The sequence below is a fragment of the Brassica napus genome, chromosome C6 (genome assembly GCF_020379485.1).
Source record: "Brassica napus cultivar Da-Ae chromosome C6, Da-Ae, whole genome shotgun sequence".
In the NCBI taxonomy this organism is placed as follows: domain Eukaryota; kingdom Viridiplantae; phylum Streptophyta; class Magnoliopsida; order Brassicales; family Brassicaceae; genus Brassica; species Brassica napus.
The window spans coordinates 18787851-18929032 of record NC_063449.1 but is presented as its reverse complement, the minus strand read 5'-3'; the positions used below and the strand labels follow the sequence as shown (position 1 = coordinate 18929032).

The window sequence follows — 141182 nt, the reverse complement described above, 5'->3', positions numbered from 1 at the left end:
TACCATGTTTTATATTGGTTATAACTTTTGTTAATTTATTAATAATAGTTAATATTACATTTTTATTTGTTAAAAATAGTTAATATTACATGTTTTAAATTTTTATAGTTATAATTGTTTGAAAGCCTTGCATTTTTATTTTTATTTTACATTTTCGAAAATTTATTACCTATTTAGTTAACTTATTTATATTCTTTTTACTTTTGTTAGGTTTTCTTATTTGATATTGATTTCTGTTTTATTTTGAAATAAAGAAATTTAGAGAAATATTAACATTTCAGAAAATATTAGTCTAATACATTATATATTAATTTAATATATATAATTCTTTGAGTTTTGTAAGTGTACTACATTTAAAATAGTTTATATTTTATTTTGAAATAAACGATTATTAATATTGACACTTTTAGAAATAGCAAACTAAAATGCTGATATGTCATAATACGATTGGTTGTTTAACATCTTACGTGGACGCTCTTAATGACTTATAGCCTCAACTTTTATATAATACTATATTTTATACTCGCGCTACGCGCGAGTGTGTATTAATAATTTAGTTTAGTTTTATAATAACTTTGAAGCTAACAATTTAACTGATTTATATAATTTTCTTATTTGAAATATGATTTGTTGATTTTAATATTTATTTTTATTTATAACTATATCATGTTATTAGCTATTTAGTTATTTGTATTTAAAGATGCAATAATTATGTTTATAAACACATTCATAGTTTTTGAAATATTAAATTATATTTTAACATATTATTTAGAGTACTCAATGTATGTAAACTGTTAATAAATTATAATATTTTTATCAAAAATTTATACATATTTTATTTGAATAATATAAGCTATTAAACTATATGTATAATATTCTAATTTTGCTTTATATTCAGAAAAACTTTATAATTAATGTGTGATTGTTATATATATATATATAGATATGTAATAGTATAGTATTTAGTATAATATTACATAATCTTTGTAAGATAATATAAACTTAAAGTAAATATAATGAATTAAACAAATGTTAAATAATATTTTATTTATTGAAGTAATAATATAGAGAACCTAAAGTATAATATTTAGAGAAATACCCTAGGATAGCACTAAAAAAGTTTTGGTCACAAAAATAGACCACAAGGATGAAAATGACCAAAATATTTCATTAAAGAGGTAAATATACATTTATACCCCTAGGGTTAACTACTCCAAACCTTAGGGTTTAGAGTTAGGGGGTGGGGATTTGGGATTAGATTTAAATTTTTATAAAATAAAAAATAAATATCAAAACTTTGAGAATAAAAATTTTAAAAATAGTTTCAAAAAGTATTTTCGAATTACAAAAAGAAAATTTGAAAAAAATTAAAAAAAAAAATTCGCAAAAAGAAATTTCAAAAAAAATAATTTTTTATAAAAAAGTTCAAATTTGAAAACTACTTAATCTAAAACTATAAAAAAAATTTATTTTTTTTAATTTTTTTTAAATTTGTTTAATTTTTTTATTATTATTTTTTTTATATATCTAGGGTATTAGTGTCATTTTACCTATTAAATGAAACATTTTGGTTATTTTCCTCCTCGTGGTCTATTTTTGTGACCAAAACTTGAAAATGATCTATTTAGGAGAATTGCCCTAATATTTATCTATTACTTGATCTAATTATTTTGTTGTATAGTATTTAAGCTTGTATGATTGTGTAATGCATTACAATAAATCATAATTTAATTTTTTATATGAAAATATTATTTTGGTACGATAGATAATATATGTTTGTTTTAAAATTTCCATTGAATATTTTTTAGATCCTTCATAAACTATTATATAATTTGATAAAAAAAATATTTCTAGTTGCTAAATGCTGGTGATAAGATAACGAACGTCTTAGATAGCGTACTCATTGTAATCTTGAGATTTTTTAAAATGTTATAAGTTTGTAAATTTGTATGTTTTTAGTTTTTTGATGATAAATTCATATTGATTATTTTTCTATCATTCTTTTATGTTATTCTTCATGCTAATTTATTGCTCGTCCTCTTTATAATTTTATTAAAAATCTTAACTAATTTATTTGGCATGCTTTCTTAGACTCTTTATTTTTTTTATCTAACATGTAAACTTTGTTCTCTAAATATTTTCTTCAACATAATTCAACATGGAGCATCTTAAACTTTATATGTTACATGAGGTGAATCAGACTAATGATTATAAGAATTCATCATTTAGTTTGCTTTGATAACAATTGTTCTTAAAAATCTTGTAGATCACATCATGTTAGATTTATTTCATTATAGCTTATTTGTTTAGTTTCTATGAAGATTTTAACTGTAACTGACTAAACAAATATTTGTACAAACATAAAATAATAATGTTCATTAATATTTAAAATTTTAATGGATAAAAATTCTTTAGTTATTTTACTGATTAAAAATAATTTGAAACTCATAAATAAATTATGCTTTGCGATTCTCTCTCTCTCTCTCTCTCTATTCTCTTACTTAAGATCTTTCAGAGAGAGTGAATATAAATTTCAAATATTTTTCTTATATTGGAGTTATTTTCTACTCTATCCAATTTTTTGGTGTGATACATATTTTGTCTATTGGATTTTGTATTCGGCGTCGTATGTCTACTTTCTGTCGCGGATGTTTTACATTTATCTTTGTACTATTTCTCATTCACTATTATTATTCATTCACTTCAAATCCTATATTCTTGACGCGTTCCTTGTTCATAAAGATTATGTTTAGTTTTTTGATTTGGATATTAATAAAGAAAATACATTTGATATTTATTTATAATTTATTTTGAAAATACACTTTTGAAATTTTATTTTGAAGAGTATATTTTTATTTTGTGTTCTGGAAGGAAAAATCTTGTATCTATATCTATTAATCAATTTAATTTTAATGATTTATTTATTAGTTTACCTTATTTGATGTTGAATTTCATTTTGTATTATCAATTTTGGAAATTTTAACATTTTAAAAATAGTAAACTATACTTATGATTTTTCGTATTTTGATTGTTTTTTTCTAATCCTATGTGTATACTCTCAATGACTTATAGTCTCATACATATTATATGTTATTTTTGAATATTTTCAATAGTATATAGCCTAAACTTTGAAAACAATGAGTTAAATCAATTTACTTATAATTGTTTGAAATTCTTGTATTATTAATATTAATTCTTATTTTTTATTTTATTTTAATGTTATATTTCGAGAAATATTATATATTAAGTAAATTTATTTATAATGTTTTACTTATGTTAACTTACCTTGTTTGATATTGGTTTCTATTTTATTTAAAATGATTTTATGGAATTTGCTAAATGCTAATCAAAATATAATGAATTGTTTCTCACTGATTTATAGTCTTATCTTATATATAATGTATGTTATTTATGAATAATTTCAATAGCATATGGCTTAAATTTGAAAATCATGAGTTAAATTTATTGTTATAATTGTTTGAATTATTGCATTTTAAAATTAATTATTATTTTTAGTTAATTTATGTTAAATTTCAAAATTATATATATATAAAGATAATATATGTATAATGTTTTACCTTTTGTTAGTTTGCCTTATTAGGTATTGATTTCTTTTTTATTATGAAATAAAAAAAATTTTGGAAATATTGACATATTTAAAAACAAAAAATTAAAATGCTTATTTTTCATAATATGATTAGTTGTTTTAAATCCCACGTGGACATTCTCAAATGCTTATAGCCTCAACTTTTATTTAATAGTTTACCTTATTTAATGTTGAATTCAATTATGTATTATCAATTTTGGAAATTTTAACATTTTAAAAATAGTAAACTATAATTATGATTTTTCATATTTTGATTGTTTTTTTCTAATCCTATGTGTTCTCAATTACTTATAACCTCATATTTAGTATATGTTATTTTTGAATATTTTCAATAGCATATATAGCCTAAACTTTGAAAATCATGAGTTAAATTAATTTACTTATAATTGTTCGAAAGTCTTTGTATTTTTAATATTTATTCATATTTTTTATTTAATTCTAATATCAAATTTCGATAAATATTATATATATTAAGAAATTTTATTTATAGTGTTTTACTTTTGTTAACTTACCTTGTTTGATATTAGTTTCTATTTTATTTTAAATGGTTATATGGAATTTTCTAAATCCTAGACAAAATAAAATGAATTGTTTCTCACAGATTTATATTCTTATCTTATATATAATGTATGTTATTTATGAATATTTTTTATAGCATATAGCATAAATTTTGAAAATCATGAGTTAAATTTATAGTTATAATTGTTTGAATTATTGCATTTTAAAATTAATTGTTATTTTTAGTTAATTTATGTTAAATTTCAAAATTATTAATATATATATATATATATTAAGTTAATATATGTATGATGTTTTTACTTTTGTTATTTGATATTGAATTTTTTATTATGAAATAAACAGTTTTTTGGAAACATTGACATATTTAAAAGTAACAAATTAAAATGTTTATTTGTCATAATATGATTGGTTGTTCTAAATCTTATGTGGACGCTTTCAATGGCTTATAGCCTCAACTTTTATATAGTATAGTTAACTATACATTTTTAATATTATTTTTTCTTATATTTTATATTTACTCATTATAATATTATGATAGATGATTAATGTAATAGTTTTATATTGTATATTTACTTATTATTTATTTAACTATATATTTTTCAGATATATGTTTAATTTATTATTCCACTTTTTATATTGTATATTTACTTACTGTTTATCTTTTTTGTATATTTATTTATTCTAAATTTCTTGTTTTTATTTCAATGATAATATTACGATATATATTTAATGTAATATTTTATTTTGTTATATACTATATTTACTTATTATTTATTTTTTCTTATATTTTATATTTACTTATTCTAATATTAAAATAGATGTTTATGTAATATTTTTATATTGTATATTTACTTATTATTTATTTAACTATACATTTTTGAGATATATATTTAATTTAATTTTCCACTTTTTATATTTTATATTTACTTATTGTTTATCATTTTTTGTATATTTATTTATTCTAAAATTCTTGCTTTTATATCAATGATAATATTATGATATATATTTAATGTAATATTTTTATTTTTTATATACTATATTTACTTATTATTTATTTTTTTCTTATATTTCAAATTTACGTGTTCTAATATTTCGATAAATGTATAGTATAATTTTTTATTTCTTATATTGTGTATTTAGTTATTATTTATTTTACTATACATTTTTCAGATAGATGTTTAATATAGTTTTTATATCTTAATTGTATATTTACTTATTCTAATTTTCTTGTTTTTATATCAAATGATAATATTATGATAGATGTTTAATGTAATATTTCTATTTCTTATATTGTATATTTACTTATTGTTTATTTTTTCTTATATTGTATATTTACTTATTATTGTTTAATGTAATATTTCTATTTCTTACATTGCATATTTACTTATTATTTATTTGTTCTTATATTGTATATTTACTTCTTTTTTTTTGTAACAATGCCACGTGGCATCTCTCGGAAACTGTATTTTTCGCTGATGTGGACGCTCTATAGAGCCTCAACTTTTTTATCTGAAATTGTTTACAATTTCGATCAGTTAAATATAAGTAAATATTTAAACATTCTCAATGATTATTTGTAAATAATTTCAGTAGCATATATATCATAATATTTGAAAATATTGAGTTAAACTTATTTACATATATTTGTCTCAAAGTCTTACATTTTAAAATTAATTCTTATTTTTTGCTTTATTTCTCTTAAATTTCTAAAAATATTATAAATATAAAGTTAATCTTTTTGTTTTTGTTTTACTTTTGTTAACTTGCCTTATTTAATATTAATTTCGATTTTATTTTGAAATTAATATTGTTTTAGAAATATTAAAATTTTAGAAAATAATAAATTATTATGGTGATTTAACACATTTTTAATGCTTTTAAATAATATATAGATACTCCCAATGATTTATAGTCTCAACTTATATATAGTATATGTTATTTATGAATATTTTCAATAGCATATAGCATAAACCTGAAAGGAAAATGTTTTAAATTTATTTGGTTATAAATGTTTTAAAAAAATTCATTTTTAAATTAATTGTTATATTTCATAACTACTTATGTTAAATTTGAATTATTATAATATATATTATGTTAATATATCTATATTTTTTAAAAAAACAAATTGTTAGTTTGCCTTATTTGATATGAATTTTTATTTTCTTATGAAATAAACAGTTTTTGGAAATATTAACATTTTAAAAAATAATAATTTAAAAAACTGATTTGCCATATTTTGATTGATCGTTTTAGATCCTATGTGGACGCTCCCAATGGCTTATAGCCTCAACTTTTATATAGTATAGATGTAGATTAAGTTAATATATGTATATTATTTTTACTTTTGTTAGTTTGCCTTATTCGATATTGATTTCTTTTTAATTATGAAATAAATAGTTTTTTGGAAACATTGAAATATTTTAAAATAACAAATTAAAATGCTTATTTGTCATAATACGATTGGTCGTTTTAAATCCTACGTGGACGTCCTCAACGGCTTATAGCCTCACCTTTTATATAGTATAGATTATCCTTTTTTGTCTACTAAACATGAAATTATTGTCAAAGTGGGTCGTGGCCGAGTTTGCAATTTGGACTTTGGGTTATCAGAAGTTTTGATTAGTGAAATGAGTCGCGACACTGTTTGACCCTATGCAAAACTGTTATAAAAGTCTCTGCAGTCCCTACGAAACCCCAGACCGTGATGTAGAAGCCTTTAAACCTTAACCACTAAGATACAGTGCTTCCACAAAAGGAAAGTAGTAGTGTGGTTTGAATCTCTTTGCTTGTTACACGGGCAGAGTTAGGAAGTAACTTTGAGGATGTATAGAATTAGAAGAAGCAACTCTTTGTATGCATCAATTGTTCATTTCTCCATTAATTTTACAACATGTTGCATTTCATCATACATTTGAGAATAACCACCTTAAACTAATTAAGCCTCCTTGAAACACTAATTTTCAAGTCTTTTCCTTCCTAGCCAAATAGTTTGTGATATGCTTGTCCATTAGCATTAATGCACTTTGATCTTACTGAATGTTAAGTGACAAGAAACATAGTTGGTTGTTATATTTGGCTAGTAAGATTATATTAAAACATTAATTATATTTGGCAAGAAACCATTGTAATATGTCAACAGTTTTTTTGGAAACATTGACATATTTAAAAATAACAAATTAAAATGTTTATTTATCATAATACGATTGGTGGTTTAAAATCCTACGTGGACGCTCTCAATGGCTTATAGCCTCAACTTTTATATGGTATAGATTGGGTTGGACCACTAAACAATATCAAGAGAATAAATTGGAAAAGTATCATATGATAAAGCCTGATTTTTTTCTATGAAATTTCAGTTAAACTAGAAAAGGCCTTTGGTCCAAATTAGTCCAAAATTGGGTTCAATACAGCAGAATTAGAAAGAGAAAGGGCTTGCTTTGCTAACGCATCGGCGTCGATGTTAGCGACCGAGAGAGATGAGAAAACAATATCTCGGCGAAAAAGAGGCGATCTGCTGAATATCGTTGATGATACCATAGATCCTGAATGTCGTTGTTTATAGCTTTGATGAGCGTTGAGCAGTCAGAAAGCATCAAGAGCCTAATATGTTGGTTCTTTTATGAGTTTTCGTTATTGAAAACACAATAACATTAACTGAAATGACATGTCAAAAGCCTTTTTTATGATTGGCTGATTTCATTAGATGATGTGGACACTAGATGTTGAACTTATTGTCCTTTTAGTATTAGTAGACTTTGGCCTCCTTTGTTCATGTAGTTTTGATAAACATAATAGCGACTATGTCGCCGAATTTAATTTCAACTAGAGATTGAAGCGCACACCAATGCGGATACTAATTTTTTTAATATAAATTAGTATTTTGTTTTTTATGATTAGTGTTATATATTTTTTATGTGTCATCATATAATTAATTGTATAAGTACTTGAATATTTTTTAGGTACATATACATCATAATCGAACCCGAATCAAATCGGGTAACATGGTTACTTTTAGTTATTTTTAGGTTAATATTGTTAGTTTGGGTACAAATATCCAAACATGTTTCACATACATTAGTTTTTGGATACTTTTATGTTTCTATACATCAAAATCAAATTCATCCGGACTTGAGAAAACCCGACTCTAAACCAGTAAATGTATATTATAATAGTTGAGTTTTTGCTCACTCCTCAGCGCGCCACGTCAGCGTTTTGTGGGCTCCACTTTTAAAAAGTGTGAAAAAGTGTCAAGCCCATGGCTCAAACCCGGGTTATTGAGATATAAACAACAACATTTATACCACTAAGCTAAATGATACTTTCTTCATTGATGGTCGAACCTAATATATATTTATGAAGGTCGGAAGCCCTTGCTTCTTCGTCTTCCTCTGATGGTCGGGCCTACAAGTGTATTATGGGTTTCATTTTTAAATGGGATTCATCACGTTATATGAAAAAAAAAACTCAAGTTTGCAACAATTATAGTTTTCTCATATTGTAAACTGTTGTCGTTTAACATGAGTTTGAGTTCTTTTCATCATTGTCTCAAACAAGCCTGAGTTACAGAGTTGCGTCGTGTGTCTGTTTGTAATCTATTTTTTCACCGGTGAACTCTTCATGTCCCCATCTTAAATCGCTTGATCATAAATGTTCCTGATTTGTAGCCCCTCTGTAAACCCTATATATATAATTCTCATCTTTGATGAACCCAATCTGCATCTCCACAAAACTCATTGATTCCTCTTAGCTTTAACCATCTTCTAGAAAATGTTTATCTCTGCCTCTCCAGTTCCTCAAACCGGCGTCCCGGCGTCCGTCACTCAACCTTCGAGTCTCTCCGTCTTGGTCGTAGTAGTCAGAGCATAGCCTCTGGCTTCCTCCGCTTCTGGGATTCCCTGAACTTCAAGAAAGACAGGGAGTTTGTGGGAATTACGGTTCTATTCCTTGATCAAAAGGTAAGTTAAATCTTCGATCTATCACACTTATTTAACATAATTGTTTTAATTCATTTCCTGATTCTTTGTTGAATAATATTATTTGCAGATTTCGTGATTCATAGGTTTACTCCCGTCGGACGTGCTAATCATTACATGCCATCTTTGAAAGTAGATTCTATTGTGAGAGTCGGTCGTTTTGAGGTTGTTAGGTGCTCAAGCATGTACAAGATAACTGATCATCCATTCCTCATTTTTTTTATCTCACTAACCATTATTGATGAAGTCATCACGGGTGCTCCTGAGATCAATCTCCAGTCAAGATTAGACTGTTCGACACTCTCCAAGTGATTGCGAACAGAAACCTAGAACTCCCAGGTATATTATCATATTGTATCTGGGTTTATATTATGCTTCGATATAATAACTGATATTTAAACTCGCAGATGTGGTTGGGAAAATCCGTTCTGTCCAGGGCTTTGACCTCACCAAAGAAACAACCCGAGTCGTTATCTGTCTCCTCAATTATCCGTAAGAAACAATCAACACATAATTTCTTTTATATTATTGTCTATATTGTTCTAACATCAATAATCAAAAATATTTTCTACCCAAGATTTGTGGTCGTCTATTTATCTCTCATACTTATCAATTTAATTTTACACAAATCTTTATTTTACAGCTTTAAAAGAAACCACAATAACTCAAACAATCAAAACACCAAAAACTAGAATCCCAAAAAAGACGAATCATTAATGATCACCTCTCTTTTTGTCTACTCTGACAAATAAACTTCAAAACAAATATACCAAACCAATCAACTCAACTAAAACTCAACGACACATGCATTGAGCCAGCTAAACAAATACAAACTACACGACCAGCTATTTAACAATTTACAAACTTACTTTCGCAGATGCTTACGAAGAAGAAGATGACGACAACCAATATCAGTAAAATTACCTTTAAAAAAAAGCAGAGTAAGTTACAAACGCTGATAAATACAACTAGCAATGATTTTTGTTTACATATTACCCATCAAATAAAAGTGAAACAAACACAACCACACCAGAAGATACAAGAGACAATCCCAACAAACACAAAGGCGGCAACAACATCTTCACCTGCTCACTTCTCTTGTCTTATGAAAATAGCTTACATGATCAATGTCAACAGGCCAATGCTATTGTCTTCTTATAAGAAATACATATATTCGTTTAAAACCCATTAAGGCCCAAATACTAATTGTCACTCATTTTATAGTTATTTCTACAAGTCTTCATGTATTTGTTTTAAAGGCCCGGTAAAAACAAAAAGTTAAAAAATAAAATAAAAACATATAACCAACATAATAAGAATAAAAAAAATTATTACTTAATACACACAACTTACATAACTAAACTGGAGAAAAAATATCCAAAACAAAAAGTACTCTCAACAACCTTAATATAATTTACGTAATCTCAACAATACAAGTAACAAATTAAAAAAACAAACAAACAATAAGTCTCAGTAACACAGCAAACAACACCACAAATTATATCAATCACATTACTAACATAGTTTAGTCATTGATGAGTGGAGAACAATGCATACACAGTTCATCATCACAACTCTAACCCTATAACAATAAAAAACTTGAAAAACAATTATCAACCCAGAACGCAAAATTCACAGCTACAATAACGCTAAAAAATATTGAGATGAAACAAGAATTCTGTTCCACAATGCCCCTAGTATAATTAATAAAGAAGTTAAAAAGAGTGAGAAAATGAATGTAAAAAATATAATAAAACAATTAAAAATAGGTAACTACAGTCTTCTAGTACTTCTTTAGTAAATGATGTCGATTTATTTAGAAAAGATAATAAATGAAGCGGTAAAAATGAATTAAAAATAGAAAGAAAATCTGTATAAAAATTATTTAAAACAGACGAGTTGTTTTGCGCTTCGTGTTTTAATAGAATAGAAGTGTTCCCATCTTTATTAGTGCAACTTGACAAACTTGCTTTAGAATAATAGCATGTGTGTATGTGTTACTGCGTATGACCTTTTCCTTAACATTTGTAGAAGTAGCTACAGATTTTTTAAGAAAATTTAAATAGCTTAAGCATCTCTCATCAATTATGCACACTGTGATATTATCTAACTATATGATAAGAGAAGAAACGAAACATTGAGTGGAAGTCTACTTTGAAATTATGCTATAACTTTGCATAGTAAGTTACAAAACCTTTGACACTAACCGCGAGAAACAAACCTCACGGTAGAATCGACCAACAAGGTTAGCGTTAAATACTGAAATCGTATATGTAGTGTTTTCATGTCGAATGATTAGTGTTTGGCAGAGATTGCAAATCAAGAATGACGACACAGAACATCAACAAGTACAAAATAACAATTTACAAGAGATTTTGGACCTCTCTCTATCTCAGTCCTCTCTATATGCAACTAATAATTAAATTAAAAAGATTGAACAGATGGACTGGGGAAGACGCTGTTTTTGATAATTTGCACACAAGTAGAAACTTCATGATCAATCGAACAACATCACCACCATCCACATAGACCTTTTTTTTTTTATCATAAAAAGCATGAGAACGACAATGGATTACCCCAGATACATAGTTTAGTGTTAGAAGGGGGCAAAGATTTTTTCAGCAAACCAGAAGAAGATCCCATAAGCTACTAGAAGGAAGTGCCTTCTGGAGGTTGAACAAGCTTACGGTTATGCGACGCAGTCATTTCCTTCTTCAGCTGTACCAGTATATCTTCCATTGTGTACTCCCTTTGCCAGTTCGCAAGAAGCCCGAACTTCTTGGGATCCACCTATACATTACAGATGCATATTCAGACATAAGTTACCGAAAGGAACGAGACAGAGAATTGGCAGGGTGATGATTTTTATGTGTACCACTCCTGTTTCATGGTTGACACAAGTCATGTTGATACGTGAATGGAACCGGACAGTGGGAGGTTTCTCAGGGTAATCTTTGTCACAAAAGAGCTTCAACTGATAGATCCTACCTTCATGAACAGTCTGCTCATAGAAGAAGATAAAAATTTAATATCTGTAAGCACAAGCAGAAACAATAACCTTAGTGGTAAAGAAAAAAGCTTAGGAGACTGGACGAGGATAAGAGCATTGATCAATGCTTCTTAAATATAATGAATTAGCGCAGAAGATAAAAGGAGAAAGATATAACTACGTTGTGAGGACCGATGATAGTGCCAGTCCAAGAGCGCATGTAAATGTCATCACCATCATCCATTCCATAGCTCACAGTTCCATCTCCAATACCTTTCTCCCCACGTTCAAGCTCCTCCAGCAACCGGAAATTCCTCGGTACTATATATTGTTATAACAATCCACATGAATCATAACACTAGACACCATCACAATCTTGAGACATCATCAAGTCATTTATCATTGACCAGGCAAATAATCAGAATACGAATTTCAAAAACCCGAAGGATTAAACCCAATACGGATTCCAAAACCCTATAACAGGAAAATCAAAACGAGAACATAACAGAGACTAAAGAAATCGAAATTGTTTACCAACAACACTCGTTCCTCCGGAGCCAAGGGTCATATTTGATCAAAGTCGTGGATTCTATTCGATCCGATCCGATCCGATCCGATTTTGAGATCTGATCGTGCAGAGAGCGAGAGCGAGAGACGAGAGATGAGGCAAGGAAAATCAAAGTGAGAATCTGGTCAAATGGGAGAAAGCTATCTTTAAGGGGTAAATTGGGTAATTTAGGGAAAATGGAAAAAATGTTAAATTTGCAACTTTACTACCCAGAAAATTATTTTCTAATGTATAATTTGTTTGAACCAAGTTCGATCGAAACGAGTAAAGAGAGACGGAACTCGTCGTGGAGTTCAAAAGCGTTTTATTAATCGGTGAACGGTATAATTACAAATAAGGAAAGTTTGATCGGAAAATAAGTCGGTACTCGGGAAGCAATGGCCAGAAAAATACAAGTCAACAAGAATACAAAAGAGTAAAACCCTAATTCTAGCCGCCAAATGAGTATGAGTACAGCTGCCGTTTTGTTCCCAATTTTAGGTCGCTTTGACCTAATGGTCGGATTGGACGTTGGGGCCGACCAATCTTTCATGGGCCGATTTGACGTACTTCTCTGAGGCGCCGAACGGAGGGCTGAGCTCCAGTCGTCGCTTAGTCGGGAGTCGTCAACTTGATCCGGCTTTTGATGGACCTTGTGGAAGGATATAATTCATCTTCTACAATAAACCCTCCTAGTTCACTTGTGATAAGCGTAGTCGGTCTTAGTGAATTTATCGAGCTAGATTTAGAAAATGGGAGACTGGGTTGGGTTTCGTTGATGGTTTTTCCCATCGACTGCGCAGCAACTGCACAATCGGGACCATGAGTAGGGGCAGCAGTATCGCGGTCTGTCGCTAGCTCGGGTTTCCTTATGGTTCGGTTTAACTATCGATTGTGAATCAAATCTGGTTCGTCTTAACTAGATTATTCGAATATCTGGTTTGCCTCTAACCGATTTCTGGTTTTCCCTGAGAAGTGGAAACGTCGCGAAGAGTGGAGGATGAACTTTAGTGGTTTTGTGGGCCCTAATATGCTCGTTTGAACCTAATGATAACGCCTCTAGAGATCTGTACTCCGCTTCTTATAAATAGGCGGGTGCGCGTCATTCTGTCTATTCTTCTCCACATATCCATGTACTTTCTCTCTATTCTCTGCTTCTCTCTCTACACTGCATTTTCTTTCGTCATGTCAAGTTGGTCATGCGAATTGCGCTAGTCATAGCATCCATGAGAAAGGTATCAAAGAAACGAAAAGGTAAGGCTGTTCCGTCGAAGCAGGTCCCGAGTGAAGGATCGGCAATCGGTGGGGATTCTTCGGATCTACGGGGCCCTATCCGCAACAATGCCGGCCTAGATTTGACTCGGCGTCACTCGCCTTCTGATGGAGCCGAGAGACCTCGAGAAGATGGTGACGGCCAGGCTGCGACCGTCGGTCCCGAGAGATCTCGGAAGGTTTCCTCGGGAGACCGACCAGCAGAGAAAAGATTGCTCTGTCTGATCCGCTACTGCTTAGGTGATGTCTTCGTGGAACTGCTGCCTCTAAGTTCTGGGTTGGAACGTCCTTATGTAATAGAGGGCCAATCATGGAGGAACCTGATGATCTCCTGGTCAAAGGTCGACAGGGTGAAGGCCCTACTGCGGGAATGCGCAGCCACATGGGTGATGTTTATCATCCCGAGGGATGGCCAAAGGCCATGGGCTCCCCCGATAGGGTATCATTGTGTCTACGAGTTGTATTTCCAGAAGGATACTAGGCTAGCTCCCCATTCCTTGGTTGATAACGTCTTTCTGATTTCGGCGAGAAACTCCTATCAGCCAGTTCGTGAATGGATCGTTCCGAATAGTGGTGGCATTGATTGTGATGGCTGTGGAAGCAAACTTTTTGCTCAGCGTCCGAGTGTTTGAAGAACTGACTTCGACGCAGCCTCAGCCGAACGGTTTTCTCTCGGTAAAGATGAGGCCAGGCCACAACATCAGTGAGCGTCACCCGAGCAAGACGGACGACTGGCATCGTCATTTTTCTTTGTTAAATCTGACGAATACGCTTTCGAGGAGCCACCAAAATATGATTCCCAAGTGCTGTGGAATCTTTCGCCCGCTAGATAGTTTTTGTTCTCCCGAGCACTAGTCGCCAATTCTAACCTTTCTTTATTTTTAGTTTTCAGTTCCACATCCTACGACTAAGGAGTATCTCGAGGACTTTCTCGACGTCGCTTCATCAATAGCGCTTTTGACTCATTGGTGTTGGTCGAAGATCACTCGCAAGAAGATCGATCAGTGGCAGGAGCGCATCTCCACATGTACCCATATATCTGATTCCTTAGTTTGGTAATCCTTTTTACGCTTTTACTCAGGTTTTTGATGCCTTTTTCTTCGGGTAGCTGACTGGAGGTCCGATATTCTTTGCGTCATGACTAAGGGAAAAAATTTAAATCTGTTCCCACCAAAAATGGGAGAGAAAAAGAAGGCAACGGGGGACCAATCGATCGCAGAAGATGACAGACTTCCCGGATCTCAGTTCTCTTCTTGACAAAGAGTTGGGTTTGCTTGGGGCTAAACCGTCGGTCGAGCCACAAACTGTTCCATCCGAGGTGAACCTGGACGCTTCATCGGGCGCAGCTATTGTTGGAGTTTCTCCGGATGGCGAGGCCAACCTGTCTTGAGGACCTCAGCTCGAAGAAATCGAGAAGCCAAAGAAGAAAAAGAAAAAGAAGAGATCTAAGGACAACCTCGATTGTGAAGCAGCCGACGTTCCTCGGGATGACCGAGAGATGGTCCCCGAGGAGGCTGAAGGGCGTACTTCCAAAGAACATCCTCGGAAGAAAAGAAAGAGTCAACCCAAGGAGGATCAAGAGGCCACTGCTACGAAGGGTCAAGACGATGAGACTGTTACTCGGGAGGAGGGCGACCAAAGCAGGTCCTTTGAAAAAGAGAAGGATGTTCTTCCTGAGGAACCCTCGAAGCAGAGGTAGAAGAAAACGAAGAGTCGTGGGGACTCTGCAGTTAAGGAGGCAACCAAGCGAGCCGATGACGACGATGGCCGGTCCTTTGTGATAGCGGGCAATGCCGTCCCTCGGGCATCGACCAAGGGAAGGAAGGTCAGTGTAACACCCCCGAACCGTTTGAGACATGCGTCAGCCAGTTGGGCAACAATCAAACAAGAACATGCCCAAACGACCTTCCTCTGCCAAGTTCAGAAATGTTACAACGGGTCGAGAATAGACTTTTCAAGTCAAAAAACATGATTTTGTAACCCAAAATATCAATTCAAAACTTGTTTCCTCTAATATTTGGTCTTAGGCTTTGCAACCCATGCCAAGTCATAGAGTTGTGTTAGGTTGGACAACCCTAATATCAGATTCAACACACTTCGAAGAAAAAACATGATATGAAGTTTACAACCCCAAAATATTATACATAAGGTTCTGATAGACCATGGATTTTACCCACTTTCAGCCATGGTCTATAAGTGTTTTAATATATATTTACTACTATATAGAGTCTATTTAGAGTATTTACAGGTCCAAGTACGTTCTGGAGAAATATGGTGATTTTGGAGTCTTTAAGGTGCAGAACTGCACATTTAGCTATGGATGGAAACCTTACCACAGTTAGATTGAGCCCATCGTTTGACACAAGATAGAGCTTTGAGTTAGCTTTCCAATACCACTGGTTTGAGGTCAATCAACATCCTGTAGCAGAAGTTATGCCCGTTTTACTGAAGAGTGGTCAGTCTGCCTCACAAGAGGAAGCTGTCGAGGAGATGAAGGACTGTCGATCGATGACACAGCATTGGTGTCGATCGACAGTGATGCCAGAATATGGGCTGAGCATATTTTATGACCGCTGAAGCCCAGAAGCAACCCCAAATTACCAGAATACTTTGGACGACCAGAAACCCTGTTTATGTTCTTTATAAGCCATTGTTGACGACTACGTTATCTAAGCTTTCTTTAATTCATTGTTCTTAGTTAGGAGAGAAGGGATGAACTCCTTCAGAGTCCTCCTGGAACTCCATTGTCTTTGGTTTTTATATCTATTGCAATTTTATCTATTCTATCCATGATTTTTGTGACAAACTTCATGTATGAATAGATCCACCTGTTAGGTTTAGGGTTCAAATAGGTTATGAGGGATTAGCCCAACCTATCTGAACCCACCTGTTAGGTTTAGGGTTCAGAAGCGATATCGATCGATAATCCAATAGATTAATCGATCGATATTGTGAAAGGTGTATCGATCGATATTCCTATAGAATAATCGATCAACACTTTCTACAGATCAACATGCGAGAGCTGAGACCTTAGATCTAATAATAGATAATCTAGACATGCGAGAGCTGGTAGATTATTGTTATTGTTTGGGTTCTATAATATCTTGCAAGAAAAAATTAGCCTCTATATCATTATAATCCTGATTACATGAATATAAACCCTAGATCTAGCAACCAACCTTCCATCAAACAACTCCCTGCCAAGCTGAACAATTGTATTGTTCAACTTGTTTACTTCTTTATTACTGCTTTGCATTATTTATTTACTACTTTATAAACTATTAGCCTAGCTTAATCATATAACTATTAGATCTAATTGGTTCTCTAGCTCTCTATGAATTTGATCTCTAAGTACTACAACTCGACCTCTTATTTGAGAGAGTATAAATCACTCCTTAGGGTAATTTGATTGATATCAAATTTGGCGCTGTTGCCGGGGAGCTTTGATCGCCATTAGATCTTGTCGAGTTAGATTTAGTCCAGGTTTTACTGTTGTTAACAAAAAAACTGATAAAAAAATTTCTTGTGTTTCAGGTACACCCATGTGAGTACCAGAAGCAACAAGGGGATATGACTCTTACTAGTAGAGCCACTGGATTTGGAACGCGTGATCCATAAGTCTAAGAGGGTAGTCGACACCCTCCAAGCAGCGATTGGCAGCGTAGAAATCCAAGCGTCGATCGACACTATTCATCCCGCGTCGATCGATACTGTTCACCCGATGTCGATCGATACTGTTCAACCTACGTCGATCGACACTATCCAACTTGTGTCAGACGACAATGTTCACAACGGTACTATTCACTTAAGTACTGTTCATCGATACACTTTTCATCCCACGTCGATCGACACTGTTCATCCCGGCACTGTTCATCCTGACACTGTTCATCTGGGCACTGTTCATCTGGGCACTGTTCATTCGAACACTGTTCATTCCGACACTGTTCATCCGGTGAAAAACAACACCACTTGCGGGGAGACAGCGAAGATCGAAGTGCTCATACATAAAGTCGACGAGAATGGGATGTTGAGAAACGAAGAAGGTCGCACTCGCAACAGCGCATGACAATTGATTAATGCTCAGGGTGCTGTGATCCCTGATGTGATTGATGTTGCTGAGATGAATAACTTTGACCTGAGCCGAGAGTGGTATGATTGGGTAGGTCAAGACCCCTTCTAGGGTCTTCCTCACCAAGATCCTAAAAACCACATCGAAGAGCTTGAGGATCTCGTGTCAAGGAGTGAGTAGAATGAAGTGTCTGAATACCACATGCTCTGCAAGATCTTCCCCTATTCTATCTCTGGGGATGCATTCAGATGGTTCAGTCAACTGCAACCAGGATCTCTAACTAGCTGAGATAATATTGAAAGAGCATTCCTTTATAAATTTCTTGATGATGCTGAAGCAACTCGAGAAAAGGAGAAGAATGATAAATGGGACAGGTTCTTGGCATCGTTAGATGAGGAGTATATGATTCCAATACAGCTGCTCGACGACATTATGGCCAAAAGGGATGAACAACATGTGTCTGGAGAGCTGAGCAGAGTAGAGGAAGTTGGTACTGAAGACGCGACCTCAACGTCGGCCGACATCACGACCTCAACGTCGACCGACATCACGACCTCAATGTCGATCGACGTTACAACCTCATCATCGATCGACGATGTTAACAGAGAAGTCACTATGGAAGACTCCTTAGAGCTGGAGGAATGGCTTCAAGATATGGATCAAAATTCGAAGAAGAAGCTTGATGATGATCAGCATACTTCGAGAGGAGATTTGGAAACTTCAAAGGCTAGCATCGGTCAACACCAACCTGATGAGATCGATCGACAACCACCCCACATCATCGATCTACACCCACCCGACATCGATCGACACCTCTAACCACTTGTCGATCGACACCACACACTTAATATCGATCGATGCCCATTGCTAGACTTTCCGCCAGGTTTCATAATTGAGATGGAACCGATTGAGGAAATAATGTACATGTCTAATGTCTCACACCTTGTTGTCCCTAAACATCAGAGACCACCTGTCTGGATAGAAGAAGCTGCTGAGTTTCACAAAAGAGTGAAAAGGATACATGATCTTATGAAGATTGTGGTTCCATGTGCTGTATTTGAAGCTGAATCTTCTATTCCACCTGATAGAAGTATGCAGTTCAGTTCTTACATTGAGGTATTGGATGATCATCAGCACGTAGAAGCTTCTCAAAAAGGGTTGCGATTTAGAGATGAAGTCGATAAGGGCCCAGCAGAAGCAACATCGATCGATACCGGCCGGATACCATCAAACGACACCAACAAACCGGCATCGATCAACACTATCTCCTCAACATCGATCGACACTGGACGCATATCAGAGCAGAAAGAGTTCGATGTGTGTGAAAATCTTAGGGATGGAGATACCACCACGCGATCAGACAAGTCTGGGGGAAAGAAGAGGAGGAATTGGAAGAAGAGAAAAAGGATCATGGGTAATTCTCAATTATCATTGATTCCTCACTTCTCAGATGGTTTCAGGAAATCAAAAGTGCGCAGCATATGCTTCTCAAAGCCATTTGCAAAGGTTCGAGCACTCCTTATTGCTGAGATGATAGACAAAGGAGAAGAGTCTATGGAGGGGGCTTTCACACAAGAATGATAAAGCTTCAGAGAGTAGAAACTGAGACTTGTTTTGGAGCGAGTTCTCATCCTCATCCGGACTAAATCAAATCTCCAAAGTCAAGCTAAATGACTATAACAAAGCGCTGAGTGGGAGGCAACCCACTATTAGGTAATTTCTTTTAGTTTAGTTTAGATTGTTACTGATTAACGTTTATTTTTATTGCAGGTCAAAAAAAAATGGATGAACAGTAACGATGGTACTGTAGCAACTACACTGTAGCAGAAGCACTGTAGCATCGATCCACACTGTAGCAAGGAAATTGATCGATATTGTAGCAAACAAATCGATCGACACTGTAGCAGAAAATCAGGAATTACTGTAGCAGCGGCACTGTAATGGACAAAAAAAATCCGAGGAAGACGAGTTCTGCATCAGCATCGACCGACACTTGATCACTATCGCTCGACAGAACAACACAAGTATCGATCGCCACTTAGCTGTGTTGATCAATACTCACATCATTGGCAGGTAATAGGAAAAAACCGAGGCAGACGAGTTCGCACGAGGATCGACGATGACTGCGCAGCATCGATCGACAGAGAATCACTAGCATCGATCGATCGCCACTTAACTGTGTCGATCGACAGAGCTTCAAGAGTATTGATCGCCACTTAACTGTGTTGATCGACGCTCACCATCAGCGAGCAGGTATACGGTTTCACCTTGTTAAATATTGTCCTTATGGTTTATTTCCCCACCAATCTTAGCCTTTATAACACTGGTCACAGTGTTGTTTAAGTCTGGGGGAGGTTTTACTAATATTGCGTTTTAGTTAGCTATTTATAAAAAAAACAAAAAAAAAAGATCTGAGTAGACGATTCCTCAGCATATCAACCGATGAGACCAGCTCGATATCGATCGACAGCACTTCAGATCCAACGATCGATTGTCTCTTCATTGTGTCGAATGCTTGCTCTAGCCATTGACCGATGAGACCATGTCGCTATCAGTCGACAACACTTCATCAACAACGATCGATTGTCACTTCATTTTATCGATCGACACTGAGCAGGTCATCATTCTTACTTGTTAAATTATTTACTTATGATTATTTCTCACCATAACTCCGACTAGATATACACTGGGGACAGTGTAATTTAAGTCTGGAGGGATGTTTACTGATATTAGTGTGTTCATGAGTCTTATAAAAATGTTTTCAAAAGAGTTTTATTGAGTCAAGAAGAGGATAATGAACTTATTTGATTTTTGCTTGTTATCTAACCACTCTTTAGCAACATTCTAGATTTACTGATTGCAGATAGTACTAAAGATACTAAAAAGGATCAATCTGTCAACTATTCACACTTGCTGAGATTGTTTGAAGGAACCAAAGCTGACCTCCAACACTAAACCTGACACAACTGCTTGTCTTGGGGCTTGGTACACATGAGATCAGATTCTTCAAACAAGTCTGGAAGGTAAAGCCTTGTGTAGATTTATCACATTTTCTCTCTCTATTTCAACCCTAGATTTATAGGTAGAGATATTTATTTTCAAAAAAAAAACGAAAAAGAAAGAAAGAAAAAGAAAAAGAAAAAGAAAAATATATATATATAATAGGTGTTAGTTAGGCGGCAATCATCAAGGTTCGATTCACATGAATTCTTGGATATAGGTCAAAAAAAGTGAACATGACTTGGTGGCAACCACCATTAAGGCTTGATTCATGGAAGCATGTCCAATCTTGGTCAATGATCCTGCAATGAAAGCAAACTTTGACTAAAGAGAGAAATTAGTAGAGAGAAAAGATATGAACTAACTTTTACCTGCAGATCCAGATACTTGTTTGAAAATCCTTGCATCTTGTTATCGATACTCCTAAGGTAAAGTCTGCACTTTTATTTATGTTAAGAATGACGTTGGTAGAGGGGAATGTCAGACAGGATTTGCTAAATTGTTGGCTAGGTGAATTTGGTTGCTAAGCTAGGATATGGTATAATGTGCTTTTGTGATTAGGACTTCTTAGATGTGGATTGCAATATTGTAGAGGTAATGATTCTAAGTTTTTTAAATCATGTGAGTCTCTGCTGTTTTCAAACCTCTTTCAGAGAGATTACCTGTGTGTTTTGCTTGAGGATAAGCAAAAGGGTAAGTCAAGGGGAGTTGATAGACTATGGATTTCACCCATTTTCAGCCATGTTCTATAAGTGTTTTAATGTTATGAACCAGATTGTGGATGGCTCATAACCAAGAGATTATGATTTGTAATCTTTTCGTTTATCTATGACGGTGTAATCTCCTATATAAGGAACCTCTATGTTATGAATAAAGATAGACTTTTTCATTACTTTTATAACACGTTATCAGCACGAAACTCTAAATCCGTAAGCTAATACCCAAATCGAAAAACCCTAAAACCCTAACCCTAGCCGGCGATCCGACGAACCCTAAACCCCGATCGCGTCTCTTGTTCCCACATCTGTTCCAGCTCGCGTCCCCGATCAGCTTCAGCCCAAGGCGTTCATGATCCTAGCTCATACGTTCGCGACCCGAGAGCAGCTCCAGCACACGACCTCTTCCTCGTTCGCGACAGCATCAGACAGCTCGCGTCCGACAATCAAGGCGTTACCAATCAAGCAACAAAGGACATCCGCGACCCCATAGAAGCGACTCGATCCATTCCAGCTCGCGTCCTGTTCGTGTCCAGCTCGCGGCTCAACTCCTTTGGTGGTCCGATTCAACAATCATCTAAGGTTAAAAGGTAATTCAAAACCTAAGAACCCATAATCGGACATGGATTGATTGATAAAGAATGAAACCCTAAAACTCTAATCTTTATGAATCAAAACCATAGGGTAATAGATCAAAAATCTTAATTGAGTAAATCGAAGCTCTAAAAGTTCGATACCCCAAACCCTAAATCATGTTCCTACATGATTAAAACCCCAAATCGGTTTTTACAAGTTAAAATCCGATAAACCCTAACCCTATATCTATAAACCCTAATAATATAAGTATCAGAATTAATTATACTATAATTATCAAATCACATATTAAAACCCTAATCGAATATTTTGAAATCAAAACTGTTTTCGGTTTTGATCATTGAGGTTTTAAATCTGATTGAATATGATGCTATGTTGCTAGAATTATTTGACCGTTAAATTGATAGATTTCTTTTTTCATTCTGCTTGGTTAATTGTTCATCTGATTTAAAATTGTTTAAACCGACCAGCCTGTTAAAACATTGATTGAATCCGATAGGTTGCTAGCTTGCTTTGCTTATATAATCTGATAGGTTGATAGATTGATTGAGGTTTACTTGTTTAAAATCTGAATGATCTGATTGCATGATTCTTGAGGTTTAATATCATCTGCTAGGATTGATAGTTTTGTAATCTGATCTGTTTTAAATAGAAACCCTAAATAATATGTATGATATGTTATATTGATCTGATTTGGATGTCTTTGAGAATTGAGAATCCGTATGCTAGGTTGATAGATTCATGATAAAATCTAATGTCTTGAGGTTTAAGATTGTATACTAAGTTCGATTAAATTGATTGATCTGATTATATGTTTTTGAGGTTTGATAAATTTGGATACTAGATAAATTATTTACACATGGTTTATGCTAAATACCAATCAGCCTTGAAACTTATTCATTGAAATTCATGCTTGAAATCTATATTCTAGTATTGCTAAAATCAGCCTTGAAACTGATTCATTGAAATTCATGCTTGAAATCTATATTCTAGTATTGCTAAAATCAGTCTTGAAACTGATTGAGTGATTAATAAATCTTTTTACTAGTCTTGCTAAAATCCATTGATTGTTAAACCCTAATTGCGTGATTAATTGAATCCGTTTTTGCTAGTCTTGATAAACCATAATATTATGAGCACATAGAAATAGTATTGCTGAGACTTGCTAGAAATTGACTGATTGATTAAATGCCTTTAAGATTGATAGTCTCATTCTCCTCACAAGATTGAAATCCGAATTGATTGTTTTTAATAGTAAGGCCGAATAAAAATTATACCTAAATATTAAGTGATATATGATTTGAGATGTCGAAAATCAACCTCGATTTTGCTGCCCTAAATCTCTCTGGAGATAATTATTTACGGTGGACATTGGATACAAAAATTATCCTAAAGTCAAAAAGACTTGGTGAATGTATCATAGAAGGCAATAATGCCAAAGAGAAAGATTAATACATGGCAATATTAATTATTAGTCATCATCTTATTAAGAGTCTCAAAGATCAATATCTGACTATAGAGAATCCTCTACACCTTTGGACAGAGTTAAAAATCGAGATATGATCACCAAAGAACGGTGTTATTACCAAAGGCCCTATTTGATTGGAGGAATCCCAGAATCCAGGACTATAAGTCCGTGTATGAGTCTATTGCTAGTTGGGCAAAATAATGGATTACTGATGAGAAACAGTGAATTGAGACCTCCTGGATTAACCCCATTACCTGATACCAATAAGACCGCAGAAGAAGAAAAAAAAAGGTAACCACGTCCAGAATGATAGACCACACGGTCATGGCCGTGGAGGGTGGAAAGGATGTGGCCATGGCCACTATAACACATTTGGCCGTGGGAATCACTATGGCAGAGGCCATGGGTATCAACCCAATTTGAGCCATGGTCAAGGTAGTGACCGTGGGATATCGTTTAAACCACAAAGCTCGACCAAATCAGTGTACCATAGATGAGGAATGGGGAACCATTGGACTAAGATATGAAGGACTCCCAAACATTTTTTTGACCTCTATCAAAGAGAGTCTGAAAGGAAAAAATCCTGAAACCCACTTGGTTTATAAAGATGGTGAAAATAATTTCGAACATGATCAAGATGATCTTATGGAATATGAGACTTATGATTGCCTAAAAGAATCAAGTTGATAATCTGATTTCGACATCAAACTTGTGTGATTGCTTTGCTTGTATGCTTTCTCTGATTTTTATCTCTTTGAATTTATTTATATTACATTGTCTGCTTAGATTAAATGAATGAATGATTTTTCTATATGAGTACACTGAAAAACGCCAATATAAGTACTAAAGCATGTATCGCCAGTCTAAAAGAAGACTATGGCTAGGCTAATATATTATTGCCTAAGGGTATGCATCTAGAAATCAGTGATGCCTTATATTCACCCAGCTCTAAGAGCAACAGCAGCCTATTGAGTTTTAAAGATATAAGAATGAATTGTTTCTATATTGAAACAATGGGCGAAGGAAACAAAGAGTTCCTTCAGATATATGTATAAAATCGCCCAAGGCCATAATAAGTCCTAAAGACTATACATGCATTCTCTACTGACCTAGACTATGCATAGATCAGTATGATAGAGGCTAAAAGCCTGCGAAAATATACACTTTATGGCACGACCGGATTGGCCATCCTGGTCCAAACATGATGCAAAAATTGATATTCAAAAGGCACATATTAAAAGATAAGAAGAGTTATCCCAAAGAATCTCACATGTGTAGCATGTACACAAGGGAAACTCATTAGGCCATCACCAGTAAAACGGCTAAGAGCCCCTTTTTCACAATAAAGGCTATATCTCTAGATAATACTGGTGAATACATGTCTCAAGCGTTTAAATGATTATGGTATGTCCATGGGGGTAAGTGTAGCCAATTTTGTGATACATGTCCATACCAAGAACGGCTTGGCCGAAATCTTTTTAAACGCAAATAGCTGATTGATAGACCATAACTTATGAGGTCAAAACTACCATTCGCAGCTTGGGCCACACGAAATTTACATGCATTAATACGCATCAGGCCATTTAGTGAGCATAGATATCCCCTATCACAATTATTAACGGGTCAAGAGCCAGACATACCCCATCATAAGACATTAGAATGTGTTGTCTATGTACTAATTGCTCCACCACAGAGAACTAAGATGGGACCTCAAAAGGAGGATGGGGATATATGTTGGATATGATTCTCCCACAATAATAAAGTACTTTGAGCCAACTATGGGTGATTATATTTGAGGTCAGGTACACGGATTATTTTAAGACCAGGAGGAGAAAAATAATAAAGCTGGTAAAAGAATGGTAAAAGAAATAGAATGGAATCAACCATCAATGTCTTGGCAAGATCCTCGGACTAAAGAATGTGAAATAGACGTCCAAAGATTATACATTTACAAAGCTAGCTAATCAAATGCCAAACACATTTGCTGACCCGAAAAAGAATGACTAAGTCATATATAAACCAGCTTGTAAAGCACCAACGAATTTGATGTCCAAGAAGAGACACAGTCAAGTTGCTACAGAGTCTAGACAACGTATGAAACGTGGTAGACCAATAAGTTCCAAAAGATAAGAATCCTTAGAAACAAAAGAAAGGTGCAGAGAATGATAATCAAAATCTAAATACGAGGTTACTAAGGAAACCATTCCAGACATGGAGATAAGGCCGGTCGGCTCTAAGGTACAGGTACCAAACAATGTAGCTTGGGACGCCAAGCTGCAAAGTAATAAAGGTCCTGATAATAATGAATCTCAATTGATTATATCATGTCTGGAACATAATAGAACCAATAAGGAATGTCGACATAAGATGATTTATTTGCATACAAGGTAGCACTTGAACTTATGAATATAAGCGAGGATCATGAACCCACGTCAATATAAGAGTGCGCACTCGCAGAACAGATTGGATTGAATGGAAACGTGAGGTTAAATAGTTTAAAGAAGAAATGCGTATTTGGCCATATGATTAAGATGTCATATGATGTTAAAACCAGTGGATATAAATGGGTCTTGCGAGGAACAGAAATCGAGAGATATAAAGCTGACGTTGCACAAGGATTCTCACAAAGACCAGTAATAGATTATGAGGAGACATACTCTCATGTGGTGGATGCAACTACTTTTAGATTTCTCATAAGTCTGGCTATATAAGAGAGAAAATTAGACTTGCAGCAAATTGATGTAGTGACTGCATATTTATATGGTCCACTGGATAATGAAAGTACTAGAGGGTATTGAGCTGAAAGAACAGCAAATTCTCGAGAACAATATTGATAATCATCAAAGTATATGATATGAATATCCTAGGAACCTCTGGATACAATTTCTCAAACAGTTGAATATCTCAAGAAAGAGTTTGAGATGAAAGATCTTGGAAAACAAAGTTTTGTTTGGGATTACAGCTTGAGTACATTAACAATGAAATCCTTGTGCATCAAATAGTATATACAGAAAAGGGTACTCAAGAGATTTAATATGGATCAGTCTCACCCATTATCTATTACATGGGCGTGAGATCACTTGTTTTGGACACTGGTCCATTCAGTCCAAAGGTGGACGATAAAGAAGTCCATTTAGTCCTGAGATGGACGATGCAGAAGTCTTGTTTTAGACACTGATCTGATTGGTCCATAAGAAGGACGATGAAAAAGCCTTTGATTTTGGTTTATTTTATACTAACCAGCCCAAAGAGGGGTTATTTGGTTTTGTTGATTTGTTTTCAGACAGGTTATGTTTTACACATGGTGGTACACGCATATCACAGCAACAACATCCAAGATTTTGTGTGTGTGTATTTGAGGTCGATGACTCAATATGCTTGATCATATTGTGGCATGGCCGATGGTAAAGAAGAACCAACTATCATGTTCGACGACGAAGCATATTCTGCCCAAGATCTTCATCACCCACAGATTGCAGAAAATTGGAGAGGTCCAAGGGACCTTCAGTAATGTCCAAATCAGGGGGAGTAATGTGTGTTGTACTCTTTTTCCTTCACCATGGTTTTGTCTCAATTGGCTTTTCTTGGTAATGTTTTAATGAGGCAACATTAAAGCATATTACAAGCTCTAAATGGTTATGGCATCCAAGGGGGAGTGTTATGAACCAGATTGTGGATGGCTCATAACCAAGAGATTATGATTTGTAATCTTTCCATTTATCTATGACGGTGTAATCTCCTATATAAGGAACCTCGATGTTATGAATAAAGATACATTTTTCCATTACTTTTATAGCATTTAATATATATTTACTACTATATAGAGTCTATTTAGAGTATTTACAGGTCAAAGTACGTTCTGGAGAAATATGGTGATTTTGGAGTCTTTTGAGGTGCAGATTTACACATTTAGCTATGGATGGAGACCTTACCACCGCTACATTTAGCCCATATTTTTACACAAGATAGAGCTTTGAGTTAGATTTCCAATGCCATCGGTTTGAGGTCAATCAACATTCTGTAGCAGAAGTTATGCATGTTTTACTGAAGAGTGGTCAGTCTGCCTCGCAGGAGAAAGTTGTCGAGGAGATGAAGGACTGTCGATCGATGACACAGCATTGGTGTCGGTCGACAGTGATGCCAGAATATGGGCTGAGCATATTTTATTACCAGAATACCCTTGGACGACCAGGAAACCTATTTATGTTATTTATAAGCCATTGTTGACGACTACGCTATCTAAGCTTTCTTTAATTCATTGTTCTTAGTTAGGAGAGAAAGTAGGAACTCCTTCAGAGTCCTCTTGGAACCCCATTGTCTTTGGTTTTTATATCTATTGCAATTTCATCTATTCTATCCATGATTTCTGTGACAAACTTCATGTCTGAATAGATCCATCTGTTAGGTTTAGGGTTCAGATAGGTTATGAGGGATTAGCCCAAAATATAGAACTGCTAAGTTGTGATATTCATCATAGGATTGTTCTTACTGCTTGTGTTCTAGAGTCATGAACTAGAACCCTAATCTTAGAATCATTAGGCACACTGTCATCGCTTGGTCTTTTCTCTGAACTGGATTCTATTGAGCTAGGATTGCTAGAAACATACGAGAGTTGATTTAGGAACCCTAGTGAACATATATTCAACCCGATCGTAAAGCTTTCTAGAAGCAATATCGATCGATGATCCAATAGATTAATCGATCGATGATCCAATAGATTAATCGATCGATATTGTGAAAGGTGTATCGATCGATATTCCTATAGAATAATCGATCGACACTTTCTACAGATCAACATGCGAGAGCTGAGATCTTAGATCTAGTAATAGATAATCTAGACATGCGAGAGCTGATAGATTATTGTTATTGTTTGAGTTCTATAATATCTTGCAAGCAACAATTAGCCTCTATATCATTATAATCCTCATTACCTGAATATAAACCCTAGATCTAGCAATCATCCTTCCATCAAACAACTCTCTGCCAAGCTGAACAATTGTATTGTTCAACTTGTTTACTGCTTTGCATTATTTATTTACTACTTTATAACCTATTAGCCTACCTTAATCATATAACTATTAGATCTAATTGGTTTTCTAGCTCTCTGTGAATTCGATCCCTAAGTACTACAACTTAACCTCTTATTTGAGAGATTATAAATCACTTCTTAGGGTAATTTGAGTGATATCAGGTCCATAGACACAACCGAAAGAAAACCATATATTAATTCTTATATCTTGAAACTAGTGATTAGTAAAAAAAATTTAATCTATACCAGCTCCTACAGTTCCGCGATCGCTACAGTCCTTCTTACTGGCCACCTACGAGAGATGGTTAGGAGTGAGTGAACTAGTTTCACCCAATGACAATGTTTTGGGCTATCTCATTCTTTAATTGTTTTGAGTTGGAATATAAAACTAACATATTGTTTTGTTTCATTTAATTATTAATTATACATTTAATCCGGCCAACACTAAAAAGATTAAATGATTTATTTACTTCTTTTGGTTTTAGTCTTTAAACAAAAAAATAATTTTCAGAAAAAAATTGTACGCAGTTTGGTTATGTTAATATCCAGATTATTAATGGTTACACCACATTTAAGTTATTTTGGTTATATTACGTTTAGTTCACTCTAAATTATTCGAACTAAATTATTTGATATGATAGGGTATAAAACTTAAGTAAAATTCTACTTTAAATGTAATACTTTATTAATTTATAACACTTAATATATTCAAATAGCATGAGCAAAACTTCCAAAAATATACTTTTTATTTAAAAAATTCAATAAATGCTAAAATAATTTACAAAACATAATTAGTAAAACACTAAAAATCAAAGAAAAATTCATTATAAATTGAAAATCTAAAAAAAACAATATGTTAACATAAACCCTGGCATGAAAAGCGAGAACCGAATAATTTTCTAGACCAAAATGAAGAACATTTACTATTCGAAAAAAACAAAACCTAACAAACCGTACGGAATACTGAAAGGCCAAACCTATGTTAACATGTGAAAATTATAATTTCATCAGAATATTTTTTCACCAAGTATAAAAGTATCAAAATATTATCATAACTTATTTTGTATATTCAAAATGATATTTTTAAAAATAAAACGTATAAATAAAAATTATATAACAATAGACTTTGTTCAACTTAGTGGGCGTAAAATGTTGGGCCTAGATATATTGGATCTCAGTTATCCTGTACGGCCATAAAATCACAACTCTGAACCCTAACGGAAGTTTAGACTATTAAAAGCCAATTATGATCTCTTTAGCAACCAAAAAGCGAAGCAAGAAGAAACCCTAGGTTGCCAAAAAAAAAAAAGAAGAAACCCTAGATTCTGCCCTTTTTCCTTTTGGAACCATGGTAAGCTTTGTCTTGAACTTGCTGTTTTTGGTTATTGAAAGAACTTTATCGTTCCTATCTACATTCAAATAGAGAATCCACAGTTTCGAAATCGTATTATAGGTTTAGATGTTATGTTATTTGGATTTTTAGTAATTATAGCTCTGAATCAGTCTCTCTGACAAAATGAGAATCTTTTTCTGAGATTATATGAATTTTTCCCGAGATTTGGATTTGCAATTTAGCACTTGAAGTATCGATTCTCTGACAAATGTTTAAGATGTTACAAAAACCGTGTGATGTACGTTTTGGTGTGAAATTTATGGTGTAGTCGAGGAGAAAGACTAGAGAGCCAAAGGAAGAGACAGTGACTCTTGGACCTGCTGTTCGTGATGGAGAGCAAGTCTTTGGTGTTGTCCACATCTTTGCATCTTTCAACGACACTTTCATCGTCTGTAACCTACCCTACCCTTGTTCTTTCATTTTTGACCAAAGTAATATTTCTTTTTGCTGAAATTTTGTAAATCTTCAATTTTTCAGCACGTGACTGATTTGTCTGGACGTGAGACACTTGTTCGTATCACTGGTAAGCATCTACCTGCATCTCTCTCTAGTGATACTCTTGTAGATTTAGATTATCTATAATCTAGAATGGATTGTTTTATTTTTTCTAATATGGTCCGTGCACTCTCTAAGATGAATTGTTTCTATTCTCATCACACTTGAGAACTTTAATGTATTCTTTAATATAAATTGCTTTCCTTGACTTCGTATTTGGCTGCTATTAAGTTTCTCTTTAAATTCAGTGTTGTTAGACTCTATTCTTATGAGGCTTCTAATCTTTGAGGCTTCTAGTTATTATCGTTATGGGAATTTGCATTGTTCTTGATTGAAATATACCCATTGCCTTTTAAATTGCTGTATTTTATGTGATGTAGGTGGGATGAAGGTGAAAGCCGACAGAGATGAGTCCTCACCTTATGCTGCTATGCTTGCTGCACAAGATGTTGCTCAGCGATGCAAGGTATAAAAGCCGAGAGAATATGCTTCTCCAAGCTTATGGTTTTGTAAATCATTTTTTTTTTTTTTTGTAATTGTAATCGATTTTGGGTGTTTTCAGGAACTTGGAATCACTGCGATGCATGTGAAGCTTCGTGCCACTGGTGGTAACAAGACCAAGACCCCTGGTCCTGGTGCTCAGTCTGCACTCAGAGCCCTTGCGCGTTCTGGCATGAAAATTGGTCGCATTGGTAAATAAAAACAAATACTTCATCTCGAATAATTTTATTGTTATTGTATCTTAGAATGTGAACAAATCTCTAACATTGTTATTGATTTTGAACACAGAGGATGTGACTCCAATCCCAACGGACAGTACTCGCCGAAAGAGTGGAAGAAGGGGAAGGAGGCTTTGAGTTCTTTTTATGGAGTCATCTCTATATTCAGCTCTCTCCATCTCTTTCTCTATTTCATTTTGTCTTCACAGATTGAAGTTGAGTTTTTGATTAACTATATGCGTTGTTGTAGTCTCAACTCTGAACATATTTATCTTGTTGCTATTCTCATAAACATTGTCTTGGATTTTGTTTGTGCTATTTGCCAAGTCTTAGTTGCCAAATCTTTAGTTAGTGGTTGAAGTTATAATTGCAATACTGAGACGTTTTTTTAAACTAATTACAAATTGGCAAAACCATCTTTTCTTTAAACGGCAGGTTCTTTTTATTCAGAATATACTCTTGTTCATCCTTCACCCGGAGCCGATCAAGTTTAAACAATCTTTCTGTATTAGGGTTTTTGGAACTTGGGATAATAGAAAACGGTTTTATTTCTCAACAAAGGAAGCAGTTGCCAAAAGTGATAGAGTTCATGGATGAGTGCACTTTCTGCCAAGCTACTTCATGCCGTGAAATAAAGGCCATACCCTGATCATAAACCAACAACCACAGGTTTGTTTTACTTCAAGTAACGTAGATTGAGTATAGAAACTTGGAAGAAAACATACTAATGGACTGAATTCTTAGAGACGCCATTGATGAGATGGGTTGGAGAACAAGCCATGCTACGAGTTTGAGATGAGCATGTTCGGTGGATTAGATATGAAAATTTTCAATTTTATGATTGCTCATTTTGTTTACTTGGACTTTACGGACCGTCAGATCGTGAGGAGAACTCATTTTACGGTGTTAACTAATAACTATAGTTTCCTCACTTTTTAGCGAGGCACCTCGAAGTATATTAGAGCACTTGATAGGCTCATTTTTACATGGATTTCTCTAAAAGCAAATAAAATAATGAATAGTCAAAGAAAAAGAAGCTAAAAGATGAGAAAGGGTTATAATTAAAAAAGAGAAAATGATTTGGTGTCTTATTCCATGAATAATTGATCATTTATATAGGATCACAGTAGCTTGAAAACTAAGGAGAACTTGAAAAAAAAGTAGACTTGATAATCAAGTAAATCTAATACGTTCTATAAGAAATATCATACAATATTTATAACAGTTCCTCTTGATGTTCATTATACTAAAATGCTTTTAAATGTCGTAAATGCAAGATGTTGTCTCATTAAAAAATTTACAAAAAAAATCAATGGAAAAAAGATTGCAGCGGTGCGGTTCAGATCTAGATCTGGGTCAGATCTGCGATTGCTGGGCGTTGACGACGGTGACGGGGAGCGTCGCTGCCTCCTATCTCACTCTAGTTCGAGCCTTGCTACCGTTTCCCTGTGTTTGGCTTTCCTTCGGGTTGTTGTCAGAACTTCTCTTCTTCGTCAGAAGTAAAGCGGTGTTTGGAGGTTGCCGCCGAGGACCTCTGTCCCTCTTCTAGCAGTCAGCTTATCTCGGCGAGCTTCAAGGTGTGTCTCATGCCTTCGTTTTGTAATTCGTTGTACCTAGGGTCTTGAGGACTAGCCCGTTCTGGTGCGTCGTTGTTCCGAAGTCTTCAGTCACCAATTTGTCGCTGCCTTGTTCTGTGGAGTCTCGTGATTCCTGTTCTTCAAGCCTCCGGAAGGAAGCTGGGGTTGATGTACTCTGCCTCTTGGACTCTTGCTTTAACATATCTTCTCGTGATGGAGCCTGAGTAGAAACTAAAATATTTTATTAATATTTTTAGAATTTATTATCATAAAAACTAAAATATTTAAAAAAGGCATATACCTTCTAACTGTTTTGAGTAATTTTTTAGATAATTTTTGATCAATTACATTTTTCATAATCTTTTTATTTCCAAAAACAAATCGAGATTGATTTATTTGTGTCAAATTAAGTTAGAAGTTTTGTAATTGTATTTGGATAGTCTCTTCCCTATATGTGTTACTTTGAGAAGACATATTTAGTTGTAGCTTTTATTTTTGGAAATTGATATAACAAAAAAAGAAACTATTTTGTGAACAATAGCTTTGAAAACTGATAGCCAAGTAAATAATAGAAATCGCTTAATCTCAAAAACACAATCACCGCACACATTGTGGCAACCGAGAGCTTGTATTGGAATTGGATCCGAGAAGCCTTAACTGGGATACTCTTTAGAGAAAAGTGAAACATAAGAAAGCAATTCCTTAGGGCTTACAGAGCCACATGAAGTATCATTCTCCCATAGCAGAAGAACAAATATGATTCTGTCTAGACCCACCGGTTCATACAAAAGAGAGTGCACATGGCATAAAATTGTGACTACTCGGTGTATATCTGCCAGTAATTGTTAATATCTAAATTTACCTACTCTCATAAGATAAATATGGCTAGCAGATATAAAAAACTGCAATGATAGAACACATAGTTCCCACCATTAATCACTAAATCATACAGAAAAAAAAGAAGAAAATAACAGTATGAAAATGTAATATAGCTCATGATATACTGAGAAGTTTCCGGATATTATAAGATTGTCGATGTCACCAAAATAAATGCAAGAGACTTAAAGAGAAAGCATCTTCCCAGAACACATGACTCAAACTTCATTCCAACAGCTGGGGTATAAACATCTTCTCTCTAACAGGTTAACTAATTAGTTCATCAAACTCTCTTATTTCTTGTCCTTCTTCTTCTTGTTAGCTTTTTCTTTGTTCGTTTTCACTAAATCCAACATTGATCTCATAGTCACTACCACAAGCCAGAGCTTCTCCAGTCCTACTTCGTTGAGTGGATCCCAAACAACGTCAAGTCTAGCGTGTGACATTCCACCAACAGGAATCAAAATGGCTTCTATATATTCTGTCTAGACAAATGAACAAATAAGAGTATCATTACCTGGAATCTGAGTGTTTGTGTTGGCAAGGCCAAGCATCTCGCTGTGATTTCGGAACCGGAAAGATTAAACCCCTATCAGAATAGACGGTTCGGGGACATCATCGAAAGAGGTTTGGTTACTGAAACGGATCAACATAGAGGAGTCCAACATACCGTAATTCTGATTAAACCGGGTCAGATCAAAACCGGTTAGGGAATAAATTGAACCCGCCTTCAGATTAGGCCTGTGAGCAGCAAGCCGGTTGACATTCACGGTGACCGACATCATGGTGGCCTAAAACATTTGATTTAGATAAAACAATCAACAAACAAATTAATATTCTGGAAAATTTGGTTAAACTTGGTAAAATGAGGGAAATGTTCAATAACATAATCAAGAAAAAATCAAAATTATAGAAAAATCAATAAACTGTTATAAATAGTCTTACTCGAAATATATCAGACAAAGATCTAAACAGGAAAATTGTTATTAAGGATTCGTAGAATCAGATTTAAAAAAAAAAATATGAACTGAATCAGAGTTTTAAAAGTAACCTGAGAATCCTGTAGAAGTATATCCACTCCCATGACTTCGCCACCGCGACGACGGACGTTCCTAGCTTCCCAGAAGCGGAGCAACCGGACTTGAGAACGGTGGAGGAGCATTGTCTGATCTTCTTATCACAAAGAAAGATCGGTGCGTTAGCCAATTTCTGGATATAAGTTTATTGGCTTGTTCAGAGGTAATCAAAAGATGGTTGTCACATTAGAAAAGCTTACCTTTTTATAGTCGAAGTTCCACCGCCTTGCATGAAGATGCTCGCATTCAAGGTAGATCGTGAGTGATAATTTAAGATGGGGTATATGTAACTGTTAGAGATTGTTAGTAAGAAGCTGAAACAACTCTCTCAGGCCTCTGGTTATGTCGTGATATCGAAGGGAGGAGACGACATCAAATGGAAACCCTAATACACAAAACGACGCTTGCAGCAGCGTTTAAATTATAGAAACTATTTGCTTGGCTGGTTGAATCAACCAAACTTAAGACCCACATCAAAAACAACCCACGTAACTCAGAGTTAAATGATACGGTGAGTTTCATTCTCTTGGACACGTGTCGACTCCACTTTCTGAGCTGGAATCTGATGCGGTAGCTTCAGGAGTGAGTAAAACAATTCTTTATAATAGATAGATTTACAAAGCGATCTGTAACGAACATAAATATTATTCGTGATTATATAGAAGAACGAGGAAGGATTGATTGAAAATTTATTTGAATCGGTGAAATAATCTTTAATCTCACGCTAAAATTAGAGTATGATGTGGCTAAGTTGGCAATGCGCATCTTTTTGTTGATTTGACTTCTTATTTGAAATAAAAAGAATGGCTAACTTGCAATGTGACTTTTGAATGGGATAAGTTGGCTAATGAGCACTGTGGCTTTTGGCTAATGTGCAATGTGCAATGTGGCTAATGTGCAATGTGGCTTTTGAATAGGATAAGTTTTCAGGGTAAGTTTGGGGGTTGAGTGTGTAGTAAGAAATCACAGAGGAGTGGTGGTAATTCATAGTCGGAGAGCTTTCTCTAACATAGTGACCCTTGACGATGCGATATTTACCACATTTTTATGGGCAATGGAGAGTATGACAAGCCCATATTTCAATAGGAATATTTTTGCAGGTGATTTCAAAGAACTGTTCTTGGCGGTTAAGAAGCCACATCAATGGCAGACTCTCAGATATCAGACTGATGAGTTGAACAGAGTATTGTCATTAACGGAGGATTATCAGCTGATGTGGGTTTCGGTGGAGGAAAATAGAGGGGCGGCTTTCATTACTCAAAGTGTAACAAGACAAGGAAGATACAATTCCTATGTGGCTAACTGTCATTCGGAGTGGCTTTTTAAGTTCTTTATTAATGAAAGCAGGACCCTCTGATCTATCCTCGGGTGGTGATGGTGTTTGAGAAGAACTGGGTTTTTATAGGCGTTCTTATTTTAATTGTGAGTCTGAGTGGTGAAGTTTAATAGTGTTGGTTTTTGGTATGTTTGCTGTATGATAAACTATGTATGGTTCTCTATTTCTAATATGAATTCAGAAGGAAAAAAAAAACCTTCTGGCCAATAGTTTTGAGGGTTGTCAAAACAGCAATGACATGGTAAAAAGTAGTAGATAACTCTGGAGATAGATAAAATTTGTAGCGGTAAAAAAGTAGTAGATAATATTCAAGATATATCAAATATAATTTCATCTGGATTTAACCATGGTGTCAAGATTCAACTAACCTTGTTACAAGAAGGAACAAGTTGAAGTTACCAATAGTCTCCACATGAACAAGAACCTTCTTTGAAGAAATGAAACCGATTTGCATCTCTTACAATAATATCTCGCTTTGTAACCAATGATGCAAACTTGAAAAAGCTATGGCAGTCACCACATACCCTGAGATTCTTCGTGATTCTTAAGAGACTACCATCAGGAGTCGCGATCAAACCAAACGCTAACGCTAGCTTTTCGCTATGTAAAGATAACATCCCGACTTTAACCTCTTCATCGACATCATGCAACACAAAGTTTGTATCAGGGACAAAACCCGCCTCTTCAAGCTTCTCAGTCAAGTCCCTGAGAGCATCATATATCTCTTTAGACTTAGGATGAGTCATGTCCCCAACTTTGAACCTATGTGTTCTGTTATTAGCTTCAATCCAAGTATAACCGGGGACTTTCTTTAAACCTCGTTGGTTCATCAAGTTCCTAACTTTAGAAACCTCCTCCCACTTACCGTCGTTTGCATAAATGTTAGAGAGTAAAATGTAGTGACCTGGGTTTTGTGGCTGTAGCTCAAGCAAGAACATAGCAGCCTTCTCTGCCATTTCTACATTCTTATGGATCCTGCAAGCTCCGAGAAAGGAACCCCATAAAGTTTCATCTTTTTGAATAGACATGGTTTCAATCATCTCACTAGCCTCAGTGAGCCTACCAGCTCGACCCAAGAGATCAATCATACAAGTATAGTGTTTCACGTTTGGCCTAACGCCGTACTTTGTCATCAAATCAAAAATCTCGAGACCCTCTTTGACAAACCCTGCGTGGCTGCAAGCATTAAGCAGAGAAACAAAAGTGATCTCATTAGGAGGTAACCTTCCATCTCCAACCATCACATAAAAAAGCTCAAGAGCCATAGTTGCTTTCCCGTGGTACCCATAAGCGGCAATCATCGCACTCCACGAGATAACATTTCTCTCCTTCATCGAATCAAACATCTCTCTCGCAGCATCAAGGTTCCCACATTTCGCATGCATATCAATCAAAGCTGTTCCAAGAACCACACCAACAGGAAAATTCATCAAGCGGATGTAATCATGAAGTATCACCGCCTTGTGCAAAGCTCCAAGCTTAGCACAAGCGTTAACGATGGTGACAACAGCAGCTCTATCAGGGACAATCCCTTCATTCCTCATCCTTTCGAACAAAACCCACGATTCATCAGGCTTCCCTGAATCAGCACACGCACCAATCATCACGGTCCAAGTCACAAGGTCTCTCTTAGGCATTTCATCGAACAGCTTACATGCATCACCAATCTCTCCACATTTAGCGTACATATCAACAAGCGCAGCACAAACATAACAGTCCAAATCCATGCCCGACTTCAACGCTACTTTATGAATCAATCTACCTACCACGACATCTCTCTTCTCTCTGCAAACCCTAATCATTATAGGCAACGTGTAGTTATCAAGATTCAAACTTGATCGAAGAATCTCTCTAAAAACTCGCAAACTGTTGACGAAATCGTTAGTTTTCGCAAACCCACCAACCATCACGCTCCAGGAGACCGGATCCTTAACGCTCATTTCATCGAACAGAGTCTCTGCATCAGCTATGGCTCTGAATTGAGAGTATATGTAAAGGAGCTTGTTTGCGACGGTAAGCTCTTGTAAGAAGCCATTGACGATTGCTTGGGCGTGGATTTTCCCAACCTCTGACACATTTTTGCAGGTAAGGATCGCGGAGATGTAATCTCTGGTGTCTCGAGAGACGGAGACGTTAGGAGATTCGGGTAAGTTCGGGTGATCAGTGGGAGGAACATAGGAGGATTGTTCGTGTGAATCATCCGAGAGTGTAATCGCCGCTGAACAAGTGGAGTATCGCACCTTGGTGGTGGCGTTGCACGAGAAGGGAAGAAATCTACCTCTGAGATTTCTCAACATGATGAATGGACCAAAATCTGATTTGGACTAAATGGACCAAAACATAATCTAGAACATTAAAAAAAAATCTGTATGGACCAAAGGGTGTAAAATGACTATTTTATCTTTAATGATAGATCAATGTTGACCATTAGATCAAATTATCTATTTTATAATCTGAAACTTTCAATTTCTCCCTTAAAATCGGATATCTCCAATTTTCCCCTTAAAATCGGATCTCTCTCTCTCTTTCGCATGGGTCCCACCGAAATTTAATCCATTTTCTTCTTCATTTCAGTTCAACTACACGATTAAATTCACTCCTTTCACCAACCAAAATTCTCTTCTTCAATTCTTCATCTACAAACTCTTAACTCTGTTTCTTAAGGTTTTTCTATAGGTTATGACGCTTTAAAACATCACATGTACGACGTCCTTGGTTCAGAAATCTTTAGGTAAGTGTATGTATACTCTCTCCCTCTCTTTCTCTTTCACTCTTCTCAGTCTCTTTTTTTATCGTTTTCTGTTTCGGTTTAGTCACAAAATATGTTTGTTAACGTTATGAATCATGTTGTAAGGTTTGATATAATGTTGTTGAAGTATGAAGCACAATATTGTAGAAAAAATCGTTTTTGCTTACGGTACAACTGGTACAACTTTTAAAAATTCGTTAAGAACCAGTGACACTGGTACAACTAAAAAAGTGAAAGTAGTAATACTGGCAGAATTAGTATTACTGATATTATTCATACGAAACGTACAACTAATACACCTGCTATAACTCTAAGTAACATTAAATAAAAATATGGGTAGAACTTGTATAACTTATAGTAGTCATGTGCCGAGTGAACATAGTATAACTGGTATTACTAGTATAACTTATAACTACTGTTACTTGTAAACCAGTCTAACTGGTAATACTAGTATAACCAGAATTTTAGCAACAGTAAAACTCGTATAACTGGCATAACTATTAAGCGGTAATGTTGGTTTTTACTCCTTTTCAGGAACTATGGATAGTAGTGGAGCTGTGGTGATACATTTTGATCATGGTGGAGACCGGCATATTTCTACATTAGTGATAAAAGGAAGATATGAGGAGATTACTTATTCTCACTTGGTTGATAGAATATGCAAGAAAATGAATATCGATGTAGCTGCGACGAAGCTTCAACTGAGTTACTTTCCTCTGGTCGTGGATAATAAGAGGTCTTGTTATATTTTGGATGATGAAGATGTTTTAGGATATTTAATGGAGGTAGACAAGAAAAACCGGCGTAGTGTCTTGCATGTGGAGCTTTCCGAAATCATCTTAGAAAATCAGAGTAACGAGCATTTTTCTATGAATGAGGAAATTCTGAGTGATGCCAGAGCTAATTATGGTATGGTTGAAGTTGAGGAGTTGGCAATTGTTCCTCAAAAACAATCAGATGGGTACGACCATGAGAAAAGCAATGGAGAGGGTGATGAAATGGATGATAGGGAGGAGTTGGCAGCTGTTACACCAGTTGAAGAAACAGTTGTCAATGTTGAGTGGGATGATGGTATTGATATGAGTATGGATCAAGAATTTGCAACTAAGAAGGAAGTGAGGGATTTAGTGAACAGAGGAGTGCATTCGAATTGTTTTGAGGTTGATATATTGAAGTCGAATCCTGTTCTTTACGTATTGAAATGTCGTGGAGTTGGATGCAGATGGTATTTACGAGCTGCAAAGCTGAAAAACTCGGCATTTTTCACTATCAGAAAGTATAGAAAGATGCATACGTGTTCTCGGGGAGAGGGAAGTATAATCAAGAGGGGGAAAAGAGGCACACCAAGCTTGGTCGCATCAGTGGTGCACGCTGATTATCCAGGCCAATTCAAGACTCCAGATCCAAATACTATCATAAATTTGGTGAAAAACAAACTAGGAGTCAAGGTTTCATATTCTACGGCTTTGAGAGGGAAACACCAAGCTGTCAGTGATCTGCGTGGTAACCCTGAGGAGAGTTTTGCTAGACTGCCATCTTACTTGTACATGTTAGAAAAGATGAATCCTGATACCATTACACGATTAGTAGTGGATGAGACTAATCAGTTTAAGTATATGTTCTTTGCGCTCGGAGCTTGCATCGAAGGGTTTAAGGCGATGAGGAAAGTGATAATAATGAATGGAACTCACCTAAAGGGTGTGTACAAAGGAGTGCTTCTCATTGCCACTGCTCAGGATCCAGACCATCATCATTATCCCCTCGCTTTTGCGGTAGTAGATGGTGAGAAAAATGCGAGCTGGGAGTGGTTTTTGACTATATTGAAAACTTTGATACCAGATGATCCCCAGCTTGTATTTTGTACTGATAGAAACCAAAGCATCATCAAGAAAGTACACGAGGTGTACCCATTGGCAATTCATGGATATTGCAATTATCACTTGTCAAATAATGTCAGCGGAGCATGCAGCAATGTTAACAAGAAAGGGGTTGCCAAAAAGTTCAGAAAAATTGCTGGTATGTACACAGAGATAGAGTTCAGAAAGTTCTACAATGATTTCAGGAGCACGTATCCTCAGGCCGCCGCTTATCTAGATGACAGTGTTCATGAGACCAAATGAGCAAGATGTAAATTTCCGGGAGAAAGGTACAACATAGATACAACCAACACTGTTGAATCTATCAATGGTGTTTTAAAAGGACCAAGGAAATATGCGTTGTTGCCAATGATTGATGTGGTGGTGGAGAAGATTGTAGAATGGTTTAACAAATATCGACAGTTATCTTTGCGTGTACCAGAGAGGCAGATACTAGTTTCGTACGTGCATGGGATATTACATCACAATTATCCGAAGGCAAAAAAGCTCGAGGTGAGGGAGCTAAACAGATTTGAACATCAGTACAATGTGATTGGGAAGGACGGTCAAGGTTATTTTGTTGATTTGAGCAATGGAACATGCTACTGTAGGTGTTGATATTGACCGGTATCCTTGTGTGCATGCACTTGCTGCCATCATGGCGCGTGGAGAAATGGCTGAACATTATTGTTCTAGGTATTACCGGATGGAGCAGTGGACTTTGGCATATTACAGGACAATATATCCAGTTCTTCATCATTCATCATGGGAAAGTTACAAAATTCCTGAGGAAATCCGATCTCAGGTTGTCTTCCCTCCGTATGTGGAGAAAAAAAAAGGAAGACTACAAGTTACTAGATTCTCATCTGCAAGAGAATATCGGAGGAAAAAAAAAGAGCTATCCACCATTGGTTGGTGAGAATGACGGAAGTGACAGCGATGAAAGTGGCAGCGAAGGAAGTGGCAGCGCAAGAAGTGGCGACATGGGAGGTGACAACTAAGAAAGTGGTAACAAAGAAAATGATGAATGAGTTGCGGAACTTATTTATGTGTTGTGGAACTTATTTATGTGATGCAGAACTAATTTATGTGTTGTGGAACTTATTTATGCAATATGTTGTTTTTGTGTCGTAATACCGGTCGAACTAGTACAACTTATCCAAGTGATACTGGTACAAGTAGTACAACTATGTTATATATACCATGCAGGAAATACTAGTTTAACTAGTACAACTCTTTTGTTTTATAATTTGAAAGATCCCATATGGTAATTAATATGCAAAAGAAAATCAACCGGATAAAGTGATAGATGTTTAGAGTGGTTAATATTAAGTTACAATTAATTTTAACAAAATTTTTGAATATTTATTACACAATCACATATGGTCTCTTCATCTACCTTATACTTTTAGGATTTGTTAATATGTTTGTCCATGTTATTTTTGAAAACATACATAGAACGTATTTTTGCAATATTTATGCGTCCATAATATTTGGGCTCATGTAAGTAAACCTAAACAAGTAGTACAACCGATGAAATTATAATTTTTATCTAGTACAACTAAGATTTGCATTTTCGGTTGCAATCTGGTTCAACTGGTTTACTAGTACAACTATGTGTTATTTTTGTTCAACCACGTTTAACATGTTTATAACATGTTTACGAAAGCTATTTTATTGTGTCTCATATTTTACACATGTTATTTAAGCTAATTGTTCCATCTTTCTGATAGTTGTACTAGTTGTACCATTTTTAATAACTTAGACTCACTAAAACCTGTAATATTAGTTATAGCCAATACCTGCAAATCTTCTCTATTAAACTAAACACAACTGAAAATCCAGTTTTTATAATGCAAAAACCACAAACAAGTTTCCTAACAAAGTTTACATCAGTAGAAGTTTTAAAAAGATCTAGTTTAACAAAAGCCACAAACAAGTTTCCTAACATAATAAAAGCAACAACTTCAATCACTTCTTAACAAAAGGAGACTTCTGCAAGTGTGAAGGCTTCAACACCCTCTTTGGCCTCGCCATTGCTTCTTTTTCTCGCAGCTTCTGCCTCAACCTTATCTGCAGCTTCTGCCTCAACCTTCTCTGCAGCTGCTTCCATTACTCGAAGTGTATATTCCTCTCCATCATCTACAACAATGTCAGAACACATTAGAACCAATTAGCAATGTCAATGCTCCAAATTCACAGCGCAACAAGTTACCAGTTGCCTCTTTTTCTGGCTGCACCTCTAGCTCCTTTTGAGCCTCTTTCCCATCATTCTCAGCATCATCTACAACAATGTCAGAACACATTAGAAACAATTTGCAATGTCGATGCTCCAAATTCACAGCGCAACAAGTTACCAGTTGCCTCTTTTTCTGGCTGCACCTCTAGCTCCTTTTCAGGCTCTTTCCCATCGTCCTCAGCACCATCTACAACAATCTCAGAACACATTAGAACCAATTTGCAATGTCAATGCTCCAAATTCACAGCACAACAAGTTACCAGTTGCCTCTTTTTCTGGCTGCACCTCTAGCTCCTTTTCAGGCTCTTTCCCATCGTTCTCATGCTCATTCCCATCATCCTCAGCCTCCTCGTCATGGTCCTTCTCAGTATCATCCTTCTCGTCATTATCCTCGTCCTCGTGCTCATTCCCATCATCCTCAGCCTCCTCGTCCTCATGCTCTTTCTCAGTATCATCCTTCTCGCCATTATCATCATCATGCTCAGCCTCCTTCCCATCATCCTCATCCTCCTCGTCCTCATTACCTGCAACAAGAACAACACACAACACAAGATTAATATTGTATTTATACCTTTGTCTTTTTTTCCACACACAACACAAAAACAACACACAACACAAGAACAACACACAACAATAATACTTTTTAAAATGTAATTATACCTTTCTCTTGCTGTCCAGACGTTCCACCATCTTCATTATATTGAAAGTCCATATTTTCAAAACCTTCTCTCCCAATACTATCTCCTTCCAACATTTTTAGCCTTCTGTCAAAGCCCTCAAGCTTGTTATTAACATTCCCTTCCATTGTAGTCATCTGACTCATCAGACTCATCACCGTTTCTTTTAAACTTTCAAGATCTGCCACAGCTTCTCCACCGACAATCATCGGAGGCTCGTTCCCAGCCTCATGCTCCTCCTCCTCCAGTTGATCCCCTTCTAGCTGTTCTATCTCTAGACTTCGAGACTTAATATCTTCCTTGCAGATATCCTCCCAAAATATCTGCCCTCTTTCCTGAACTATGAACTTGTTCCATACATCAACAATTGCATCATCATCATCCCCATCATCTAAAAGTTCCATATCTTCCCAACATCCTTCGTCCATTGTTTGGTAGATAACTTGTTGCTCACGTTCAATTGGTGGCAAAATTCTAGAAATTGTCTGAAAAAAAAAACAGATTAAGCATTATTAAGTTTACTGAACCCAAAGTTTCATCAAAAATTCCACAAACATCTTACTAAATTTTCACCTTTGTGTTTCCAAGAGCCTTATAAAGTTCTTCCAGTGCATATCATGTTGTCCCAGTTGATGTGAACTTCCACTTGCACATTCTTGGACAACTAGGGTCGTAGTTTGGCACAGGTTCTCTAAATTCTGCCTTCAGGACAGGAATGCATTCAAATGCCAATATCTGCACATCATTGCAAGCAAACATATTAGTTCATATATCATATGCTATATGCTTCTGAAATATTCATGCAATTTACCTCTAAAGGGTTGATGAACCCAGGAAATGTCCATTTCGGGTTTTCGGGCAGTCCTCTTCTAAAATGATCCTTCACATGTTTGATATCTTTCATGCAGTGATCAAACGTGAAACGTCCCCATGGAAATTTATTACACAGCTCTAGATCATCAACAATTTGCAGAAGAAAAGGATCGATGGGGCCTCCATATTTGGACTTCTCATCTATAATTGTGGCCAAAAAGTACAGAATAGCCACCTTCAGCCGGTCATTGGTACGATCTAGCTTCATCTGCGAAAGCTTCTCTTCCACATCCTGAACTGTCACCTTTAGTTCTTCTTCCTCTGGTTTCTTCTTCTTATTCTTCAGCTTCTTCAGCTTCTTCATGAACATTTTCCTAAACTGTTTCTCCGCAAACATCATGCTTAAGCCACTCTGATAATTTTCAGGATACTGGTGGCAGTATAAACCTGAGATGAGACCGTGTTCCCTGATCGAGTACCGAATAGGAACACCATTTACAGAAAACCACGCTTGCCGACTCTTATGCGTAACAATGGTGCGGAGTAGCAACATCCACAATCCCATCATCTTTCTAGTTGAGGTGCAAACCATGTGGAACAAGTGCTTGAACTGTGGGTGTTCGAGAAACCACCTCTTTTCTGATTCATATAACCCCCCAAGGATCGTCATGAATTTGTATTGGTGGCATCTTGATTGAAGCTTACAAGGCTTCAGATAATCCTTCGGTTTGAAGAAAAACTCATTTGGTCCAAGGGGGTTTACCGCCATATCCTCAGACTCCTGCAAAAAAACAAAACAAAATTACAGAATATTAAACCATAGTTGTACAAGTATTATAACTTACACATCACAACTAATCTAGTTGTACTAGTTATATTAGTTATAAAAAATGTGGTCGTACTAGTTATACTAGTTCCACTAAATTTGTTTACAACATATTATTACCAGTTACATCATTTTCACTCTTTTAGTTGTACTAGTTATACGATACTGAGTTGTATTAGTTAAACTAGTTATACTTTTGATAGTTGTACCGGTTATATTAGTTATACTTAGCATGGTTGTACTAGTTCCACTAAGTTTCTTTTACAGCATATTATTACTAGTTAAACTAGTTTCATTCTTTTATTTGTACCATTACACTTACTTATATAATTCCACCTATTTGTTAGTTCAACTCAATCATAGACATTTTCAAAACTATTGTAAATTGAGTTGTTTACCGTTCTTTGCGCAGTATGGTCAATGGCAGCCTCGGGTGTGTGTGAATCTCTATTGTTGGATACAATCTCCTCATCGTGATTGTCTACACGATGTGAAGGACAATTTGTGGCAGATTCTGAGATTGAAAGTGAGGTTACTGGAGGTTGCAGTGGATTCTCAGCCTCACTAGGTGCCTGAGTAGGTGATTTTTGTGGCTCACTCGGATGCGTTGGGCCTGGTGTACCTTCGACATCGGCCTGAGAAGGCAATTCCGCTGATGGTGCTGGGGAATGATCGCCTTGATGTTTCTGTTCCGGTGGAGATGCGGTGTTCCGAGCCCGCTTGGTTGGATTCAACGAGGACCCACCGTCGACAACACTGTTTCGCTTCCTCTTCTTCTTTGCGGTCTCGGTTTCAGTCTTCTTCTTCGCCGCATCTCTTTTTTTTTTCACGGCCTCTCTCCTTCTTTTCACTGATGTTTCTTTTTTCTTTCTCGCGGAGTCCTTCTTCTTCTTCTCCGCCGCAACTTTCTTCTTCTTCGCCATTGACTCGTTCTTCTTCTTCTCCAGCGCATCTTCTTTGTTATTTTTTTCGGCGAGTCGAGTCTTTGGAGACATAGTTTTTCAATGAGTGACACGAAATTGGAGAAATAGATCAGATTCAAGATGATTGTTGCCGAGTTTGATTAGTAATGGGAGATAGAGGGAGATCGTGATTTACTCTGTAGGTTTCATTGGTTTTGTCGAAGACAAAGAATTTAGGGATTTAGGGTTACTAAAACACGGGTCGGGTCGGGTCGGGTTAATTGTAAGTGGGTAGGTGACTGGTTGGATATGTAAATATATTGAAGTTTTAGGTTTTGTGGTATTTTCTATTTAATCTTGATTTATTTTTAATTCATTAAAAAATTAAAAAAAAAAAAAGGTCTATTCTAGAATTTTTGTGCCCTTCTGGTCCATCCCAGCATTTGATTCTTAGGTTATGTTATGTTTTAGAGATTTTGTGATTGGAATCTTGAAGTCGAACACGTTAAAACAGTGAGATTGAACATTTGAAGAATATACACGTCCTTTGTTTAGTTTTTTTTTTTTTTTTTTTTGACATCACGTCCTTTGTTCAGTTAGGGATGGTCCATGAAAATATTGGTACTTAAGATGTTCAGCGGATTTGTTTACAGTGGCTAGTTCATGTGCAACCCACAGAGCTATTTTTTTTTTTTTGTTAACCATTCGATGTTATTGTAACAGTAAAAGAAAATAGAACTCTCTCTCCGTAGCATAAAAAAATATCCTGCGGCTGCATTTTGGCTCGTCTTCTAAGAAAGTTCACATGGTTTCTGATTCCATACCGAGTCTTCTCTATTATTGTATTATGATTACATTCTTATGCACTCATACTTAGTTTTTACTCGTTTTGTGAAGTTTTTGTCAGGCCGAAAAAAAGGCAGCAAACACAAGTTCATGCATATGTTTCTGTCAAAAATATTTCAGCAAAAATACCTCCAAAAAAGAACCTAAATAAGAGATTCATATAATAAAGGGGATTGAATATTGCATAAAATTTCCAGAAACATCTCATCTTCTGTCTTCATAACAAATTACTTTCTCGGAGTGTAAAAATGAAAGAAAAATATCCACCGAAACCAAGAGCAATGAAACCTCCGATGCGATAAAAGAGGAAGTGCAGAAACACAACCTGTGAACAAAGTGACTGAGATCTCAGGGTTCTGTTATACGTTGAAGCGGAAAAGCATCACATCTCCTTCTTTAACAATGTACTCTTTACCCTCTGATCTCAACTGCACCAAAAGAAAAAACAAATAATACTCAAGAAAACTCCTGAGTAGGCGAAGAGAATCATATGATATATTGAGCTCATTTTTATGGATGGAGGGGAAGAAACCCACAAGTCCTTTATCCCTTGCTGCGGCAAGAGAGCCAGCAGAGACAAAATCTTCATATGCAACCTGAAAACAAAAGCAAAAACAAGTGACAATTGAAATGATGTCCGGGTACAATATTATAACTGTACAAGAGAATCAATCAGTAATAGGAAATAAAAATGCTTACAGTCTCAGCTCTAATAAAACCCTTCTCAAAGTCAGAGTGAATGACACTAGCGGCTTGTGGTGCAGTCATGCCTGTATCAACAACAAAAGTTTTGTACTAAATTACTTTCGCATCCCCAGAAAACAATGCATGTTGAGAACCCAACTAACCTGCGTGTATCGTCCAGGCTCTTGTTTCCTGCCATAGGAGAATGGATATTTTAGAGGCAGTGTTTCAAACTAATACTGTTGATGTGAACATATCTCACCTTTTCACCAGAAGTGAAGTAGGTCTGCAAACCTAGCAGACTGTATGTGGCCCTGATAAGGTTCCCAAGGCCACTCTCGCTGACACCTAGCGAGTTCAAATATTCAGTCCGCTCGTCAAGAGGAAGCTCGGTTAACTCAGACTCAACCTGGTTTCAATGAAAGGAAGGAAGATTTGTTCAAGTAAAATCTTGGCCTCAGCGCATAAGAAAGATGTATGTATGATTCCTGACCTGAGCAGAAACAACGACATGACCAGACTGCAAATCCGAAGAAAGAGCCTTAACTTGTTGAACAAAAGAATTCTTGTCAGGGTCGGCAAGATCGGTTTCAGCAACATTAGCGACGTAGATCATAGGCTTCATGGTAAGCAAGCAGAGATGCTTGACGGCGTCCTTCTCGAGGTCATTCAATGCAACAGAGCGTGCAGGTTTCCCGTCCAGAAGGGCCTCCTGAATTCTTTGCAGAGCAGATTTTTCAGCTTCCTCCTTGACTTTGGACTGGGAATCCTTAGGCTTGCCTTTGTTAAGTCTGTCGAGCCTTTTGCCAATCTGATCCAAGTCGCAGAAGATAAGCTCGAGATTGATGACATCAATGTCAGAGGTGGGATCAACTTTGCCATTGACATGAACAATGTCGTTGTCCTCAAAACAGCGGACCACCTGGAGGATCGAATCCACTTCACGGATGTGAGATAAGAACTTGTTCCCTAATCCCTACATACAAAATCCAATCAATCAATCTTGTGAGTGAGTTTGTTGTAATAAGATACAAGACACGAGGAGAGGAGAGAATAATGACGACACCTCGCCTTGACTGGCACCCTTGACAAGACCAGCAATGTCCACGAACTCAATGGAAGCAGGGACCACTTTCTGAGAGTTGGTGAGCTTAGAGAGCACTTGAAGACGAGAATCAGGAACTGCCACAATTCCAACATTCGGCTCAATTGTGCAGAAGGGGAAATTAGCTGCTTGCGCCTTTCCATTCTCAACCTTTATTGGAAAAGATTACAAAAAAAAAAAAAGACATTTTTCACAAACGCAAGGTGTTTGACGAAATGCCTGAGAGAGAGAGAGAGAGCAAGAAGCTCATAATAACCACACAAAAAAAAAAAAGGACTTACGACGGCGTTAAAGAGAGTGGACTTCCCGACATTTGGAAGACCAACGATTCCGGCTTTGAGGCTCATGCTTACTGTGGAAGAAAAGCATCGCCTCTCCAGAGTCAAAACTCCCACGAACTTGTTTGATTTTCCGGAGAAGCTGAACTGGTTTCTCAAGAGATGATGAGACTTGGACGGTAGCAAAGACAGAGCCGTGACGACGCTGCTACAAGCTGCTCTCGCCATTTTAACACACTCCTATTCTCTGCCTCTCTTCTTCGCCTCTCTATCTTTCTTTCTTTCTATCTCTCCCTCCCACCTTTGTAAGGCCCAATACTAATAGTCCTCAGTTTAACAAGAGGCCCCAATTGTGTACATTTTATTTGCTCTCACTTTTTTAAACTAAGAGTAACATTATTGGTCAGAACCTCTAAAAATATTTCAAGAAAAAAAATATAATACTACTATAATTACTCAGTTATGTTTTAGTTTTGCAAAACCAACTCAAATGTTAATGGTATGACATAGTCCTGGGCGTTCGGTCCCCCTTCGGGTTCGGTTCGGTGTAAACAGGTTTTCGGGTTTTCGGATCTAAGCATGTAAGTCTCATTCGATTATTGGAGATTTACGGTACGGTGTTTGTTCAGAAGTAACCGGGTTCGGATCGGTACGGGTGAAAGTTTCAAAATCCGGGGAAACCCAAAAACAAATTGGTTTCGGTTCGGTTTCGGATTTTAATAAAAATAAAATAACCAAACACCCGAAATAAACCAAATATAACCAAATGTAACCAACTGTAACCGGAAAATAACCATACATATCCGGAAAAACCAAATACATAGCACAAGTTCAACACACCAAATAGATAGCATAAGATAAGTTCAACACAACAAAACATAATAGCTTATCTAAGCCATGATCCGAAAGCAAACTTTAAAAAAAACAACATTCAACATACAAAAGCAAACTTTAAAACAAAATTCTTGAACTGATGAAGCCATGAACATATCTTCTCAAGCTTGACGCCTCAAATTTCTTAGTCTTCTAGTGGAATTGTTGTGTCCCCATACTCTGAAAAGAGAGTAAAAACGTTTATTGAACACTGAAAGACGGTAACTCAAAAACAAAGTAGTACAAGATTTGAAGATTGAATTCTCGGATATTAACTCTTTCAAGCCTGTCCACTTCTTCAAGATCACCAAGTATTTGTGCATCTTGACTCCATCTTTAGGTCTTGCTTCACCCATTGCTTGGTACACATTAGAACCTCAACCATGTAATGTGTGAGACAACTCCTATGTGGTTCAAGAAGCCTACCGCTAGTGCTAAAAACACTCTTTGAGGCAACTGATGAGACTTGTAAGGCCAACACATCCCGAGCAATCTCAGACAAGATAGAAAACTTAGATGTGTTCTTTCTCCAAGATGACAGTACATCATACTCCACTCCAATCATCAGGTCAGGGGTTTGCACAGAATCTCTAAGATAAGTCTCCAACTCATCATTCTTTTCCCTAACCCCTATTTCGTTGAGTTTTTGCTTGTACCTAACATCCATCCTCTTGTAACCCACTTAATCGTCAACAAGATCCATCCTCTCAATACACTGGTCCCTAGACTGACTCTGAGCTTGCTCAGTTGACTGAGATGACTGGTCACTTGGATCTAAACCGCCTCCATGTCTTGCACTGTACTCCTTGAACAAACTTCTCAAGAGACTGAACAGAGACTCAGACATCTCCTTATACTCAATGCAATCAACCACATATAACTCCTCAAAACACATCTTTGCAAGCTCCAACTTATTGCTAGGATCGAATACAGTCGCCACAATTATAATCATGTTAATGTTCTTCACACCATCCCAGTAGTTGTCAAACTTTTTAAGCATCTTTGTCGCCTTAGACTTCAAATCAGGATCGTAGCTGCCAGAGAGTCCTTTCAAGGTAGTCGCGATAGTTACTATCTCACCATAGCACCTATGTGAATTGAGGGAAGTTGAAGCTGAAACCACCAACGTCGAGTTGTAGAAAATCATCAGAAACCAACACAGCTTATTAATGGCATTCCAATCCCTTAGCTGAGGAGGTCCTATCATTTTTTCTCCATTCTCAAGCTCGCAGAAGTGATCATTGTAGAGCTTGTCCTCTGTCTCCATCTTATCGAAAGCCACCTTGAACTTTTGAGTTGTTGTCAACATTAGATAGGTTGAGTTCCACCGTGTCTTCACATCCAATGGAAAACTTCATCTTGTGATCTTCTCTGAGTCAACTTTCAGCTCAAAAGATCTCAACCTGTTAGTATGTGATCTAACGTAGGAGATAGCATTACGGATAGCCACCACATTATGATCTATTTCAGCCATTCCATCTCTAACTATCATGTTAATGATATGAGCACTACATCTCATGTGTAAAAACTCCTCATCTAACACAAAAGAGTGATCCGACCTCAAAGCAAAAGTACTCTGAAACTTCCTCAAAGTAGGACTATTGGCAGTAGCATTATCTACGGTTATGCAGAAAACCTTATATATTCCCCATTCAGCCAAACACTCTAGAAGAACAGATGCTATAGTCTAACCTTTGTGATCCGTGATGTGTTTAAATCCTATATATGATCAGCTTTTTCAACAGCCAAGAAGCATCAATGAAGTGCGCTGTGATGACCATATAACTTGCACCTATATAAAATGAACATAGCATCGTATGATCAGTTTCAGACAAAGACTAAATTGATGTCTAATTGATCAAATATTATAGCTAACCTGTATTTTGGGAAACCCAAATATCTGTTGTCAGAGATACTCGTTGTTTGTTACACAAGAACCACCAGTTCTTGAGTGCTTCTTTCCTTCCCACATACATCTTGACAATGTCTTTAGTCGAGGTTCTTATTGAATGAGGAGTGAACACGGTTGTCAACAAACAACAAAATAAGATATTAGTTACAACAAATGATAAGGCCAAAGACATACATATAAGAGAAATAGAGAATTTACCTTGTCTGCGAAATGTTTCTATGCTACACTTTCAAAGAATGATAAAGGCAATTGGCTTAATACAACCATCTGATTTTTGGCTTCTCTAAACTGACCTTCTGTCACCTTTGCCTTCTTATGTTTCCCAACATCATCAATAACGGGCTGCTTATTTTTTTTGTCCAGCTGACCAAGCAAGATGGTTCTTGCATACTTCAAGATGTTTCTTTTGATTTGCTGTCCCTGAAGTTTTGAGACAGGACAATGTGTTCTTGCAGTGGTTGCATAATCACTTGTCTCGATCTTCTTTAGTTCTTGTGTAATGTTCCCAAACGTCTGATCTTGTAGGGAGAATACGCTTCTCTTTGGTCGGTTGAGATGATGCTTCACTAGTTGGCGGAGTTTCTTTCCTCTTGCCACCACTATTCGGTGTTTGAATTTCCCCTTTATCACACTACAAGTGGAGGAGGTAAAGATAGCATAAGAAGATAGCGTTCTGGTCGAAAATGCTATCTTTGACATAACTCATAATTTAAGATAGCGTGTTCAAATATCTATGCTATTGTTTGTCTTTTTCGGATGTTAAATATGTTAAAAACGCCATCTTTAGTACATGCAGAGAAAATATTTCACTTTCCCGCTAAGTACTTAGCGAAAAAAGGAAAATGAAATTCTCCCTCTTGTTTTCATAGATAAAACAAGGAAGAAAAGTGAAAAAGGAAAAAAAAAGAAGCTTTTCACGGTTTAGGTTTTGCTCTCCATCTCCTTTCTCTTCCTCTTCGTTCCAAGACCTAATTGCCGACTTAATCTCCGACAAATATTTTTCCTCCTTTGATTATGTTGTTCATCCTGGGAGATTATTTCCTTGCGGAAATCCCCTGAATGATTTACCGATGGGAAATTTTCCGCTTACCTAACCTAACGGAGTACGGCGGATGGTGAGATGGACTCGATTCTATGCACGGCACTGGAGGAAATCTGTTGTCAGGGAAATATAGGGATCCCTTTAGTTTTTCTAGTTACGGCTCTCTCCCATCCTCTCTGTCCCTCCGCCAAGGCTCATGTCTGTAGAAATATCCCGCACAGTTCAAGGCGAATAACATTGTGTACGGACCATCGGATTTTTCGATTCAACAGCACATACTGGATTTGAGGATCCTCGCCAATGAGAAGCTCTGAGGTAACTTCGTTGGCTTGGTTCTTAAAAATCTATCCTGGGTGGTCGGAGATTAAGTCGGCTTTTTTTCTAACGGATCGAGTTATGTTTGCCTGATTCTGCAGGCTCCAACAAATCACAACGAACAGATCTCGAAGATGGTGGAGAAGACGGCTAAGTTTGACTAATATTCCTGAGATTCCCTATCCTCCTCATTGTATCATAACTTGTTCGTGGTAATATCCCCTTGTTAGATTCTAAAACTGCTTGTTAGATTCTCAAGTCTCTTGATTTCTTCTCCTTATAATGAATCAGCTATGCAGAGTGACGGCTGTGTCACTCTTAGGCGAAAGAATTGCGTTAATGGTTTTGTGGGTTTGATGGAGAAAGACGGTCTAATGTTTTTGTGGATTGGTTTAAGGAAAAACAGATTGAGTCGTAAGTTTTCTCTTCTTCTTATAACAGGATCACTTCAACCCTTTTTGGCATATATCTTCAACTTAACTGAAACATCCCTGTGTTTTCCGGATATAAAGATTGTGGTTGTAGGTATCTGTATTTGATTTTGTGGCTACTGCACTCTCTGCCCAAAACCATAGTGTTCTTCCACCTCTAAAATATATTGTAGTCTACTCTGCTGGCTGCGCCACATTTGTCCTTCCTCTTCATGTTGCAAAAGACATCAGAGGTGCTCTGGCACATCTACAGGTATTAGCAACTCTGGTAAAAGGCTTGATGCTTCTGAAATTAGCCTTGTTAGTTTATACAATTAGTTTAAACAAGAAGCTCCTGAGGCGAGAGTTCATGGCGGCATTGCCTTTATCACTGCAGAGACTGATTCTGCTTCCAGTCCGACAACATAGCATGCTTACCAGAGGAGGAGAAGAAGCTCCTGTGTTGCAATTTCGATATCAAATAAAATTTTGGTTTAGTTTTTGTTTAGGTTTGGTTATTTTGTAAACAATTTCGATATCAAATAATATTTTTCAAAATATTTTTATTTTGTAAACAATTTCGATATATAAGTTTTTTTTTATTTTTTAATAATGCTATAATAGCAATTATTATTTGTTATTATAAGTTATACAATTGGACAACTAAAAAACGCTATCGAACTAATACTTTAACATAGCATACACAAAAAAGCTATCTAAAGTGCCCGAGAAAAGATTGCGGGGGAAGATACAGCGTTCGCCATAACGTTGTAATAGCGTTTTCTTCATGCTATATATGAGACGTTTTCTTGTAGTGTCATCTTTGTTATTGGTTTCTCGGTCAAGAGATGATGTTGAGTCCATCTGAAAAAGAAAAATAAACGAAACACACAAAGTTAGTTTCAGCTATAAACTATGCTACAACAACTCTAAAAAATCCTAAGTTCAAACAAAAACAGTTCCACAAACCAAACCGTATCTTAAACTAATTTAAGTCGACTCATACTCGGCTTAGTACACATGCAAACCGTAATAGATAGCTAATCAAACACTGATTTGACTCGAAACAACTCAGATCAAAAAGAACAAGAGTCGAAGATAGAGAGAGATACAATACCTGCGATTGAATTCTAGAATGGTCAGATGAAGCAGGATATGGAGAGGACAGGTGATTTATAGTAGCCATTTAAGCTGCTTAATGATGACAATCAAGAATCGAGGAAGCTTTTTCGTAACTAGGGTTCGACAAAGCTCCGTAAAGAAACCCAAGAACCGAAGATATTCTTAATATATGTGTAAATGAATGTATGTATACACGCTTGATATAAATGCTCGGTTTAATCGGTTACCTTATATATGGATATCGGTTTATAACCGACCCGACCCATAGCCCAAATCGTTGGGCCTTAAAATCCATTTGGTATTTTGAACGGATCCGTTACCGATCTGGACCCGCAAGTTCGGTTTGGATTAAGGTGTGGGCTTCGAGTTCAGTATAATACGCCCATGCCTAGTATGACATTTGTCATTTGAACTTCTTGAACCATCTCTAACCATAATACCAAAACACCATATATATTTTTAGAAACTCGAAAATGAGAACTTTACTTTGTTCTCTTTCTAACTTTAATTATTTTTCTTTTTCTTTAGATGTTGAGAAGTCTTGTTAGAACTTGCTGATGGAGCTGTTGTAATAAGTATATGTGATGTGCTGGGTTTTAACGTTCAGTATCCTCTGATACATTCATATTAATTTCACCTATTATTTCCTTACAAAAACTTAAGAATGCAAGATATTTGAACTTGTAGAAGAAAAAGTGGATGATTTACCACAAAAAAAAAAAAAAAAAAATCAATCTCATGTTGCTTTTGTGGCCTAACCCCATTTTAATTAAGCTGCTCACTACTTTTACGTTTTACCACATCAAAGTAATGTCATTTGTAAGTTTATATCCATGAATCTTCAAATTAATGATCAGTAATATCTATATTGTTATTGAACAAAAAATAAATCTATATTAATAAGCTCTTCTCAGAGGCTGCCACGTCATCAATTCGTGCGTTCTGAGAGCGACACCTGTCCACCTTACCAAAACTCTGCGTTTCATTTATTCATGTTTCGTTTGGGCTTCGTTCTTTGTCATTGTTTTGGTTTATAAAGCCCAATCTTTAAAACACAGAGTAAGACATATGCCTGAACGCAGAGTTTTTGATTCTATGGTTTCATCCCATTATCTTCTCCAGCCGTTGCAAAATCATACCCCAGGGTTTCGATCGAGATGCTTCATCTTTTTCCTACGGATCCAGCAATCTACCAGTTACAGATTCCTACTCTTAAAGCCCTCTTTAAATCCATCCTCCACGATCTACATTCAACATTCAATGTGAGCTTCGCTCTTGCAAAGCGTTGTTTCATCCTAGGGGTTTTGATCGAATTGTTTCATCTTCTTCCTCGATAGATCTAGGGTTCTTCGCTTTGAATATGTGATGGAGTCAGACTCTAATGGAGGTTGTTCGAGGTTCACATTCTCTATAATATCTGTCTGGAATCACTGAGCCGGTGACTTCCTTTACATTTAGCACCTATATCGTCGATGATTTCTCATTCAATACTCTCACCTCTCTTACAAAAAGGTATGTGTTCTTCCCATAAACATCATTCTCACAATCCTACTACATTCCCATAAACTGTTTTCGAAGAAATCAAAGTCGATAATGGCTAATTCCTCTGTCTTCCTCGCCGATTTGAAGGCTAGCCGCTGCACCTCCACCGCCTAGGTCCGTTTACTTAGGTTCTGGGAAGATAGGAATGTTAATCGTGACGGAGAGGGTCAGCATGCTCCTCATGGACGCCAAGGTAAATCCGGCTTGACTATGTAGTTTTTTTTTTTTTGTTTTTTAATCCTTTCTCACGTTGTTGTGTTTTGGTTATGAAACTTTCAAACCTAATAGTTCTTCACCGGAGATCAATACATTCATGTCTTCGTTATTCTCCAGAAGTTTTTGTTATCTTCAAATATTTGGGATATGATCATTGTTGTGATTGTTGATTCTGTTTTACTTTGTTCGTATATTTTTATTCATACCTAAAATTCAAATACTCCGTACAGGGACATCCATATGCTTATGTCTTTTGATTATGAAAAAAATTAACAATCGCTTTAGTTTATTGTTAATGATTAAAATATTTATTTCGTTTGTTTATGTTTCCAATTTGTCCTGCATTGCAGGCCCCTCTCACCCAAGCCACCGTGAACGTCTACCTCTTGAACACATTCAGGCATCTTTTCACTGTCGGTTAAGTGTACTCTGTTAGCGGCTTTGAGCTGTCCGACTCTCCTTTGTCGATCCGGTTCAATAATGAGACGGGTTTGAAAGACTTAACCGACCCAGGTTCACCAATTCCTCAAGAACGTTTCAGGTTCTGCAATGATGAGTTGCTTGGTCTAGCGAACACCAACACCCATCTTCCAGGTAACCCTCTTATTTTTTTGGAAAATATGTCATTGATCAATCGATCCACACTGGAATCTTGGATGAGAATCAAGGTATTTTGTAATTTATATGTAAAGTCTTATATAGTTTATTTCTTAATAAACATCATCCTCACAACTCCTAATAACACCAGAAACTTCTTTTCTCATATATCCTTCTAGCTATGAGTTGATTGATAAATTTGTGCAGGAGCATGGGCTAACTGAATCGTTCCTCCGTGCCTGTCCTATTGGTATAATGCCTGATGGATCAGGTAACAATCATTAAAACCATAAACTTTGTCTTAATGTATCACATTAGTTTGAAACCATGTCAACTTGCAGGGTGAAAATTTTGATTCAAAGGCAATTGACCTATATATATCTTAATAATTTTTTCCTCACCTATATATAAATACTCCAGTTTCTTTCAGGCACCAAACTTTTTAGGTGAATCCTTAGGTGAATCCTTAGGCGTTAACGACGATAACAAGTCGGTTTACTGGAGAAGAAGAAGGAGATAGTGAGAACAAGAATGATATGACAAAGGAGGTGAAGAGCAAGAACAAGCAAGACAAGCGAAGAAGTAGAAAGCTAACGAATGAGACATATTGCGGTCGATAGGAATAGGAAGCAAATGAACGAGCATCTTTGTGTCCTCAAGTCTCTTATGTCTGGATCCTACGTTTAAAGGGTATCATGATAACGCATATACATCATCGTTTCGTGATTGTATTCATTATCTTAAAATATTTTTCTTAATATGCATGTATATAACAGAGAGATCAAGCGTCGATCATAGGTGGAATAGAGTTTGTGAGAGAGCTTGAGCAACTTCTACAATGCCTAGAGTCACAAAAGCGTCTGAGAATCCTCAGAGAACCGGTAATAGGAAAAGTGGGGACATGACCATTACAATGACTTCTTCTTCACCAATAGCTTCAATTGCTAACGCGCTAATTAAAACTAGAGGGTATAGCGCTCCGGGAAGAAACAGCTGAGAACAAGTCGTGCTTGGCTGATGTGGACGTGAAGCTGCTAGAGTTTGATGCCATGATCAAGAAACTTTCAAGAAGAAGACCAGGACAACTTATTAAGACTATTGCTTCTTTGGAGGATCTTCATCTCTCTATTCTTCACACTTACATGACTACCATGGAACAAACAGTCCTCTACTCCTTCAATGTCAAGGCAAGTTTCACCTTCGTACATTATACTCTTGGGCGTTTATATATATAGTACATCCTACATATAAAGTTTTTTACCCATATATTTGGATTGCTTTAAATAAAATATGCATATATTAGTAACCTACAAGGAAAAGTGGACGTTGAAGGTTTCCTCTCAGCACAAGCTGCCACAGATGCAATTAAGGGCTCCATGTAAGTTTGTTTTCTCCAAAACACCAGAGTATTTTACACGTTTACTCTGTTACCTTAGTCACAGCAAACAATGTAATGTTTTGATGTAAACGCAGGGATCTTTATGCAATGAACATACCGGTCGAATCTGTTCCTCCAGGTTTGCGTTGATGCCTTCTCCGGCTCGCCGGAGAACAAACTCACTGTGAGTGGATCAGTCTCACTGTTCGATAACATCCTGTTTTTGAATTTGAATTTAAGCCACTTCGTTCAGATTCTAGGTTTTATGTTGAGATCCGTACGGATCCAGTCAACACAGAGAATGAATGGAATCGGCGAGCTGGAAGCCTGACGCTGCCGTCTCTATAATCGTCCTAAACACATCCACGGAACCGTGTCTTTTTCTGCAGAGGTAATGTGTCTGAAGATGAGAGGCGAACAGGTCTTTATGATTATCAGGTATGCTCTCTTTTGTACTTGAAACAACACCTCTAAGAAACGACTGGTGCGTGTATATGGGAGTATTTTGGATGGTTTTTGTTAGATAGACTGAAAGATGTCTCTGCAGAGCATGATCAATATTCTAAGGCAAGAAACATGGAAGGATAATATAGAAGCAGGGAATATCCGAAGGATTCTTTTACATGCGTTGGAGAAGATCTTTAGCTTAGTGGATGTCTGACTGATCAAACTTCAGAGTACGCACCAAGGGGCAAGCCTATGGAACATCCCTGATTCAATACATATCATACTTGGTGAGACAATAAGTTTACAAGATCACAAACAAGTAACTGTTTTTAGGTGTGAGAGAGCTTCTTGAGTATGAATGTTATAATAACAAAACGGGTTGTATTGCAGCGATACTAATGTGGTTGCTCCATTCATATGCTGAAATGAATTTTCAGATTTAGTTACTTTAAAGTAACTGGAGTTTGTTGTTGACTCAGTACGATAGCTTTGTTTTCATTTGAAATAAATAAATATATTTTTGGTTTAATTCATTTAACAAAATCTCTTTTACACATAGCCTTGAGATCAATACAACCCGGAACCAATTTGATTTTGGTTCATACTCGATTATACCCAAATTTGATGGTACATTCAGTCAATTACGTGGAGATTCATTATATAAACAGAAATTAATAAAAAGTAAATAATTTACACATGCACTAGAAACTCAATAAATTAATATTCGATAAATAAATAAACACAATAATTAATAAAAAAAATCAGTTCTAAGTTGAATATGTGTAGAATATAATTTAATTCGATAAGATAACTACGAGAATATATAAATTTATGTAAATATTTGGTTCACAAAAATTAATTAATTAGATAAATTAACCATATTTTAATCAATATATTATTATTTTTGATATATTGTCGCTCAGTTCAGTGGTAGAGAATGACTTGGAAGTCCGAACAGAGCCACATCGTCAAAGATTTACAGGACGAAAGACTCTTTCGATCTCAAGTAGACAAAAAATCTTTCGATCGCATAAGTGGATGACGTGTTCGGTGTTTCCCTTTAAGAAATTTCTAAAAATGTTCTAAATAAAAAAAACTAAAACAAATCAAATAATGGGACACTTAGGGCATCTCCAACTTCACTCCATCTTTTGCAAATGACATAAATCCCGTTTTGTTGTTTTCTTCCACATATGTAATACACTAAGATTATATGGACATTTTTTTGCCAAATATATATTATCATAAATAAATTCCTTTTCTTTTCTTCTGAGTAAATAATATATGGACATTTTCTGATTAGATGCATGTGGTTTTTTTTATAGACTTTAAAGATAGAGAACTTTTGAATCCATAAAGACATTTACCGAGTTTTTGTTCATTTTTGGGTAAGTCCTAATCCCTTTTAGATCCGGTTTTTAATATTTCACTAATAAACAATTGAAAATTTTCATTTATCATACAGTTTCAACTTCTAACTATTTGCAACTGAAACTAACTAAAAATATAACTAAAGTTAAGCATTATTACATTTCAAAATGACATTTAAAATTAGCATTCTACATGAAAATTTCATATAATAATTTACATATTTTGAAGAAAAAAAAATTTCATGAAGAGACGTCGTCAAATGAAACAACATAAATTGACAGATCCTAACAATCATTTAATATTTATAAAATTTCTCACATCTCTTACTCCTATTATTTGAACTAAATGTATTTAAAACATCAAATGGTCCATATATATATATATATATATATATATATATATATATATATATATATATTAAATAAACCATTGTACATAAAAAAATTGTAATTTAAAATTATAAATATTTATTTCACATAATTAACAAATAAAAATTAAAACATTTGATTATACTAATATGTTTATATTTTTAATATTTTCAAGACCTAAATTTTAATTTTATAGCAAAATAATTATGATAATCTATATTATTATTATCAGCAAGGGGAAAGTGAAGTCGTTCACGCTCTTTGTGTGGTAGCATCCCCTTTTCTTCTGCAGCAAATAAGCCCATTAGCAGATTGAAGTCATTCAATCTGATGTATTCAAATCGTGCAGTAATGTGATCAAGAACTTACATTCACCTTCCTCTTTTTATATTTTTATGTATTTTTAAGAATTGATCAAACTTCGCAACTTATTACTTATAACTTCATGCAACTCATCGAGCAATGTTTTAAAACTAATTCTAACTATTACTATAGTCAAACTAAAACAAACATTAAGAAAAACAAAATAATAATCTCCTATAAAACTTTTAATGATTAATAAGTACGAATTTAAAATAAATAGTCAAATAAATAGATAAATCGTTTTAGTAAAAAATATAAATATTAATATTAATTTCAGTTAAGAATAAGTTAAACATATTAAGTAATTTGTATTATTTACTTCCCGTCCTAGTACGGGCCTACCCTAGTAAATAATAGAAAATTATGTGATTTCAATTATAATAAAAGAAAGGATGATGTTATATAAGAGGAGGCCACGATGGGCTTTCAACATCCCAACATTGTTCTACTAGGTTTATCCTCTTAACACCACCAACGATCTGATAAAGCCAGGAGGAATACTATCATCAAGAACCCCAAGTTCGGATGATAAAAAGTGTCTTCTCTTTCACTAGGCTCTATAATTTCTTTGATTCATACCCCCATTTTCTTTTCATCTACAAGGCCGGCTTAACACTTGAGCCATAGGAAAATTTTATTTTAATCTTTTAAAAATTTAAATTCATATAATATTTAAATTATTTTAAATTTAATCAATAATTTTTTTTCTATTTTGTGATAATACTAAAACTATGTACGTATCAAATTTTTGGGGCTCTTTTCAATTTTTTATTTTTTTGTATAAAAATATAAATTTTTGGGCTCTTTTCAATTTTTTTTGAATAAAAATATAAATTTATAAAACAAAATAATTGAACTCCTTAACTATTAATATAATTGGGGGACACACGGAGATAGAGCAAGAGTGGTTGAACCGTTTGTCCCCCCTAATTAGCCAGCCTTGTTCATCTACACAGTAACAAGTATTCCCATGAGATAGGTAGTAGAAGTGCATTAATTTTTCTTAGGAAAGTAACCAAACCTGACAAACCTTTTTCAAGCAATGTATATGCACAGCATGAAAAGGGACTGAAGCAAAAAAGTCTGCTCCATGGAAGCAACATCCACATGCACGTGGAGCAAGCTTCCTAAACTATAGGTTTCACAGAGGTATCTCTCATTATAGAAACGAAAGGAGAAGAAAGGCTAGTCTTTCGGGCAAGTATCGCATTACATAGCAAAACTTAGCTAACTTACAATTACGGTTACTAGTAATATGATCCTAAAAAAACCTTGGATTAAGATCAATCCAATAGCAAAAGAAGAACGGCAAAAACAAAAACAAAAAGATAATGCACTTAAAAAGACTTTTAAGATGTCACTAAACCCTTAAATCCACCAGAGAGAATGCAACACAGGTTGATAAAAGCATTAACCTTTGTCGCGTGGAGTTAGAGTTGTCGTCTCTAGGAGCAGTTAAACGGAGGACAGTCTCATCATAGTTATCTTTTTAAAGAACCCAATAATAATAGGCCTAAAAGACAAAAAGATAAAAATAGCAGTAAATCAATTTTTTGTTCTCAAACTAGCAATCAAGGTCAAAAGTCACAAAATTTTTTATCAAAAATCACAAACTTAGGGTTTAGAGTTAAAGGGTGGGGTTTAGGATTTAGGGTTTAAGATTTAGGGTTTAAGGTTTAGGGTTTAGGGTTTAGAGTTTAGGGTTTAGGGTTTAGAGTTGAAAAATGAGGTTTTGGGGATAAGATTTCAAATTTTAAAAAATAAAAAAATTAAAATTTTCAAAAGATAAAATGCTATTTTGGTCATTTTAGTTTTTGAGTGCTATTTTTGTGATATAAACTTAAAAATGTACTATTTTGGAGATTTGCCCGGCCTAAAACCTCCTTATTTTGGGCCTCCTTATTTTGGGCCGAGGTAAATGAAGAAAATAGACACGTCGTTCCTTCGTAGGACTACGATGATGAAGTTAAAACGACGCTGCTCTTATGAGTTAATTTTGCTTTACCTTCTCAAGAAGATGCTCGGGAAGTTCAAAGGAGAGTGTGAACTGTGAAGTCAACAAGAGTTTCAGAAGAAGAACTAAGTTTAGCATCTTTCACGCATGGATTCTCGCAGGAGTTTGGCCCAGGTAATTAATTCTCGCTACTCACATCATCATTTTTTCTTCTTATTTCTTTTCATCGATTATAAAACTTCATCTGCATTTGATTGTATGTCGAAGATGAACTCTCAGACTTCGTATGGAGTTGTAGGGAATTCCAACGAGGAGAAACGAGTTATAGAAAAGGCAAGGAGGTAATTACACTGCCTCACCTTTCCATTTCATTCTTCTGCTTCCTTTGTGGGTAAAGCCTCTTGATATAATAATAATATACTGAACGGTTGGATCTAGTTTGCTCAACTGGTTGACTGAGCGGAACTTTGACAAGATAAAGGATGAGATCGTCCAGACCATTATAAGAGCGTCCCCCTCTGCTTTCGTTATCAAGGTGCGTGGCCTTTTTCTTTATATTTGCATCTCCATGCAACATATATTTCCTGAGTTTTTTTGTTCTTTTGTATCTAAATATCTAATGCTTTAATACATATGATATGTGGTGCAGTCTCTAGTGTGTTTCATTTTAGATATGGCGATGGTGGACAGTACTGCCAATGTCTTATCCGCTCGTCTATCCGTCCATCTTTTTCACTCCCTTCCTCCTTTCCCAACAGCTGACTGTCACGGCGAGATTACCACTTTCGAGAGGCTCTTCTTGTGTAAATGCCGAATGGAGCTTGAACACTCATCTCCTGAAACTGATAGGCATGCACCACTTGTTTACGTTGACGAATCTGACTGTTGGAGATTTATCAAGACCGTGCGTCTCTTGGCTGAAATCTTCAAGAATAGGATGCTCTCCCAAACTACTCGCCAAAGTATTATTCAGGTTAACCTTAATTTGCCTCTTTAAATCTGCTAATTAACTGAGCAACTTAAAAGAAGAAAATCATATTATATATATAAGGCTTTTTTGTACATTACTTGTTAGGTGCTCATGAATCCCATCCTCCCACCTGAGAGGAACACCGATTCTATGAATTGTTTTCTGTCCTTTGTTGGAGTTCTAGCTGACTTTCAATTTTGTGATGAAAATTTCAAGCAGCTAGTGCAAAATTCACGGGTAACACTTTATACTACCATTACCTCCATCCAAATGCGCATTTTGTGCGGCCGTGATTATCTCTCTCTCTATCTAACGCACGCCCACCGCTCGCTTGATTTACAGGCTGTAGAGCTGGAGAGCAGTTACAATGAACAAGTCACGCTTAGGAAGGAAGCAGAAGATGCACTTGCTAGAAATGAAGGAGCACTAGATTTGATGAAACGGCTACTTGAATCTTACAAGGAAGACAAATGTAAATTGCATTTACATGCTCAAGGTTTGGAGCAAAAGTACCAAAATGAATCAAAGCTTCGGAGAGAAACAGAATGTGCGCTTGCAATAGAAAGGGAGAGCATTGCCAAGGTAAGGCTTCAACTAGAAACTCTGGAAAACGAACACAATAACTTGCGGTTGAAAGCTGAGGAGCTCGAGAGCAACTACACGGACGAGCTGATTCTCAGGAAAGAATCAGAAATTGCACTTGATAAAGAAAGGAATGAGTTGGAGGCGATGACGCAAGTGTTTGAAACTTGTAAGATAGAACAAGAGAACCTGACCTCGCAGGTCAGAACTTGGCAGGACAAATACGACCAAGAGCTGAGCGTTAGGAAAGAAACAGAGGATTCTCTTTCCAGACAAAAAGAAGAGCTTGGGATAGTCAAAGGACTACTAGAAGCATACAACCAAGAAGCAGATGCAATGCGAGAAGAGAGGGATAGTGCTCTCCAAACAGTACAAGAGCTCACAAGAAAGCATTTGGAAGAGCGTCAACCACCGCCCTCTTTTTACTGCCCCATCACACAAGTAATCCCCCTTTTTTTATAAGATGATTAATTGCACAACACTCAATCTCGTAGACATGATATAATATGTTTTGCTTTTGCAGGAGGTGATGAAAGATCCACACTTTGCTGCGGATGGATTTACATACGAAGCAGAAGCTATTGATAAATGGTTTAGCACAGGTCACGATACGTCACCCATGACAAATCTCAAGCTTCCTCATCGGAACCTTGTCCCAAACCGCGCTCTCCGGTCTGCTATTCAAGATTTGAGTTGATTCTTCTTCCAGTTCTCTATAAAACTGAAATTTGGTTTCTCTCTACCTCTACTACTGTATGATATATGAACCTTGACTTATTTTGCCATCTGGTTTTTGGTACTCTACTATTTTAGTTTTTCCATAAACCATAAATATGGCAATTTTTCTCTCCTAATTCCTAAGACACTATTTTTGTCTATAAAACGAGAAAAGATAAGACAAGGCAAAAGCTCCAAATAGAAACTCTTAAAACTGAATATGCGTTTCAAGGCCTCTGAGGAGTTTATGGCGATGAAGCAACTGCTTGAAACTTGCAAAAGAGAACAGGAGAACCTGAATTCACAGGTCAGGAGTTGGCAGACAAGCACGACCAAGACGCTAGCCTTAGAGAGGGAACAGAGCCAGAGGATGCTCTTTGTAGAGAAATACAAGAGTTTTTTTACATACTCAATGGGCTGATTGAATGAATATATTACAACAGAGAAGCAGATGCGATGTGAGAAGAGGGGAAAAATGCACTCGGAAGAGATCTCAACAATAGCAAAAAGGAAGAGCGTCCACCTCGACCATCGTTTATTTACCCATATCTATCTCACAGGCAAAACCCATATCTTTACAAGAAGATTACTTGCACGACACTCAATTTCGTAAGTAGCCTAGGTACTAAATATTGCTTACTTTCATAGATGTTGCTAATCGAAAATTCGAAACCATTGACAAGCACTCCAAATGGCATTTCCATATATATATATATACATATAAATAAGTGCGCTTGCTGTCACTTCATCAAGAAACAAAGTAGAAATTTAGGAAGATCACATGATATGTCTGCCTCATCGGCGGATAAAGTTTACGAGGAAGACTGTTATTGTAACTATTACATGATTCAAGTAGAATACTTATAATAAGAATATATAAATATTTAACTCTGTTTTGAGGTACACAGAGTAGGGGGTACCTATAAGCAGCTGGAAGCCTGCAAAAGCTTTGAAGCTGCAGCTAAGCCACTGAGTATGGCACCTTGGACGTTTGGACTGACACAGAAATCTCCACAGATTGCTAGGTTCCTGTTTCTATCCCAGAGACACCTCTCCTCTACGGCTATGCTTTTGGCTGGGAACGCACTTCCCCTTATAGATAGATAGACAACAGATCTAATAAGCTAACAAGAGATATCAAAAAGTACAAATTAATTAGAGTCAGTCATGCCTACCATCTGTGGGCTTTCATGAAAAAGGGGAGAGAACAAACAAGCCCTGAGCACTGAAACTCTTTGAACATCTCTTCAGATATTTTGTCAAGTGTTTCGCTCGATAGCTTTTGGAGGCCGGTTTTGGCAATAACACTGCTGGCATAGCCTGGAGTGGAATGCAGTATCCATCTTTCACTATTAAAAAAAAATATATAAAGATTTTAGAATGGTGAACCAAACTTATAAAATTTGGGTGCAACTAAACTGCTCATCATGTACTTTAATAATTCCACACTTATGTTTTGGTTAGCGAAGTCAGCTGTTACCTACCTATCAGTGGACCGCCCTGGCTTAGTGCTATCACAGTGAGCCCAGCTCAAAATCTCAGAATTCTTGAAAGATAAGCCTTTCGCTGGTATCTAAAATCAAGAATCATAGAAAACGCAAAGCCAGATGAATTCAAACACTTTGGCTAGTAGATTGGATTGGTGTATCAACCAACATTAGTAACACGCTGAACAGGAAGAAGACATCTTACCAAAGACAATGGTTCCTTAAAAGCTAGCATAAGAGAAAAGCATGGGAGAACAGGAATATCTTGCAGCTTAGTGACCAACTCCGGGACAAGATTTAAGTCTTATGTGAAAAAAAGAAAAATAGAGATAAATGTGATAAGATAGTAGTGACACTAGGGTAAGAGTAGGAGGAGTGAGAGAGAGAGAGAGAGTAGGTTCAAGTTATACCCAGAGGAGGTGGGAGTCCGGTTACTTGAGTAAACCTTGGAGAAACAATGTTTTTATCAGATGCAACCACTCCATCAAAACGACCCAGGTTTTGTCCTTTAGAATCTTTCAACAGCCATGGTATCTCCTCCTCTAACCACTCCAGCTTGGCAATACCAGTTCCAAACATAGATTCAACACCTACGATGACTGATATGTTTAAGAGCTGAATGAATCCCACAGAATAGAAAAACTAGGAAAGAAACGTACCGGACTGGTTGCACAAGGCCTTTGATATAGAGTTCATGCCTGGAACACCCACATACTTGTTGTTGTTGGCATCCCCTTCCTATTTTTTAAAGGAAAAAACTCAAACTCAAACTCAAAGATGAATGAGACAAAGGCAAGGTCGAGAACAAAACCTGTTGGATGCTGCCAAGAAACTTGTTGGAGGCACAATCGAAACTCCCAAAAACTTGTTTCCACTGAGAAACAAAACCTCTGGACTCCCACTCGTGAACAAGGGCCATTGCATCAGAGTTGGTCACAGAGAAAAACGGAGCTCCATGGTCGAACGTCAGCTCCTTCCCATCTTCCCCAACCTCCCTGCAATTCAAAACCCTTAAACCCAAACAAACAACCACTCTGCTGCTGCCTACAAGTAACCAAGCATCTAGAGATTCAAGCAAGGCAAAGGAACCTTCTCTGAGACGTGCGGCCACCGGGACCACGACCGGAGTCGAAGATAGTGACGGAGACTCCATTCCTGGCCAGAGTCGATGCGCACACTGCTCCTGATACTGCTGATCCCACAAAACTGGATACTTATTTTTCATGACAAAAAGGAAGGAAACTAATTAATTAATGACAAGTGAGAGGAGAGGAAACTCTACTTCCGCTTCCGATGACAGCAACCTTCATTGCCACGGAAACGCTCCTCCTCCTAATCGCCGGCGATATCAAAACTGAGGCTGACATCTCTCTCTCTCTCTCTATTTTGGCCTCATCCTCGAAATTACACTACGTGCCGTTTACTGTTTGGCCTATACAACCGCGTCCTCTTTTAAACTCTAAAAACCACAGCTCGTCTGTTAAATTTTGGTCAAAAATTGCCACGTGGGATATTGTGATTGCATATTACAAGATAACATGCGTTCTTTTTTCAGTCAAACTATCAAAAAAAAATTCCTGTCACTTTTTGAATTTTTTTTTTCTTTTTTGAAAAAATGATTTTCTTATTACGTAATAATAAACATTTATCAGTCACCGTGCACTTTCCTTTAAGTAAACTCATTTTTCACTTATAAATTAACTAATTAGAGCTGACACCACATATTCACTATCACTCACTAACTTATTGTTTGTTCATTTCAGCCATTTCTCATAATTCCATGAATGGTTCTTCGTCGTTTAATCACTTTCATATTTACTCCAAAACTATCAAAATAAACAAATTTAGCATTGATTTCGCCTCAAACATGCTAATTACGCACTTCAACCCTTGGTAATGCAATTAAACACATATATAAACTAAACACATCCTAATGCACCATAAAACTACTTAAAATGAACTAAAATCAAATGCTAAAATAATTAAAATCATGAGATATAAATAACACACTTTCACATGTGTTGATTGTGATTGATTGTCTTATCCATTAACTTTTAACTTAACGATTGCATCAAACTTATGATGTATTTCCATGTGTAAATAAAAAAGATCAACTTCTAAAGAAAATGGAATTTGTGTATACGAACACCGAGTAAAATATGTTATACTAGGTGTACATTTCCTTGTGGACAGCTTTACCATCCACGTGTACACATGATTCCATATACAACAATATTGAATGCTCATTGTCTCTCTCCCTACCATCACCTGACCCCAAGAACCTTGTCGATATAAGTGACTAAGACTTTGGCATACCCATATCTTTAAAGACACAATATATGACTTACAACTACTATCATTGCGACCCAACAACCACTATTTCACCCACATGTGTACATCCTCACCAAAAATATTAATGTGTTCATGCCACTAGACTACAAAACTTGAAAGATTAGTTTTTATTAGTTAACTCATTATACTGATTAGGCACATTGATTATACTTAAATCAATTTTACATGCGGTTGTTTGTTAATCGGCGTAGTGAACCTTTTACATGTGGACATCGAAATTTGTGTGCACATGTATACAAATGTTAAAACCTATGAATGTAGTTATATATTTGTAAATGTCTATGGAGAGAACAAACACATTGAATTATTGCAACACTACAAAACCCTACAAGTATTCATTTAATAGATTTTTTAAAGTTGCAGTTCAAAACTCATACTCGATAAATATGTGCTTTCTTTGTTAACTCATTCTGCATAGATCGGCCACCAAACTTTACTTTTTGTATTCTCAAAGATTGCCTTTTACTAAATATGTGTACATGTTAATCATTGCACAAGTTAACTGGTGTACATGTGAATCGTTGTACTTGTGGATAGTGAATTTTTGTGTACATAGTGTCATGTACATATGACTACATACATCTACCATTAAAACAACGTACACAAGAGATGATTCTACCCCATGGAAAGACAAAGACCTCATATACAACTGGATTTATTTTACTCATTACTCATCTTCTCCTTGATATCTCATAATTTGATGAGTTTTAGACCTTTATTTTAATTCATTTAGATCATTTAACTTGCATATTTGCATTAAGGTGCTCATTTGCATATACATGAGTGCAAATGAACGTTAGAAAGTTTGGGACGAAACAAAAAAGTCAATTTTGAAAATCTAAAAGTTAAAATGAAAATAACAAAAAGTTTAAGGATCAAGCGAACAAAAAGGTGAAATTGTCATTGTTGTTCTCAAGCTTTCACTTTCTGACAGAGAGGACGAGGCACAACCACTCAAGACGGCCATGGAGGTGATCTGATTTTGGCCGAGTGATGCGCCACGGAGGTGATTCTTCGACGAGGAATGAGGCAGCAACAAGGAGCTCGCCGTAGTTGCTCGATGTAGGAGGGCAACACAACTCGACTGTGAAAAAGTTCACCATGAATCTCTGCAAACAACATGTGCCACAGATCTCGAATTCGCCACCAGATGCTAATTGATTATAAGAATCTTGTACTTTAACTTGATTTATAAAGAAATCCACTTCAACAAAAAAAAATTAAAATCAATCGTTTAAAAAAATAGAACATGATACAGAAAGATGAGAAGATGAGAACATAAAAGAATAGTGGGTCCTACTAATTTATACTATAGTTATGTTTTAGTTAAAAAGAATGGAATATGTTAAAGAAAATGTCATAGAAACACAAAGTGACCTATAATGTGACCCATAATATAAAACATTCTATATATGGCCACATAGTCAAAGGGGTGGAGTTTATTTATGTTCATTATCCCTATAATCCTTATAAAAATAAATAAGAAGAATGAATCGAGACGCCGTCTGGGGTTCAGTTTCTCCAAAGTTCGCCCTAGTTCTCCAAAATTCGCCCTAGTTCTCTCACAGACACGATAATTGAGGCGCCGTCAGGGGTTCAGTTTTCCGACGCCGGTGGAGCAGAAGCTCGTCGGCGTCGCCTCCGTTATCTCTGTTTATCTTTCTACTCTCTCTTTTCACCTCTTTCTGTGTTTTTTGTTTTTTCTTTTGATCTCTCACCGAGAGATTTTTTTTCAACCTCCATGGTTACCGGTAGTTCTACGTCTCTGCATACACGACAGCTCTGGGACGGGCTCAGCAGCCGCAATCCTCCCCTTCCGAAGCTAACGCCACCACCAGACCTCACAAATCCAACCTCTCAAATCCTCCGACTTGTGCTCACGGGATCTGAATCTAGTTTGGAATCTATAGACCTCTCTCTAAGATGGCCTATGTACTTCACCGAGCTCTCTGACCATTCCGGTGAGATCCGTGCTTCTCCATCTGCACCTCGTACCGTCGACCTTTACTCCGGCGAGGATCCCAGCCCACAACACGTCATTGTCATGTCACCTCTGCGTTGTACTCTACCTTCACAAGATCCGGTGGTGGAACCATCACTCCTCCTCTCACCGCTTCCGTTCTCACGTCGCCACACTCATCCAGCCGCCATGAACGCTCGTCGACTAGAAAGGTATGATAGCAGTTTTGTGATGGGCCTCCAATTTCTTGTCTTGGGCTTGATAAGCCCATTAAAGGGTTACCTCCTTACTCGACCGATCTCATCTGCTCCTCTTCACCGGAACTTCATCGCTTCTCACCTTGAAGATGTCATCAACATGGTTTGTAGTCAACCTCAGCCCAAGTGTATTGGTGTTTGTGGCCAGCATCCTACCTTAGCCCAACACATTACAAAGAGCTTAAAAATGTTCGGACTTTGCTGTAATGGTATACAAGTTGCCTCTCCCCCGTGTCTTATCGACTCTTTACCGGTTTGGAGTCAAGATCCGAGACCTCTCCTCCCCGCAGAGACACTACAGGGCTCCGACCATCTTGTGGATTTTGGTTTGTACGCAGAATCTTCCATTGTGAAGTTTTCGTTTAAAGCGATGACCCCTCCAAAGATTTGTCTCAAATTTGATATTTTTTTAGTCAACTGCCACAACGTCTTTGTGATACCTCCTTTCCCTGTTACAGGATCTATTGTGCAAGAGTGTGGACTCGCCAGATTTACTTGCTATTATGTCACCGTTGCGTCTCCATCACACTACGCCGTCTCAAGCATCGACGGTTCTTCACATAATCGATCCTACAGTTTTCCCACCCATATTTTTGTCGCCAAAACTATTGTGCAAGAGTGTGGACACGCCAAATCTTCTCGCTACTATGCCACCGTTGTGTCTCCATCACACTACGCCGTCTCAAGCATCGACGGTTCTTCACAAAGTTGGCTATACGGTTCTCCCACCCCTTTCTTCGTCGCAAGAACTATTGTGCAAGAGTGTGGACTCGTCAGATCTTCTCGCTACTACACTACTGCTGCGTATCCATCACATTACGCCGTCTCAATCATCGACGGTTCTTCACAGGTTCGACTCTGCGACCATCTCACCGGAGCTGCTATTTTCTACAGAGTTTCATGGACTACTTGCTATCAAAACCCATTGGTTGGGTTCTTCATCGTCGTTTTCGACTTCTTTGCGTTATTTCGAACGCGGGCTTTAGGATTACAAGTGAAGCTTCTCTACGGGTCTCTTCTCTCCTTAGCCACACCTATCTCTCTTTATGTTTTAGTTATTTTCATTTATCAGTTTATCGTCGAAGATCTCTCCAGTTGTATTCGACTTAGTCCATTGGGCCTTTAATCTTAATATAAGTATTTGTTGTTCAAAAAAAAAAACAGAATGAATAAAGGGAAGGTTTTATTAATTGAACTGCTTGTACATGTAGCAACTCCATGCTACTCTGCACAGTGCCAATATCAACGGTGTCGCGGGATGAAGTCGTTAATCAAACATTTAATAGAGATTGCAAGATGGCTTGAGGAGATTGTCCCAAGTGCAGGCAATTTTGGATACTCATCAGAATACATGCCCTCTCCTACAGAAATTTTGAATGCATTGTACCAAAATGCAGGTACATAAGAGTTTAACGGTAATAAACTATTTGAATTATATTATAATAGCTAGGTATCTCTTTTTTCCCAACAGATTTTAAAGCAATTACTAGTAGAGGCAACAGTAGTTAGAAAAAACAGCGTAGGCCTGCTGTAATGGAGATGGTGCAGAAAAGGACTATGGAAGCCACCCAGATTTACTAACTTATATGACTAACAAGACATGATTACTGCATTTTCAACAGCATCTATAGAGGTTTCAGATTCTGTTTGTTTTTTGAAGTGCTAACCTCAAATTTGATAAACAAGAAATAGAAGTAAAAGAGGAACTTAGTAGTGTCTGCTAATTATTATTATTTATTTTTTTTGTAGTAGGAGTAAAGGAGGATTTTAGTAGTGTCTGCTAATTATAAAATTAGAATATAGGAGGTACATAGATGGAAGGTATAGATATGCCAAATGGAAAAATGTGAGTTTTCATTTAAATTATTTTTATTGACTGCAAAATTCAGCTTTTCATGTGTATTGATTCTTTTGTAAAAGAAAAACGATATAAATTTGGCGATATATTCATATTATTACTCTTGGATCATCATCACCAACAGTTGAGCTCTATACAAAATTTTGGTTTAAGAGTACTTATAAAATCAGATTAATCGGAAATAACTACAGTTGGTTTAGATGACATAATCAGACCACTCGGTTAAATACGAAGTCTGGTCCATACTCAAACCGGGAACCTTATAAATCATTTTCGGATTCTCTTTCCCACCTATCAATCTCGCCGGATTTCCAACCGCCGTCGTACGCGGCGGCACGTCCTTAAGCACCACCGACTCCGATCCAATCTTAGCTCCCTCTCCGATTGTTATATTCCCCAGTATACAAGTCCCTGCTCCGATCAAGACCCCATCACCGATCTTGGGGTGCCTATCGCCGCACTGTTTCCCTGTTCCTCCCAGCGTCACGCCGTGGAGAATCGAAACGTTGTCTCCAACCACCGCCGTTTCTCCGATCACCACGGCCGTTGCGTGGTCTAACAGAATCCCTTTTCCGATCTTGGCTCCCGGATGGATATCGACGGCGAAAGCTTCGGATACTCTGTTTTGGATGAGTAAAGCAAGGATCCTTCTGTCTTGAGACCAGAGCTCGTGAGCGATACGATGAGCTTGGCAAGCGAGAAAGCCTTTGAAGCTTAGGAAGCAATGGACGTAGCTTAAGCAAGCTGGGTCTCTTTCCTTTGCCGCTAATAGGTCTTGCTTCACCGATTCCACGATCTCTGGGCTTTCTTCTAAAACGCTGATGAACATCTCGAAAAGGGTGTTGCTTGGTAAGGTTAAAGTGCTGAGCTTTACCGAGAGAATGTTCGCCAAAGCAGAACCTAACGATGGATGCGATGTAATGGAAGCGTGATAGTAGCTTGACAAAACGGGTTCTTGCTCAACGTCGGATTTGGCTTCTTCAAGCATCTTGAGCCAGACATCACCACCGTCCAGGGAGTTCGAGTGGCATGTTGTTGTGATGGGTGCTCGTGAAGGGAATTGAACGGGTCGGAAGAGATTCATGTAACAGAACCGAGAGTCATCTTCATGACAAACCTGGAGTTTACATGTTCTGAAAGTGTCGATGCAGGGAGCCATTGAATCTTTGTGATTGGAAGAAGAGATGAGGGAATGGTTGTTATGTGGAGAAGAAGATGAACAGAGCTTATATAGGAGATGGCCACGGCTTGTGCTGACCGAGGCAACATGACTGAACTTAAGTATGTTTTTCTTGTGGATTTTAAAATCAGAAATTTTCTTAAACTTTTTAGTTTTTTATTTTTTATTTTTTTATCAACAACTTTTTAGTTTATTTTCACAAAAATATACTTAAAAAAAAAATTTATTAAAAGTTAAATATACATTTGTACCCAAAGTTAACTACTCTAGATTTATGGTTTATATCTAAGGGCTGATGTTTTGTGGATAGAGTTTCAAATTTTAAAATATAAAAAATAAATATTAAAATTTTCAAAACAAAAATATGTTATTCTGGTCATTTTATTTTTTGAATGTTATTTCTGTGATTAAAAGTTAAAAAGTCTAAACCAAAGAATTGTCCTTTTAAAATTGTTGCGTACTATATATTTTTGTTCATGTCTGACGAAAAAAGTTGTTAGGTTAATAATATGACAAGCAACACATGTAAAGACGCATTGCAGTTATTATTGTAACTTTGACTTGATTTCCTGTAATATAATTAGTCTCTCCTTATCTACACATCCTACGGCTCATCAGTCATCACATGTTTTTTGTGCCACCTACTTCTTTTTTATATCATCAACCTCCTTCCTACCTTGTTTTCTATTTGGATAATTTATATATATATTTATTACTTAGATGACTAGTTCAAAGCAAGAAGCAAAGATCAAAATAGCTAATGCTAGTATTTACATAATTTGTATATGCGATTTCAATGTGATTTCTGTTGTCCCAGCATTTAGAATTTGCTAACATATGACAAAACAAAGATTAAGAAAATTGGACCCAGCAAAGCTAAGAGAAAAAACGAGGTTAAATAAATTTTAAAAATGGTAGAAAAGGGAAAACGAGATAAAGGTGATGCTTGTGACATTCTAGTATGTTTGTCCCAAAGTTACGTGAGGGCCGTGAAGCCATCGTCCTTTGGCTTGAAAACTCCTCCGTTCATTCAAGGTTGCCTGAATCTAATCATATTGCTCACTCTTTTTATTTCTATAACAAAGATATCATACAGTATGATATCATACCGTATGAAACACACAATAAATCTTTATTTAACTGTTTAATTGTTTCTCAGAGAATATCAACGAAATGTCAAACATACTCTAGGATCAAAGCGTGAACGACAGTAGTAGTAAGTATAGGGTTTTTTAGCCAAAAAAGTAAGTTTTTTTTTTGTGAAAAAAGAATGGGAACAATATACCTTTTTGAACTTTGGTTATTTATGGGCTTATTTGCCATCTAACCAAATTTGGAAGTGAAATTAGGTAGATAGCATTGATTTTGACGTAATGAAGAATCTAACATTTACACCCAAAATTAGCCGGTTATACCCTTTCTACTTACAATTACCCGGTAAATATGACGTATCACAAATAATATTTGGTGAGAAGTGACTTAAAACTATGTCATATGAAAAAAAGAGACAATCCACGTTACTTGTTTATTAACCACATACATATGTACGTAGTGTTCTATTCCATTATCGCCGCAATAGTATAAGAGGATGCAACAATCCTTAAATCTAAACAATACTCTAACCCCAATTCATAAATACGAAACTCTAAACCCTAATTATTGAAACCTAATCACTAAATTATAAACCCAAATATAAATCATAAACCTAAGTATAGACTCTAATCCCAAAGAGAATGGAACAAAATACATAGCATAGTACATATTGGTGAAATTATGAAACATATATGATTGCATGGAATAAGTAAATGTTGACCTCAACCATACTTCTCACCTACTAAATACTAAACCCAAAATCCTAATCACTAAATTTTAAACTCAAATATAAACCCTAAACCCAAGTATAAGCCAACTTTAATCACTAAACCCTTATCCAAATATAAACATAACCCAAATATAAATCCTAAACACAAATAGAATGGAATAAAATAAATGACATAGTATTTACTAGTGAAGTTATAAAATGTTTATGATTGCATGGAAGAAGTTAATGCTAACCCAAACTATACCCATTCGCCTTCTAAATACTAAACACTAAACTATAATCACTAAACTCTAACCTAAATATAAAATCTAAACTCAAATATCAAATATCAAAATATAAAAAGTACATAATATTATGTAATATTAAATTATATTATGTAATATTAAATTATACAATATAGATCATAGTGTGATTTTTGCGGGTACAAAAACATGTAATGAGAATTTGAAAAAATTAAAAACTATATTTCTAAACAAAATAGAACACTTTTTAGTAACCATCAAATGGAATGGAATATAATAAAATAGTATAGTAACATAATATATACACTTCATCTTCTCCGATCAACTTTGTTGCAGACGTCACAATCCTTCACCATCAACATAGACAATCTAATTTCATCAACAATCCCACAAATCTGAAAAGAAAAAGAGGCTCGGGTTGCTCTTTCTCGCCACTTCAACTATAACAACGTCATCTCGCAAGCGATTTCAGAAGCGGAGATGATGTCCCCTTTGCAACACACTTCGAGAAGGGGAATAAACTATGTGAGGATATGTGATTCTGTAATGGACACGAAGAATTTTTGGAACCTAACATTATTAATTTTTTTTTTACTTGCAGGTTTTACCGGCTGCAAGCGAGGGTAATATGACAATATTATATAAAAAGCATAAAAATCAGTGAGAAAATAGGATAATTGGTTAGTCAGTGAATTATTAATTGTTTGAAGGTTATACACCCCAATTTCTCTTAACTATAAGTATAGATGTGTGAAAAATTTTGAGGAAGAAGAGAACAGGACGAGACATGTGAAACTTGAGAGGTTTTTTTTTTTTTTGCCATCTGAAATTTATTAAAGGGTCGAAATCCAAAAGGGACGAAGCCCAAAACAATACAAATTAGGGAAGCCCAAAAACAAAAGGGCAGAAACAAAGCTAAACAATTGGGCCGAAAGCCCATCACCCTCAAAACCCTAGCAGGCGAGGCGCCGCGTGAACCACGCGAAAGCGCAAGCTTCCCTTCTTCCTCCGGTACCAGAAACAACGACACGATGACTCAACGGCTCACCGTCGACGACGGAATCGGATCCGGGACGAAACCATTCAACCGACCCTTCAAACTAACTCGTATACAACAAACGCATACAAAGATTCAAAACCAGACGGATCTACGAAGTTATCAAAGGATATTAGACGCCTACAATCAATTCATCATCTCCGACATACATGTATGCGGCAACAGATTCAGAATGAGAGGCAGAGTATCAGATGAAGCTCAGATTCGTAGATCGAAGTGGGGGAAAACCCGAGGAGAAAGCCGGCGCTAGCGATGCTGAGGAAGCCACCGTCTCCCGGAAGCAGAAGCCGGCGATAGCGATGCTGAAGAAGTCACCGCCTCCTGGAAACAAAAACCGGCAAAGAAGGTGCTGAAAAAGCCACCACATCACAGAAACAAAGTCGGACGACCACCGTAGAGAAGTGCGCCGCCGAAACCAAACCCGATGAGATCTAGAACCCCAAACAAAAGCAAGCGACTAAAAAACGAACTAGAAACACACAACCGGACCGACGGTGGCTAGAAGAGCCTCGCCGTCGGCCGGAAATCCTCTGCTCTCAGTTTCTCTCTCAACGATTTGTAACTTGGCCTCCTCCCTGTAAGTTGAGAGGGTTTATACGCCTGTGATTCCAAGTTGGGAGATATGTCATGGCATCCGTTTTGTAGTACAATAATTTATGATCTATAGTTAGTTTGACTTTTACCACTACTACTAGTCTACTACTACTACATACGCATTGAAAAGGATTACAGGTGAAAGGATCTTTGTAAGTGGATATTGCACCATTATGTAGGCATGAGCATTCGGGGTCCCAATCGGGTTTCGGTTTAGTCCAATCGGGTTTCGGTTTTTCGGGTTTATCAAAATCAGCCACATTCGGATTATATGAAAATTTGGTTCGGGTTCTATCGGGTTCGGGTCGGGGTTAGTAAATCTTCAAAGAACCGGTACAACCCGATGTACTTTCGGATTCAGATCCCAATCGGTTCTTCGATTTAAATGTACCTGATTTATATCTAAACCTTCAACCACCACCTTCAACCATCAATCTTCATATAATAGGTAATTATTTTAGATGTTCAATATCTTTTGAATACATATTAGAAATTGAGATCATGTTTGGCACAAGTTATTTTTGGGAATTTTGAATGTTTCGGGTTCTATCGGATATCCATTTAGGTTCGAGTTCAGTTCGGATAATACCCATAACCCGAAATACCATAAAACAAGATCCATTCGGTATTTATGCCGGATTCGGATCGGTTCGGATTCATTTTTATCGGATCGGATTCGGTTCGGGTTTTCGGGTTTAGTTTATTTGCCGAGCCCTACCTTTATGCACGCATTGAAAGTGACAGATTTTAGTCGCCTAATATTTACCATAGTTCTAAATTAATCAATAATGTTAGTACACAACTAAGAATCCAGTAATTTATCTAATTTCTTTGGTTTTATATATGTAATTTTGATAATTCATCAAAATAAATTTATAATTAAACCCACAAACTAAAATATCTTATATAAATATAATATATATAAATATAATATATATAAAAATAAAGTAGTAAACCTACTCCAAATAATAGTAGCTAGTCATATACAAATCGCCTACTTAACATCTAGCTATTTCTTGAGCTTTATTTACTCTCACAAAACATATAAAATTATAAATAGACGTTTCAACCAATTAACTTCTCAAAGTTCACAATCGTTATTCATTTGGTAACCAACCAAAACTGATTAGAATAAAAATATATTTGCTAACTAAATTTTTTTTTTTAACATTTCATTTTGGTTCTTTTGGAAAAGGTTCTCTTTGTAAAACCGAGACAAAGGTCACAAGAGGTAAAAAAAAATGGGTAAAAAACATAACATTTTCATGAGGAAGACACGATTTGTAGTTGTAAGATTACCCCTAAGCGAAGAACAGTAGCTTATGTTCGCTGTTTTTATGGTGTAATGAATCAAAGAGGATATAATCGTCTCAAACTATACATAAAATGTTTAATGATCCTTCTAACGCCTCCAGAGTCGGCCTTGTCTCTGTCCTTGCATTCGCCTGCACATTCAATAAGACTTGTCTTAGTGGACAGCCAGCAACATATTTTGCATTCATACGACAGGTAAATAAAAGACTCACTTTTGATACTCAATGGACCTCTCAAGGAACTCTTTGGCAACATCTTTTCTCTCATAAGAGGCTAGAACCGGTCTGATATCAGCTGGATTGTTACGAGCAACATCTGCAAAATAAAAGAGATGAGCCAAGCAAGCAACCAAGATTAATAAATAAAGAAAAAACAGAAGGCAAGGAAGGAACGATGGTAACATTCAAGGAAGGGTATTAGGTCGACAAGGGCAGTGTCATCAGATTCGAGTTTGTAAGGCTTGATAGGCACACAATTCTCTGGCTGAAGGCTTGTATCAAAAGCATTGCCGCTAATATACAGAATCCTCTTGGGGTCCCTGTTCAGCTTTGACAGATCCTGGCACCACGGCGGGGATTTTAGAAAAGCAGAGCTAGTTTTGGTAGGTTATTATTGACAAAAAGAGATTACGTACCCGGTAGCGCTTTCCATTCTCATATTTAGTAGCGTTTCTGGCTAGCCTATAACGTATGTAGTAATTTGGGTCTAACTTCTCACAGACGGGCAATACATACTTAGAAAGCAATGAAACCAAAGTGTGTTGTTAGTTGCCGCAATGTTAACACAAAATAAAAATAAAAGAAAAGGGATATTTTTTTTACCGCATCCATCTGGTCAGAATAGAGGACAATCTCATAGAATTTGGAAAGGTGCTCCAAGAATGCATCCACACCTGGTCTTTTGAACGTCCTCCACCCTCTCTCTCGCTAATTTTTGTTTTTGAAAAATAAGAAAGATTTTTAAAAAAAAAACGGATATTCAGAACATCAGTCACGATTGAATTGGAATATAGGGGTGGTGATACCTTCCAGTCAGTGTAAAGCAGAGTCTCATTCAAATCAAGAACGAGAGTGTGGATTACATTCTGTTCTGCGGGATGCATATCTGGAAGAAGCTTTTCAGAGAGAGGTTCTGCGAAGCCCTATAAGGAACAGGAGAAGAAGTAAAGAAAAAGAAGACAGGAGGAGCAAGGCACAAGAATGTGTGAAAGTAGTAAACATACTTTAACTTGTTCCTCCACAGCTTCCCTAAGCTCCAAATACATATCAATGGCTCGGGCAGGAACTGATCATTCAGAAACAAAAGTAGATAATAATAATATTAGTTAATAGTGAGTGACAAGGGCAAAAGGGATAATATACCTTTGAAGGCAGCAGAGTAGAGCATTGCCTGATATTTCTGCAAAGAGATAGAAGAAAAAAAAAAGTATTTTAATTCAGAGAAACAATGGTAATGGTAATGGTAAAGTCAGAATTGAATTGAAAGCGAACATGAATGCCGGAAGAATGAAGAGATGGTTGTTGAGTCGTCTTGAAAGCAGATTCTCGGAAGGCCTTGGTCTTCTGATTCACTTCATCTAATGTGTAAGCTGCACAAGAATCATGAGATTTTTTTTAAAAGAGTCAGACAACAGTTAGAGACATAATTAAGAAAAACGCAGAGACAGTAGTGGATTCAAAAGGCAGAGACATTCGGAAACTTTGACACAATTCGAACCCTAACGAACGGCGAGGGAGTGCATCATACCATAGCTTGTGTAACCAACAGCAGCTGTAGCACCGGTGAGAGCCCAGAAGAATACATTGCTAAGAAACTTTAGACCTTTCCGCTCCTTTGCCAGCGCCGCCTCAGGAGGAGGAAGCTGATGATGAAGATCAGACAAGAGCGAGTGCGAGAGTCCTGGAGCCGCCTTGGATGAAGAAGCTGCTTCCGTAGAAAGTAGCCTTGAAGTACGAAGACACCTAAGCTTTAGTAACCTTGGCACAAGGCGCGATCGGAGAGCTACGAAAAAAGCCATTCTCAATTTCGGCCTACTCTCCAATCAATCGAATCACTGGCGTGGGGTGGGGGGGTTGAAGTAGTAGGGTTTTCAAATGATCTAAAAGGAAATTAACTGTTTGGTTACACGATTTACTTTAATTAATTAAACCCATTTCCACTGTTTGGAAGTCGGTTTATATCACCTCCTAGATTTATTGACTAATTAACAATCAATTTATTATTTTTACGACCATTTATTAATTTGTCCCAGTGAAACAATGAATTCAACCAACATTTTATTTAAGTGTAGCGTTTCACCTGCTTAAACAACGAATACATGCCGTTTTACCAGTTCATCATCTCCTAACTGATCAACTGAGACGACGACAAATCAAGCTTGAACTTCAAGAAATCATTGTTCTTTGCTATCTCCACTATCTCCTCGGCTTCTCCTCTCTTTCCCCCTTTTACCAATTCATTTACTAACTCCTGCAATGTCGTTTGGCCCACAAGATAACGCTTACTGAATGTCTCCTTACAGAGCTCGATCGCACACCCAAAGTCCTCTGCTTTACACAATGCAGGAATCAGTAAAGCCAATGTAGCTTTATCAGGACGATAACCCTGCTTCACAATTTCTTCGTACCAAGTTTTGGCCTCCTCCATTTTTCCTTGGTTGATTGACCCTCTAATCATTGCATTGAAGCTGTAAACATCAGGTTTGATCCCACTAGCCTTCAGTTCTTCAAACTGACTTACCAGTTCTTCCGATTTCGTCTGGTTGGCTAATCCAAGCAACCGAGCATTGTAACTCCTGATGTCCCTTGCTACATTCTTCTCCGCCATTTTAGCCCATATCTCTTCCCCTTGCTCAAACTCTCCCTTCAGATACGACGACAACAAAAGTGTGTTAAATGTGATTATATCAGGTTTCAAACCACCCTTGTTCTCAATATCACCAAGCAACGCAACAGCTTCCGACAAGGAACCCTTCTCACACAATGCCTTGATCAAAGTATTGTAAGATACTATGTCTGGTTTGATTGATAGCTTGTCCGGTAAGTCATTGAAAAGCTGCTCAACCACATCGAATCTCTTGGAAACCCCATACGCACTGAGCAAGGCATTGAAGGACAGCACTGACCTCTTGCACTTTCTCTCTGGCATTTCGTCGAACACCTTCTGCGCGTTTTCAACCAAACCGGCTTTCCCGTAAAGAGAAATGATCCTAGCGGCGAATCCTTCCTTTGACATGTCGGGGTACTTCTTCTGCTCCTCCAATATCTCTTCGACGAAATGCAATCTCTTTGCCGCGACGAGACGCCGCACGGTTCTATCGTAGACGGCTATGTTAGCTCGGAATCGCTCAGACTCACACGCCATCTTGAACTTCTCCACGATCCGTTTGGGGTTTCGTTCGCCATTCACGATACTACTGAGTGACTTTTTAGTAGGTGGAGAGATTGCTGCCGTGGTTTCCGAGGAGGCGGCGGAGGAAAAACGACGGATAGTACAAGTGTTGAAGGCGCCACGGAGAAGGCGAGATAACAACGACATCGTTTTTGGGTATGTGCTGCAATAGGTAGGTTTTCAGGAGGAGGGGTTAAGAGCATCTTTAACCATAACAACTCTATTGGGTGCTTAAACATTTATTTAGTATTAAATAGGTGTTAAACACTTTTTTAGCAACTTTTAATATTTTGACCTCCAATGAAAATTGCTTATTTTGGGGTGCTTAAAAAAAATTATTAAATATTGTTTTATATAAGATTAAATCTATTTATTATATAAAACATATTTAATCATAACATTTAGAACATTCATTTTAAAATAAAAATATAAAAACAAAGATTAGTACAATAATCGACAATAATTTGAAAGAAACATCCGAGCTCAATTGTTGTCCTCATCACGTCCAAATTTACTCCACAAATGTTCAACCAAATCAGCTTTCAGTTGTTCATGCATTTGTCTATCACGAATTCTAGTTCGAACACCCATCATATTGGCGATATTTGAAGGGATATATGTTGAATAGTTGAGATCCACATGTGAACTTCCGTTGTCTTCTGCTTGTTGGAACTCGGAAAGATTAAATTGCGTGTATCCATCTCGTTCGTCTTCAACTATCATATTATGGAGTATGATACATGCTCTCATAATCTTTCCAATTTTGATTTTATCCCAAGAAAATGATGGATTTTTAACGATGGCAAACCGAGCTTGCAAGACTCCAAAAGCACGCTCGACATCTTTTCGGACAGCTTCCTGGTGTTGAGCAAATAAAACTGCTTTCGGCCCTTGTGGTAGCGAAATAGATTGGATAAAAGTTGTCCATTTCGGATAAATACCATCGGTGAGATAGTAAGCCAAGTGATACTCTCTTCCATTGACAAAGTAAGTGACTTGCGGAGCTTGACCATTTATTATGTCATCAAAAACAGGTGAGCGATCAAAAACATTTATATCATTTAAGGTACCTAGAGGTCCAAAAAACGCATGCCAAATCCAAAGATCATATGAAGCAACCGCCTCTAAAACAATTGTTGGTTTACCCGAACCACGAGAATATTGTCATTTCCAAGCGGTGGGACAATTCTTCAACTCCCAGTGCATACAATCGATGCTTCCTATCATCCCGGGAAATCCACGGTACTCTCCAATATCAAGTAGACGTTGAAGGTCAGCCGGAGTTGGTCTTCTTAGGTACTCATCGCCAAATAATTGTATAATTTCTTCCACAAAATTCTCCAAACATGACCGACTTGTAGTTTCACCAAGCCGGAGGTATTCGTCTACCGTATCCGCCGCAGTACCATATGCCAATAGACGAATGGCTGCCATACACTTTTGGAGTGCTGATAGCCCCAACCTTCCGATACCATCTGTCTTTTGGCGAAAGAAGTCAACTTCGGTGGAGAGTCGATCAACAATGTGCATGAACAACGGCTTGTTCATTCGAAAACGTCTCGGAAGAAATTTTCAGGATACATTGGATTTTCACTGAAATAATCATTCCATAATCGAATGTGCCCTTCTTCACGATTTCTTTCGATATAAGCTTGTTTTCTTGGTTCTTCTTCATGACCGATGGTTAAATTTGCTAAGGTTTGATCAAAATATTGATCACAATATTGATCAAAATATTGATCAAAAAATTGATCACTTGATTCTTCGAAATTGTTTTGAGAAGACGATGTCATATTTATGATTGAAAAGGATTTGAATTTGAGAAGTGATTTGGTTTGGTTACGTGATTTGGATTTGAATTGGTTTGCTAAGACACACTTTAGGAAGTGATTTGGGTTGGAAAGTGATTTGGTTTGGGAAGTGTTTTTGTTGGTAATAGAAGAGAAGATATCGATGAGAAAGAGAGAGAGAGGTGAGAAAGTAGTTTGAATACTCTTGTTACAAATGGGTGAAACATTTATATAAAATACACAATGATACCAAAGCGTGTAGTCCGTGACAGAAGCATACACAAGCATTCACAATCATTCAGTCCGTGACACAAGTTTACAAAAGACACGACTTCACACAAGTTTACAAAAGACAAGACTACACTAGAGTACAAAAGACACGACTAGACACAAGTATCCCAAAGCTTCTTCGCCCGTGACAGAAGCATACACAAGAATTCTTCGCCCGTGACACAAGCATAATAGAGCTTCTTCGTCTCTGATTATTCCACTCCCATTGCTCCTGAAAGTAACAAGAATATGAAACATAAGAACATTAACAAGAAACACAAGAACAGAACAAGTACATGAACACACAAACAAGAACATTCTCATTACTTAAACAGAACAAGTACATGAAACAGATAACAAACACATGACACCAGCATGAAACAGATAACAAACATATGACACTAGCAGAGAAGAGCTTCTTCTTTACACTAACTGGAGAACAACTCATTGATGAGTTTCTTCTTTAGCGTTTCTTCATAGTCAGGGAGTGGCTCTTTTCTAGCAAGTTGACGGTCAAGTAGACCTATCTTGGAGAGCTTTTCTCTCCTAGACAAATCTTCTTGCTTATACGACCAAACCCGCTCAAACTCCTCTCGCCCCTTCCCCTCTTCGATTGGCTTCTTACCACTCCGCTTGGCAGCCTTAACACCAGGGGGCCGATCAACCGTTTCACCAGCCACCCCCTCGGTTGCGCGAGATGTTGAGGATTGAGCCATGTCCTCTCCTTTTCTCTTTTCTGAGGTTCTCTGTGTAGATAGATCACACCACTTCTGGTCATGGCGAAGCTCCTTCCACGCATGTTCCAGAGTGAATTTTTTTTATATAGTTGTTCAAGAAGATAAGGTGAGCTTGTTTGAGAATATCATTCTCATTTTGGCCTGAGGTTTTCTGTCTTGCTGCGGCTTCATAAGCTCCGCAGAACTTGGACACAAGATCATTGATCTTGTGCCACCTATTCTTGCAGTGCAATGGCTCTCTTTTTTCCAGGCCTGCAAGCTTCGGACTAGCAGCAAAGTAGTCGGCTATTCTCTTCCAGAAGGCCCCAGACTTTTGCTCGGTCCCAACAACCGCATCTTTGCTGGTGTTAAGCCAAGCGCTGATGAGGACCTCATCATCTGTTTGCGACCAAGACCTGCGTTCTTTACGCTGCAGTGGACTGTCTTGCTCGAAGTTTGAATCTTCTGTGGCTTGCGTGCCAAATAAAGGAATGGGAGAAGATTCTAAACCTATGCCACTATCTTGTTGACTTTGGAAAAGATCAACAAAATTTAAATTCAAAAATGGATTAGAATCCATTTTTGAATATGTCTTACGTATTAGAAAAGAGAGATGGAAGATAAGAGAGATGGAAGATAAGAGAGATAGATAGATGGAATAGATGAAGTTAAACACATTCATTTAAATAGAGAATATAAAGATAAATGCATTCATCACTCACACAACCAATATTCTAGCTAACCATCACTTCTATTTATCACACAACCATAACCTAGTTCACTAAATAAAAACATTAACTATCTAACTCAACCGTAAAGCTAGCAATCAATTCATTAGAAGTAGACATTTACCTGTATTGCGAAGACCAAATGTACTCCTATGCTTTGAGCTTCCTTCGTCTTCTACCCTCGACCAAATGTACTCCGCATGTTAAGACACAATACACATAAAGTAATCAAAAAAAAAAAAAATTAGGGAAAACTCTTAAAAATAAACTTTGCTTCATATCTGAAACAGAAAGAATCAAAAAGGATTTTGATCCACCCATCTTAATTGAAACAAACTTGCAACCAAAACATATCTAAACAGACATAGTCAAAACATATCTAAACGACTTTATCGAAGAGAGAACATCAAATTTGATCCTTCCATCTTAATTGAAACTAATCCAAGTTGAAACAAACTTACAAACAAATCTATTTTAATCCATCCATATTGATTGAAACAAACTTGCAACCCAATCATGTTTGATGAGACCATCACCCGTTTCAGGACAAACCGCATCAAACAAATAAACGAGAAAGAAGGAAGCTTTACCTTCGCCGAACGCCACCTACGTCGCCGTCGAGGAGAGCTCCGTCGCCACCGATACACCAAATCGACGAGACAGAACAAAGGCTTTGTCTCCACCGAGAGAGGGCTCTATCACCAGCAATACACCTAACCAACATATAACAAACACAAAATAGCCTATCAGAACAATAAGATTCAAAATCTAAACACATGCAAAATTGAAGAACACAAGAGACGCTTACCTTTCGATTTGAGGAGAGCCAGCGTCGCGAGAGTTCCGTCCCCGTCGAGGAGAACCACCATCGAGATCGTCGACGCCGAGCCACCGAGGGAGACGACGATAGCAGAGCCACCGAGACGATTACGATTCGCCTTTCGGGAGAGAGGTTTCGAGAGAGAATTCAAGAGAGAGAGAGAACCAAGTTTGATTTGTTTCACGCGTAACCGAGGCTCCCCCCTCCCCTATCTTGACACGTACACACTAAGCGGCGTTGTTTCACGGGCTTAATTAAGCGCCGTGTTTTATCTTTTTTTTTTCTTTTTTTTAAATAAAATTAACCCTAAGCAATGGCCTTAAGCACCTGCGATAACGGTGGTCTAATAATATTTTGGGAAGGATGTATCTGATATTTTGAAAACATTTGTTCTGTATTTGTAATGAAAGAAAGAACTGGGGGATTAAAATGAAAATAAAACGGCTAGAAAAAGTGTTGCTTTGCCTCGCCGGCGACAAAGTTGAAATCTGCTTCAATGGCGCCTCTTAGGATAAGTTATCGCAGCGGCGACGATGCTGATGCTTTCTTACTGGGCTTCTCTGAGAATAAGAAACGGGCTCATTGGCAATGCTTCTCTGATTCGTATCTCGATTTTCTAGAATTATGAGACAAAAAGACATTAACTTTGATTCTATTTGTTGATCAGATTCTTGGCAAGTGTAAGTTTTTGACCAGGACGTAGCGATTAAAGACAGAGTTGCCGTCAAGATCATTGAAGAGCTCTGATTTTCCAAACTATCAGTGAAGCATATTAAATATTTTCAAACTATTAATGATTATCAACTGATAAAGAGGCCATAGTATTAGTATTCATACTTTATATACCTGGATTCGTAAAAAAGTTGCGATCACGATGTTCTTTTTTAAAAAAATTTATGTTTGGTCCCACGTTTCTTCCGAAGAAAGATGGGCTCTCTGTGATGGAACCGTATTATATAAACTACGGAGAGCTGAATATTGTAAAGAATAAAATTGATAAAAGTATACCAAAGATTAAGGAAAAGATGATACAACTGCAGAGGCGAGATATTATCTCTTTCCTTAACTCAAAATACGTCTCGTAGTGCGACGGTTTGATAACGTAATGAGTCCCAAGATACAACTGCAAAAAATCTTCTGATTCGCGTCACTCTATCAGAAGCCTGGCGAAACTAGTTTTGTGTATACTCTCAGACTCAAGGAAAATCTCAAAGAGAAAGATAAAAGAAATATGGAGGATTGTATGTTTTTTTCGGTATCTCAATAAGTTAACACAAGTGCTCCTTTTATAACTTCAAAAAAGATGAACACGTTATGTCATTTATGGAGTCGCTAACGTCATAATCCTAGCAATAAAGAAAATTTGATCTCCATGAGTAAAGATTCTAGACGTTAGCAAATTTAAGTCATAATGTTGTATTGACCAAATCAAAACCAACAATATACTTAATTGAGTTTATATTTTATATTTAACCAAATATCAAAATATTTTATGAATAAGATTTAAAATAGATTAATTGACATTAAGTCTAATTAACTTATTAAATCTAAATTCAAACCCCACATATCCAAAGTGAAATATTTGTTATATTTTATATTTAACCAAATATATAGCTTTATAAGCTTTTCATGTCATTCACTTTGGACCTCCATTTCTCATTCAAAACAACTCCGATTTTGACTAACAGACACTAACTCATAGTGTTCACGGTGACGATTACATCGTGTCCAAATTCCGGTTCTTCCGACAGACGTCTCCGTCGAAAAACCCATAAAAAAATGGTCTACACCATTTTGTCAAAAACGAGTTCCAACAATCCCCCACATGAATAGAAATAACTCTATACACATGACTCAAGAAAAAAAAAAAAAAAAAAAAACGTTTGAGAGTATGAGCGAAAAATCAGCTGCATGATGAGTTGGTAGCAATTTTTCAGCCTTGAACCAGTCATTGTTAATAGCTATCGGATTTACTCGAACAGGGGGTGGCCATGATGTCTTGAACCCCCCGGACTTTGGTGTAAACCGAGACAATAGCTATAACACAGCTTCATTCTCTCACAAAACTAATTTCTCTATTGTGTTCATTTTGGCCGTGAACATTCTTGGTAATCATGAGTGAACTTGGAGAATATAGCCTTTCCTTCATTCTCCTAGAAACGGCCCCATTTCACACTCACAAGGTGATTTGCCATTACTTTTGTTTAGAGGAGTATCATGTACTACTCCATTCATATCTCAAAGCTATGGACACAAATCATTAAAAGCTAATGCTTATCCTCTATTCCTTACATGTAGCACTGTTTAATCATCATAGGAACTGGGTATAGACCGAAGTCTTACAGTGCTTTGGGCAGACTTAGTTTGACTTAGTTGTCTCCTTGAACCTATTTCTTGGGATCTCCAGTCAGTTAGGTAGAGTTACCGCCAAACCTCATCTTAGTTCATAGGCTTTTAAACCCATTCCTCTTGATGATTTTTCGACTTGATCTCGTGACAAACCTTTAGTAAATGGATCCGCAAGGTTTTCATTTGTTCTGATGTAATCAATCGTTATTACACCAGTTGAGATCAAGTGTCTAATGGTTTTATGACGTCTTCTTATATGACGAGATTTACCATTATACAAACTGCTCAGTGCCCGGCCTATTGCCGCTTGGCTATCACAATGTATACGTAATGCCGACACTGGTTTATCCCACATAGGAATATCTTCCAAAAAATTTCGAAGCCACTCTGCTTCTTCTGCAGCTTTATCTAAGGCTATGAACTCAGATTCCATGGTCGATCTGGCCAAGAGAGTTTGCTTGGAAGACTTCCAAGAAACTGCGGCACCACCAAGTGTAAAGACATATCCACTTGTGGATTTAGAGTTTTTGGAGTCGGAAATCCAGTTGGCATCACTGTATCCTTCCAAAACTGCAGGTTCTTTACCATAGTTCAGCCCATAAGTTTTAGTATGACGTACATAGTCTAATACTCTTGTTATGGCATTCCAGTGGTTATGCCCTGGATTACTCGTGTAGCGACTCAATACATTGACTGCATGTGCTAGATCAGGTCTAGTACAATTTGTCAAGTACATCAAACTTCCGATGACACGAGCATACTCTGACTGTAACACTGCTTCACCCGAATGTTTTGTCAAGTGAAACCTAGGGTCTACATGAGTTTTTGCCTTCCCTTTTGAGTAGGATTTAAACCTCTCAAGTATTTTTTCAGCATAATGAGTTTGAGACAAGATGATTCCTTCAGAATTGCGAAAGATCTTAATACCTAGGATAACATCAGCTAGTCCCATATCTTTCATTTCGAACTTGCTACTTAGCATGTTCTTTGTTTGACTGACCATGTCTTTATTGCTACCAATAATGAGCATGTCATCTACATACAAGCCAAGCAATACATATCCATATGGTGTATTTTTGAAGTATATACACTTGTCACATTCATTAATGCTGAAACCATTTGACATCATAACATTGTCAAATTTTTCATGCCATTGTTTTGGAGCTTGCTTAAGTCCATACAATGACTTCACTAGTCGACAGACTTTGTGTTCTTGTCCTTGGACAACCAACCCTTCAGGTTGTTGCATATAAATCTCCTCTTCTAAATCACCATTTAGAAAGGCAGTTTTGACATCCATCTGATGGATTTCTAGGTTTCTCAATGCTGCAATCGCAATCAGCATTCTGATTGAAGTTATTCTCGTTACCGGAGAATAGGTGTCAAAGAAATCCAAGCCTTCTTTTTGCCGGAAACCTTGCACCACAAGTCTACACTTGTACTTATCAGTTGAGCCATCAATATTCAACTTTCTTTTGCAAATCCATCTACACCCTAGGGCCTTAAACCCTTGGGGCAAATCGGTCAAATAATATGTATGATTTTGCATAATGGAGTCGATTTCACTATTGAAAGCTTCCTTCCATAAATCAGCGTCTGGTGAAGACATAGCTTCAGCGAAACTTCTTGGTTCATTCTCAAGAAGAAAGACCATAAAGAAATCTTCACCATAAGATTTTTCCTTACGAGCTCTTTTGCTGCGTTTAGGTTCATCTGCAAATATTTCTGCATCATCAAAAGATGTGCCAGAAGTACTTGCCTCATTTGTAAAGATGTTTGCATCTCTTACTTCACGAGTTCTTTTAGGATTGTCTCTATTCTTACACGGAAACACGTGTTCAAAGAAAGATGCATTCCTTGATTCCATAATTGTATTAACATGAATATCTGGTACATCTGATTTATCAACCAAAAATCGATAAGCACCACTATTATGGGCATATCCAATGAAAATACAATCCACGGTTTTAGGTCCGATTGAAACCTTCTTGGGAGGTGGTACTGCTACTTTTGCAAGGCACCCCCACACTTTCAAGTATTTGTACGAAGGTACAACACCTTTCCAAAGTTCATATGGTGTTTTACCAGTGACTTTGTTTGGTATTTTGTTGAGGATATAATTTGTGGTAAGCAAAGCTTCCCCCCACATGTTCTGGGCTAACCCAGATTCCTGCAACATCGCATTCATCATCTCTTTAAGAGTTCGGTTTTTACGCTCTGCAACTCCGTTAGATTCAGGTGAATAGGGAGCGGTGGTTTGATGAATAATGCCATGCTCTTTACAGAACACATCAAATGGTCCATCATACTCGCCTCCTCTATCACTTCGAACTATCTTTATAGTTCTATCGAGTTGGTTTTCAACCTCGAGTTTATACTCCTTGAATTTTTCCAAAGCTTCGTCTTTGCTTCTTAGCAAATAGACATAACAATATTTTGTACAATCATCTATGAAAGTCACAAAATATTTTTTTCCATTTCTAGTCTGAACAAATTTTAAATCACACAAATCTGTATGAATTAAACCAAGAGGTTCCGTTGTTCTCTCAACATGAGGGAATGGAATTTTTGTGAGTTTTGCTTGTACACATACTTCACATTTCTCTTTGCTCAATTTGCATTTCGGAATTAGGTTTAAATTAATCAATCTTTGAACAGATTTATAATTTACATGTCCCAATCTTTCATGCCAAACTTTGAACGGTTCAACCAGATAAGCATTTGGTTCATTTGTGAATAAGACTGTCTTAATACACATTTTGACCAGTCCATCCTCAACAAATCCTTTGCCCAAGAAAATATCATTTTTCTTTAGCACAAGTTTATCAGACTCGAAAGTTACTACAAATCCAGCTTTGCTTAGTAGCGAACCGGAAATAAGATTCTTTCGTATATCTGGGACATATTTCACATTTTTGAGAATGATCTTTTGTCCAAAAGTTAACGTAAGTTTCACTTCGCCATAACCTTCAATAATGGACGAGCCAGTGTTACTCATTAACAACCGCTCCTCATCATTGCATTTTTGATAGGTACTAAACATGTTCTTATCAATGCATATGTGAGTGGTGGCACCTGTGTCATACCACCAGTCTTTTGAATTATTCTCAATCGTATTGACTTCTGTGACCATAGCACACATGTCATTTTCAATCTGAATGCTCTGATTATTTTCAGCAGACATCTCAGTTTTCATAGCAAATAGAATCATAAATGGCAGACTACTCTCAAACTTAATTTGAGGTGTCGACTCATTTAATCCATTGCTGATCACACCATTTGATCTATTAAAGATCGATAAACTTGTGTTGTAAGACATACTTGATTTTTGAATCTGCTCACAAAATCCAACAAAAGAAATCAGTATATCTCAATACCGAACACAAATAGTTTTAACAATTTGAATAAATGTCAAACGATTAAATCAAATAAAAAATCAGAAAATATTAAAACTGAATCTTTAATAAATACACAGGTGCGACCAACTTCAACGTAATAATAAATCAAAATGATCGTGAAATCAAACGCAATGACACAAGATATGAGCTGATTAAATGTTAAAATAAACTCGCTGACTTATTCCACTAGCAACGATTAGAAAATTAATATTAGTAACAGAAACAAATGATTGCTTGAAGTGGAATCAAAAGAACCAATGAACTTTAGCTAATCCGGTTAATCAGATATGACAGCAAGACAATTATACCTTTGACAAATAACATAAAGCAATTAAACTTTGATGCTGTTTATGACCAATGAAGAGACAAGGATGCAGCGAACCAGTATTGACTAAAAGCTAATCAGTTATCAATACGAATGAATTATGCTATCCAAGGAAGAGCCGAGACAACTATTAAATCAATAAGATCTTAACGCGATTAAAGCTAATCACCAATAAAATCACAAGACAAAGCACGGATATGCAAAAACAATTATTTTTAAAAAATAATTCAGCAGTTCCTGCAAAATAATAAAACCGTAAGCGAAGAGATAGAAAATTTCAACACTGGCATGGAGAGCTATCGGAGCCCGATCTGACGCCAACACCTTTTTAGAAATATCACTCAACCTGTTCTTATAAAAAAAACTTTTACAATAATCAGACCGGTTAGTGCAAAGCAATAAACGGATATTTTGAGTTAAGACTGATGGAACCGTATTATATAAACTACGGAGAGCTGAATATTGTAAAGAATAAAATTGATAAAAGTATACCAAAGATTAAGGAAAAGATGATACAACTGCAGAGGCGAAATATTATCTCTTTCCTTAACTCAAAATACGTCCCGTAGTGCGACGGTTTGATAACGTAATGAGTCCCAAGATACAACTGCAAAAAATCTTCTGATTCGCGTCACTCTATCAGAAGCCTGGCGAAACTAGTTTTGTGTATACTCTCAGACTCAAGGAAAATCTCAAAGAGAAAGATAAAAGAAATATGGAGGATTGTATGTTTTTTTCGGTATCTCAATAAGTTAACACAAGTGCTCCTTTTATAACTTCAAAAAAGATGAACACGTTATGTCATTTATGGAGTCGCTAACGTCATAATCCTAGCAATAAAGAAAATTTGATCTCCATGAGTAAAGATTCTAGACGTTAGCAAATTTAAGTCATAATGTTGTATTGACCAAATCAAAACCAACAATATACTTAATTGAGTTTATATTTTATATTTAACCAAATATCAAAATATTTTATGAATAAGATTTAAAATAGATTAATTGACATTAAGTCTAATTAACTTATTAAATCTAAATTCAAACCCCACATATCCAAAGTGAAATATTTGTTATATTTTATATTTAACCAAATATATAGCTTTATAAGCTTTTCATGTCATTCACTTTGGACCTTCATTTCTCATTCAAAACAACTCCGATTTTGACTAACAGACACTAACTCATAGTGTTCACGGTGACGATTACATCGTGTCCAAATTCCGGTTCTTCCGACAGACGTCTCCGTCGAAAAACCCATAAAAAAATGGTCTACACCATTTTGTCAAAAACGAGTTCCAACACTTTGTTGACACGATAATGGTAACCTATTATTCTTTTGTAGCACTGTGAGATAACAGCCATATCTGGAGTCAACGCAAGAAAGTCAAAGCAACAAATGCATGTGTCTTTGTTCACAAAGTCATGACCCAATGGGTTCTTTTACAAGATACTGGGGAACATGTCATCAGAATTTTTTTGTCTTTGTACCCATTAGAATCTTGTCTATGTTCAATGCATTCGGCCTGGAAAATTCATGATAGAGATGAAAATATATATAAATCGGTCTGTGTAAGGTCTGATGACTAGGACCCCCAAACAATGGCGAGAAATGGAGTCAACAAGACACTATTGATCTCAGCACTCTCTTTCTTGAAGAATCTTTTCAGTCTCATAATAACTATCCCAATCTTGTTTCTCTCTAAGGTTCTCCACATTACTGACGTGTTCAAAAGCAAGTCATCCAAGTCTTGTCTTCATGGTCGGGAAGAGCTTGAAAGCCAAGAAACTAAAACCAACCTAGATTATGAAGAAGAAGAAGAAGAAGAAGAAGAAGAAGAAGAAGAAGAAGAAGAAGAAGAAGGGTTGATAGAGATTACTCTGGCGAGAGAAACAACAGAAGGTTTGAGTAAAGAAGAATATTACCAAGAGATGACGATCATGGATATTTGGGAAGAACTTGAAGCGGAAGAAAATTTGATTGAGATTGATATCTCCATCCGATCCATTGTCAACAATACTAGTATTTGATTTATCACACTAGTGCGCTTTTCATTATTTCATGTACTTTAAAACAAAAAACTTATACCTGATCATAACACTATGCGTTTCATGTTTGACATTTTTTCTTACAAAAAAAGAAAGACAAAGACTCTCTTTGATAAGAAAGGGAGTATGGCTAATTAATCCTAGTGTGGTTTAACCAAAGACTCGTCTTTAAACTCTAATTGCCAAAACCGCATCGATCAAATCCGATGCTTTGTCAGTCACAGCGACCATGTTCTCTCTTCTCTCAGTCGTCTCAGGTCTTGTTCTTGGTTTGACACCAACCGTTTTCAGCTTGGTCAGAGAATAGGACCTTTAAGATGTGTGAGCTGCAAATCTCGATCGTGACAGGACCATTGTCTGACTCCAGCTGCTCCTTGAGCTTTAGGAAATCTGCAACGAGTTCCGACTTCCGAGTTCTTGAACAAGACGAAAACTACAGTTTTCGTGGGAAGTTCCAGATGAGGACGATATTCTCGTATTTAAACTTTGAGACTCGCCAGTTCTGTGCATTACTATGGCCTGTTCGTACGTGGATGATGTCACCACTTGTCCAGCTGAGATAAAGACGGTTAATAGCCCTGTTCGTTTCTTTTAACGCCGCGTCAGCGTCTAGGACCAAAAATTAACAAACAAAACGGAGATATTTAGTCGCAGCATCGTTATAAAGTTACCACCGGCTACTCTCCCAACTGATCTTGACCGTATTTTCATCGAAAACACCTGATACCGTAAATATTAGCGGCTCGATGCTGACGCTGCGTCTCAAATATTCTTATCATTTTACTCTCTGTTCTAACTTATTGCTGACCTGAAATTTTAAATCCCTTTGTATTTCCTTGCCTGCGTTTCAACAACGAAGAGGGCTAATGTACTTTTCAAGTTTCTCATTCTGGGCAATGTTGTCTGAATGATGTGCAAAGTCGAACCCAAGATGACTACATGCCTGTGCAAAGCCGCAACCTGTCACGAAAGCATCATAACCGGCTTCGTGTTTTCCTCCCGTATTCCAGTTAGAACACCTGAATGAAACAGAGAAAATAAGTTAAAAACCAGTGTTGAAGCCAAGAATAGAAGAGGAACAAACCTAACGTCGTCTACTTGGGCGTCAATCTTGACACGCTGCTGAAGAAACAAGTCAGAGCCTCGCGAAGGAACCTCGACTTGTGGATATAACGAGGAGAAGGCAGAGGATAGTGATGTACTGGACTTGTTCATCCTCTGATGCAACATTGAATTCAAGTTTTAAGAGTATTTTGGTGTCAACAATGTAAGAAAAATGGAGGCCACGAATTTGAAGAGGAGCCACAAATTTGGTGCATTAATATCAAGGATAGAATTGTGACCAACAATCAACTTCTTCTCTGAAGAAAGTAGATCAATCACTTGACGGAACCTGACTGCAGATTGTATTTTTCTTTCCGCCACTCTCTTGCGTTCATCCTTTGTTTTCCTTCTGTAGAAGAATAATATAATTTGAATTAAAGAAGGCACATCATTATATCGCCACGAAATCAATCAGCAGCCTTTACATGTGTACGCACATCATTCAGCCAGCGTCGTCTCCAAGTTCGGCCTCTTCACGTGCTGTAACGGGAAATCCGCCGCCGAGGAGAACCAGAAGCACTGGAGAGCGGCCATCGTTTGTGCCGCCGCATTTTTTTCCAACGGAGAAATGGCAGTGAGTGACACTTGTTTAGGTTTTTGCTCAGTTCCGACGATCAAAACGGTGTCGTTTAACGACTATAGAGTCTCAAAAATCTACCTATACACTTCTAGCACAGTCAGTCGTTTGTGACTAACAAAAACACTGCAAACACTCGTCTTTGAAACAGCAAGCGTCATTGCTTTTCTCATTAGTATTATTATTATTATTTAACAAAACAGCTTCTTTGTCTGCAGCCTCTCTCTCTCTCTCTCTCTCTTTCTCCTCCGGGTCGCAGTCGCAATGGGAGAAGTTGCTGTCTTTGTTGAGACTAACTTGGGAACCCGAATCGCCATGACGGTGCCTCTCGATATCACATCACCCGATTTCATGAGTATGCTCGTTTCAACTAAAGAAAAACCCTATCTTCTTCCCTCTCCTGTGATTACTCCTCAAGTTTTCTCTTTCGATTCTGTTTTCTGGAAAAAAAGATTTCTTCTTTTACCAACTTTGATTGTACTTAGTAGATCTGGAGATATATCGTTGATCACTATAACTAGTGTTGGTGTTTTGCTTTCTTTGATTGCTGTTCTGTCTGTTGTTACTCACTTGTTCCCCTACCATTTATTTGCCTGTTTTTCTCCATTTGTATAAATGTCAAGTCTGCTTTTGCAGGAAAACTTGAGGAAACACATGCAAGTTGCCTTTCCAGCTTAGGGGAGATACGAGTTCATGCTCTCATGGTAATGTAAATCTATGCAAAAATCCATTTTCTTTCACACCCATTAATCATGTGCTTTACTAACTTTTGCTTATCTCCTAGTATAGGTTCCAAGAAAGTCTCACTTGTATTACCTTGCTCAATCTGTGCCTATAAAGTACATCTTCCGGGATAACCATCCTAAGCCCTGGTTTATCCACGCAGAAGCTACACTTGTTAACAGACCACAAGACCCACGCATATCCAACTGCTTTGGTAAATCTCAAATTGGACATTGCTCCGGTTCTAATAAATCCCCTCAAGGAGGAGTAGTTGGGCTGATCCATGGTGTAAACAAGAAGACAACGAAGAGAGAGTTTGTTGGTTTTGAAACCATAGTAAGATCTTCATTGTCAACCGCAACAGCTGCTGACTTGAACTCGAAATGTTTCATACCAAAAACGCCGGAGAGGGAAACTGGAGAGACTGCGAGTAAAAAAAGTGAAACAATAAGCAATAAGCTAATTGTGGCTGCAAACAACATCAGAATGCAAGGAATGTCTAGAATGTCTTGTTCACTATCATCATCTATTTTCAGAAGCAAGAATCGGAGAAAGAGATGCATAGATGCTAAGACACTCGCTTCTCTTGCAAAGTTTATGGTCTTTGAGATACCTGATACCGAGGATTGAGTCACCAAAAGCGAGGGAGAGATACTTTGGACAAAGAAGATATGGCTACATTTCTTCAGTTTGTCACCGGAACATCAAAGGTAAACCAACTATCATCTAATTTTCACCTGAAATATTTGGTTTCTTTCTTGTTGTTGATAATCTTCATTATATCCTGCTCTATTTCAGGTTCCTTTAGAAGGTTTCAGGTTTGCTTGAACAAATCTTACCTTCAGAACCAGTGAAAACCCATCAATCCGACTTCTCTGTATATGCATGTAAGCTTCATACTTGTACATCCTCTTTAGATTTTATCCGTCCATAGGATCTTTTGGTAAATGACTGAAGAATGGAAAAAAAAAACATCGGAGAGGCTACTTTTATCTGTCATATATGTTAAGACTATTATTAGGAGTTAGGACCTTTCTTGTGTTTCTCTTTAGATTTTGTAAAGCAAAAGATCTTTAAAACAGAAGAATTTAAGTTGCAAACTTACAAACATTTATTTAGTAGTTGCAATCCATACTTGATGCACATTTGTATCAAATACATTGGTTCTATCTTTTATTAAGACAAGGCGATACAAGTGCAAGCAGACAAAGCTAAGACAAATGCTTTGACCGTCACGGTCCGTGGCATCTTCCCTTTGTCCTTCCTCAACAACATGCCCTCATATAAAGGCCAGTTTATTACCACAAGTAGTCCTGTAATCACAAACTGCATACCCATTTTCTGCACATCTCCTCCAGCCTCTCTAGAATTCATCATCAGTCTCATAACCGCTGCGGCAAAGCAGAAGAGATTGAGCATGCCGAGTGTTCCGAGGAGGAGAAACATCGGAGACTCAACTCCAAACTCCATTACCTCTTTCTCGTACCTCTCTGCAGCCTCTTCTTCAGCTACTTTCGCTGTGATCACAAACGCAGACTCTGAAACCCCAAATTTCTTCAGAATCGTGTCCATGAATCCGAAAAGGAAGGAGCTTGTTCTTCTGTAAAGCCACATCCTTTGCTCGTTCCACCATCCACGTAAAGTTCCTCCGCACCACAAGAACTCGGCTAGGCTGTAAGCATTGACTGCAAGAGTCACGTAACCAAACGGGATAAACCACGAGCTCCAGACCTTTGGAAACAGAGGAATGCCTTTGAAGAGACAGAGAGAAGTCAAAAGAGAGTAAAGAAGCACAGGTACTGAGCTTGGAGCCCAGAGGCAATAGCAACAGTAACCAAGGATCAACCCAAAACTGATCTTTCCTTGGGCATACCAAACCGGACTATACTCTGAAAGCAGAATCTGAAAGTCTCCCTCTGACCATCTCTTCTGCTGCACCAGCATCTGATGCAAATTAGTAGGCGCTACCCCAAGAAAAGCTTCCTTTTTAGGGGTCAGGTAAGCTGATTTCCATCCGCGGCATTGAATGGCTAAACCGGTAATTACATCCTCTACCGGGCAACCGTACTTCACACCCATCTGCCATGGTAACAACGTTTTTACTTGTGGTACAAGAAACAGATTGAGTAAGTGTAAAGACTTATTAATCACTGCCTTACCTCCTTTCCCCATTCAGAGCCTTTTTCGTATATGCAGCTTGCAAGAGACTTAGTCTTCTCAGCCTCTACGATTTCATCTGATTGTTCTTCCTCTCCATACTTTCTTCCACAGATAACATCTCTTCTGTGAAAGCAGCCTGTCCCAATGTATAACGGTCCACCATTTCCGTCCAATCCATTAAACTCCACCTTTGTTTTCACATCCCAAATACGCAAAGGTTAGGAGGTAGCAGCAGAATAAATAAATAATATCAAAGCATCCAGAATCTGCTTACATCAGCTATTACTCGCATCATGCTTCCGTACAAATCATTCCTCGTAAGGTTATCATAAAACTGTGGGAACTGCACGAAAGCAATCTCTTTTCCCTCTTTCTCGTCAAGTAGAATGCAGAGCGCTTCGAGTGCTGACTTTGAGTTGTTTGCGTACATATCACAGTCCAAGTTAAGTATGATTCTCCCACACGTGATCTTCGAAGACACCCTCAGCTGTCAAAGAAACAACCATATCAAATGAATCAGAGCAGCGTTGTATTGGAGAATCGTTATATGACTTGTTGAACACGAAACCATTACCAATGCGTTCATGGAACCAGCTTTGTAGTGATGATGATGCTCAGGTCTCTTCTCTCTCGATAGGTACACCAGTGTTGGTATAGCTATTGTGTTGTCTTTCCTTCCGTCTATCAAAATCTGATGAATGAAACAAATAAACTCAGACTCTGTTTCTAACAGAACATAACTAAAAAAGCTGTTTACTTACTTGAAGAATGGTTGCGTGGTTTCTTTGAGTGGCGTCTGAATCCCACTGCGAAAACCCCTCACCGTACTTGAACAACGCCTCCTCCGGTACTCGCCGCAGTTTCGTCGCCGTTTCAATCCTTGTCGCCATCTCTCTATACAGTTCAGCCACCTCCGCCGCCGCAGCGGAGTCGAGAACATTTGACTTGGAAGAAAAGTAAGCGCCAGGGGATCTCGGCTCCACGTCGAACTTCTTACAGAATGGAACCCAAGTTTTAGCAAACTCAGCTGCCTCCGCGAGAGCATAGAACGTGAGCTGAGAACCACCGTCGTCCGAGAGATACACCGCTAGTTTCTCCGGTGGGTAATCGAGAGCCATCACGGATAACACTGTGTTGACCACCATCAACGGCGGCTCTATCACCGGATCCGCCGTGCAAACGAAAACGTCGAGCCTTGGGAGATCGTCACCGTACCTCCGAGAGAGTCTATCGGTGAAGGTGGATCGCCAAACCGGATTCCAACGGAGAGACTGCACGACAAGCCAATACAAACCGAACCAGATCTCCAAAATTAGCATAACCAACCAAATTAACCGAAAGAAACCGGTTCGGTTCTCATCTTTCTCTAACGGTTCGACCACTCTGTAGAGCCAAATACAACAGATGCACCCGAAAACCGAGGCCGCAAAAAAACGAAACGCAATCAGTCCTCCGGTTCTCCTCCTGGTCGCGAAAAGCGGTTCACGGTCGCCTTCATGAGCCGAACTAAACCGGTCAGCTTCTTTTGCCATTTTTGTTTTGTTTCTTTTATGAGGATAAGAGAAACGTCTCTCTTATGGGTTGGAGTGAGAGAGCCTTAAGTAGAGATTAGAGGAGAGGCCGTAGGTGTCATTTTGGAGATAATAGTCAAAAAAGGAACGTGGATATCGAGGTCGTCGCTGACCTCATTGGAATCGTCAGCATGTATGTTTCTTCTTCACACAGATGATGACAGGTAGGCGTCAATGATCAAGATTAGACTTCTTTAAACCCAACTTGCTAGTATATGTAATGACATCTCTGAGGCGGCCGGAATAAAAGAAGAATATAAGTGCTTGATTATTGCAAATATCCATATTAGGGATTTTTATTACTTTTTTAATGTTTTTAAACACAAAAAATGAACTAAAAAAAAGGTTAAGAAAACCAAACATTTAAATGGTCCATTGCAAGGTTTTTAATTGGGTATAAGCAAACTCCATTTCCAAAATTTGGTATCTAAAAGTAGTTTCATTAGTCTTCATATTAATGTAAAACTAGTATCTCCTAGACTATATTTGCGAAATGATTTTGCCACATGTCGTTTCTACAATTAATTTCACAAAACAAATATGACATCGCTAGTGAAATTGATGACATGTCTTATAGCTTAATATGACATGGACAATTGCATTTAATGTTAATTTATATTTTTGGTAAACTTTTTAAAATATGGTAATAACTCATATATTAAATTTATTGTCAATTTATATTTTTAGAAATTTTTTTAGAATATAGGAATAACTCATAAATCATCATTAAAATAAATATATTCAAATATGACATTATAAATTTCGAAATATAATTTAATAATATATTTTTAAATTATACAATTTTATTACTAAAATTTTCAAAAATGTATACAATTTTTTTCAGAAAATTATAAAAATTTAATCGTAAAATCATTATTTTCTTATATATCTACAAATTTTATAAATATTTTTTAATTTTAATTTCTGGTAATTATGCAACTTTTACAAATTTATTTACTATATTTAATTAAAATAAATAGATAGAAAAATCTATCTAAGATTATAATTGAGAAAAAGACAAAAATAGCACTAAATCAAGTTTTTGTTCACAAACTAGCACTCAAGGTCAAAAGTCACAAAAATAGCACTTAATGTTTTATCAAAAGTCACAAACTTAGGGTTTAGAGTTAAAGGGTGGGGTTTATGATTTAGGGTTTAGGGTTTAGGGTTTAGAGTTTAGGGTTTAGGGTTTATGGTTTAGGGTTTAGAGTTTAGGGTTTAGGGTTTAGAGTTGAGAAATGAGGTTTTGGGGATAAGATTTCAAATTTTGAAAAATAAAAAATTTAAAAATTTCAAAAGATAAACTTAGAAATGTGCTATTTTGGTCATTTTAGTTTTTGAGTGCTATTTTTGTGATATAAACTTAGAAATGTGCTATTTTGGAGATTTACCCATTATAATTTCAAATATATACATGCATATTTTTAAATATAACTTTTATGTTTAATTAAATAAAATTTATATTAAAATATTGATATGAAAAAAAAATTTTACAATATTAATAAAATTTTATTTATATTTATCTGTTAAAAAATATTTTAAATTTTTTTACTGCACAGACACCTGGTTCACTTGTTAACAAAAGATTTAGACTTTTGCCAATATTATGTTCTTCAAAGGAGACCATTCAATACACAAAACATACGGCAAGAGAGGAGAAGAGAAGAAGAGTATTCACTTTTTAAAATCCGGCAATCTCTCGAGACTCCGGCCATCCCCCAGGGAATAAGAAGACCACCTCCTCAAACCCCAAGAAGTTATCTGCATTTACAAAAAGCAAACAATCAGAGATGGCACAACTACAATAAAAAACAAAACAGAGACTTGAAAAAAGATAGGACTACTAAAAGTGTGTTCCATTCTTGTGGTTATACGACAAACATAAATGGGATCATAAGGAACATGGAGATATGTAATAAAAGTTGGAGATACGTAATAAACAACGTTTTACCAAAAACAAGTTTTTTGTATGTCTTGTTGTAAATCAAGAATCAAAGATTCCAACTTTTGACAAAGTTCATCATACCTAAACCAAAAAACAAAACTCTTACATATAAACTAACACACACACGCTTGATCAAATAAAGCCCCACCATGAGACTCAAATGCCTCAAAGACAGAAACTTTTCTCCATTCTTGGTTCTCTATGTCAATGATTTTCGGACAGGATGGATTTAATTACAATATGATTTTCTCTAGTTGTTTGCCTAATCTACTAAGAACTGTTTGAACCGAAAATGGTGTGTTTGTCGGATTCATACAATAAAGAATTTAAGAAATAGATTTCTTAAATTCTTGAGGGTAAAGAGAAATCAACATAGAAATCAAATGGAAAATGAACATCAAAAAGAATTTATTGATTAAAGATTATATTACATGTATGATTACAAGTGTAAATAAATCTAAGAATCAATAAACTCTTTGTATGAAGTGTTTAATGTGTAAAATGAGAGAAGAGATCCCCTTTTCTAAGAAGGAGGTAGTTCCTTATTTATAGAAAGATATGTCTAGGGTTTCCTAGCAATATGGGTCTAGTTCAATGTCTAATGGGCCTTGAGAGGGTGTAAATCCATCCCCAACAGTAAGTCCCCCCAAGTTCGTTGAGAGAGATGGAATCGATCTCTGCGAAGTTCACGAATAGGGTTTATTAGACAATGAACTCGACACATTCATGCCTATAACGGTTTAGGTGAGTTTATTTCGAACTTGTGCTTAGTAAGAAGCGAGTTTGCTTTAAACTCGTGCTTAGCGAAAGACGAGTTTACTTGACTCGTGCTAAGACAGAGGCGAGTTTACTGAGAGCTCGTGCCTAGTGGAAGGAGAGCTTCTGTAAACTCATGCCTAGCCAAAGACGAGTTTTGTAAACTCGTGTCTAACAATAAGCGAGTCGACTGCAAACTCGTGCCTAAAAAAAAAAGCAAGTTCAATTTAAACTCGTGCCTAAAATTCATGTTTACCGAACTATTGCCGACCCGAAGTCTCGTGTTGAGATCGTGTGTGCCGAAAAAGTAGTTAGTGTGTATGCTCGTCAGGCTATGATGATGCTGAGAAATGTGTCGGCTTATGCTGCTTGTACTGCTTTCAACAAGTTCGAAGCTGAGAACCGTCTTTCGAAGCATGATGATATGACGGTGGTGAGCGCTTGTTGGCTATGTTTTTCTCTTTGGTTCTGGTTCACGAAAAGCATGATCATGATTAGATCAATATAAACCAAAAGAAATAACCAACTGTTGCATAATTAATAAGCAAGCTAGGTTGAACTTGTTTTCACTTAACGGTAGTGAGTTGCACATGATGACATGATAATCGTTAATTATTAGTATCATAGGTTACCAAAAATAAAGTGATGACATGAGTCATCTCATAAAGATTGTATGAGAATGAACTGCTCAAAATTGTTTAATAATTTATATTAATACCACAATGTTTACCGTAGCATTAATTTAAAAGTTATTAAAAATATGTGATAATTCAAGACAAGAACTTATCTTTTCGGTGGAGAAGATGGAGTGGTTGCACGTGAGGTAAGATGACGAGAATCTCAATCCCATCCTCTCCATTTTTTTTTTGTGTAAGAACAATAGAGAGGTCGCGCCTTCTTTGCATTTCGACGAGAGGTTCATATTGGTAGCGACAGGCTTGGCGAACGTTAGAGGAGAAGGTAAGGTGATGTTGACCTTCAAACTCATCATGCCAAGATCAGTGAGAGGAGATGGACAAAGCTTCGAAGTTGACGAGTTCGTGATCTTCGTTGGCAAGGTCGAGAGGCGTGATGGGATTTCCTTATCGTACCACCTCTGCCTAGTTGACAGAGTCTACGAAGGTGTCCTCACCGACCACGAGCCTGGAGGCAAATGAAACTCATCTGGAGATCATCGCTTGATGCTATCGTTTTGATTCCAGCCAGCGGTGGGGCTATAACCTCCTCCCGAAACTTGGTAATATCCTCAAAGCACGAGGCAAGGAACCGCTTGGCTGCATCAGTTAGAGGCCGCACTGCTTCGGCCATTAGGACGCTGGGGAGATCTCAACGTAGTCATCACGTTCATCACTGACATCATCAGTAACTCAAAGGTCTCAGCTTTAGTGGCTATGCAAAGGCTTGCTTTCTCTTCCTCTGCACTGGTGCCTTCTCTTCTTGTAATTGAAACTGTACACGTTTCTTTGCAGAACCCTCAAAGGTTCGCTCTTGTCTGAGATGGTGGCGAGCTTTTGCGTATCAAGCTTGTGACGAGATGGTTCTTGTGAGTTCAAGCCTCGAGCTTTGACGAGAAGAAGACGCATAGGAGATGAGAGCATCGAAGTCTTGATCCAAACCGGATGGGAGAACTTGCAAGGAGCTAACGGATCGAGCGAAGACTTGACCTTCGTCGCAAGCGCATCATAACGGTTCTGATCGTCCTTTCAACGTTTCGTACCAGAAAGTATCGGCTCCGGCGTTGTTGATCTATGTCATCGTCCCTCTCCTGTGGCCACGAGATCGAGATCCCGATGAAGCTTCCAAGGCTTTCTCTGCTCGTGTTCTTCGCTACAATCGCTTGACCTTGATCAGTCCGAGAAGAGCAATCTCAGAAGCTTCATCGAGAAAAGAGACTCAATCATCGAGATCGCCATCGCCGCTCCGAGCCATCTCCGTGAGCCGAAGGACCCGACGGTGAGCTGAGAGTCTTGGTCTCGTTGGTGGGTACATCGAAAGCGAAGCTTTCATCTTCGTTGAAGAAAGCTTCGAACTTTCACCTGTTCTCGTCAATATCTCCTCCTCCGTCGAACCAATCTCGATGAGTCTTGGTCTCGATGTTGACGAGTTCGTCACCCATGGAGACGAGATGCCGGCGAGCTCATGAGAATCTTGGGCTCTTTCGTGACCTCAACCGCCAGGTTTCGAAGAAAGCTTCCCCCTTTCTGTAGACTCGTGTCTTCCCCGATCTAGAGTCGATTTTTTTTTTTTTTTTTTTTTTTTTTTTAAATTTTGGATTTTCCAAGTTTGATATGCTACGAAGATTGTTCTCTTTGGACCCCCTCCTTCTAGCGCCAACTGTTTGAACCGAAAATGGTGTGTTTGTCGGATTCATACAATAAAGAATTTAAGAAATAGATTTCTTAAATTCTTGAGGCTAAAGAGAAATCAACATAGAAATCAAATGGAAAATGAACATCAAAAAGAATTTATTGATTAAAGATTATATTACATGTATGATTACAAGTGTAAATAAATCTAAGAATCAATAAACTCTTTGTATGAAGTGTTTAATGTGTAAAATGAGAGAAGAGATCCCCTTTTCTAAGAAGGAGGTAGTTCCTTATTTATAGAAAGATATGTTTAGGGTTTCCTAGCAATATGGGTCTAGTTCAATGTCTAATGGGCCTTGAGAGGGTGTAAATCCATCCCCAACAAGAACCACGTGATGAGACATTTATTAGATTTTTGATATTGCAGAATAATATTGAAGAGATGTTTACCCCATTGATAGTGTCCATGGGATGATCTTCGTCTATGTGGCAGCAGAGAGAGACGATATCAAAAATAGTCTGAGCAGAAGGGGCAAGCATACTCTTCCCTGAACTCATCTGCTCCCTCTACCTCCATGTGAAGGCTCGGTTCTGTCGAAACCATCAATAAGATTTACAAAAGCCACAACACGAAACTATCAATAAGATTTGCAGAATATCTCTTTACTAACTAAGTTAAAGCCTCACCTTAGTCATCGAGATCGTGGCTGATCGTACCATCGCCGGCGATAAGCCCGTCGGAGAGGTTAGCGTTCCGATGAAGGAGCTTTTGGATCAGAACAAGGACGGCGGCGAGGAGGAGAAGACGGTGACGTACCGTGATCGAACCCAATCCCTATCCCTCGAGACGATCAAAGACGACGACGAGGAGATCATCCCAGGAGAAGAGATCAATCACGACATTTTGGAATCGAAATCGACTGATTTCAGGAAGTGGGGAGAGAGATAGAGATAGAGATGAGAGAGAGGAGGAGATAAGCGATGTATCTTATTGTTCCTAATTAAGCGACGGTTCTTGAATCAAAAGGTAATTTTCTTTTTCTTTTAATCAAAATTAATTTAACCAACCTAGCTAAGAAACCCCGATAATCATGGTCAAGCTAATGTTTTCATAGCGCAGGGTAGGTGATGATATATATAGTCCAGGGTCAAGTACCAATGGTCGAGTGCACCGATTCAGACATGGTTCTATTGACGAACACTGATAAAACTGCAATAGCAGACTTCATGAAAGAGTGTTTTTTTGCCCATTAAGTACAAGTGTTGGTAGAATCTTTCTCTAGATAAACAGTGCTGTGCTTACAGGTTGGGAGGCCTAAGGCAAACTTTATAAGCAATTTTTTTATTTGTAAAATTAATACAAATCAAATACATTTTTATCAGAATATGAGTTTTAACAATTGTATTTTATGAGATTAAGAATGTAATAAATAACATATATCATTTTTCTTCAAAAATAATATATTAATATTTTTTAAGCTATGCAATAAAGTACTATTATTGTTACATGCAACTACATTGCACAAAAAGTCGAAAAGAAATACTGTTAAATACAAACTAGGTGGATGCATGCGGTTTCACTATATTTATCATAAGTTTTCAAATTAAAATTGTTTTTATCATTAGTGTTTTTGTTAAATATTTTTCTAAGAATAATTGTTTAAAAATGAAAATATGACTATTTTAAATATTTTTTTGATATTTTGTATTGATAATTATACTAAAATTAGTTATGTATTATATTCATGATTCAGTTTTTAATAAAATTACTTAATTTTTGAAGGTATATAATACTGAAACTTTGGAATATTTAAGGGAGAAATTTCATGTTTACCACTTTCATGTTATCACTTTTCTCTTTAACACTACTAAATGGATATTTTCAAAAATATCTTCTTCATTAATTGGCAAAAGACTTTTATAACCTTGTTTTCTATATATATAATAAATCATTATTTAAATAAATAAAAATAATAAAATAATTTTTTTAATGTTTTCGAATTATTCTTTTTCAAATTCAAACTTTTTATAAATTTTTTTAATGTTTTCGAATTATACTTTTTCAAATTCGAACTTTTTATAAATTTTTTTTTTTCAAAATTTCTTTTTGAAAATCGAAAATTATGTTTCAAACTATTTTAAATTTTTTTTATATATTATTTAAGTATGTATTTATATATTTATTAGAATCCTAAATTTCACATTCCATAAATTTCTTTACTTTTTTATAAATTTCATATATTTTTTATAAATATCTTTTACTCTTCATTAAAAATGAGGGTAAAAGTGATTAGTGTAAACATGAAAAATGGTACTATGAATATTATATTTGTAGCAATTTCTCATATTTTATATAGTTTAGAAATACTTGATTGCTAAAAATGATTTTATGAAGCATTATATATATTATATAAGTCACATATGTAATTACCATAAATTATTTTGTGCAATATATTTAGGTCGTTTAGATACTGATAAAACTATTTCTAGAACTAATTTTCGTACTCATAAAATGAATAAAAATTGAAAATCCATTAACAAATCAGATTATAATATTTTTTCTCAAACTCTATCTATGATCGACACCTAAGAAAAAAATCAATTAAGTGATTTATCATTTAATATAAAATGAAATTTAAAATTAGATTTTATAAATTAATTTATGAGCTTGTATAAATAAATTAAAACCTCTTATCATAACTTAAATCATATGATAAGTCAAGATAAATAATTTTATAAATGCATTTATAATTTTTTTAATTTATTTATAATTTTTATAAATGATTTATAAAGCATGTATGAATTTTATTAGATATTAATAGTTATTATAATACTTTATATACAAATATAAGGCCATTTACAAATATAAGAATATAAAATCATTATATCGATTTTAATAAACTTTTTTGTATACTATTTTATATAGTTTGTAAATATATAAAAAATGATCAAACATTATTACTCTTTCTATAGTTTCAACAATTAGTCACCGTAAATAATTATTTGTTATATTATGTAAATTTTTGGCAAGTGAAATTAACTGTTAATATACTTATTTTTTTCTTTTTGGCAAGTGATATTAATTTGTCAAGTGGTATTAATTGGTCATAGACTTACCTTTTCTGTTTAGATCTAATTAAAATAAATAAAAAATAAAAATCACCGACCAATCAACTTATAACAATTTTGTAAGAGTTCACCTATAATCGACACGTAAGCAAAAATCATTAAAATGACTTCTCAATTAATATATAGTAGGATTTTGTAAGAATTCACCTATGATCGACACGTAAGCAAAAATCATTAAAGTGACTTTTCAATTAATATATATTATATATACAAATATGAGGCCATATACAAATATAAGGCTTTATATAAGAATATAAAATCATTATATCGATTTTAATAAATTTTTTAGTATACTATTTTATATAGTTTATAAATATATAAAATGATCAAACATTATTACTCTTTCTATAGTTTCAACAATTAGTCACCATAAATAACTATTTGTAATATTATGTAGATTTTTGGCAAGTGATATTAAATGTTAATATACTTATTTTTTTTCTTTTTGGCAAGTGATATTGATTTGGCAAGTGATATTAATTGGTTATAGACTTACCTTTTCTTTTAAGATCTAATTAAAATAAAAAATAAATAATAATAATCTACCAATCAACTTATAACAATTTTGTAAAAGTTCACCTATAATCGACACGTAAGTAAAAATCATTAAAATAACTTCTCAATTAATATATAGTAGGATTTTGTAAGAGTTCACTTATGATCGACACGTAAGCAAAAATCACTAAAGTGACTTTTCAATTAATATATAGTAGGATTATATACAAATATAAGGCCATATACAAATATAAGGCTTTATATAAGAATATAACATCATTATATCGATTTTTATAAACTTTTTTGTGTACTATTTTATATAGTTTATAAATATATATAAATGATCAAACATTATTACTCTTTCTATAGTTTCAACAATTTGTCACCATAAATAATTATTTGTAATATTATGTCGATTTTTGGCAAGTGATATTAACTGTTAATAGACTTATTTTTTTTCTTTTTTGCAAGTTATATTAATTTGGCAAGTGATATTAATTGGTTATAGACTTACATTTTCTTTTTAAATCTAATTAAAATAAATAAAAAATAAAAATCATCGACCAATCAACTTATAACAATTTTGTAAGAGTTCACCTATGATCGACACGTAAGCAAAAATCATTAAAATGACTTCTCAATTAATATATAGTAGGATAACAAAACCAATATTGCAAAAAGACATAAATGCTAAACAAGTAGAAGAAAACATAAAAATCAAAACTCAATGAAAAATATCTTTAAAATGAACAAAACCCCACTATATATATTGATATATAACATGAAAATCTCACATAAATCATCATTTTTTTTTACTATCAACTCTTGTGACCTGAACTAAACAATTGTTTGAATTAGATGCCCAAAATGATCATAATTTATAGGGGACATTTTATTCTAATGGTAAGCACGGCTCTGGATAGAGAATCAAAAAGATAGAGAATCAAAAAGACATGATTTTGAGTATGTTTTATGTATAACTAGGATTAAATCCGCCATACGGACATATGAAAAAATAAAAACAATAAAATAATATTTTAGTTTAATATATAACTAAAAATTATTTTACTCGCAATTGAAAATAATATTCATTTTCAATATTGGTTTTTGTTGTTCTTGTTAGAAATCACATGTGTCTAACTTTTTAAAAATTAATTAACTATTTTTTATTTTTTTATTTTAATTAGAAAAGTAAGAAAAAAATAAAAAATATTCTCAATTACCATTTAAATTCAATACATAACTCATGGATTATTTCTCCATCTTATACCTTTGTTTTTGAATCTGTTATTAATTTTTCTTTAGTAGTTGGTATGTGATTCGCGTGTAAAATCTGTAACTACTCGATATTTTATTTAATGCTTGTTTTTATTTTGAACGTTTTTATTATATATTATGTGTGAATTATTATTTTTTTTTTATCATTTTCTGTTAATTTTTTTAATGTTATGATATTCCGCATTTGTCTCATTGCGTAGACTAAATTTCATTAATAACATTGTTGATTTTGTTTTAAGAGTTTTAGTGGGACTATTTGATTTTGGAGGTATAGTCCTTTTGACACGTTTGTCTTATTTTAAATCACATAATTTGATTTCTACACTTTTGTCTTTCTCAGATTATTTTATTTTGCATCTCTTATTTGGATTGTACAAATATTTTTTTCTGACAACATCATTTAAAAACTACGAAGAACCTCCAACCGGTCCAGCAAGCCAAACCGGTGGAGTTGAATCGACATAAAGCATAGCTAAAGGAGAACTTTTCGCACTACGTGTAAGCTTGTCCGCCAAAGTATTTTGTGCTCTAGGAATATGTCTGATCCGGAAGTGAGGAAAGAAAATCTTAATGCGGTTGAATTCTCCCATGTGTAAAGAAAGCATACCATTTTTCAGATGTCGACACCATCTTCACCGGTTGAAAACTGATCGTACAAATATTCAGTTTTTAATTTTCATATCAAAATAGAATTTGTGGTTGAAGATTTTTTGGAATTCATGACATAAAATTTTTCACTTTCACATTTATTTAGATATAATAATCTTTGATATCTTGTTTACATCATGAAAAAATTTATTTATCTTTCTTTTGCTTACTGTTTTATTTGTTATATCTTTTTTTTTCTGTTTTCTTCAACCATTGTCCTTGAAGCATTCATCTTTATTATATATTATTTTTGGTTATTGGCCTTCATCAATTTCTTGTTACTTTATGTTGGTTTGAGTTTAGTTGATTTTGGTTTGATAAAATGTGAAAACCAATATCATAAATGGATTTTCCTAGTTTTCATTCTGATAAATTTTTGCATATTTACTTTTGAAATTCATGATTTTTATATTATGTATTTTGAGTTATTTTATATATTTTTACTGATTTTAATAGTGTAATTTTTACTTTTCAAATTATTTTTCAAAAATAATTGGTTGTGGTTTTCCAACAATTTTTTTTAAAAAAAATTAATTTTTGTGAGAAAAAAATTATGTTAGATATCTTTCTTATTTTTGGCATGTATTTGTGAAACCTGTAAGGCAGTATCGCAAATAGATTTGTTTTCCTTTTTGCTCTTATGAAAATTTCAATTTCTTTGTGAAATTTCATATTATTAGATTATATGATTTATTTTTCACAAAATTATTATTTTGAATAAAACTTTCACAGTAGAGTTATATGATGTATTTTCATTAAATTTCTGTTTTATTATTTTTATATGTTTACTTTTGGTTCACAATTTTATAAATCTATTATGTATTAATCTTTAGTAATGGTTTAATATATTTTTTTATTTTTTTTCAAGTTTGTATTTTGTGACCAGAACAATTATATTTCTTGTTAGTTTTTTTTTTAAAAATATTTTTTGTTTTTGAGTTTTGAAACGTGAGATATCATTCTCTACATTGGAGAAACTAAATTATTTGTTGTTAACTATTTTTTTTACAAAGCTTAAGTTATTTTACTTATGAAAAAATGATTGCTGACTAGATGAAGAGCCTCATATGGCTAACCATACAAACTAAACTAATATATACCTAGCCACACGAAGTATATTTTATGCATGACAACATCCCTCAACTTTATGATATTATGTAGTTAAAATCCCGTGTTTAATTTCGTTCATCCAAAAACTGATGTTGATGTTAGAGATTGTTTAAATATCTTGTATCAACAATTAAAATATGACCGATCCGACTATAATTTAACTAAAATTAGATTTTGACCCACATTTTGAAAGCGTAAGAATAATTTTAACAAAATTTAATTTACAAAATCAATATTTTTAACTTTTTTTTGACAACAAGACATTCACAAACTCATATTGACTCTGTAAACCAAATCGGTAACTCCGCATCCATGTGAACGACGAAAGACGTTTGTTTCCTAGCACTGCGTGCTAAGCTATCTACCCGTAGGTTCTCCGTCCGAGGTACATGAACGATGTCTGAGTAGAAGAAACTTCTTTGTAAAAACTTGATATCTTTCAGATAACTTTCAAATGCTGGCTATTCTTCTGGTCCCGAAACCATCTTCACCAATTGAGAACAATCCGTTGCAAACGTGACCTGAAACTGTCCTAAATTCTTCATACATTCCATTGCCCAAATCAAAGTCTCCACCTCCGAATGAAGATGTGAAAGAAATGCCCTTACATTTCTTGCCCCTAATAAACCATCAAAACCCGGTAGGGTACTATACCAGCCTTGTTCTGAAAATAGTTCCTTATCTTTTCATGAACCATCTATAAAACACCATCGTCCTGAAGTTGCTAATGTGGGTCTGTTCTGTACCTGAAGTTCTCTCTTTTGATCAGTGAGTACATGTGCCTCAGTCCAAAGTGTTGATTCCAATTCTGCTAATTTAAGTGTTTCCCTTGGGTCAATATCCAAGTTACCAAATACTTTATTATTCCGACCTTTCCATATATATCATAATATCCATGCAAATTGATGGTCATCCAGCTTTGGATTGACTCTCCAAAAAAGATGATCCATGTTACCAAAAAAAAGACCTTGTAGGAAAAATATTGGGATTCGATGGTATTTTAGATAATGCTCACACTTGACGTGCTGGAAGACATTCAAAAAAACACATGGTTTATTGATTCCTCCGAATCTCCACATCGAGCACAACAAATATCCCTTTGTATTCTTCTCGCTTTTAGGTTTTTCATTACCGCTATACAACTTGAAAGGAGTTGCCATAAAAATGATTTATCTTCGGCGGACACCGCATTTCCCAACAGAAGGCTTTAAGTACATCCACTGTGGGCCCATAAAAATCTGGTGGTTTTTCCTAATCAGGATAGACTCGTTCCACTTGATACCCTGATTTTACCGAATATTTCCCATTGTTAGTGAAATGCCATCCATTCCTATCTTCCATCTGATTTCTACTTAATGGGATACTTTCAATAATTTTTACATCATGAGGATCCACCAAAGCCTTAATTGTCTGAGGTTCCAAGTTCAGGATTCCGAGTTAATGAGGGAATCCACTGTGAGGTCCGGGTAACTGTTTTGAAGGTTTTTGTTTGCTGGTTTCGGGCGAGTGGCTGGGATCCAAGGATCATTCCATACCGAAATAGATGAACTTGTTCTCACCCTTTTAATTAGTCCTTTACAAAACAAATATCTAGCCGATATAATAATCCTCCAGCCATATGACGGGGAGTAAGAACGGTTCGGTTCTAAGGGTGAAGCATTCATGTAGTACCGTCCTTTGAAAATTCTAGAAAAAAGAGTATTTGGCTTTTCAATCAGCCTCCACAGTTGCTTTCCAAGCATCGCCGTGTTAAAATCCATAAGATACTTAAAACCTATCCACCATTGTCTTTAGGCACACATAACTTATCCCATGATTTCCAATGCATGTCTTTTGTGCTCCCTCCTGGGCTCCACCAAAACTGAGTTAATGCACTCGTTAACTTCTTTACTGTAGCTTTTGGTAACCGATAAACAAACATCACATGGTTTGGCAGGGCCGTGACCACCGATTTATTAATCACCTCTTTTCCTCCTCTAGTAAAGAATCTAAAAGTCCATCCATTAACCCTATTATTCAAGCGGTCTTGAACAAAACCAAACACTTGTGCCTTAGATCCTCCAAGGCTTTCGGGCAACCCTAAATAAGATCTCATTCCTCCTAAATTCTGAATACCCAAAATATCTCTCAATTCTTGGCGACTGGATTCTTCGATCTTATGTCCAAATTGAATTGAGTATTTCTGAAAATTAATTTGTTGCCCTGAAACAGCCCCGTATTCCTTTAAAATCCTGAGAATGGTTTGACATTCTTCTTTATTTTCCTTATAAAAGAAAAGACTATCATCGGCAAATAGAAAATGAGAGATTGATGGACAAGCTCTTGCTACCTTCATACCGGTTAATTGTTTCACTCTCTCCGCCTTCTTAATATTTATAATTAAAGCCTCAGTACACATAATAAATAAATAAGGAGACAAAGGGTCCCCTTGACGTAAGCCCCACTGGAGAATTATAAGGCCTCGCGGCTGCCAATTGAGAAGTACCCTATATTGAATCGAAGATATACATTCCAACATTAAATTGATCCAACGAGGATCAAACCCCATTTTGTGAAGAAGAACCTCAATAAAAGTCCACTCTATCCTATCATACGCCTTGCTCATATCCGTTTTGATCGCCATAAACTTATTTTGACATGACTTATTGGTTCTCAGTCCATGAAACAATTCTTGCGCTATAAGAATATTATTCGATATTAACCTTCCTTCCACAAAAGCCGATTGTGTCTCTGATATTAGTCGTGGGAGGCAAATTTTCAGTCGTTGACACAAAACTTTTGAAATAATCTTGTAACCCACATTACATAGACTTATCGGCCTCAGTTCCGTCATCCTTGTATGTCTCTTTTTTTCGGAATCATACAAATATTAGTAATATTTAACCGTGGATCCATATCTCCTGTGCCCAAAAAATTATTCACCATCTCAACCACATCCTTCTTAACAACATGCCAGGAATGTTGAAAAAACAGGGATGTCATTCCATCCGGACCTGGCGCTTTCTCTGGGTGCATCATAAATAAAGCTTGTCGGACCTCTTCCTCCGTTGCTATTCTCAATAATATTTGGTTCATTTGGGGGGAAATAGACGGTACTATCTCTTCCAAAAAACTATCAAATTCTGTTGGAGTGGTGGTACTAAACTGACTTTCAAAATAATCAACCGCCACCTTCTCAATTTCATTCTCCTCAGTTATCCAATTACCCATTTCATCATGGAGTCCCATTATTTTATTGCGTATCCTACACTGCTTTGTTAGAGCATAGTAAAACTTGGTATTAAGATCTCTAGATGAATGCCACATATTCCGACTTTTCTGATGTCAATATTCCTCCTCATCCTTATAAGTCTCTTGTAACTTCCTGGAAACTTCAAGAATCTCTTCATGTGATCTATTGTTATCTGTTTGAACTTCCTCCAGTGCATGTTGAATATATTTAATTTGTCCTTCTCATATGGCTGATTGTCTTTTCGCCATGAGGAAATTTCATGACGACAGTTACTAATTTTTGTAACAAAGTCCTCAATTTGTCCTCCCTGGTTTTCTGTCCAGCCTGTCACAATTGATTCCATCAGACCCTCTTGTCCGATCCATCTCTTATCAAACCTGAACTATCCCCTCTTTTTTCTTGATAAATTATCCTCCAAAAAGACGACCACACGACGATGATCAGAGCACACCAACCTCAAATATTTTGTGTAGGAGCATGGGAAAAGCGTATGTCATTCCTCATTTAACATTTTTTTATTTGTAGTGTTTTAACATTTTTATTTTAGTGTATTCTAAAACTATATAATTGTATTATTTTTATATATATTAATCTGTTTTGTTAGGAAATTTTAATAAGTAGTGTTTTAACATTTTTATTTTAGTGTATTTTAAAACTATATAATTGTATTATTTTTATATTTATTAATCTGTTTTGTTTTTAATTATTTTAATCTTTTTGTAATGAAATTTTAATAAATTTTTTTAATTCGTTTGATTAATTGTGTGTGATATATACTTCTTTGATAATTTTTTTATTATAAAAATTATTTGCTGTCAATTTATTAACTCTAAAAATTTATCTGCTTAAAACTTATGTGATGTCAATTTAAACCAAACATAATCTTACATATATAATTATAAATCTTATACTTTTACGAATAAAAATAATCAAAGAATAATTTGAAAGTTTTACTAAGTTTAAATGAATGGAATTTTTGTTTATGAAAAAATATATAAAATAATTCATTAACTTAATAATTTCATATTAAACAAATAAAATGTTAGAGTCAATAATTGACACCAAATAAGTTTTATAATAATTTTTTTATCAAATAAGTATATATCACACAGTTAATCAAACGAATTATAGAAATTTTATTAAAATTTCATTCCAAAACATATTAAAAGAATTATAAAACTAAATTAAATAATATCTTATATAATTTTTATATTTAATATAAATAAAAAAATATAATTATATTGTTTTCACATACACTAAAATAAAAATGTTAAAACACTACTTATCAAAATTTGTATAACATGTTGAATTTGTAAATTAGATTTTGTTAAAAAATATTCTTACGCTTTTAAAACACAGGTCAAAATCTAATTTAGGTAAATTAGCGCCAGGTACGTCACATTTTAATTGATGAAACAAGAGATTTAAACAGTCTCCAACATACACATCATTTTTTGGATGAATGAAATCAAACTCGTGATGTTAACTATATAACATCGTAAAGTTGAGAAATGTTGTCAAGCATAATATATACTTGTGTAGCTAAGTATACAGTTGTTTAGTTTGCATGGTTAGCCATGTGATAGCCACTAATTCATGTAGTTATCAATCATTTTTTCTTTATTTATTTTTACTAAATTTGTATTATTATGTATGTTATATATTGTTATTTTTATTTTTTCAGACTGGTTTTTGTTTAAATAGTTTTTATTATATATTATTTTTTCATTATGCTTTTCATCTTTTTTTATTGGTCTATGTTTGATGAGAAATGAAAAACTATATCGGAAGTGGAGTTTACTCTTTTTTAATTTTCTATATTTTTTATTTAATTTTATGTATTTTGGATTGCATTTTTAATTAAATTGCTAGTTGTTATTTAAATTTTTTAATAAATTCAAGTTATATTATGTATTTTTAACTAAATTTTTATTGTTGTATTTGTTATATTTTGTTACTTTTGGGTTTTCAAAATGAATTTCTTTTATTTTTAATTTTTTGATTATGTATTAATCATTGATTATGGTTTTCCCTAGTTTATTTTTCTTTTACATTAAACTCAGTACCAGAAAAGAGAAAGTATTTCATAAGCTTTACTTTTTTAGTTTGATTTGATGAAACATTTAAATATCGTAAATGGATCTCTTTTTTTGTTTTAAGAAATTTTCTATTATTTTTGAAATTTATTAACTTTTTACTGTGTATTAGTACTAAATTAATATATGTGGATAGAATGATCAATGTCAAAATATTGGTAAATTTGAAAATAGAGCACTAATTATAAAGTATTTATGGATTATTAAATGTTTTGTTAACAGATTCGATAGGAGATAATTTTTTAATTTTTAAAAAAATTTACGACGTGTGTCAAAATGTAGCATATTCTTTGTTGAATTGACTCTCTAAATATATTTAAAAATCCAACTTTATTGTAATAGATTGTTAGAGATGACTTTGTTATTTATTTCCACAATATTCATTATACAATAAAGTCTATTTAAAGAAAATAAAAGGTTTCATAGACATATGGGGTGATCTGTAAGGTTTCATAAAGTCTATCTTTTTTCCACATCCACTTTAGTCTACAAATCTTGTTTTAAAAATAATTTAAAGTTACAGCAGAAAAAAAACCCAATTGGAAAAAATATTAGTTTTGGAGATCAATTTTTCTAGAGTTTTATAGTTAGTGCTTTGCAATTTATTGATATAAATCTACATCAATAGAATCTACTACTACAGAAGAAAAACTTAGGGGGGCTTATTGGAGTTGGGGTTTGAGAAGGTTTTGAGGATTTTAAAATGTAGTGGAATTTAGAAAGTTTTGTTGAATTCCAGAATTTTGATAGAGATTTAAAAGGGGAATTTGGTAGGATTTGGTAAGATTTTTTTAAATATTTTAATAATAATTTTCACCATTAACTACAAAATACGTAATCGGTTGTTAGGTTTATATTAAATACATATATAATAGGGATATACCAATAAAACTACTTATATGATATAAAGAAATATACGCATGTAATGAGAAATTTGTAAATATGATTATAAATTTAGAACGTTCTTATTATAGATTGGAGAATTCAAACAAAAGTCCAAGTCTCATTTTCCTAAAAATCCAAAATAAAAGTTTACAACCATTTCACTTCGAAACAACGTAGCTTCATTGTGAGTGTCTTCTTATACGTCCTGCCAACAATGCAATAAATCATCTCACACATATCAACCAAGTAACACATTGTGATATATCAGTGTCATTGTCAACCATAAATATTTAGACAAAGAAAGAGTTATAACTTACTTTATGCGCATATCACCGTTGAGATCCACTAATAATAGCATCATTCCACATATTTGAAGCAATTGTTGTTCTCCATTCATTAGCAAGTTCTCTTTGTTGTTCTTGTGTGCCAAGAAATTGAGGACCACTAGTACTTTGGGTAACACTTTGTTCGTCCGTAATTTCTTCTGGAGGAAATTCATCTGAACGACACTTCTGACGGAGATAGTTATGCAATGCAGCACATGCAAGTACTAGTTCTGCTTGTGTCTTATATGGAAAACTAGGTGCAGATTTAAAGATCAGAAATCTTGATTTGAAAATACCAAAGATCCTTTCGATGACGTTTCTTAAACCAGCATGACGATGGTTGAATAATTCTTCTTTATTTTTGGGATCACTATCTCCTCCAGTAAATTCCTTTATATGATATCGGGTACTTCGAAATGGAGTTAGGAATTTTTTTCGGTTGGCATATCCACAGTCAGCCAGATAAAATTTTCCTGAAATATTTATAAAGTACAATTTAAATAAAAAAACATAAGATTATAAATAAAATAATGTATCTTAAACATACATAACATCTTTTGGTATGGAATAATGTATGTACCTTCGGGGACTTCAAATCTATTGTTACTTCTAGTCAGAGCATCATTTAACACTTTTGCATCATGAGCTGAACCTTCCCAACCAGTAAGGACATATATGAATTGCAAATCGAAATTGCATGCAGCTAAAATATTTTGGGATAAGATTCCTTTTCTATTTCGATAACTAGCACTTTCATTTCCTACTACCATAGCATGAATATGTGTTCCATCAATTGCTCCGATACAATCCTAAAAATACAAATAAAATTATTGATGGATAAAAATAAATGAAAAATTATAATTTTTACATACCTTAAAGTACGGATAAAATCTTGTGCTTTCTCTTATTTTTGAAGGCACACCATTTCCTGGTTTCGCCATCAAACTTGGACCAATACTGTTTACCGCCCTTAATATTTTATTAAAGCTCTGACTAATTGAGAAACTCGATCTCTTGAATACATCCCGAGGAAGAATATATCTCGTACTCTGGCCAACAATAAGCAAAAATGTGGCAAGCATTTCCTCAACTGAAATCCATCTTGTATCTCTTAAAGATGTTTTTTCTCGGATAAGAGTACACAAATCCAAGAAAACATCTGGATACATACGATATAAACCTCGAAAATGTTCTGGGTCTTCAGTTAAAACATTTTGTATATATTCATTTCCAAGTCTTGTGGTTGGCTTCTTAATCGGACGTTGAATTTGTGAAACTAGACAATGTGCTAGAAAGCAAACTCTCACATTGATAGTTGACATCAACTGAAGTATATCCACGTCTGATTGAGAGCTCTTTTTCCTTTTTCTACATTTTCTTAACTGTAGTTCTTCATTCTCATTAACTGCTTGATCCATGGAAGAAGAATCTGAAATTTAAAACACATTGTCATTTCTTTTAGATAATATCAACAACAAAACATGACCATAGTAAACCTGACTATGTTTGACAATTTATTGTGACGCTAACATTTGATTTTATTCTTTGATTAGAAATTGTGTTATATAGAAAAACAAGCATTACCAATTGTGGCGTGGGACGTCTCTACACGTAGAAAGTGATCAAAGAAATTATAACCTACAAGAAAATAAAAAGTCCATAAGAAACTGTATTTTATTATTTGAAAGCAACTACAAGAGGAAGTACCAAACAAGAAATAAACTAAAAACCTTCGTGAAAAAGCATAAAAGTCATTAAGAAAACTAAACTAACACCAATAAAACTATCAAAAGCACCTAATTATTCCACCACAAATTTCATGGCTTACGTACGGAACGTTTGATCCATCTAAAACGTTCCTCCCTAGTCATACTCATGAATCCAGCTTTCATACCAAGCTGGTGAACTAAATTCATTGCATCAAAACGTTCATTTTCTTCTAAATCAGGAATTTCTTTAATTATGTCCCATATGTTATTAACTTTTTCCTCAGCTTCTTTCTCTTCGGCTTCCTTTTGCCATCTTTGTTGAATCATACTGACAATCTGATTGGTAGTCCCAGTGACAGCATTTATTTCATCTGAAATTTTCTCCACATTATATATGTCAGTTCTAGCTCTCTTTCTTACTGGGAGCTTTTCAATCGCATTCGAACGTCTCAAAGATGAAGCTTGTTCTACACCATCACCATCATCACCATCATCATCAGCATCAGCATCACCATCATTCTCATCATCACCATCATTATCTCTTGCTATATAAGTACGAGCATCTGTGGTTTCTCCTAACCCCACTGTATTATTTCCTTTTGCAATGTTTTGTCCATAGACCTTCTCTAGGTCTTCAAAATCTTCAAACGTATCATCACGTAAATACGTATCTTTCTTGTGTCCCTGTTATGAATAAAAAATGTTGTTATCAAATAAAACAAAAATATTTGCGTAAGCAAATCATGCATCATAACTTTTAACAAATTATCTACCTGGAGGTATTCATTCCATACTTCATTTGGAGCAGTAAATTTCTTCGTGTCCTTATCCCAACCAAATCCTGAACTAAAACGAAGAAGATCTACAAAACCCTTGTGTTTTTTCTTCAGAATCTTTGTTTTGTTTTTGTATTGGGAAAAGGTTTTCTTAGATCCACAAATTTTGTTTAACTCCGGTAATATTCGTTGTTCCACGGTAAGTTTATTGAATTTACCACTCGCATCAGTCCAATTCTGATTAACGCCATCGACCAACAAGCGCAACAATGTTTTGGTTTCTTCGGGCGACCAAGAAATATATTGATTTTTAATTTTTCCTTCTTGATCTCCCATTTTAGTGCAGGAGATATCTACTCAAATTGTTAAAAGAAATATAAAACATTACAGAAAACCAAGAAAAACAACGCAACCGTATAATTCAAGCAAGTTTTATCACAAAACCATTCATGATTATGTGGAAAAAGCAACATAAACAATAGTAAAGATAAAACTCTAACCTTTCTTTTTCCAAAGAAGCTGCCCACTTCTCCACTTTCTATTGTTCACGTATGATTCTCGGCTTTGATACACATATATATATATATATATATATATATATATATATGAATATATTTTAAATTAACTAATGAAAAGATAAACTCAAACAATCCATATCAAAACAAAAATATCATATCTATATATTTCAATGATTATCAATATCATAGCTAACATATGATTTAAAAAGATATTTTTCTAGAAAGAAAATCTCAAACAAACGTAAATAACATAGATAGTCTCTCTTGTATAGTCCCATAAGTTCATGGCTAGTTTCGAAAGTTCTCCAAGCTCTGATGGGATAACACCACTTAAACCATTGCTAGACAGATCTAAAACCATACATATAACCAACTATTCCTCTACTGAACTCAGATTCTTCAGTGTAAAAATCATACCTTTGATTTGCTACAAACTGGATTTCTGCAAGTAGGCTTAAGAAGGTGACATGTGCACATCATCATCTTCTCGCTGAAACATCCGTTGTTAGCTCATCATATGAACCATTCTCAGATCGATGATGGTGAGAACAGTTTGAATTCATTCTCCTCCCATCTCAGTTACGTTTCTTCTGTCATAAAAGATGAATAACTTTTTTTTATTTAAATTTCATCTCTTTAGATGGTATTTGATTCTATTGAATTTGAAGGGTAAACGATAGTTTTTAATATCCAAAATAACTTTTGATGAATCTCATTGATGAAATCCATATTTTCCAATAAGGGGTGATTTAATAAGATTTTTATAAATGCTATATCCAATAAGAGGGAATTTGTAAAACTTTTTATAAATACCTTGTCCAATAAGGGAGGATTTGGCAAAAACCTAAAATTTTGTGAAATCCCTATTTCAATAAGCCCCACTTATAGTACTACATGATAAAATTGTATCTTTATATGTAAAAAATTTAAATATTGTTGATGGTAAGATGGTCCTTCATTCTGATTTACATTGTTCTAAGTATTTGTTCAATTTTGTTGGTGAAGATGTTGAAATGTTAATGTTCAACTAAGTTATTAGTTACTGATGATTTAAGTTTTTCTAATAAATAATACCGCATACAATAATACAATTATTTTGTTATACTCTATGTTACATGGAAATGGAAGCGGGTACGTGGAAGCGGGTACGTGGAAGCGGGTACGTGGAAGCGGAAGCGTATGGAAGAGCGGAATCGAGACTTAGAAAAAATAGGAAGCTGGTACGTGTTGGAAGCGTATATATATATATATATATTAAAATATAAAAAATATAAAAACTAGGACTAAAGTTATATGATATAAATTTAAAATAAAGTATTTATAATAGTTTTGAAATGATTTCATATTAAAACTGTGAAAATACACATAAGTTACGTTTAAAAGAAATTATTATATTAATTATTTTTAATACTTCATAAATAATTGAAACAATATAATGTATATATGATATATGTTTAATAAAAACCTCAATACATAATGATAATTTATAGTATTAAATTTAATATTTATATATTTATATTCTCTCTATTCATTACTATTAAAATTTGGATTTTATATAAATTAAAAACTATGATTATATTTTTTTATTGATACATGACATTGTATTTTATTTTAAAAGAACACTAGATTTTGATCCGTGCGCCCGCGCGGATGTATTTTTTTAAAAATATTATGCTATTTGTTTCTTATGTCACTATTTAGGGTTGGGCAAAAAACTCGAATTCGAATAATCGAACCGATCCCAATCGACTAAGTAATACCAAATCTGAACCGAAATTGATTAAATATCTGAATTATTCAAAAAAATTTATTTGAAGAACTGAAATCTAATCCGATCTGATCCGAAGTATTTTGGGTATCCAAATAGATTTATATACTTATATATATATTAATTATTTTTAGATTTAATATATATAAAACATCGAGAATATATATTATACTTTTAAGTTCGTTTAAATACTTGAAAATATATACAAATAATCAAACGTAAATATCTAAAATAGTTAAAATATATTCAAAACTCCAAAAATAGTTAAATAATTATTAATTCTCTATCCAAATATTTAAACCAAACCAATTTAAATTGGTTATCCAAATCCAAACCGAATCCTCAAAGATCTGAACCGAACACGAAATCCCAAACAGACCCGAAAACGAACCCGAACGCCAACCCCTAATCACTATTATATATCCTATATGTCTCATTATAGGTTAAAAAATATGTGTCATCATATAATTAATCGTATTTTATACGTACCATCGAATAAGTTTTCTTATAATTAATCATATTTTATACGTACAATCATATAAATTAATTATATATATTATATTTTTAAATTCCAGTGTGAAATATAAAAACCATAATTTAAGTTGGTGTTTGAAATTGGGCTTTGCATTGTATTTTTCTTATATATATTGAAAACATTTTTATAATGGTTACTGGAAAATATGTTAGTAAAAATCAAATTTTGGATATATGTATATTTTTGAATGAAATTTTTATATAAATCAATTTTAAATTATTATTTTGATTTGAATATGTATATCAAGTAACATAAACTCATTACTTTGTAATATAGTGTAATGGACTTCCAATTTTTTTAATAGCATAAGTCCATTATTTTTTTTCCTAACTTACTGTTATCCATGTTTCCAAACAACACTATTTTTTTAATTGTTATCTATGTTGTCAAACCAAAGCTTAAAGTACTTCTACTTTAATAAGATAGATAAGCGTGATTCCAAAACGGAATTATAAGCTTCCAACGTGTTTTTAAAGAGAATATTTTGGAAGTGTTATGGAAGCGAGATTTTGTAAGCTTCCGCAAGGTTCCGATTCCGGTTCCGAAACGGGAATCAGACGTTCGGTGAAGCTTCCGTGCAACTTAGGTTATACTTCATTTATATTCTAAATGGTCATCAGTGAAAGATAATATCTTGCAAGGTGTCATTATCAAAAAAAAATGAAGCTAGGAATGAACTTCTCCGATCTATTAATCAAATCATAAATTTCAGATATATTTTGTAGTTGGATTTATTTGTTTTAAAAACTCACTTGGATATTTGTTTTTATTCACGTTTATATATAAACATGAGTGTGTAATATATGATTTCCTTATGCTTTATTATGTAGAGTTTCGGTGAATTATTCAACTATATAATCACTAGTGTGAGTGCATGTTTGCCCATCTACCCTTCGAAAAGCTACGCACTATCATCGTTGTGTAAAGTAATTATTATCGAGATTACTTTGATATTTTTGTGCCCAACATATTCTGACATGCATTTCTTCCCTTCAAAAAATATAAATTTTGGGAATATCAAAATACTAATTTAATGCGCTATGTTATATATTTATTTTGTTCAACTACCAAATTATATAATAGAAATAATTTTAAACTTTTCTCTAGTTTGGAAAAGTATTTTCTTCTCTTCACAAAAATGACAACTTATACATATTTGTCCACTCTGGATCTCGTCCAAAAAAAACACTTATTCAAGTTAAGCTACTACGAAAAATGGAAAATCAAATTACCATCAATTGGATTGTACAACTTGAAATTGATTTTAGTCGATTTCGTGGTCATGGTGTTTAACTAAATTTATAGTCTCTGCTATATATCATTATTATATTATAATAATTTGGTATCATGTACAGATGTATGTCTTTTCGTACAATGTCTATTACAGATAAAGAAAAGCCTAGCAACTATTCCTCCCGAATGTACTGTATATTTTGTCGATAACTTCCAAGAAAACAATTGATATTCTATAAAATATTCGAAGATGAAGAGAAACGTTAGTAGAATCAGGACAACCAATAGCATATTTAAACTCAAATTCAGTATATCCACCATAGTTCAATCCATTCCTTCTGAATCCTCGAAAATATAACTTTTGAATCCATATTCATTATTGAGTGGTATGTCCTCATCGGTTGTGATAATTACACCATTTGTATTGATTATCTTTGTCGTTGTCTTTTATGTTCCATGTGTTTGACTTAGGTTGGTTTGATATTGGCTTTGGATTTTCTTTTTCCTCACCGTCGTCAGATTAATCATCCTCGCTCACTTTAAAGGATCGATCTCGTAAGTTTTCGCCTCTTCTCGGTCCACGTCCTATTGGCTGATCACTGTGGTCCTCGTTTGTTCCATCCTTCGGTTTTGACATTAATTGACGCATGTTTTCCAGCAAGAACTTTCTTTTCTTCTTTCATTTCAATATACTTAGAGGCTCGATGGAGGGCCTCCTCTAAAGTAGGTGGCTTATTGATAAAAACTCGTCACGAAAGTGTAATTCGTGCCATAGAGGATTTAACAATGTGGCATTCATGCACCATCACTCACAGCGATGTTCGTTGCGCGGTAGATGAACCTCTAACGCTTAGCAGTATATGAATGGGGATATATATGTTTTACGTAAAATATAAATATAACATTAATTATATATACATTAGTTTTATAAAAATAATTTAAAATATACTGCAAATATAATTTGTATGTAAAATATAGTTTAACATATATAAATAGTTTCAAATTATAAAAAAAATTAAAATGTGTTTGAATATATAAACATGATACACTTATAATTTTAAATTATTTCGTAAAAAATAATCTAATAGCTATAGTCATATAAATACATTTGTTATCTCTTACTTTGATTAGCTTTAGTTGAAAGGATGTGCAATTCGTGTGAATATGGGATGTAATGTTGTTTTGTCAAACCAAAGGCTTGTGAAACCACTAAGATTATTGCTGTTTTGTGCAATGCCTTATCTTGGAGCCATTCAGCCTGAGAGGTTTTTTGTTTTCATGTTTTAATTCAACCTCTTCTTTATTCAGTTTCTCCCGTTGATGACAGTGGCGTTTGCATTTACTTGTTGCTAACGCTAGAAACAAATCGCCTTTTTCCAGTAGTCTATGTCCCTTTTTGGGCAACAAAACATGTACTTTATGGGCTTAAACCAAGTGAAGCCAGTGATAACCTTTTGTTTTGTGGGTAAAGCGAACCGTCTATTCCAGTTTTGACAGAAGCTGAATCGTCCCTCTTCTTTAAGCTCATCAACAGAGCGGCAATAGTTTATGGTACTAATATTTTTTTAAATGAGGAGAAAAGCATCATATGTCACTAAAATGGCATTGAGAGAGCACTTTGAGCTTAACAGAGATAGAGAAGTATGGATCAAACACTATTCGTCGAACCATCAAATACTTCTCGTTGGCTCTCCTTATCATGCAGAGCCACAGTGCAGTTTAGCCACCCTCTGTGGCTCTACTTCCAATATCTGCGCTTCCACTGTCGACTCATATGGTAGCCTTCCTTTTGTTTGCTTATACAATGCGAGAGTTACGAGATATCAAACAAAGTTCCACATTGGAAGTTATACAAAAGAAAATCTAATATATAAATAGATGTTCAACTCTAATTAGTACGATGTCTTTTAGGTAGGAAACCAAAAGTAAATCCATATCGGTCAGCTTCTTAGGTCAAAAATGGACAATATTGTACAAATCACATTAAAGAGTTGGACATGGACTAACTACAAACCCAACAATTGGTATCAGAGCACCATGTTGACGAAGATCTGTAAGAAAACCAAAATATCCTTCGAGTAGGAATGAGACCCTTCAAATAGGAAGAGGAGGTCTGTCGCAGAAACTATTCAAGATGATCATGAAACCTGTGATGTTTTGGGAAGAGCATTCTCAATGTGATTGGGTGCCAGATGTCGAAGGCGCGACAAGATAAGGTGCCAAGGAATTTCGCAGAAGAAAAAAACATACGAGATGAGTGTGGTCATTAGTTTGAGGGAGAGAATGTGAAATATCAAACAAAGTCCCACATTGGAAGTTATACAAAAGAAGGTATAATATATAAAGAGATGTCCAACTCTAATTAGTATGAGGCATTTTGAGAAGGAAACCAAAAGTAAATCCATGCGGGTCAGCCTCTTAGGCCCAAAGTGGACAATATCGTACTAATCGGACATTAAAGAGTTGGACATTGACTAACTTCAAACCCAAAAATTAGTAGTTCAACCTAGTTTTAGGTCTTGAAAACAACAGCTTAATAAAGAATCATTCCTTTATTGATGTTTAGAAATTTTTTCAAAAACTAAATACAAGCTATTAACTTCCTTTAGTGCCTTGTTCTCTCTTATGATTCATCACACACGATGATCACTATATATAGGAGCTAGGTTTCCTTTTCTATCCTATTACACATTGAATTGAAAATTTTCTTTTTCCTAATCCAAATAACTTTAGTTAGTTATCATAATTCATTTAAGGATAACTTCATTTTCTAGTTATCATAATTCCTTTAAGGACAACTTTCTTTTTTGATGACTTCCTTTTTAGTGATGTTGAAGCTTATTTCCAACATTCTCCCCCTTAAACTTCAAGCTTCCATTTGAAAGGTCTTGAACTCGAATCAGCTCCCTCATCTCTTTGCAACTTGATTTTTGTTAATGCCTTGATCAAGATGTATGTGCCTTGCTCACTTCATGGAATGTGCTCAACACCATGCGCACGTCCTTGCACATGTTCTTGTAGATATCCCTTGACTACAAAGTCGTGATTTGAACTTGTTGATAGTTCCATCCACATCCTTCTTGATCTTGAACACCCATTTGAGACTAATAACTTTTATATTACTTGGTTTATCAACTTGAATCCATATCTTGTTCTTGTTGATTGAGATGATTTCTTCCTTCCAAGCAACTCTCCATTCTTTCAAGTCTTTAGCTTCCTTAAAGTTACTTGGCTCATTATCCTTTGATACTCAAAGTCTCTCACATGCTTCTTTAGATCCTTGAAGAACTTAATCAACCAGATTGCTTGGTTGAATACTTTGACAACTTGATCTTCGCAGATGTCAAACATGTTCTCCCAATTGAACAAGTTGTTCCGCTTGAACATGTTGTTCCGGTTGAACAGGTTGATGTTGATCTGCATCTGTGATATTATGATCACTGTCGAAATCATCTTCATTACTTCCTCCGGTTCTGACATGATCATGATAATTATGGTGACTATTATTCACCACCACGAGTCCTTCTCTTCCATGTAGACAAGTTGGTTTTTCAACTTTAAGAGTAGTCTTATAAAATTGGTAAAAGGCTCGTAATACCTTTACTATCAGCGTTCCAGTCGGATCTCTTAGAGTAAGATAATCTTCCTTCATCCTAACATCACATTTTTGTTCAATAGCTTGCTCTAAGCTCAATATGTTGCTTCTCAACTCTGGAATATAGTAGATGTCTGTCAACAACTTATGCTCTCCAGTTTTAGCTTCAAAAAGTATCGACCCTTTGCCATTGATGTTGACATACGATCCATCTCCAAATTTGACTTTTCTTGTGATGTTCTCTTTAATTTTGGAGAAGTATGATCTTTCACCCGTCATATGGTTACTCGCTCCGTTGTCCAAGTACCACATTTCATCTTCACGCTTGCTTTGTTCCATTGTCTTCGGTATGACCTTCTCCTCATTGAGAAACCCGATCTCATGCATATACAAGGCTACATCAGCTACCTCCGTTTCGCCTTTGTTAAGCTCTTGTTTGTGTTATGTCTTCTCTAGACACTCCAAAGCATAGTGACCGGTTTTATATCCTTCTTTTCCTTGTCTTCTTCTTGTGAGTTAAACCTGCCACGACCTCTACCTTTTCCTCTGTTTCCTCTTCCATGATTCCAACCTTTACCTCTTCCTCTTGAGTTATATGAGTTATTGGAATTCGCATACAGAAGGTTCCCTTGTGGCTCTTGAGTATCTTCTTCAAGGATCCGTTTTTCATACGCCTTGAGTCTCCCAAAATATCTTTGAAGCTCGTTTATTCAGACCGAGAACTTGTTCAAGTGAGGCTATGATCTGAATATACTTGCTTCGCGGTAAACTGTTCAGGAACTTCTTTACCATCTTAGGTTCTTCCAAAGACTTAAAGCTGCATATTTTGAGGCCAATTCTGATATCTTGCCCGTAAAGATATCTATTGAGTCTGTGTCCTTCATCCTTAGACGTTCAAACTCATTCATCAAGGTCTGAAGTCATGCTTCCTTCACACGTTAAGCACCAAGATTCCTATATTTTATGGATTTCCAGATCTTTTGGGGAGTCGACTTCACCAACTTGCAAGATTAGGTTTTCTGGGATAGATTGAAACATCATAGCAGTAGCGACATAGTTCTTCTCTTCATCGTTTGTCCATGGTTCAACTGATTCCCAAACCTTGTGTACTCGTACTAACACCTTCATTCTCATCGCCCATACCATGTAGTTCGTTGAAGATAACATCGGGCAAACCACCGTGGAGGGCACGACTTCTCTTGTCTTCGATGTTGACTTTGAATCACTTATTCTTTCGGTGAAACTTTTTCAATGAATCAAACCTAGAGCTTTGATGCTAAATACAGTGACTAGAGAATGAAAGGGTTCAACCTAGTTTTAGGTCTTGAACACAATAGCTTAATAAAGAATCCTTCTTTTATTGATGTTTAGAAAATTTCTCAGAAACTAAACACAAATTATTAACTTCCTTTAGTGCATTGTTCTCTCTTATGATTCATCACACACAATGTTCACTATATATAGAAGCTAGATTTCCTTTTCTATCCTATTACACATTGAATTGAGAATTTCTTTTTTCCTAATCCTAATAACTCTAGTTAGTTATACTAATTCTTTTAAGGATAATTTTCTTTTCTAGTTATCATAATCCCTTTAAAGTTTTGATGACTTCCTTTTAGTTGATGTTGAAGCTTAATTCCAACAAGAGTTTTCAGGGATTTCGTTTTGTCCTTGAGTTTTCTATGGCGGGTTTGATAGAAGTGAACCCAATCAGTCCTTTGATACCTTAGAACATAAGTTGTTTTGATGCCAGTTAAGGTTCCTCCACAAAACTAAGAGAGTTTGTGAAAAAACAAAAGCAAGTTACCACAATATTCTCCTCTTTTATTTTCATAAGACAAATGTTCTTAAATACAAAAACATTCACAAAGCAACTACCAACTAAACATAACGTGTGGAACAAGTGGGAGACTTCCCACTAATGTAGGAGAACACACTATGCCATATCTCTATCCCATCTTTGACCATGATCTTATCAGGGTTTTTGAACTTGTGATCTGAATTCCGGTGATGATTGATTGTCCAAGTTTTGCATTGTTCTTCTGACCATCTATGTTTAAGCTTATAAGCATTAAAAGGTTGTAGCTTTAAGTTGGAGCCCCTCTGTTGTTTGATGTCTCTTATGGTCATTTGAAGCAGATGATGTCGTAAGAAAGTATATAAGGCAAAATCAAATCTTAACAATTTGAAGAGACTTGGAGCTTCCCTTTTATATGGAATTGATGCAACAAAACTGAAACAAGACCCTCATCTAAATTGCAGAAGATTTGACCGAGTCATCTTCAACTTCCCACATGCCGGTTTCCACGGCGAAGAGTCTGATTCCTATCTTATGTTTTGACTCTGCTGCTCTGCTCAAACTTTAGTGTATCGTTTTATTTGTAAGATTATTTGTTGTAGGAAGCATAGGGGACTGGTGTTTGGATTTTTCCTAAGAGCTAATGGAGAAATTCATCTTGCTCACAAGAATAAAGCACCTTTTTCTCAGTGGAATCTGGAGGAGCTCGCTAGCAAATGCTTTCTTGTGTTGATTCAATGTGTGGCTTTCAAGAAAAAAAATTAGCCTGGTTATGAGAACAAGAGAGGAGATGGGTCCAGATGTGACAGAACTTTCATCTTGGGAGTCTGCAGTACTTTCAGGTTTCACGTATCTAAGGAGCTTCATACAGATAATATGAAATGGAGACAAGTGAAGGGAGGCGAACCAAAGCGAGAACAATTCGTTGAGTGCACTAACCGCGTCAGTAGAGTTTCGTCTGAGATTCATATTGGGGAATTAGGAAGGATATCACCACGGAAACGGACCAGATTTCCTTACCGGTACACTAAAGAATCACCAAAAAGACACCATCTGCTTTGCAAAGACTTTGCAGTTCAAGCTAATCAAGAACCACCCCCAAAAGGTTTTCATGGAATTTTATAAGGTGAAAGGACGAAAAATGTTAATACGGAACAGATATTCTCAGCCAAGCACTGTAGAGAATCATGAAAAGGAAGCATGAGTAGAGAAACCACATGATTCACTAGCAAAACTCTTAAGAATAGCATTGTATGTCGTCTTATGTTTATTTAGGCTCGAGTAGCTTCAGAACTGAGATGATGATCTCCATGTGGAGATGATATTTACTATTTTGGGATAATTTTTGTGTATCTGTTTAGTCTTTTGTGTGTAGTAGAAGAAAAAATGGTTGTGAGAGAATCTCTCAAAAATTTGTGTTTTTCCACGCTATGACACTAGGTGGACCCGAAGGTTCGACACGATTCTTTTCGTTTTACTCCCTGTTTGGAACTACGCTAGGCGCTAGTCGGACGGTAATTCCGGGCCTAGCGAGTTACCGAAAAATCGGGGATTAAGCGGAGACTAAGCGGGGACTAAGCGGGGCCTAGTTTTTTGTACTTTTATTATGTTTATATGTGGATATATATAAGTATATGCGTATTGGGACATAGATGTCGATGTCTCCTAGTGGTTTGGTCCTTGATCTGGCGCGCTATACAATCCGGGTTCGAAGCTCCTTTCCTTCATTTTCATTATTTTCAATTATTTATCTCTCTGAGAAAAAGTCCAACATCGGTTACTAAGAGAAAATGACGCCAAATCTTGATCTATATAAGATCTATATAAAGTCTTCTACATGATTGAAACATTTCAAGATATTTGGGCTTCATAATAAGCCTTCGAGATATTTGGGCCTCTTAATAAGCCCCAAAAATATCTCAATTAGTTAAGATTTATTTTTTAAGTTTTTATTGGTCTAATTTATTTAATAATCGGTCGTCTAATAGGTAAATGGGATGATTAATCGGTTATTGGACCGATTAATTGGTGACCAATTTTTTAGTCCGATTATGGTAAACTCGGAGCAGTTGGTCTCCGTCCGGACGCCTAGGCGGCTAGACGCCCGCATTTTAGAAGAGAGGTTTTACTATATGGTAATCGTACAATATGATTTTTTTATAGTTTCCTGTAGACATGGCAACGACAATCACTATCCGAGCGGAAAAACACTTCAGTTTCATTAAATAGGTAATTAAGTAAAACTGAAACCATGAAAGTTTCAACCAAAATGCAACGAAATTTGGTCTTGACAAAAAATAAACAAACCAAAATTGTTAGAAACTGGTAAATTTCAGTGGAATTTTCTTATAGAATTACTACGAAAAAATCCAACCGTTGACAAAAGTACAACACTTTCCAATATTAAAAATACGGTCTTGGTCGTTAATCTATCGTTTTATAGGTATAGGGGTATATGTCAATACTCTATGATTGTTTTATGATTTGAAACAGAACATCCTTAGTTAAGAATTATATAATCCTTGTATCAAATTATATTTTTGTATACAAAGTAGGAAGCTAGATATTTCTCATTAGTTTGTTTATGACCATTGTTATCTATATATAAACACTCAAAACCCTACATAGATTCAAGTATTCTCACCTTCTTACACAAAGTATATATTGGTTTCTCTCCTTACTCTAACACACATATCAGAAGATTCTCTCCGGCAGTATGATGAGGGTAAGTGCCCTTTGGTTTTCCTCTTATAGTTAGTTCCTTTCGGTGAAAACAACATTTGTTGCGCAAAACATGCAATATTTCGAGGCATTCTTAAAATAGTGTTGTAAACTTTTTTTTTTTTATAATGTTTTAATTATTTTCTGTTATATCATATATCATTCTTTTTCTGCAGCAAAGGATTGTTCTGAAAATTGATATGAGCGAGAATGAGAAAGCAATAAAGAAAGCTATGAAACTCGCGTCAGGAACATCAGGTACGTAACACATCTTTATGACTTCTTTTGCATATAACTTGCAAGCCAAGTTAGGTCACGTGAAACGTTTCATTCACTATATTTTTGTTTACGTGCATGCAGGTGTGAGATCTGTAACGATTCACGGACAGAACGATCAGTTGGTTGTTGTGGGAGCGGGAATTGACACCGCCGAGCTAACACGTCTGCTCCGGAAGAAAGTTTGTCCCACCACGTCCATCGTCACCGTTCAGGCCGCACCGCCTCCGCCGCCCCAGCAGCAGCAGCAGCCACCGCAGTTTCATCTAATGGAACATCACAACGAGATGGCTCCGGCGAGAAGATGCATATGCGAGATACCGAATTCGGGTTTCTGCGGGTTTTGTAGACTACCCTCTTACCAGATGGTAGCTCTGCCATATCCAGCTCCCCTGGTCTACCGTGAAGAATCTGATGGTTGCAGAATCATGTGATGTGAAGCATTCAACTTTGAGTTGATGATATTTGTTTGAGTTTCTTTTTGTTTATACAAGTTAAGACATTTTAAAATTCGTGGTGCTGTAAATATTGTGACGTGTGACAATGGGACTAAAAAAAAGATTCATTAAACCGCAAAAAAAAAAAGAAAGTAAAATGTAATGTTTCATGATCGAACTATACTCAAACAAACTATTAAAAGAAAAAAGATTATACGTTATCAAAACTCGTCATCTGTGTCCTAATCTTCTGTTACAAAGTAATACTTCTGCGTCTTAAACTGTTTATATACCCTTTATGATCTGATGAAATGATTTACATTTTAATTTTTTTTCTAATAATGTGTGTATGTTTTGTCCTGAATCAAGTTGTGCTTAGTTTAAACTCTTTATAATGTGATGAAGTCAAGTCCACTATTATCATTTTTAAGGACTTTGCTTTGGTGAATGTGTAAGGACTGGGTCGTGGATAGAGAGAGTCGTCCACATTCCAAAGAAAATTAGTTTTCATTCCCACAGAAGTTATGTAATTGTTTTATTATTTTAAATTACTACTATTTCGTTGAGTATTTCGTATATTCTTAGTGTAAGAAACCTTATGGAAACTTCTTAAATGAAGAAAGTGAAATGATTGAAGGAATATATATTGCATGAGCTGATGATACATTACACACATCTGTATATCGAGAAAAACAAAAAAAAGAAAAACTTAAAATACAATATTAATCTTAAACATTGGTTTTAATCTTGTTTGGAATTAGCATTTCAGCCCATAGATCAATTAACAAGTTCTGATCCAGAAGGCTCAGTATAATATTGGCCCAATAAATTGTTATTTGTTTTCTGTTTGACCGTTGCATATTCCCCGCCGATTTTCTGAAGGCAGACAAAATTACTAAAAACAGATCTCTTCAACAACAAGAAAACAAAAACAATAAAAAAAACTCTCTTTGAACTTTGATTATTGTTTCATGTTTTCAAATATAAATCTCTATTCATCATCCATAACCCTAATCATTCCATACCTAATAAAAGATGATGAAGCAATTCACCGGACTTGTCTTTCTCTGCATCATTTCTTTCTTCTCCATCGGTGGAAATGCTAATTCCAGTTTAATTTCCGATCTGTGCAAACATTGTGACGACCCAAAACTCTGTCTCTCTACCATAAAGTCGCGTCCTGAGTCCGGCGAATTTGCAGCCACCAACAACCAAATTGAGATTATAGCTATCTCCGTTGCATCGTCAGACGCATCTGCTACTTCTGCTTACATCAAGGAAAAGCTGAGCCATGAGGATTTGGAGCCAGCAACGGAGGCCACATTTGAAGACTGCCAGAAAAACTACCAAGATGCTGTGGAGCAGCTCGACGACTCAATATCCGCCATGCTCACCGACGCACATGCTGACGTTGACGTCTGGCTGCATGCGGCGATAAGCGCCATAGAGTCATGTGATACCGAGTTAGAGTCACGCGGAGGAAATGATGCAGAGCTTTCAAAGAGAAACGAGGTGTTTCTCAAGTTGTGCAAAAACGCTTTGGTGATAAACAAGATGTTAACCTGAGAATGTTAATCCTTAAAACTTGAATATAATTTATTTTATTTGGTTTAATTAAGATGAAAGTGGTTCGGTCTGGTTTATTAACAACGGTCCTTGCCTTCAATATAAAATCTGACACACTGTGATTAGGATTTTTAAGGTCCAATAAAAATGAATCCAACGGTGAGATCTACTCGACCCTGCCCATCATGCTATTTTTTCTAGTCAAACTGTTCACAAAACTCTAACTTCATTGTTTTTACCTAACATATTCATAACGTAATTAATGTAACTATATAATCAGGATTCAAGTTTTATATTTTCGGGGAAATGATACGCGACAGATTTGGACATTATTTCAAAGAGGCCAGTTGCTTGTAAGATTGGGTGATGGATAGATTCTAGATTCAGTGTCCCCCAAAATGACAAACACACAAATACATTTCTTCTCCTCTTGGGCCAATTATATATGTACACTTATTTTATGCTTTAATCTATGTATTTCCCAATATTCATCACTCAAAAAAGCAATTCAAACAATCTGCATCACAAATGCAGATCATAAGAGAAAACTTGCACTCTTGTAAAAGAATTCAAGATTCCACTAAGACCCCACCATTGGTTGCCTTTCCTCTTAACAACGATAGAATCTTGCTTCTCTTTTTATAAATAATAATGGATAAAACTATATTTTATCATCCAATTTGATAATTGGCAAAACCCCCAAAAAACCTTGATTACACTAATCATATTCTGGTATTCAAGTAAATGCAAGCGTAAACATTCTTGCACATTTTCAAGAATATTTACACATGATCAATCGATGGGTAGTAATGTTTAGATTGGTTAGCTAAGGATTTGAATTTTAATGAATCAGATTCAAGTGTGGTGATGCCATGGACAATACTTAATACGTTGAATATTTAATACATTGAATATTTAATATTAATATGCAAATTTGACACGTTGGATTTCAAATATGGGAAATTCAAGTTGAAGAATCCGACTAAAGGCCTGACTGTTATACTCTATAGGCTGCGGATGCGGTTGCGGACGTTTCCAGATACGGATGATTCCAATGTTAATCGCTATTAAGATAGTTGTATGACTAATACAATGGTTAGAAATTGTTATGTTTGTAAGATATTTATGAACAACTACCAAATGCAGTAGTAGTGGTTAAATAATAAATTAACAATATATATAAAATATTAAAATGTATATTATTATAATAAATATAAATTTTTTTTGAGCAACAAAAATATAAAATTATATTTATAAAATTACACTATTAAATTTTTGAAAAATTATAGAAAATATATATATTTTTTTAATTTTATAATATAAATTAAAATATATGTATATTTTAGTATTTCTATTATTTTAATTTAAAAATTTTAATTGAATATTTTTATTTTTATACTTTTTTGAAAAATAAAATTATTGTTTTCTCCTGTAACCATCTGCAACCCCAGACATTAGCTGAAACTATTTTTTAAATTTAAAAAGTTTAAAACAATTTGAAATGATTAATAACATTTTCTGTGATTGTTACAAAACGTCAACTACAGCTATCAACCACAAAACTTGCGTTTGCATGAAGTAATCATGTCCTAATTCGTAAGTTTGGGAGGAGTGGCCAAAGGAACCAAGTTGACAGAAAATGCACGCAAATCTATTTGAGAAATAATATTTAAAGATAATTGTAAAATAGAGTTGCCTACCTTGGAACCGCACAAATTCCGATTGCTTCCATCACACTCTAATAATTATAGGCTTCAGAACATGTTTATAGGGGTTGCTTACCCTTGGTTTCACAACCAAAAAATTAATTAAAAATTTGTGGGCTTCACAGAAGACAGAAAAGACGTTGCTTGTGTATGCAAAAGAAAAGACGTTTTTGTTCAGTTTAGAGTGTTTTGCGGACTTCACGACACGTGGCGATCAATTCTTTTTCTTAATTTTTTTTTATCGGCAAAAAAAAATTAAAAAATAAAAAATTTTAAGCAATGGCTAAGAGACAAACTAATAAACATGCTCCTCTTAAAGCCCCGCGATAATATAAAATCGGCTTCGTTTCACTCTGAACAAGCCCTAGTTTTTAACACAATCTCACAACTCCCAAGTCTTTCTCCTAGTTTCTTCCTCAGCCGGCGACATCCTCAAGTAATCCAGGTTCTCTTCTCTTCTTATTGTACTGTAACTAAACTTACGATAATAGATAGGAGATTCTATTGGAAGAGTTAATTTGTCTGGATACTACGATCCACTTTTGAAGCTGTATCAATTTAGCTAGTGGACGCATAAACTATGTCTCCTGTTCTCTTCTCTATAGGTTTGAAAAAAGAGATAATCGTTCAAGCGTAAAGAAATCAATGGCAGAAGAATCTACCGAGATGGAAATTCAATCAGCAACTGAACCGGAGTCACTGCCTGCTAAGCCAATCTTTAAGCCACTCAAGGCTCATGAGATGTCTGATGGCAGGGTTCAGTTCCGGAAGGTATCCGTCCCACCTAACCGCTACTCTCCTCTCGAGAAAGCTTGGTTAGATATCTACCCTCCTGTCTACCACCAGATGAAAGTTGACATTCGCATGAATCGCGGATCCCGCAAAGTCGAGCTCAAAACCCTAGCCGACACGCCTGATGTCAGTTATCTTCATCCACGCTCTCATGCTCGGTTTCGATATCCCTGATGCGATCTCCCTCCTGAGAGTGGACGAGCTGTATGTCGAATCTTTTGAGATCAAGGATGTCAAGACTCTTAAAGGCGAGCATCTGTCCCGTGCTATCGGGAGATTGTCAGGGAAAGGAGGGAAGACCAAGTTCGCGATTGAGAACTCTACAAAGACAAGGATTGTGATCGCTGACACGAGGATCCACATCTTGGGAGCTTTCTCTAACATTAAAATCGCGAGGGATTCTTTGTCTAGTCTCATCATGGGATCTCCTGCTGGTAAGGTTTACTCCAAGCTCCGAGCAGCCTCTGCTAGATTAGCAGAACGGTTTTGATGAAATCCGCATTTTCTTTGAAGTGTGTGATATGGTTTTTGTTAGTTGCTCTTAAAAAAAAGTGATATGGTTTTTTATATGTTTTTGAAATTTATATGAAATTATTGCATAAGAAACATTATATAGAACTTTTACTTGACATCAATCTCCCCAACGTCTGTAATTGCACATACGCTAACATATCTTGAGATTAGCAAATTTAATGATTCAGATAATCAATACATAGACACTTGTACTCTTTCAACATTTTTTCTTTTATTAAAAAAGTAAATAGGTCAGGAGTTGGTTAATAGAGAAACTAGACATAGATGCCGTTAATGGGGTATATAAGCTTTGTGAAGAGGATATAACAAACACAACAACCCACCCAAAGCTACGTTCTGAATCTAGCCATTCTCCCAGCCCATAGCCATTGAGAGCTGAGACTAAACAAAAGCAAAAGGCGTGTTTTGTGTCCATGGGAGAGTTGAGCTGGAAGATGGAGATCCCAAAGGCGAACAAGGAGCATATGTAAATCAAGGCATCTATGGTCGAGTAATAGTAGGTGAAATAAAACATGGATACCATAAGAATCACAGAGTAGCGAGCATGTCTAGCAGGTAGAGGAGGTGTTGGAACTAAAAAGGTGAGGTGGATCATTTTTTCGATGGGTTTTTCGACGGATACGTCTCTCAGAAAGATCGGAATTTGGGCACGATATAATCGTCATCGTGAACACTATGAGTTAGTGTATTTACTTGTCAAAATCAGAGTTGTGTTGAATGAAAAATTGAGGTCCAAAGTGAGTGACATGAAAAACTTATAAAACTTTAAATTTGGCTAAATATAAAATATTTAGCAAATTGATCACTCTGAATGTGGATTTAAATTTAAAATTGATTTTGTTAGTTGGACCATATGTCAATTAACTTAACCTTTCAAATTTTATTTATGATGATATTTTATGTTTTATTGGAACATAAAAATGCAAACCCATAAGAAGTATATTTGGCTTTGATTTGCTTGATCAAACCATTTATTAATTTGGCCACTAACGCGAGTAATGGAGAATCAATTCTCATTATTCCATTAGTTTACTCCATGATCACATAACGTACGTTTTGACTTTTGAAAATATATAACAATACGTGAAAGGTGAAACTCATTATAAACGACACATTGGAAAGAAAATCATTGTTTAACATTTCCTCACATTATTTTTTTTCCTCTTTCTCTTTGATATTTATTTTTAGTTTGAGATTATACACAACAAAACTAGTTTCGCCAAGCTTCTGATATAATGACGCAGATCAGAAGATTTTTGCAATTGTATCCTGAAACTCATTACATTATCGAACCGTCGCACTACGGGATGTATTTTGAATTAATGAAAGAGATAATATCTCGACTATGCGATTGAATCATCTTTTCTTAATTTTTGGTATAATCTTATCACTTTTATTCTTTACAATATTCAGTTCTCCGTAGTTTATATAATACAGTTCTACCAAGAGGCTCTTCTTCCTTGTAGATGCACATGAGCATCAATGCCACGTGCAAAGTTGTGGCATCCATG

At 35.6% G+C, this 141182-nt stretch overlaps 17 protein-coding genes and 3 pseudogenes across 24 annotated transcripts; 10 read left to right on the top strand and 10 right to left on the bottom strand.

Moving 5' to 3' along the window:
• Positions 1-11504: 11504 nt before the first annotated feature.
• On the bottom strand, positions 11505-12870 carry LOC106406848 (ubiquitin-conjugating enzyme E2 variant 1D). 2 transcript variants are annotated; one of them, XM_013847584.2, is made up of 4 exons: positions 12623-12870; positions 12267-12409; positions 11975-12100; positions 11505-11889 (listed from the first exon to the last, which is right to left on the bottom strand). In XM_013847584.2, exons 1-4 carry the CDS (start codon positions 12654-12656, stop codon positions 11749-11751), a joined length of 444 nt encoding a protein of 147 aa, XP_013703038.1. In that variant the 5' UTR covers positions 12657-12870; the 3' UTR covers positions 11505-11748. The 2 variants fall into 2 exon arrangements, with proteins under 2 accessions (XP_013703038.1, XP_013703039.1); XM_013847585.2 differs by having other exon boundaries at positions 12270-12409.
• A 17169-nt stretch (positions 12871-30039) lies between these two features.
• On the top strand, positions 30040-31731 carry LOC106404089 (40S ribosomal protein S14-2-like). The gene is made up of 6 exons (XM_022703956.2): positions 30040-30134; positions 30445-30564; positions 30654-30699; positions 31052-31137; positions 31234-31363; positions 31461-31731. The coding sequence occupies exons 1-6, from the start codon at positions 30132-30134 to the stop codon at positions 31526-31528; spliced, it is 453 nt and encodes a 150-aa protein (XP_022559677.1). The 5' UTR covers positions 30040-30131; the 3' UTR covers positions 31529-31731.
• A 4919-nt stretch (positions 31732-36650) lies between these two features.
• LOC106406846 (pentatricopeptide repeat-containing protein At1g08070, chloroplastic) lies at positions 36651-38552 on the bottom strand. Its single transcript, XM_013847582.2, has one exon. The coding sequence runs from the start codon at positions 38550-38552 to the stop codon at positions 36651-36653; it is 1902 nt and encodes a 633-aa protein (XP_013703036.1).
• A 285-nt stretch (positions 38553-38837) lies between these two features.
• Positions 38838-41994, top strand: LOC106404932. Its single transcript, XM_022704304.2, has 2 exons — positions 38838-38986; positions 39539-41994. Exon 2 carries the CDS (start codon positions 39544-39546, stop codon positions 41122-41124), a length of 1581 nt encoding a protein of 526 aa, XP_022560025.1. The 5' UTR covers positions 38838-38986; positions 39539-39543; the 3' UTR covers positions 41125-41994.
• A 690-nt stretch (positions 41995-42684) lies between these two features.
• On the bottom strand, positions 42685-47098 carry LOC106404578 (acidic leucine-rich nuclear phosphoprotein 32-related protein 1-like). 4 transcript variants are annotated; one of them, XM_048760743.1, is made up of 7 exons: positions 44588-44638; positions 44350-44511; positions 43760-44261; positions 43360-43623; positions 43218-43286; positions 43076-43144; positions 42685-43002 (listed from the first exon to the last, which is right to left on the bottom strand). In XM_048760743.1, exons 3-7 carry the CDS (start codon positions 44202-44204, stop codon positions 42839-42841), a joined length of 1011 nt encoding a protein of 336 aa, XP_048616700.1. In that variant the 5' UTR covers positions 44205-44261; positions 44350-44511; positions 44588-44638; the 3' UTR covers positions 42685-42838. The 4 variants fall into 4 exon arrangements, with proteins under 4 accessions (XP_048616700.1, XP_013700746.1, XP_048616701.1 ...); XM_013845292.3 differs by lacking the exon at positions 43218-43286 and having other exon boundaries at positions 44588-44645; XM_048760744.1 differs by lacking the exons at positions 43076-43144; positions 43218-43286 and having other exon boundaries at positions 44588-44646.
• Positions 47099-47324: 226 nt separating this feature from the next.
• Positions 47325-49541, bottom strand: LOC106406375 (ribosome-binding ATPase YchF). Its single transcript, XM_013847017.3, has 8 exons — positions 49234-49541; positions 48914-49102; positions 48341-48823; positions 48110-48256; positions 48012-48039; positions 47863-47933; positions 47700-47759; positions 47325-47591 (listed from the first exon to the last, which is right to left on the bottom strand). The coding sequence occupies exons 1-8, from the start codon at positions 49456-49458 to the stop codon at positions 47523-47525; spliced, it is 1272 nt and encodes a 423-aa protein (XP_013702471.1). The 5' UTR covers positions 49459-49541; the 3' UTR covers positions 47325-47522.
• A 7980-nt stretch (positions 49542-57521) lies between these two features.
• Positions 57522-59613, top strand: LOC106404088 (annotated as a pseudogene).
• Positions 59614-62965: 3352 nt separating this feature from the next.
• Positions 62966-66376, top strand: LOC106404853 (putative U-box domain-containing protein 58). 2 transcript variants are annotated; one of them, XM_048760742.1, is made up of 7 exons: positions 62966-63314; positions 63408-63481; positions 63579-63675; positions 63790-64113; positions 64330-64347; positions 64453-65133; positions 65216-66376. In XM_048760742.1, exons 1-7 carry the CDS (start codon positions 63288-63290, stop codon positions 65387-65389), a joined length of 1395 nt encoding a protein of 464 aa, XP_048616699.1. In that variant the 5' UTR covers positions 62966-63287; the 3' UTR covers positions 65390-66376. The 2 variants fall into 2 exon arrangements, with proteins under 2 accessions (XP_048616699.1, XP_048616698.1); XM_048760741.1 differs by having other exon boundaries at positions 62971-63314; positions 64216-64347.
• On the bottom strand, positions 66154-68356 carry BNAC06G11190D (renalase). 2 transcript variants are annotated; one of them, XM_013847533.3, is made up of 9 exons: positions 68179-68356; positions 67986-68085; positions 67708-67891; positions 67556-67634; positions 67307-67486; positions 67102-67199; positions 66894-66982; positions 66585-66758; positions 66154-66501 (listed from the first exon to the last, which is right to left on the bottom strand). In XM_013847533.3, the coding sequence occupies exons 1-9, from the start codon at positions 68261-68263 to the stop codon at positions 66330-66332; spliced, it is 1161 nt and encodes a 386-aa protein (XP_013702987.1). In that variant the 5' UTR covers positions 68264-68356; the 3' UTR covers positions 66154-66329. The 2 variants fall into 2 exon arrangements, with proteins under 2 accessions (XP_013702987.1, XP_013702985.1); XM_013847531.3 differs by having other exon boundaries at positions 67986-68088; positions 68179-68314.
• A 1519-nt stretch (positions 68357-69875) lies between these two features.
• Positions 69876-72655, top strand: LOC106404555. Its single transcript, XM_013845269.2, has 2 exons — positions 69876-71791; positions 71924-72655. Exons 1-2 carry the CDS (start codon positions 70990-70992, stop codon positions 72589-72591), a joined length of 1470 nt encoding a protein of 489 aa, XP_013700723.1. The 5' UTR covers positions 69876-70989; the 3' UTR covers positions 72592-72655.
• A 733-nt stretch (positions 72656-73388) lies between these two features.
• On the bottom strand, positions 73389-75224 carry LOC106402810 (serine acetyltransferase 1, chloroplastic). The gene has a single exon (XM_013843606.3). The coding sequence runs from the start codon at positions 74480-74482 to the stop codon at positions 73520-73522; it is 963 nt and encodes a 320-aa protein (XP_013699060.1). The 5' UTR covers positions 74483-75224; the 3' UTR covers positions 73389-73519.
• Positions 75225-79456: 4232 nt separating this feature from the next.
• LOC106402469 (mitochondrial import inner membrane translocase subunit TIM50) lies at positions 79457-81638 on the bottom strand. Its single transcript, XM_013843215.3, has 10 exons — positions 81279-81638; positions 81023-81120; positions 80894-80930; positions 80755-80816; positions 80557-80673; positions 80354-80458; positions 80167-80265; positions 79934-80090; positions 79745-79847; positions 79457-79663 (listed from the first exon to the last, which is right to left on the bottom strand). Exons 1-10 carry the CDS (start codon positions 81547-81549, stop codon positions 79621-79623), a joined length of 1092 nt encoding a protein of 363 aa, XP_013698669.1. The 5' UTR covers positions 81550-81638; the 3' UTR covers positions 79457-79620.
• Positions 81639-81791: 153 nt separating this feature from the next.
• Positions 81792-83126, bottom strand: LOC106402468 (pentatricopeptide repeat-containing protein At1g55890, mitochondrial-like). The gene has a single exon (XM_022705095.1). It carries the CDS (start codon positions 83067-83069, stop codon positions 81876-81878), a length of 1194 nt encoding a protein of 397 aa, XP_022560816.1. The 5' UTR covers positions 83070-83126; the 3' UTR covers positions 81792-81875.
• A 13606-nt stretch (positions 83127-96732) lies between these two features.
• Positions 96733-98888, top strand: LOC106406368. Of its 2 annotated transcripts, XM_013847006.3 has the most exons (5): positions 96733-97041; positions 97263-97399; positions 97681-97748; positions 97834-98477; positions 98566-98888. In XM_013847006.3, the coding sequence occupies exons 1-4, from the start codon at positions 96893-96895 to the stop codon at positions 98395-98397; spliced, it is 918 nt and encodes a 305-aa protein (XP_013702460.1). In that variant the 5' UTR covers positions 96733-96892; the 3' UTR covers positions 98398-98477; positions 98566-98888. The 2 variants fall into 2 exon arrangements, with proteins under 2 accessions (XP_013702460.1, XP_013702461.1); XM_013847007.3 differs by lacking the exon at positions 96733-97041 and having other exon boundaries at positions 97121-97399.
• LOC106406367 (cellulose synthase-like protein E1) lies at positions 98838-106489 on the bottom strand. The gene is made up of 7 exons (XM_048760740.1): positions 104456-106489; positions 103177-103259; positions 100689-101727; positions 100502-100618; positions 100202-100414; positions 99927-100115; positions 98838-99846 (listed from the first exon to the last, which is right to left on the bottom strand). Exons 3-7 carry the CDS (start codon positions 101457-101459, stop codon positions 98944-98946), a joined length of 2193 nt encoding a protein of 730 aa, XP_048616697.1. The 5' UTR covers positions 101460-101727; positions 103177-103259; positions 104456-106489; the 3' UTR covers positions 98838-98943.
• A 15035-nt stretch (positions 106490-121524) lies between these two features.
• LOC125588391 (uncharacterized protein At2g29880-like) lies at positions 121525-122443 on the bottom strand. Its single transcript, XM_048759713.1, has 3 exons — positions 122411-122443; positions 121974-122100; positions 121525-121883 (listed from the first exon to the last, which is right to left on the bottom strand). The coding sequence occupies exons 1-3, from the start codon at positions 122441-122443 to the stop codon at positions 121525-121527; spliced, it is 519 nt and encodes a 172-aa protein (XP_048615670.1).
• Positions 122444-127845: 5402 nt separating this feature from the next.
• Positions 127846-132764, top strand: LOC111206870 (annotated as a pseudogene).
• Positions 132765-134519: 1755 nt separating this feature from the next.
• Positions 134520-135205, top strand: LOC125588853 (heavy metal-associated isoprenylated plant protein 41-like). The gene is made up of 2 exons (XM_048760739.1): positions 134520-134618; positions 134721-135205. Exons 1-2 carry the CDS (start codon positions 134561-134563, stop codon positions 135068-135070), a joined length of 408 nt encoding a protein of 135 aa, XP_048616696.1. The 5' UTR covers positions 134520-134560; the 3' UTR covers positions 135071-135205.
• An 808-nt stretch (positions 135206-136013) lies between these two features.
• On the top strand, positions 136014-136691 carry LOC106402918 (pectinesterase inhibitor-like). The gene has a single exon (XM_013843744.3). The coding sequence runs from the start codon at positions 136109-136111 to the stop codon at positions 136637-136639; it is 531 nt and encodes a 176-aa protein (XP_013699198.1). The 5' UTR covers positions 136014-136108; the 3' UTR covers positions 136640-136691.
• A 1978-nt stretch (positions 136692-138669) lies between these two features.
• LOC106416675 lies at positions 138670-139766 on the top strand (annotated as a pseudogene).
• Positions 139767-141182: the final 1416 nt, after the last annotated feature.

Bases quoted from the DNA above. Each gene is read 5' to 3' on its own strand.
- LOC106402468 (XM_022705095.1), bottom strand. From the start codon at position 83,069: ATGTCGTTGTTATCTCGCCTTCTCCGTGGCGCCTTCAACACTTGTACT.
- LOC106406375 (XM_013847017.3), bottom strand. From the start codon at position 49,458: ATGGCGAGAGCAGCTTGTAGCAGCGTCGTCACGGCTCTGTCTTTGCTA. The intron at 48,040-48,109 runs GTGAGATATGTT...CTCCTATGGCAG, and splicing joins ACTTCACTTCTGGTGAAAAG to GAAACAAGAGCCTGGACGAT. The intron at 47,760-47,862 runs GTAAGCATTTTT...TTTTGTTTTCAG, and splicing joins GTTTTATTAGAGCTGAGACT to GTTGCATATGAAGATTTTGT.
- BNAC06G11190D (XM_013847531.3), bottom strand. From the start codon at position 68,263: ATGTCAGCCTCAGTTTTGATATCGCCGGCGATTAGGAGGAGGAGCGTT. The intron at 66,759-66,893 runs GTAGGTAACAGC...TTTTTTTAATAG, and splicing joins CCAGGGCGGTCCACTGATAG to TGAAAGATGGATACTGCATT. The intron at 66,502-66,584 runs GTAGGCATGACT...TCTATCTATAAG, and splicing joins TTCATGAAAGCCCACAGATG to GGGAAGTGCGTTCCCAGCCA.
- LOC106406848 (XM_013847584.2), bottom strand. From the start codon at position 12,656: ATGACCCTTGGCTCCGGAGGAACGAGTGTTGTTG. The intron at 12,410-12,622 runs GTAAACAATTTC...AACAATATATAG, and splicing joins CGGAGGAACGAGTGTTGTTG to TACCGAGGAATTTCCGGTTG. The intron at 12,101-12,266 runs GTTATATCTTTC...TTCTATGAGCAG, and splicing joins TCATCGGTCCTCACAACGTA to ACTGTTCATGAAGGTAGGAT.
- LOC125588391 (XM_048759713.1), bottom strand. From the start codon at position 122,443: ATGGCGTTAATCAGAATTGGACTGATGCGAGTG. The intron at 122,101-122,410 runs GTAAATTCAATA...TATTCATAACAG, and splicing joins GAATTGGACTGATGCGAGTG to GGACACAAGAAAGATACGTA. The intron at 121,884-121,973 runs GTACTTATATAG...GTGATGGTGTAG, and splicing joins AGGAGAAACCACAGATGCTC to AACAAGCTTCATCTTTGAGA.
- LOC106404578 (XM_022704584.2), bottom strand. From the start codon at position 46,410: ATGTCTCCAAAGACTCGACTCGCCGAAAAAAATAACAAAGAAGATGCG. The intron at 45,371-45,813 runs GTAAACAACTCA...GTTTTTTTGCAG, and splicing joins ACCATACTGCGCAAAGAACG to GAGTCTGAGGATATGGCGGT. The intron at 44,512-44,587 runs GTAAATTGCATG...AATGATGTGCAG, and splicing joins GGTTCATCAACCCTTTAGAG to ATATTGGCATTTGAATGCAT.
- LOC106402918 (XM_013843744.3), top strand. From the start codon at position 136,109: ATGATGAAGCAATTCACCGGACTTGTCTTTCTCTGCATCATTTCTTTC.
- LOC106402810 (XM_013843606.3), bottom strand. From the start codon at position 74,482: ATGGCTCCCTGCATCGACACTTTCAGAACATGTAAACTCCAGGTTTGT.
- LOC106402469 (XM_013843215.3), bottom strand. From the start codon at position 81,549: ATGGCTTTTTTCGTAGCTCTCCGATCGCGCCTTGTGCCAAGGTTACTA. The intron at 80,931-81,022 runs GTTCGCTTTCAA...ATCTCTTTGCAG, and splicing joins TTCATTCTTCCGGCATTCAT to AAATATCAGGCAATGCTCTA. The intron at 80,459-80,556 runs GTATCACCACCC...AACAAAAATTAG, and splicing joins TGCTTTACACTGACTGGAAG to CGAGAGAGAGGGTGGAGGAC.
- LOC106404932 (XM_022704304.2), top strand. From the start codon at position 39,544: ATGGATAGTAGTGGAGCTGTGGTGATACATTTTGATCATGGTGGAGAC.
- LOC106404555 (XM_013845269.2), top strand. From the start codon at position 70,990: ATGGTTACCGGTAGTTCTACGTCTCTGCATACACGACAGCTCTGGGAC. The intron at 71,792-71,923 runs GTTTGTACGCAG...TCCCTGTTACAG, and splicing joins CGACCATCTTGTGGATTTTG to GATCTATTGTGCAAGAGTGT.
- LOC106406367 (XM_048760740.1), bottom strand. From the start codon at position 101,459: ATGGCAAAAGAAGCTGACCGGTTTAGTTCGGCTCATGAAGGCGACCGT. The intron at 100,415-100,501 runs GTAATGGTTTCG...TTTCTTTGACAG, and splicing joins CTGGTTCCATGAACGCATTG to CTGAGGGTGTCTTCGAAGAT. The intron at 100,116-100,201 runs GTAAGCAGATTC...GTGAAAACAAAG, and splicing joins TGATGCGAGTAATAGCTGAT to GTGGAGTTTAATGGATTGGA.
- LOC125588853 (XM_048760739.1), top strand. From the start codon at position 134,561: ATGAGCGAGAATGAGAAAGCAATAAAGAAAGCTATGAAACTCGCGTCA. The intron at 134,619-134,720 runs GTACGTAACACA...ACGTGCATGCAG, and splicing joins ACTCGCGTCAGGAACATCAG to GTGTGAGATCTGTAACGATT.
- LOC106406846 (XM_013847582.2), bottom strand. From the start codon at position 38,552: ATGTTGAGAAATCTCAGAGGTAGATTTCTTCCCTTCTCGTGCAACGCC.
- LOC106406368 (XM_013847006.3), top strand. From the start codon at position 96,893: ATGTGTACGCACATCATTCAGCCAGCGTCGTCTCCAAGTTCGGCCTCT. The intron at 97,400-97,680 runs GTATGCTCGTTT...CTGCTTTTGCAG, and splicing joins CACATCACCCGATTTCATGA to GAAAACTTGAGGAAACACAT. The intron at 97,749-97,833 runs GTAATGTAAATC...CTCCTAGTATAG, and splicing joins TACGAGTTCATGCTCTCATG to GTTCCAAGAAAGTCTCACTT.
- LOC106404853 (XM_048760741.1), top strand. From the start codon at position 63,288: ATGGATTCTCGCAGGAGTTTGGCCCAG. The intron at 63,482-63,578 runs GTAATTACACTG...GGTTGGATCTAG, and splicing joins GTTATAGAAAAGGCAAGGAG to TTTGCTCAACTGGTTGACTG. The intron at 64,348-64,452 runs GTAACACTTTAT...CTTGATTTACAG, and splicing joins AGCTAGTGCAAAATTCACGG to GCTGTAGAGCTGGAGAGCAG.
- LOC106404089 (XM_022703956.2), top strand. The intron at 30,700-31,051 runs GTAAGCATCTAC...TATGTGATGTAG, and splicing joins GACACTTGTTCGTATCACTG to GTGGGATGAAGGTGAAAGCC. The intron at 31,138-31,233 runs GTATAAAAGCCG...GGGTGTTTTCAG, and splicing joins ATGTTGCTCAGCGATGCAAG to GAACTTGGAATCACTGCGAT.